The 144,179-nt window shown below is 40.5% G+C and overlaps 1 protein-coding gene and 1 pseudogene across 2 annotated transcripts; both read right to left on the minus strand.

Annotated features, from left to right (window-relative positions):
• Window positions 1-14,386: 14,386 nt before the first annotated feature.
• On the minus strand, window positions 14,387-110,676 carry ADRA1A (adrenoceptor alpha 1A). Of its 2 annotated transcripts, none has more exons than XM_032143547.2 (3): window positions 110,108-110,676; window positions 107,286-108,829; window positions 14,387-16,731 (listed from the first exon to the last, which is right to left on the minus strand). In XM_032143547.2, exons 2-3 carry the CDS (start codon window positions 108,166-108,168, stop codon window positions 16,214-16,216), a joined length of 1,401 nt encoding a protein of 466 aa, XP_031999438.1. In that variant the 5' UTR covers window positions 108,169-108,829; window positions 110,108-110,676; the 3' UTR covers window positions 14,387-16,213. The 2 variants fall into 2 exon arrangements, with proteins under 2 accessions (XP_031999438.1, XP_058289480.1); XM_058433497.1 differs by having other exon boundaries at window positions 15,643-16,731; window positions 107,286-108,558; window positions 108,705-110,676.
• LOC116462058 (cytochrome c oxidase subunit 6B1-like) lies at window positions 79,601-80,127 on the minus strand (annotated as a pseudogene).
• Window positions 110,677-144,179: the final 33,503 nt, after the last annotated feature.

A 144,179-nucleotide genomic window follows, 5' to 3' on the forward strand; every position in this document is an offset into this window, starting at 1 on the left:
ATAAATTCTTATAATTTGAACAGTCAGTTTGTTCAACAAATAAAATAAATTCATTTTTATCAGTGGGCATGATCCATGAAGTATATTTTTTCAATAATTTATTCATCTGCTTAGTACTATATACATTCATTTTCTTTGAAAAGAAACATAAAATCAACGTGATTGTTTACCACATCACATCATAAACAGATGGACCTGTAAAAATGGCGTGTAGAAAATTCAGAAACACTTAAACAGCACATTCCAAGGATACTGAGTCCATTTAAGAGAAATTAAACTCTTTGAAGCCATTGTAGTCAGCCTGGGTGTCATATATATGCATCGATACAAAATGTTGCCACAAATTCAAGTATAATGATTCACACACATAAATATATTATTCTGACACAGGAGAGAATGCTCCCTTGAATAGTATAGCGTGCATACCAAACTCTCAGCACGATTCAGATTAACTTTTTTTTTTTTTAAATGGAAGGAAAGGTAATGACATCGTCAACTTAGTCGACCAAATACCAAACCTGGAGAAGGTGGATGTGGTTCACAAACACTGCACGGTTAGAAATTGCACCTTACATGGAATCTTATTTGTCACAACAATTGTTAAAGGTTACAGAAAAACCATAGCAGCTAAAACCAGCCAGTCAGCCCACATTTGCTTCTCTGGCAACGTGGAAATGCTGTGTTTGTATTTTGAACAAATGTAACAAGGAGACAAGTAGAAACGCTGCAGCAAGCCAGGAAATGTCACCGGGTTCATGGTTAAATAGCGTCAGCTTTATTTATTAAAGTATAATTTTAATTTCACAGGCAAAATGAACCTCCAGATTTGTTTTCCTTAGCCCCAGCAAGTCAAGTTCTTCCTGTTAGTTGACTGCAAAAGTGCAGCTTCAAGTCTGTCCCTTTTGCTTTCATTTCCCCCCTGCCCCACCTCTGCTCCATCAGGTTTGTAACACAAGCAGACGCTCTTTCATACACTTCGATGTAGCATGAGATGTGACCCTTGGATGGTGTGAAAGCCAGCCTTTGGGGATATTATAGTGATTCAGATATTTTCTGGTTTTTTGTTGTTGTTGTTGTTGGAAAAACTTGTTTTTTAAAAACATGCTGCATAACATCTTCTTGCTAAAAACAATTTCTCAATTAGTAGGAACACTGAATTGCTTTGTACATGATTTGCTTGTTAAGACGTCCAAAGCATTTGGTTATTCTTAAGAATTAGGCACTTCCATTCTTGAGCAAATATTTATTTGTATGAAGAGAAAGAAATAGACCTCCTTTTTTTTTTTGTTTAGCCAGCCCACTGTAGTGCTGCAGTAAGCCTTGAGAACAAAGAGAATCAGACAACTGGGAAACCAAGGCTTTGTGATTTTCAGCCAAGCCAAACATGGTCACTCTGTCAGGAAAGCCTTGGACTCATCCCTGACTGGCTGTTTCAGTGAATTCTTTCTTGGCTTAAAAAAAATAGTGAGAAGAAGAGCAGTTGTGTGGTTTGCCTGTGGGGACTTGGGCAATGGGGGTTTGTAGAGCCAAGTGGCCACCATGATAAGCGAGACTGACTTCCCTGTGCCTGATATTTGGGAGGAGGCAGCAGCCCCAGCACACACCCGAGGTTCACCAGCCCCTGGGCCTTGGCACAGATTCCTCCCTTCTTTGCCTGGAACAACTGTGTCTGTTCCCCACCCCATTGCGTCCTCCAGGATTCACCGTAGAGATCACCACTTTTGATAAGCCTAACTCTGCAGCGGCTGAGGCCTTTCACCAAGCTCCCATGGCACTGTATCACCATCACAGGTGCTTGGAGGGCAAGGACTATGTCTCTGCCCTTTTATTCTCCACCCCCTGGACTTAGCGCTGGAGCATAGTCAGCCCGCACTGAATATTATAGAGTGAATAAAGAAATGAGAGAGCAGAGAGTGCAACAGCAGCTCTCTTTGAACGAAGGGGATTTTGTTTTGCAGCATGATTTTCATGTCTATGAATGTTCTAGAATTTGAGGGACACTAACTTTTACAAGTTAAATGTGCCTAACTTTTTTTTCTTTTAAAATATTTTATTCTGAAAAATTTCAAACACGCACAAACATGGAAGAATGGCATGTGGCCTTGCCTGCCATGCTTATTTCATCTATCACACTTGCTTCCCCACTTTTGGCAATGAAACTTTAAAGCAAATTGTAAACGTACTTCGATATGCACTTACCAGTTAAGGACAATGCCGTTATCACATCCAAGGAAATTTAAAGTAACGATCTAATTATCTAACGTCTAATAGGACCCAGCCTATGCTTAATTTTCTCCGATTACTTCAAAAATATCTTTTTACACTTTGTTTCAGTAAAGATCTAAATGAACAAGGCTTGTACAGTATACTTGATGAATACATCTCTTAAGAATTTTTTAACCCATAAAAGTTCCCCCTTTTAAAATGCCATTTATTTATTGAAGAAACTGGGGTGCCTTATGGAATTCCTCACACCCTACACGTGGCTGATGATTCTCAATGAACTTTAAAGAATGAAACGGGGGAGGGAGGTTGTATGAAACTGATTTACAAAAAATCGAGCTATTTGTCCCTGAAGGCTCTTTTCCTCTTTCCCTTTGCATTCATGATCATTCCTTAAGTTACTGTTTTTCCTGCATCAGTAACAGTAATATGTTGGATTTGTGCCTTAGTCAGATGGATGCTTGATAAAGAAGTAAATCCATGTGTCAGGCAAGGCTCCTGGGCTCCTGGGGTGGATTCCAAAGACAGTGGGTCCCAGGACCAGTGGTGGGTTTCATGCTTCCCTTCCTTGGGCAGTAAGGACAACAGTCATGGACGGGAAGCTGGCTTCATGTCATGGGTGTGTGTCCCTTTAAAACACAAGGTAGACTAACATTTAATTAATCATGCATTTTTAATATCCTAGGCATCATGCATCAATGTGATCACAATTTTATCCTTTTGTAGAGTAAGAATTCTTACTCCAAACCCAATGTGTCCATTTTTCCAAGTTCAGACTTCAGTAGGGCGGGTTCTCAAATTGAGGATCCCTCTAATTTCCTCATTAGCCAGGCTGGTCACATTCTGCTCCCTGTGAGATGATGCTTTTGGTCTTCTTTCTCCAAACACTGAAGGAACTGAACGCTCTTCTTTTTAATTTGGGCCAACACCAATCCGTTCATCCTTGCAGCTGCTTCTCAAAATCCAGAAGACTGAAATAGCCATAGACTGTGTTTATATAAAGCAGAGTTGGGCCAAGAACCTCATCCCCGAAAGTGACTTTTTTCCTCTCTTTAAAACAAGTTTGAGATTCTGAGTCACGAGAGACCATTTGGCAGGGAGATGGCAGCAAGTCCCTGCCAAATTCAGCCTCCGAGCATGGCTGACTACCCCATCAGCCTGAGTCTGGTGAGCTGAGCTTGCAGTGTGGACTTCCCTGTGAAGCCACTTGCCTAGAAGGCTGCCGGAGACCACTTAAATGGTGCCCCAGAAATGTCTAGACTCTACTGGCAGAACCTGAAATTAGAACTAAGATTGTGACCTGGAGCTTCCATGAGAGTCTGGAAGTACAGCTTCAAGTCTGTCCCTTTTGCTTCCATTTCCCCCACCCCCCACCTCTGCTCCATCAGGTTTGTAACACAAGGAGACACTCTTTCATATGCTTCAATGTAGCATGAGATGTGACCCTTGGATGATGTGAAAGCCAACCTTTGGGGGTATTATAGTGATCTTCAATTTGCAGTGAAGTCAAAACGACCTCTGTTCATGATTGGGAATTTGTGGTTTTGGCTTGTAAACATTTACTTCCAATAGTTGCCCAAGCCAAGAGGTGTTCATCCCGTATTTCCATAGATGATGTTACATCTTAGTTTTGCTTCAAATGCTGTACTGTTTTCCAGTGGTCAAAACTACTTCTCTTTCCCATAACATCATTTATATAAGCACACGCACGCACACACACACAGGCAGATACTCACACCTTTTCTATAATGACTGCATTTTATGTAGCGTCTTTCATAGGACAACTACGATAACTTAAAATACTTTCTATTGCTGAGCAAGTAGCAAATGTGAGGAAGATGACAAACACCAGCCTTGGATACTCTTGTTCTGGGCTGTCTACAATTCAGAGAGCTTGGTGGAAATCTTCAAAGTAGTGTAGTTTGCCTGATTTTTAAAAGCTAAGACAACTTTTCCAGGTGGGGATATTTCCAACCCAAAGAAAACTGTGTGGTGTGGGGAATAACTGAGAGTTGGGATTTGGTGCCTAGCACCTTGAATGTAGGAACGACAGGACCCGAGCCGCGGTGCAGCAGGTGCTTTGTGACCTGCTTTCTAATTACAGAGAAATGAATGTCTTCGGGTGGGGATGACCAGCTCCTGGAAATGTAAACCTGAAGTGAGATAAAGAGCAAAGGAAAGTGAAGGACTTATTTTCTCTCTTCCTGCACATGGCACTTTCAATGCTTGAAGATACTTTAAAGGTGATCTAATTTATAGTTGTGTCTTATTTAGATAGCATTTGAGAGGGGAAATGAAGATGGGAAAAGAGTGCTAGCATTTATAGGGGGCCTACTATGATTTTATAGCTCTATCAGCTCATAAGGCATTTAATGTACACAATTGTATCTGCTAATCCCATTTCACAGGTGAGGAAAATGGATCAAGAGAGGTCACGTGATTTGTTTAGGGCCACTTAAATAGGTACAGAGATGGGAACTGCAATGAAGCCCAGGCCGGTGGCTCCCAGTCCATGATCGGTCTTCTCTCAACACCATTTTCCAGGTCCTTCCAGTGCCCTTCCTAGCATGGGCCTTGGGGTGGAGTTGGGAAGGTCACGTTTAGCAAGCTAAGAGGTGAGCACAGGAGAACACCAGGAGAACATACAAGAGAGTGCAGCTCTTTCCAGTCTTTCTCTTTTTCAAAACTCCCTGCAGACTTGACTTACTTTTCTCTTCTCATGCCCATAATGTTGTATCTATTCTCTGGGAAAATTTTTTTTTGTAATGTGACTATGAAATCTCATACCTTACCATATCATGTGCAAAAAGCTTGGCATGTAGTGGATACTCTGAAAATACAATTTTTACTATTTAAACTTTATCTTTGTATAAATCATCATGGATGCATTACAGGGAGCAAAATGATTTCTTTGTCAGGAATACTGGGTTAAGTTTCTGTGTTAATACTGGAGAGTGAATTACTTGTGACTTGTTATACCCAGAGATAAAAATAGTTTGTTTTCCCTCACATCTGATGAAGAAAGCATGTGTTTTTGATTCAGCTTTAAATGCTGAGGCAGAATTTCTGTTGCACAAATGTCAGCTCTCACTTGTTGAAGTTGAGGTATCAGGGTTGCATATGGTGTTCAGAAGAGTAAGACGAGGCCAGACAAGCTGCTGGGAATGGAGATGAGAGCAAGCAAGGGACCTCAGTTTTTATTCAATTACTTCCCAATAAAAGTATGACTCTTTTTTTAAAGTATGTAGAAAACTAGCAATAGATTGTTATTTAAATATTTGTAATATTTGCTTGCTTTGATCTTCAAAACACTTCACAGAAGTACTTTTTAATAGCCTTCCTACTTGTCAGATTGAATTTGGGCATCCTTATTTGTAGATTCAAGCTGCTCATTCAGCACCGCATTCTTCAAGGTCTCCTCCTTCTCTGCTCTTTACAACAACTGTCACCTCTGTTATGACTCCAGGACTGACTTGGGAGGCACTGTGGGGCACGAAGTACTCTGCCCGATACTCAACTTTTGATTAATGGGCTACAGCCCTCCCATCCCTTGAGACTTCAATTAGCCGAACTCTTTTCATTAAGAAAGATAAGGCTGCATTTAGCAACAGGAATGAAGACAAGGGAGGGGAAGAAACGCAATTTTTAAAGATAAGTCAATAAGCCATTGCTACACTTATTTGAACTTGGTTTTGGATGGCTTTTGGGCTTGAATAGACTGAATATTTTTGTAGGCTTTGCCTTTTGATGTGATTTTCCCCCTGTCATTTCTAGATTGGACTGAAGCTGGTGCATCACGTGACTCTAGACAGCAAGGGTATTCTGATGTGATTGATATTGTGGAACCAGATACACTTGCAACCTGAGAGTCCCCAGGGAGGAAGGAGGTGGATAGGAGGCCAGAGCGGCATGGTGTCTTGCCCAGAAAACACAACAGTAGGTGCTATGCAGTTAGAACAGTCCTGATTCTTCCAAATGAGGATAAATGCTCATCGCTTCTCAGCAGGAACCAGGACAGAAGAGAATATATCACTCTGTGTCTGTCAGGGAACACTGTGAGGCAATACAAGGGTTTTGGGTTGGGTGATTAAGTGGAAATGGCATGGGATTTTCAAGAGGCACAAGATGTGCAGCCCAGGATGCCCTGAGACCAGGCAGAGTGGGCAGCAGGGCAGCAGGACCATCTCATTGCGCTAATGAAGGCTTAGGCTTTAAGAGTGAGAGGTGGTCTTCAGAAGGTCGAAATTAAGAGAGCTTTTAGCAGGGCCTGGCTGTCTACATCCTCATATCAAATCCAAACAGTGCAGCTTCCTTTCCTCTTTTCTGTCTTTCTTAAGCTATGAGAAGAGTAGAGGAAAACTACATGAGGCTCCTTGGCACCCATTTTTCAAGCCAGTCATGATACAGGGCAGACAGCACTGACATACCCTTAACCCACCTATCACTGGCACGGGCACCCCAGGGTGATCACAGGGCTCTCATGTGGTCCTCAATGCCCCAGTTCCCAAGATTGGGCTCTGCTGTTGGTTCTTATCCCATCTTGTTCTGCGTCACCCTCCTCTCGGGGTCTAGGGTCTGTCCTATTTAATGATGGGGCTCTGCTTCCTCAGATGCAGATGTCGCTGGGTAAGCATATGCCCACCTGACTCGAGATGGCTGTGATTCCCCACTGCTGACCTGGGGTTCCCCACTGCTGTGCTCTGCACCCCTAACTGGGATCTTACTGTCCCTTAGAATCCTCAGGGTCATCAACTTGAGCCTTTCTGGGTGGATCTTCTGATGTTTCCAGGTCCCTGGGGACTGGACTCCCAGATGCTACCTGTAACTAGTGGTTGGATCTTATTACTTGTTCTGCTGTGCACCCCTCTCTCCATGCCCGCTTAGAGGCTGTAGTACTGTCATGGGCATGCTAAGTGACAGACCATTACTGCCATCCAGGAGTTCTCCTCTAGTTGAGAAGACAGAACTTATATAAGTACAGTATATACAAGGTACCCTTTAAAATACTTTAAATAGATATAGACTTTTAAAAACAACAGAAAAATTACAATAGAGTACAGAATTAGTTGCCAAATACATTCTACAGACAATTGCTGTAAGAACTTGGAGAGAAATTGGGATGATCAGAAAGGGCCGAATTTAAACTTCTAATCTGGGAAAAGAATTATGGATAACATTTTGTATGGGCAGAAATGAGAGACTGAGGAGGGAGTCCTTGTGGGCTCAAATGAGTCTCCCACAGATTCATATGTTGAAGTCCCCAGGACCTCAGAATGTGACTGTATTCGGCGATAGTGCCTTTTAAGGCATGGTGTGGTTAAATAAGGTGATGAGGGTGGACCCTAATCCAATAAAACAGGTGTCCTTAAAAGAAGAAGAAATTGGGACAGAGAAATGCACAGAGGAAAGACCATGTGAAGACACAGGGAGAAGATATCTATCTACAAGTCAAGGAGAGATGCCTCACAGGAAACAACCAGCCAATGCCTTAATCTTGGACTTTCCAACCTCCAGAATGGTGAGGCAATGCATTTCTGTTGTTGAAGCCACCCCATTTGTTATGATTGGCTAGGACACTAATATGGCGGGGCTACAAATGCATGGAGCTGTGCTGTATCTGCAAATGCAAGAGCATACTGGTTGGGAGAAGATCCTTTACTTAAAGCAGAAAAGTTCCTGGAACAAGAATATGATGAGTTGGCGGAAGGACTCTGTGAACAAGTTCCAGTAGCAGATGGGCTGCTGGGGACAGGGACAAAGAGCAGAGTGCCAGAAGAGGAAGAACACCCTTTGCCTGGTTGACAGTTTTGCTTAGGGTATACATTCCGATGGGTTAAGCATTGCTCAATGCTAACATAAAACCAGGTTTACTTTATGGGATTAATCAAGGCCTTGAAGGCCCTCAGGCACTCCTAAGAGGGAAAGTCAACAAGAAAGGAACAATAAGGGCAAGAGACAGAAGATGCAGAAGAAGAGAAAGAGAAGGTGACTTTGCTGGGCTCGGTAGAGACTTTTGAACCATCAGAGAGTGGTAAGAGGTGCATACCAGGGAGGCTCATAGAAATACTGCAGCCACCCACTCTGACCACCAGCTCTTTTCTAAAATGTGGCTGCACGTTGTTTGTACCTTTCACTTGGAAGAAATTGTGTAAGAACAGAAAGGCAGCACTACAAGCAGAGGGTAAAAGTCCTTGGGGGCCTTCAGAATGTTCTCATCCTCCTGGCACTGTCTCCTGTCCTGGGCTCTCTGGAAGCTGTGGGCCTGGAGCTCACAGAATCAGGCTGACCTGGGAAGAGGATGGAGTTGCTGAGGGCAGCCCCATCTCGTCACCCAGAGCTATGCGTGGAACATAGATTCCATGGGAAATGGCACCCTCTGGAGCAAGGGCACCCACCCCAGCTTCTTTCACTGTTTGTAAGTTTAGCAAGAAGGGGAGAGTGGAATTATGGAGAGGATGCGATCAGGAAAGGAGATGGGAAAGATGAAAGGGCACAGGACCAAGACCAAACAGGGGACGAAGAAGGGAAGGGAGGGAAAGCTGCCACGAAGCATCAGCCAAAGGTGGCAGATTACTTAATGGCCTCGGTATTTCCAGGTTCTTCCATATCAGTTCTGCACCCACCACCATTCATGCACCATCTTAGAGCTCTGCTGTGGAGCCTCCTCTCTCAACACTGTGAACACCGTGCCCTCGGCTGCAGGAACTGCACCTTATTTCTGATCGAGAGAGTCTTTCTCTTCCTTGTGACCCATCAGGACTGGAGAGAGGAAGGAACAAGAGGTCCCTTCAACAAGTGTGTCAGCTCAGGGAAACATGAATCTGGTATTCCCAGAGGAGGGCTAAATATGCTTCCCCATAGTAATATCATTTCTATTCCAGTTAGTCAAAGGAAAAGGAAAAATAAGAAAAGAAGAAAGAAGTAGAGGAGGAGGAGAAGGAGGAGGAGGAGGAGGAGGAAGAGAAAAAGGAGGAGAGAAATTCTGCATCCTATCTGTCGTTTGGAAATGCCCCTCATACCCAGCATGCTTTCTGAACCCCATGGCTCTTCTTGGTGAGCTCCAGGCAGGCCCTCAAATGCCCTAGTGTGGGGTGCCATGTCCAGGAGGCCTTCCCAAGGAGCCAAGTGTGGTCCTGAAATTCTCTTGGGGTCCTCTGGGGACTTTCACTTGGGCAGGTCCCAAGGGTCGGGGAGGAATTTCAGGTTGGCCTTGGTCAGGAGGTGTGTATTTGTTGTTGCTACTCTTAGGGTCAGCCAGATTGTGCTGTGGGGGTTTCCCTGATGAGGTGAGGAGCTGAATGATGTTGAGGCTCCCTGGGCTCCAGTGGACCTTTCTGCTCTACAGACAACAGCAGTGGGGGTGGCAGATGCTCACCTCTTATCCTGATACCTGCTTGGAAGGTCACAACAATTCATGGAGTGAGGCCACTCTGAATATGGACTTGTCACTTTATCCAACGACTCATGCACGTTGAGAACATGAATTTAGCCAAGTGGAGTTTTGTCAATGGCATACGAAAAATATTTGTATGTTGAACACTGAAACCCATTGTTTAGCATCATCTGTGCTACACTGTTAGCTAGTAACGGCATAGATCATGATGGCAAATTACGGCCCATGAGCTCACTCTGGCCTGCAGCCTGTTTTTTTGTTTGTTTTGTTTTGTTTGAGAGAAGAAGGGTTTTTACATTTTAGAGGATTGTCCCCCTCCCCGCAAAAAGTCAAAACAAATAAGAATGTGTGATAGAGACTGTATGACCCCACAATGCCTAAAATATTTACTATCTAGTCACATACAGAAAAGGTTTGCAAACTCCTAATGTATATTAAATAGATTTTTATTTTTTGGTTCATCTGGGAACATCCTCTCTCTCCCCCATTTATAACAATGCCTCTTGGAAAAATGCATTCTTGACTTTGAAACAGATGAACCTGAACTCCATCTAGCTGGTAAGCTGGGGACTCTCTGTGCCTCTCTGTATTTTTCATGCCAAGTGCAGGGCGGGGTGCAGGAGAGGTTGTTTGCTGCTGCTGATGACCAGTGGGTATGCAATGACCCATAGGCTGACCGGGAAAAGAATTATTCCCCAAACTCCCTTTGGGACCTCTACGTTCCTGAGGACATTAAGGTGACAATCACTGCCTTACACGTCACCCTGTGGAGCAAACCAAGAGCCTCCTGCCCTGCCTATTTCCTTGGCTCTGCTGCTGCCATCTAGGGAGAAAGAATAGAATCACATGTGCTTGTCTGTCAGTCAATGACAGAAGCATAGACAAATATGCCCTCGGCCCATAGAACAGTGGCATGCTGCCCAGCCATGGCAGAGATAAGGCGGGAGAGAAAGTGCCAATAGAGCTGGAATTATAGGTCTGGGACAAATGAGTGAGATATGAATGTCAGAGTGTCGAAAAACACAGTGGACCTGGGAAACATTGAGGTGTCATGGAAAAAGGAGTCGGAGGCTGGATTTGGGGATATTCAAAGAAACCCTTTAATCTCCCACCTCCTCTTTTCTTTATATGCTAAAGTGTAGGTAATAATCTCTTCCTTCTCCTTCTACTGCACAGGGATGACTTAAGATAGGCACAATTACTTTGACAAATATAGACTGCTACATAAACGAACAGAAATATTAAACTCAAGTTGGGATTTTCTGTCTTAGCTTTCTCTCTGATCCAGGCTTTTGAAGAAGCCAGTGCCATCATTTTTTTTCTCCAAATACAGTGTAGATTTGCTTTAGATTTTCTGCCTAATTAAGTCTGTAGTTTTTATAGCTTAGTAATAATCATTTCCAGCTTATAACGTGGCTCCACTGAATATGATATGGAGAAAAAGTAAAGTAATAACTCCTGAGCCACACGAAAAGGAAAGGCAATTATTTTGTCTTTTGAAATGAATCAGCCACAATCTATAGGGCAGTTCCTTGCTTATCAGTTGCAGCAAGGCATGACTTAACCATCCTGCTTTGAGTGATGTCTATGGTAAATCTTCCTGCTCCTAAATCCCTCCACCCCCAAACCCCACAACCTTCCTTTTAGGTGGGAGAACCAGTAATCCATATTGCAGCAGCAAAGCAGAAATGGCAATTTCCTGCATAGAGCAGATAAGGCCCATTCTCAACCCCTCCTCCATGACATTTGGGTCTGGGGAGCATGAATGAGCTAATGCTGACGGGAGCAGGGCTGGTGTCCTCCGCTGAAATCCTTACTTGCTTTTGTCAGCCCAGCCCCACAATGGTCATCTCCACTCATTCTGCTCCCAGGGCTTCTGGAGGGCCAGGAGGCCACGGGTGCCATTGCTTTCTGAAGATGGTGGGCACCACAGCAGCCTGGCTCAGCCCAGCTCCCCAGCACAGTCTGCAGATATGGAGCAGGTGCAAACAGTGTTCCAACTGGGCTCCACTGGAGCTGTGCGCAGGTGGTTTCATGTTTAAAAGTCCTAGCAGTGTAAAAAAAATCAGACTAACTGGTAAGCATACCTCTGATTCTCCATATTTGCCTCCTCTGCTTTCTTTTCACTTGGTTTTCCCTTGGAGAGTTTTCCTCGGAGAGTTTACCTCCCATCTGCTTCAGTGCCCTTTGCTGATGAGCAGAGCTCTTTCTTTAATTAAGTCAACAAGTATTCATACACAGAGGCAGCATCTTTTTTGGCCAAAGGGCCTGAGCAGACCAGCCCCAGAAGCAATTGAGAAAGTTTGTCAAGCTCTGATTAAGTAGCTGTGATCAGAGTGAAAAATTACCCGCCCAAGCAAATAGTTCCTGAAATATTCTCACTCCCAGGTCTTAACCATGAAACCTACTGGGCCAGAAGGTCGGGATATCCGGTTTTCACTTGTGAAAAGAAATTAGGAACAAGTGATGTCACATAATACATAGCCATAGCTTCCAGCTGACTCCTCATTTGCAGACTGCCTAGGTCTCCAGCTACCTGGAGATCAGCATTCTGTACCCTTTCTCCACGGTGTCATCATAAAATTCACATGCTTTGATATGCTGTCTGCAATTCTTGGTGAAATATCTACAATCCATTCCCCTCTGTCCAACCAAAAAAAAAGTTGGAATACAGGTGAGTGAGAGTGAGTTATGTTGTATTTGTTTTCACTTATTTTTAAAAGGGTTGTACTTCCCAAAAGTGTTTCTATGAACTGTGGCTGGCCATCAATACCTTCAATATGACACCTGATATGTGTCCTGTCTGCAACTGCATTTTACTGTTCTTGGCCAGTGTGGTCCCTTCTGCATTCTCTTCTGTGCCCATCTTCCCCCAGCGTGCCATAGTATGTCCTCCTTGCAAGGCCTTAATCGCATTCCAGGCCATTAACTCCTAAAAATGTGATGCAGTCTGATAGTTAGAAGTGCAGACACCAAACCCTTCCACAGATGCCCTGCTCTTGGGTTTGACTGGGCTGGAGATTTGGCAGCATGTTTGCCATGGTTAATTTGGAGGCAAATCCCAAGGAAACAGAACATTAAAAAGTTTGGGTATGGCTTGGCATCCTCAGCACACCCAATCCAAATGGGAAAACGTTTACCCCCATTCTCTTGAGGAAGGGGGGCTATGGAAAATGTGCAGGTTCAGAATAGGGAGACCCAGGTTTAAATCATGGTTCCCCCTTGGCCTTGGGCAAGTCCTTAACCTCTTACAATGATCAGATTTTTATCTGTAAAAGAGGGGTAGCAGAGTTTCCAGGGAATTTAGAGGCAATGGGTGCAAAATTCCCTGCAGATGCCTGGCACACAGTAGGACCTAACAAAAATCTTAAGAGAATATTTACTTACCCAAATACTACTGTCTACCATGGAATATTTATTTTAGAATATTTTGGAGCATGTTAGATATGCTATGTGACTACAAGCAGAAGACCTCTTGGATAAGACATGAGAGGCAAAGGAAAGAAAACTGACGAGCAAAATCCTTGACATAGTCTGGGGAAATTTTTGAATAATGAGATTCAGGGTCTCTCTTAATGCATGCAGTTTAAGTTGTAGAATAAACTCAAATTTTCCCTATCCCATAATGTCACGTTGATTTTTGTGATGTTTAGACAATCCCAAAGCAACTACTTTTTATAACACATTAGAGAAGACATCGTTACTCTGGGTAAATTCCTCAAACTCCAAATAGAAGCAGTAAACATGTGAGTATAAATATGACAATCATTTGCTAAACTGCAACAATTTTAGATATTTTTTGGCATGCTTAAAGGTACAGAGATTTAGGGGGAATGAGCGAAAAGTATTCAACTCATATATTGTTTACCCCACTTTGACTAAGTTTTGGGTGACGTTATCAATTTCTTGTAAATTTGGTGTATCATGCTATGGGAAAGGAAAAAAATGTTAAAAGTTTACCTCCCTGGAGAGAGGGGGCTGGAGAAGAGTGTAGCAGACAATTATTTACGGATAGTTTTACATGGATACAATTGTCATGGTTTTAATCTGTTGACTGAAAGATTCTCTAGTTGTTTATTTTGATTAGATGTGGCATTAGTGCCAGATTTCCTGTGTTTCTAAGCTTTCCCATATCTAAAATTTAAATGTGTCTGTAAAGGTGTTTAAAGGATCATCTCAAACCTGGAACCATAATTTGTTGAAGAAAAACGATAACCATTCTTCCTGTTGGAACGCTCTTCCTGTAAGGGGGAGTGGGGCAAGTGATTTTCTTATTCAGATCCTGGACCAAGCTCTTGTCAACAATGAAACTGATCTTTCCTATCAAGACCAAAGAGAAGCGAGGGTTTGCATATTCAAGTTCTTCCTAGATGCCTGCCTCTATAATAGGACATCCACATCTGGCAGAGCTCTTATGGGACACAGAGAGAGAACAGAAGAGTCTAAAAATCCGGCCAACATCTCAGTGCCAGAATCCAAGTTCTGAACATAAGGCTGAATATGTATCTGGCCAGTAAGAATACACTCTTCAGAAAAAGGCTGAAAAAACAGTCACACTCCAGGTCTAAATACAACCTCTAACAAAACCCAAATCCACATGCAAACATACCCTCCATTGCAATGTAGAAAGAGATTTGTTTTTAAGAAGGATTTAAGGAAATTATCATTTTGCTGCAAGAGAAGAAGAAAAAGATGTTGAGACCACTACTCTTGCTGTGAAGGTTACAGCTGCTTTGAATTTTTTAGAGGAAATTACCCTAATACAGGGAAGAGGCCAGGCAAATGGTCTTTAGTTTTAGACCACTCATTGTTGTCGAGAATTATTCCAAAAACTTAAATTCTATTTTAAATCCTTATTGTGAAAAGACAGCCATATTTTAATTTTTACATATAGTTACCATCTTCATCCTTAGTAATCTATAGCTTGAGCAGCCCTAATCCGAAAATCTGAAATCCGAAATGCTCTAAGATCTGAGATTGTTTGAGCACCGACATGATGCCACAGGTGGGGAATTCCACACCTGACCTCATGTCTATGGGTTGTAGTAAAAAACAGTCAATTAAAAATATTGTATAAAATTACCCTCAGGCTATACATATGAGGTGTATATGAAACATAAATGAGTTTTGTGTTTAGACTTGGGTCCTATCCCAGAGATATTTGATTATGTATATGCAAGTATTTCAAAATTTGAAAAAATCTGTAATCTGAAACATTTCTGGTTCCAGGCATTTCAGAAAAGAGATATGCAAGTTCTGTACTGAGTTATTATGGTTTACCAAAATTTGGTATACATAAAGCAAAATATAGCATGTTCCCCAAGTTCTTGCAGAAAAGTAGGAATAGATGAAGTTGAGTTGACTACTGGATCTTTTTCCAGAACAAATGGGCTTCTATCAAAAAATGTTTGCAAACTCCTGCTTTAGACAGTTCTTTGGTGATCCATCAGTATTGTCTGAAGCTAAGCATTAGTATTTTTCAAAGTTCAGGAATAATGTACTTGGATCATAAGGCTCATTCCAACATGCCACAGGTGAAACTCATTCATTATGCAATAGTGAAGCAGATAAGAAGTAATGGGAGACAATCTTTTGCCTTTCAAAATATTATAAGCTCTGGATTTTCATAACAGAGTTCTGGAACAGGTAAGTGATTTGTCAAGAAAGGCTTTTGTAAGCCATGTTGAAATGGCTGTGCAGTAAGTGAACAGCCTCTATCTTTGCAAGAAATTAACAGCCACACCAACCTCTTGATCTTTAAAGATATTAGAGAGAAAGCCTATCATCACCTGATCTTGGAACTGTTTAATGGATTTTCTCTCTAGTAGTTAAATTGAAAGAATGATGCTCAGGTCTACTGTCTTCTCTCGGGAAAAGCCATACCACCCTGGTTGGTTCTTTCAACCCTCTCCTGACCCAGGGATAGAGAACATTACATTCCGAGACATCATGAGTGCCCCTCACTCCCATCTTTGGGAAATGAGGAGCAGCATCCATTCAAAGTGCAGTCAGAGGTAAACCTCACTGTTAAGTTTCCCTCAAGCTGAGAAATTGGATGTATCAGAAAGGGTGGAGTTTCAGAACTTGCTCTAAAAATAATGTGTCTGGATCTCGGCCACCATCTTAATGCTCTTCCTCTCTAGGCCCTCTACCCATAAATGTCAAATGTGGCTGTCAGTAGGTTTAGCCTGAAAATAAAATCCCCTCACTTCCATCAAGAAATAGCTCCAAACTTAGAGTGTGTGCTCAAAATATTCATGATGAAATCATAATCCTATATTTATAGTCTTTTGGATTGTGCATGAAACTCTGTTTCCCATGGTGGTTTTCGTTGAAGCGGGCACAGAGTGACCAAGAAAGCATTAGCTGTGGGGAAATGCTGTTCTGTATCATTCTGAACTGGTTGGTTGTGAGACACCCTCCCTCTTCCCTGTGCCCTACCCGCTGCCTGATGAGTTGGGTCTACCCCCCACCCCATTCCCAGCAGGTCCCCTCTTTGATTGGTCCTGTCTTGTCCTCCAAGAAGAGCTGGCCTTCCGAGAAGGAAGTGGGGTGGGTACCTAAGATTATTCCCCTTTCCTCTGCATCTTTCCTGTCCTAGACTTCCTCCCCGTTTTCACTGAGGGAGATGGTGTGGACCTTAATGGTTGGAACTTGATGGTTCTTGTCAAGGCGGGGGGTTGAGGGCCCTACACAGCAGCAGACCTGCAAAAAGCTTTTACTTCTCACCCGGGCTGTGGTACAGGAGGATTGGTCTTTGGACACTGTAATCCTGGCAGATCCACGGGGCATGGAAGAGAAAAATTTCCATTCACAAACGCCATCCGTCTTGGAGATCCTATAGAAGGTCTCTCTTGATCCCACGGGGATGCTCACCATGTCCTTGTGCTGCCCTTCCAGGGCCTGGCTGGGCGGGTGCAGGGTGTAGCCCAGGGCATGTTTGGAAGACTGCTTTCTGCGGAGACACTGGATTCTCAAGACATTCTGAAAGGCCTTTTTGAACTCTTGGCTGGAGCATGGGTATATGATGGGGTTGATGCAGCTGTTTAGATATCCGAGCCAAAATACTATTTTAAAAACTGTTTCAGAGGGCTTGAAATCAGGGAAGAAAGACCCTGGAAGAAAACACACAGATTTATACATATTATTTGCAAGCCAGCAGGCCAATTGGCTAGGAAAATAATCAAACAAACATCTTTCTGTATTTTTAAAATGGTTAAAATGATCCCAAACACATTTGAGTTTCTCACATTTGACTGACTAGCTCCTATGACTGTCATCCTTTTGCAATATCTTCAAAGACCATTCCTACTGGGTCCGTGTGTGTCATTAATTACAGGAGCAGGCCCAGTGGATAGGGTTGCACTAGCTCTCAGTGACCAACGGCTGCTGTGAAGTTGTACCAAATGAAAACGTGAAACTCAGACTGAGTCCACATATGTAAATTGTTTTGCCTAAATTGAAAAGTAAGTTGGAATCCATGCAAATAATCCATATTAAAATTCAGTTATCTGGACACGCCCTTTATTCTCTGATGCAGTGTTATGCAACAGACACAGGTTCAGTGTTTATGAATTCCTTCCCTCCCGAATGTTAGAATTATGGATTTTGATGAGAATCTCGATTTTAAACAATTTTGGCCTTGCCAACGTTGGGCCAGTGATTCTCAATCACTTTTCCTAGATGATGTCTTTTGATGTCACCGTGAGCTCCCTTTGTCAATATCCCTTGATGACTCCCAAATGAGTGTCTTTGCTTCACATTTGGAGTCCTCCACAGCCCCTGGTCTAACCAGCTTTCTAATATGATTGGTTGTTATTTTTTCTCTAGCCAGACTCACTACACTTTTTCTCCAGGTCATTGATCATTTTTTTTTGTCCTCTCAAGTTGGGCCACTGTGTCCTTGATGCCCTTTTCCACCTTCTCTACCTACCCAAACCCTACCCATTGATGTGCACGGCAGGAACCAGGCCTCAGGACCCGTCACGTCCTGCACAGAGACTGCCACAGGGCATTTGGCAGCAGAAGAACAAAACTGTGAAGTCTTAAAAGGGAACAACCTTAAGGATTATCTCCTCCAATTACTCAATTTACAAATTTAAAAAATGCTTATTTAGCCTTTTCCCAGCTGCCGCCAAGATGCTCTGCCCTTCTGAGCTGAGGCCGCGTTGGGGTCAGGCCCTCACTGCATCCAGCACTAGCAGTACTTCGGGCAGCCCAGCCTTGCACTTGTCCATACCACGGACTCCATCTCAGAGCTCGCCTGCACGACTCAGCCCTCATTCTGCATAACGCTGAGGGGATCATCACATAGGATAAGGTCAATGTCCTTTCTAAAGAAGCTGGGGTAAATGATGATGGCTTTTGGCCTGGCTTGTCTGCCAAGGCCCTGGCCATTGTCAACTTCGGGAGCCTCCTCTGCAGTGGAGGGGTGGGGTGGGACGACCTGCTCCAGCAGCTGGTGGTGTACCTCCAGGAGGTCCTGCCCCTCTGTCACTGTGGCCCAGGCTGAGAAGAAGAAGGTAGAAGCAAAGAAAGAAGAATCTGGAGTCTGATGATAATATGGGCTTGTTTTTTTATTTAGTAAACCTATTTTATAACATGTTCAATAAAAAGCTGAACTCTTAAAAATGCTTATTAAAGAGATTGTCACAAACCTCATAGCTACAATACTGATAAGAGCGATGGATAAAGGGTATGGGACTCCCAGTCCAATGTTCTTTATTCTCTGATTCTCAGACTTCCACGGGCTTTTACTAAAGGAGCTTTATGAATTATGAAATCCCAAATGTCCCTCTTCGCTCCTTTCAGAGAAATTGCAAAATAACATCCCGACTTTCCTTCTACCTCCTTTCTTTTCTTTCTTCGCTCCCAAGCTCCTTTTCCTTCTCCACAGGCTTTTAGTCACAGCTTTGCGTACAGTTGGTAGAATGGCTTTGGGAAACTCCTATGATCCCTTTGGGCCTCCAGTTTTCTTATCTGAAAAAGGAGTAGGTTGAATGGATGGTTCCTAATGGCCCTGAACAATTTTTTTTATTGCTGTTGTTTCAAGCGTAAGGTCTTGATTTTATGTCTTTCTTTTCCTCTCTGCTCTGTGGACCTATCAGAGCCGTGACAAATTGCTGGTGCTCTTAAAATCTACTCTGGCAAACAGTGCTCTGAAATTAAGTCAAAAAGCTCATCAATATAAACAAAGAGTAAACTTAAATACTGAAGACCCAAAGAAGACACAATAGTGTGGTTGTTGATGGGAGCATTTATTACCTCTGAAGCACACTCCCTGCCAAGTTCCATGTGTCTCAAATTCACACACACACACACACACACACACACACAATGGGTGTTTATTTGGAAAAAAAACATGTAAAGTGAGAAAGTTTTATTCTTTAGCTCTAAAGCTTTTCATGTTGTCTTATAATTATAATAAAGTTTACAGTCTTTGAATGCCTGATTTGAAACAGACAAGGCACTGTGCTGAACACTTTCCATATGATTTAATTATCATTAGTAACATGAAGAGTTACGTGACTCTTCCCTGTTTTACAAATGAAGAAACTGTGGTTTAATGAGTTTGAGTAGCTCAACTGAGGTCACTCACATAGTTACTGGTAGGTTTGAAATTAGGCAGTGTGATTTCAGGGCCCATGCTCCTTTATGGAATCTCCAAATATATTGGAATAATACATCTTTTAGGAGGATGGCTGATGGGGAGTGATAAAGTGTGCAGCTGGGAGAAGCTGAATTGGAAAAATGCTTTTTTGAACCTCATCTGTGATGGAAAAAATGGCTAATGCCAACATGACTGATGGTTTTGTGCAAATGTGGTCAGTTCCAGAAAAAAATTTGTCTTACATTATGATACCTATATATTGTCCAATATTTCCTCCTAATAGTGACAGTGATGTGATTAAGGAAACCCATTTCACAAAGACCTGCCTGGGCCTGTGCTTAATGACTACAAGAATGTCTGAGCTGAGCACACTGAAACTCACCTTGTCTGGGAATGTCACTACTCTGTAAATCAGCGAGGGAGGGGAGGGTCTTTTCCTTATGTGAAGAATTTCAATTTTTAAAAAAGAAAAAAAATGCACTATGAATGTGAATGCTAATATATATGATTTGAGAGACTGGGAACTTCCCATAATTTCTTCAATTACACTCATTCTGCTTACAGAGCCCAGTTTTGCACCCATAAATCTCAACATTTCCTTTTAGTCACTTCCATTCCATCCCTTCTTTCCTTGCGTGGCCCTGCTCTTAATTCCAGGTATGGCTGACCCAGAGCCAAGCTCTTGGGCCCTCTCTCTAGTCTCTTGCTGTGTTCCAGTCTTCACAGGTGAATCCTGGCCTCCCCCTCTCTGTACCCCACTCAAAACACTCATTTCTTCAACAGGGCTCAGGTATAGGTATAGGGTGAGAAAGAGAGTTGATTAAAACTAATTTACACTAAGATCTGAATGTCAGATAATCTCTAGCCCTAACCCCAGGAATATTTTCTTTTTAATCCAAGCAAATCTCTAGATTTTGGCTTATGCTTCCAGACCAGAGACCTTCCTGTAAATGACAACGTTTGGTTTATCCCATTAAGTGTGTGACAGCAGCCAGATGTGTGTAAGCCTAGCACGGATTTGCATGCTCCCAAACTGATAGTTCCACCAGGGGCAGGTTGCAGGATCCATTCTCATGCTTGGAGTATTCTTCCCTTGTGATGGGGAGCAGGTGCGGGGAGCCACGTGATTTTCTTTGAGCAGCTGCTGACTGGCTGGGGTTAGATGAGAGACTCATAGCTGTGCTTCCTTTAGGAACTTTCCAAAGAGTGAGAAAAGACAGCAAAAGGGCTAGGCATGGTGGCTCACACCTGTAATCCCTGCACTTTGGGAGGCCGAGGTGGGCAGATCACTTGAGACCAGGAGTTTGAGACCAACCTGGGCAACATGGTGAAACCCCATCTCTACTAAAAATACAAAAATTATCTGGGTGTGGTGGCATGTGCCTGTAGTTCCAGTTACTCAGGAGGCTGAGGCAGGAGGATTGCTTGAGCCTGGGAGGTAGAGGTTTTAGTGAGCCAATGTGCACCACTGCAGTCCAGCCTGGGCAATGGGAGTGAACCCGTCTTAAAAAAAAAAAAAAAAAAAAAAAAAAAAAGGACAGCAAAAGGGCTGCTCCTCTCCTTATTGACATTACATCCACGTATCTCTTCCTTCATTTTTCCTCTCCTAGAAAGGAGAGATGGGGCTGGAATTGGGCTTGGAAAGCAGCTGCCTGGTCCCAATCAGGGTTCCCTCCTCCTGCTCTCTCCTTCTCTACCCAAACCTTCCCTGTCTGGTGCCATTTTCTCTGAACTCTGCATTAGTTCTATCCCCAGCCTCCATTCTTCCCAAATCTCTTTCTTCCTGAGAACTGGCAATGTTTTTAGGGTGGGAAGACAGCTGGAGAATGCTTGTTCCTGGCCTCCACCCATCAGGACCTAGAGGGTCAGGGCTGAACCAGCCTGGTTCCGGGGTGGGTGCCTCTGACCCAGTCACTCTGTGGGGAAGTCCATTCGAGCAGCCATCCGGCCAGCTTTGCTCACTCACAGAGCTCCAGAATCCAGTATAATGCTAGAGTCTTGAAGGCATTCTCCGAGTTTTTGCTGCATGAATGGCCGACCTTCTGACAGATGGATGGACTGACTGAATGAATGAATGAATGGCTGTGTCTCTGTGTTCTTGCCATGGTTCTTCTTCACAGTGTGGCTTGGTTTTCTTCTCTGCTTAATGGCTGTAGCCTCATATTATCTCCCAACCCTGCCTTCCTTCTGCTGTCTCATTCTTCTTTTTTTTGCCCACCATTTCTGTTCAGTCATTTGGTTTTTGTGTAATGTAATTTTACTACCATTGTTTCCTTGCTCTATCGTCTGGCATCAGACCCTCTAGTTTTTCTCATCATGCTTCATAGGAAGAGCCAGACTTCCAAATCACCCACGTGAGAATAGAGGCTCCTATTTCTTTGGTCACTGTAGCTATGGTTTTCTCCTCAACAATCTCTGCTTCAAGAAGAGCCAACAGCTCCTGACTTAATCTCCTGAACACCTTGCCCTGCAGCTCAAGCCATCCTTTGCATGTGAATTTGCCTGGTTTAATTCTTGGGCTTCGGAAAATCCCCACACCCTAAGGATTCTTCCTTTCACCGAGTTTCTTTCCACCATTTGGTCTGCTGCAGAATTTCTGCCTCTTTCCTGTCCCTCCAGACACCCTGACCAACTTACACCGGTTAGACTGAGGTGGATAGAACAGGTGTTTATGGCCAAACACCATCAACATTCTCATTCATGGAGATTCAGAATCCTCACTTCCACTGTAAAGGACTCTAGATGCCAAGCAGAAATTGAAATGAATAATTTAAAATGTTGCCTTTATGTCTTTCCACTGAATGCTATATCCATTGGGAACATCTGACTTCATTTTTGAACTGGGGCTCATCCAATAGGCTTATGAGGGGGCACTAGGAGTCATCCCAGTAAAGGCTTGGCCACTAGAGTCATCTTTTATAGTTATAAAATTACAGCAAGGTTTGCCCCAATGGCTCCAATACAAGATAAAACCATTTTTTCCTGCCCATGCTGGTCTCCTCCATGAATTTGGTACACTGGTGAGTGCTATGGTTAGCTTCAAAAGTCAGTGAGAGTAGGAACTGGGTTCTCGAATTCCCATCCAGCACTGGTCATTAAGGGGTTCCTCCTTAGTTCAACTGTTTCTCTCAGAATGCGGGTGACTTGATATGGAAGCCGAAAGCTGTGAGTCAGTCTTCTTGGTTCCAGCCTCCAGCTTCTGTGCTTAATTTTACCCCCTGGAAAACTTGACATCTTAGTGACAACTTTGAGAGACACTGGGCTATGGTAAACCCTACTTAGCTGGAGTTGCATAAGGCTAAAATGTGAAGACTGGCAGGCACTTAGAGATCAGCGCTGTCAACCTGTCCTTTACAGGTGAAGACAGCAAGGCTGAAGACGGGAGTAGTTCCCCCAAATCACACAGCTGGACCCAAACTCAGCTCCACCTCACCCATTTCCACTCCTGATCTTTGTGTGCCATTTAGCAACCCTATGATGGCATGGAAGTGTTAATGGCAATATGTCCAGCTTTCACTGAATGACAACAGGTTTTGCAGAGATAAGGAGAAAGAAGAGAGGGGAGTAGTATCCTCAATAATTGCATTATTTTAAAAGTCAGAGTGTGCCATTCAGAAGGGTTTGTCGGCAGGGCATTACATTCTGAGAAATGGAGTTTGAATGATCTCAATTTAAAAAAATGTAGACTCCAAAGAAGAAGCTAATGTTACATGACCATGGGAGAAAATAATCCTTAATTGTTTCTCCTTGTCCAGCGAGTGGTCTCTCCGATGTGCCTGGTACACATCCAATGAGCAGAGGAGAGAGACAGGCTGCCACACCAACAGGCCAAGAAGCTCCAGTGCCAGTAACATTCAGGCCAGACCCGATGGCGCCTTCTTACCAGGAAGAAAACTGCCCCATCAAATTAAACCCCAGAGACAAGCTGTAGAGTCAAAGTTTAAGAGCAGACCAGAGTCTACCAGACTCCTTTGTGCTGAACTACTTTGGCCTGAGCCCTTCTGGGGTTTATGTGGGGCCACCTGGGCAGCTCTCAGTCAGCAAGAAGTTTTTAGATTATCTACCTTAGATGGTGACTAGGGTTCTCTAAGAAGGTGGTCAGAATAACCATGGACTGTAACCTTGGGCTTGCAACCTCAGGTTCACAGACAGACTTCCTATGACTGACATTAAATGTGTATGTCCAGAGATACATTTTCCTGGGAAGAGCCCTTAGCTTGTATTAGCTTCTCACAGTGGTTTCTGATGATGGTAAAGATGGTTCAGCCTGGATCCCAGGTAGAGAGGACAAGCTGTACCCTGGCTGGGGAACCTCACTTAGCCCGTATGTCCTAATGATAGAATCAAGCTTACCAACACAGCAAGCAGATGTGATTTTGGTTCCTCTTCGGAAGGACTTCGCTAGTCCTTTTTTCCCCTATTTAACTGGGGCCTGAAATTGTACAGCTCTCCATTCATGTATCTGAGTAAAGTCATGTGCATGCTCACTTGAGAGTGTTGGCATGTGGAATCTTTTCTGAACTTTCCGGCAGAAAGCTTGAGTGGTTGGTAAAGTGAGGAAGGTCGCACTGAGCGGGAATGGAATTAGCTCTCCTCCTGCCTGGAGCAAAGCATGGGAGCACGGCATAGGAGGGTGCAGTGAGTAAGGGGAACCGGGCACACTGTGCTGGGCACACAGCCCCGAAGGAGACAGGCTCGGGGCACCCTAGGGGCCTGCCCAGTGTGGGATGGAAGTGCTGCCCACTTTTCCAGGGACTGAGGCACGTTGGTCTATGGTTACTGTGAAAAACCATTGCTCCTTCCAATCCAGGCAAAGAAAGAGGTCACTTGGGGAGAGGTCCTCTCATCCCTCAAACTTCTGCAAGTGGCAGCTAAAGCTCTCTTGACAGGATCTGTCTGGCTGGCCAAGGAGAGCTCTGTGGAATCAGGAATTTCATCCTGGATGAGTCTGAGCTGCTCGAATTAAAACTTGTCAAATGGTTCGTCTCACCAGTTAACAAAGGCTAAGCAGCATTTCTCCTTTTAGGAAAAAGGAGCAGGTCCACCCGAATGCATGATTTGGACCCCAATGCCCATAAGAACACTGGAAAGAGTAATAGGGGACCCCACATGTGAGCATTTCTCCCTAGAAGACCTCCTTGTGTCGAATAAATAATTTGATTTGAAACACTCTCAAAAGATAGCAAGATTCTCTACCCAACCCCCTTTATTTAAAAGATTATTTGTTCAGGAAAAAGCTAGCAATAAGGAAGTCATCATGTGCTTTTATGGGCTACTTCCTTAAAAGCAGATCTCCTTTCATAAGCCAGTGTATTTTCCAAGCCTTGTCAATTTTACTAAGGTCACCATTGTTTCACGAGTCTTCCATTTAAAACATTTTTATAATATAATAACCAACCCAAATGTCCAACAATGATAGACTGGATTAAGAAAATGTGGCACATATACACCATGGAATACTATGCAGCCATAAAAAAGGATGAGTTCATGTCCTTTGTAGGGACAGGGATAAAGCTGGAAACCATCATTCTCAGCAAACTATCGCAAGGACAAAAAACCAAACACCGCATGTTCTCACTCATAGGTGGGAATTGAACAATGAGTACACTTGGACACAGGAAGGGGAACATCACACACTGGGGCCTGTTGTGGGGTGGGGGGAGGGGGGAAGGATAGCATTAGGAGATATACCTAATGTAAATGATGAGTTAATGGGTGCAGCACACCAACATGGCACATGTATACATATGTAACAAACCTGAACTTTGTGCACGTGCACCCTAGAACTTAAAGTATAATAAAAAATACATATATATATATATAATTTTTAAATTGTCTCTGCACAAAAGCTCTCCCTGAGACCACCCAGTCTAAAGAAGAGTAATCTTCAAACTCACACCTGCTGAATGGCTTATTTATTTCACGGTACATATCACAGTTTTTAAGTTTTCTTATTTACTTGTTTTCTTTGATTGTCTCATCCTCCAGAGCACAGATGATATGCTTTCCAATGGTAGGAGACCAGGTTATCTCTCTCACTGTAGTGCAAGGTGGGGGCAGGAACCCAGTTAACAGTTCCTGCCAGAAGAATATGTATCTAGTTCCTTCTCCCCTTTTTTTGCCTCTTACATTCCAACTGGTCACCAAACCCCACAGGTGTCTTTCCTTGAAACACCTTCCAAATTTTCCTTCTCCATCACCTCCATCTCCAGCACCGCTGCATGGTGAACTGGTTGTTTAAAGCTGGGTGAGTCATTTTTCCCTCTTGGGCCTCAGTTTCCTCATCTGTAAAATTAAAGACTTAGAACAGTAATTGACACTACCCCTTCCTATCTGTAAGAGCAGATGCTTCTAGGCAAATGGAAACAGTCAAAAGGGGAAAACAGACCCATGACAAGCAGGATGATGAAGGAACATGGTGGAGAGATGGCCAGAAGGGAAGAGGGCAGGCTTTGGAAGGAAGAGGGGAAACTGAGGTTTTGGGGAAGGCTTTGGGAGGACACCCTGATGTCTATCCTAGAGGTTTACTTTGAGATCATGGAAAGGAGGGTTGGGAGGAGAATCCAAAGGCTGCTGTCATGCAGTGCGCCTGCATAGGGGCCCAGGCAACTCTGATTGCATGAAGCGGGAATGGAATTAGCTCTATTCCTGCTTGGAGCACAGCACGGTTTGGGCTGCTGGTCGCGTCAGAACTTGTGTGCTCCTTAATAATACACGGGCCACACACCTCCACATCTGAGGCCTGGGAGGCTAAGGCTGTGCTCATCTGGTCCTTTCCAAGGAGATGGGACAGAAAGGGAAGAAACCATGGGGGAAAATTCCCAGAAATAACTAAAGGGAGGGGAGGCTTATCAAGGGGCTCAGTATTGTAGCTAAGGGAACCTCATAATGGGGTATCTGCCAAGACATGTGTTATGCATTATCTTTTTGTTGCTGATAAGATCAAGTTCAAGCTCCTCACTCTGTCATTCAAGGCCCTTCATCATTTGGTTCCACCAGCCGTACACAACCTTCTCCATTCCTCATGCACTTAACACATAATTTACTTAGCACCTGCTCAGGCCAGGCACTTCCATAGATACTGGAGGTGGAATGGTCAGGAACATGCAAAGGTGTTTACCTTCTATGAGTATCTCCAACAAATGCCTATGTTGGAGGCCTTTGTTGCTCCAACAAATGAATTATGAGTTTCCGACACCAAGGCTTTCTTCCTGCCACAGTAGACTTTTCACCCTAACTTTGTTAGTTTGCGAGGTGACTGTGACCTCAGCTCCTGTGGTTGTTCTCTGCTGCACTCTTCTGCTCTTCACTCAGTGACCCGTCTCTCTCCCATGTATCTACTCAAACTTGAATTTGTCCAATTCTCTCTGTCTTCAAGGCTGTGTTCAAAATCCCACTCATCCACGAGCCCTTCTTTGTTACAGTATGACTTGCTTTCTTGCCATTTCCCCTATGGATTTAGCACTAGTTTCTTTTCTCTATAGCAGGGGAAACCCCCCGGCCACAGACCAGTAGCAGTCTGTGGCCTGTTAGAAACCAGGCTGTATGGCAGGAGGTGTGTGGTGGGCCAGTGAAGTTTCATCTGTATTTACAATTTACAGCCTCTCTCCATTGCTCACCTTACCTGTCAGATCAGCAGTGGCATTAGATTCTAATAGGAGCACCAACCCTATCGTGAACTGCACATGCCAGGGATCTAGCTTCTGTGCTCCTTATGAGAATCTAATGCCTGATGATCTTTTGCTGTCTCCATCACCCCCAGATGGGACTGCCTAGCTGCAGGAAAACAAGCTCAGGGCTCCCACTGATTCTACATTATGGTGAGTTATATAATTATTTCATTATATATTACAATGTAATAAGAATGGAAATAAAGTGCACAATAAATGTAATGCGCTTAAATCATCCTGAAGCCATCATCCCATCTCCAGGTCCATGAAAAATTTGTCTGCCATGAAACCAGTCCTTTGTGCCAAAAAGATTGGGGACCACTGCTCTATAGCCCTTGTCACCATTTTCTGTGCTTTACTTATTTCTATTTTTGGTTGCCTTTCTTGACTATAAACTCCCTTGAAGGAAGAGCTTCCTGTCTTAATTTACTACTGTATCCTCAACACCCATAATGGTGTACAGCATTTAGTAGGCTCTCAACAACATTGCTGAATGAATGACACATTCAATCCTCGTGGTTTTAGTCTCCTTAAAGATACACCCTCCTTTTTATCCTTCATTCGTGTCTCTCTAAGTGATCAACATGATTCTCAATGAATGCTTATTGAGCCAATAGATAACATTGGTTAATGGAAGAAAACAACATTTTGAATACAGCTCCTGCTTCAATTACTCACAGCTGGAGATAGATTCTCAACTGCAGAAACAGAGCCTGTCTTAACTCACATTCCAAGGAGATCTTTCAGATCTTCAAGACACTCACATTTATGTGAAAACAAGACCATTCTCCAAGTAATTTTATACAGCTAAGTTGCAGGCACTTCATAAAGTGATTACTTCCAGTACTTATAAAAACATTTTATAGGGTCCTGGAGGAAGGGTTGAAGCCTGTAATTCAGATGTGATAGTCATCATCTCCTCTCATATTTGTGGGATTCAAGTCCAGGGCCAAACACCACACATCTGAAGCAGTGACACAAACAACCAAAACTGATCTCCCAAGGAGGAAGTGTGAGGTTTTTTCAGGACTGTGTCCCTTCATATTCAGCTTAAAAGCTAAAGCAGGTTCAGGTCCTGAGCCTTGCCAGAAAGGACACAGGTGAGTTTGCTGATGCTTGAACAATCACAGGTGAACAGGGGAGCAGGAAAATGGGTTTCTGGTCTGGACTGCTGCAAAGATGCTTAATGTGAGTGCTCTGGACAGTTCCCTACTTGGAAAGGACATACTGGGTCCTCTCCCAGGCCACTGGCTCACCCAGAGGCATGGCCCTTGCATCTTCCAACGGCATCTTCTAGCTTTGTGCAAAGCAGGAATATGAATAAACACTTGCTCTTCACTCCCGGCTCCTGCGCAGCTCCCTCCCCTGCCTGGATTAAGCTAGGGATGAAGATTGGCTGTAGGTCTCTGCTCTTTCTCCCCAGCCACTTGGGTAAACAGTCCTAGGCTCCATCTGGACTAGAACACCTGACCAGGGCCCGACCTCTATCAATCATGGGTCCTGTATTCAAACGGACATAATACATATATATAGGAATTTTAATAGCTCATTTAAAACATGCAAGATGTCTTTTTGGAAGCTATAATATGGCTTCTAAGTATAGCTGGGCAGACCAATTTTAACACACAGAAAGGGATTGGGGCAATTTCCTCTTTAATTTTAAAAGTCAATAGAGTATGGTACTGTTTTGATTATAGACATTTTTGAAAATAGGAATTGGCCATGCCTTCCTCTTTCACATAAATGCCACATTTAGAAAGCTCAGCTTTGCTTGCAAGAGACATCCTTACTCTTTTCAAACTTAATGAAGCCTTCTGCATTCTCTTCTGAGAACTGGCTGGTACTTTCACGGGGAAGATCAAGGTCAGGGCAGCTCATTCATTTCATACCTTTAGTTTCTTTCTTTTCCCTATGACTTGCAAATCTCTATGCCTAGACCATCTCTGCCACCTGAGCTCCTGTCCTGCACACACGACTATTACCAGACATCCCTCCCGATGTTTCCAAACTATCTCATCCTTAACATCATCAAACTGAATTCACCATCTCCCACAAAACCGACTCTTGCTCCTCTGCTTCACTTTGGGCAACCTTCCTCTCACTTGTCCAAGCCAGAAACCCACTGTCATCCTCAACCTTCCACTCTCCAACCTCTTCCACCACATCCAATCACCCAGCCCTGACTACGAAACCTGTATTCACTTGTTATTGTCCATTCCAGTTCTGGCCACCACCAGGTCTAGCTAGAACCTCATATCAGTTTTCAAACTGGGCTTCCTGCTTCTGGTCTTATCTGCTTCCAACCCATTTCTCACACTTTTGCCCGAGAGATTCTGAGAAAGCAAACATGACACTATCCCACCCTTGAGTTAGTCATTTCAATGATTCTTCACTGAATTAAAGATGAAGTATGAGTTCTATACGAAAACTTATTAGGCCTGGGAGACTGAAAATTCACTTGGCTGGATAAGTAGGTAGTAGAGCACGGTAATCCAAGTGCCCACCCAGAGACTCTAGTCAGTGTCGTAGAAGAGCAGAGAATTACATCCGCCAGGATGTGACCATTTGTGTAACTGTTAACTCAGCTGAGCGATGTGGCATCTTTTGTTCACTAGGATGTAGGTTAGGGTTATAGTGGTTGAGATATCAGAATTTAATTTTAAGAAATAAATATACATCTTCTATAAGGCAGTGTGTCCACTAAAAAACTCTTCCCAAGGCCAAAGAATATTCAGAATGAATTTCCAGCTGTTCCAGAGATAGTGGTGACAATGATTCAGAAAGTTTTGTAAAACCTAGAAGACCTAAGACAGACATAAAAACACCTAAAGGATCAACATGGGCAGTGGTAAAAATACCATTTGACATAGAAATCCCATTACTGGGTATATATCCAAAGGAATATAAATCATTCTATTTTAAAGATACATGCATGTGTATGTTCACTGCAGCACTATTCACAATGTCAAAGACATGGAATCAACCCAAATGCCTATCAATGATAGACTGGATAAAGAAAATGTGGTACATATATACCATGGAATACTATGCAGCCATAAAAAGGAATGAGATCATGTCCTTTGCAGGGACATGGATGGAGTTGGAACCTGTTATCATCAGCAAACTAATGCAGGAACAGAAAACCAGACACCACATGTTCTCACTTATAAGTGGGAACTGAATGAACACACGGACACATTGGGGGAACAACATACACTGGGGCCTGTTTGGGGGGTGTGGTGAATGAGAGCATCAGGAAGAATAGCTAATGGATGCTGGGCTCAATACTTAAGTGATGGGTTGATCTGTGCAGCAAACCACCGTGGCACAAGTTTACCTATGTAACAAATCTGCAACATGTACCCCGAACTTCAAATAAAAGTTGAAGAAAAATAATCAAACACAGAAACAAGTGCATTTGAGGCTGTCTCAGAAGGACTAATCCCTGGTACCCGTTGTGATTTTCTGTGACCCCAAACCAGCCATGTTTCTAAGAAAAAGTCGTTTCCCACTGTTGGGATTCCCCTCTGAAATGCTCACCCAATATCTGCTCCAATTAGGTGATTAATTCAGAACATATCAGATCACCACCAATAATAGTTTCTGGATGTGCTGTTAGAGAACAGTAGTGTTGGTCAGCAATCTCAGCACAGATGTACTAATTCCCCAGGTGGGTGTGGAAGCAGTAAAACTTTTACCCAACTGTAGTTATCAATTTCTCTCTCTCACTCACAGAAAAATGTTCATGAGAAGAAAAGAAAGCTGGCACAATTCGTCAAAATGAAAATAATGAGACTCACTATTGTTGTTTATTCAGATTTGATTTTGGAGAGTTAGAAGAGTTTCTGTCTCAAGACAGGAATTGGTGTTAGCAAGTGACTGCCTTCAGAATGTGTTAGAACCTGGGGATCTGGCACGACTCTATTTTCCTAAGTTTTTCATAAGGCTTATACTATCTAAGAATAACTAAAGAAGAAGGCCGCTAGGGAGACCAACCAGGAGGCTAGCACATTGGTTTGGGGTCAGAGCTCTAACCGATGGCTGAAAGCTATAGGAAGACTGATTTGGGCTGCCCTGGAACTTGGCTTTACCATCGATGATACATAAAAAGTATCTCAGAATAGGTGGGATACCCACTTACTGAGGCCCAAGACTGGGGAGTTAAGTACCGCACAGCATCCTATTAAAATACTCTTTGGGGGACAACTAAATCCTGAAATTTTAGAACTTACTGAGAAAGCAAAAATTATTGGTGGAGAGAAAGTTGATTGTGTTTTGAATGTTGAATGAATGAATGTTGAATGAATGAAAAAATTGAATGTCTTGCTTCCCTTTTAATATTGCAATAAGGTATACATTAGAAGCATTTTAAGGGGCATATATATATATAAGAATATGGATATATTATTGGACATGACAACTTATTTAGCATGATTTATCTGTTTCTGAGAATGAGACTAGTCTATATGTATTTCAATAATTCCTAAATTTTCTCCATTTAGCATTCATTACACACATTTTGATCTAATTTGTTGTTGAAGTCATTTATAATCACCTCACATAAACCATTAAGGCACCAAGAGCTGAGCTGATATCTGGACTACAAATAGGCAAGGATGTCAACATTCAGAAAAGATCAGGAACTTGCTTAGGGTTACACAGCCAGTGAGCAAAAGGACTAGGTTAAAAAACTCTGTTCTTCAGATTTCCAGTTTAGAAATCTTTCTTTTAATTGATACATTGTTTTTTTTTTCAATTGCAAGAGTAGAAATATCCTCCAATTATTTGGGGGCTCTCAGAAACCCTACTCTAAAAAAACATGAATACGTTCAAGCTGAGTATCTGCAGCTAGCATTCAGCCAATCAAGCGAGTGGCTTCAGTCCTTGCTTATTTTTTCAGCTCATGATTCATACATGCCTCTTCATGTAAAAGTCTCACGGAAATCTCAGGGTTAATGTGTTCAAAATGACACATGCTAGTCTGCTTGATTCTAGCGTTTCCCATCTTTATAAATTATATTTGGTATTCACTCACTATTATAAAAACGTGACATCAGTCCTGATGTCTTCTTGACGTCTTCAGTAGATCAGAACTCCTAGTATTGCCCCAGTCTTTCTACGTCTCTCCATCTCCATTGTCAGGTCCTACTCAGCCACAACACTTGTCACCTGTAAGAGCCTTCTTGTTGATCTCCTGCATGCCTGGGTGACTTCCCTTTTCCCTAGGATGACCTTTATGGAATACAGCTCTAATTTGGTGACATTTCCACTTAAAGGCCTCAAACACTTTCCAGTACTCTTAGATGAAGCCCAATGTCCGTAGCATGGGCCATAGCGCCATATGATCTGCTCTTGCCTTCCTCTCCTGGCCTGCCTTTCACTCTCTTCCCTATCCCCTGCTCTGGCCACCCTGATCTCTTTTTTATTTTTGTTTTTTAATTTTTTTCTGAGATAAGGTCTCACTCTCTCACCCAGACTGGAGTGTAGTGGCGCAATCTTGGCTCACTGCAACCTCCACCTCCCAGGCTCAGGCGATTCTCCTGCCTCAGCCTCCCGAGTAGCTGGGATTACAGGTGCACGCTACTATAGCCCGGTTAATTTTTGTATTTTTAGTAGAGACAGGGTTTCACCATGTTGAATAATGAGATTAACTATTGCAAGAGATGTACTCCATTGAGTACATCTCCTGACCTGAAATGATCCACCTGCCTCAGCCTCAGCCTCCCAAAGTGCTGGGATTACACACCTTGATCTCTTGATCTATGGAATACTTCTCTGCACCAGGCCCTTCACTTCTGCTCTTCTCCTTGCATGGAGTGTCCTCTCAATCTCTGTCCCCTCCACTCACCATTTATATCTTAGCTTAAATCCCCCTTCCTCAGAGGAAAGATCTTTGATCCCCTTCCACCCACCCACATACCTCAGACTCCATGCTGGGTTGGGGGGGTCTCTCATTAAATGTTATCAAAGCATCCTAAACTTTTTCTTCATAGCTCAAGCAATTGTTCTTATTTGATTATGTGGGTGATGATTTGTTCAACATATCTCCCTATGTAAATTTCATAAAGATAGGATTTGTGCCTGGTACATTGTAGTTGTTAAATAAGTATTTGTTCATGAATAAAATATTTATAGAGCACTCATTATGTGCCAGACATCATGCAAAATATTACACAAACACTATCCCATTTAATTCTCCCAAGAACAGGATGTGACTGTATTACCAACCTCATCTTACAGATGAGGAAACTGAGGCTTAAGGAGTTTAATTTGCAACTAAGGAAAATAGCTGAGCTCAGATTCAGATCCAGGCTTGATGCCCAAACTCATGTTTTAAATTTCTAGATGATGCTATCTGCGAGTCTGTCACTGCTTTGCTGGCCTTATAGTGAAAATAGTGCAGAGTCATAGTACTTGAAGTTCAAAACAAAGACAATCATCAGAATAGCCAAGAAAATTAATCACTCATTCCATGTCCTATTTTTTCAGAAAGCAGAGACATGTGTAATTCAAATTATTAACACAAAAATAAAATTCTCGAATGTTAATAATTAGGTTTGTTCAGAATAGACATCTTTGGACACGGAAAAAAAACCCCACAAATACTATATTCTGTCCGAAAAGCCTTTGACAAAATGCAACTAAGAAAGTATGCCTAAAAATCAATCAGGTAAGATTGGTCAGAAAGTATGATCTGTTACGTATGACAAAATCTGAGTGAAAGTGTAGGAATAAAAGGAGAACTGCCATCTGTAGTTCTTGGATATGGGGAGAAGGGAAAAGTGAAGGAGAGATGATAACAGAAATAGTTACCATCTCGTGTGCTGCATAAAAATATCAATGCCTAGGCCGGGCGCGGTGGCTCACGCTTGTAATCCCAGCACTTTGGGAGGCCGAGGCGGGCGGATCGCGAGGTCAGGAGATCGAGACCGTGGTGAAACCCCGTCTCTACTAAAAATACAAAAAATTAGCCGGGCGTGGTGGCGGGCGCCTGTAGTCCCAGCTACTCGGAGAGGCTGAGGCAGGAGAATGGCGTGAACCCGGGAGGCGGAGCTTGCAGTGAGCCGAGATTGCGCCACTGCACTCCGGCCTGGGTGACAGAGCGAGACTCCGTCTCAAAAAAAAAAAAAAAAAAAAAAAAGTTATGATATATTGTTGGATGGCTAGAAGAGAAGAATTTAAATGTTTCCAACACAAAGAAATGATCTTATAAATGTTCGAAGTGATGGATATGTTAATCACTCTGATTTGACCACTATACATTATATATATCAAAACATCACTATGTGCCCCATAAATATAATATGTATGGTTATTTTGTGTCAATTAAAGAAATATAATAAAAATAAATTGTTAAAAACTTCCTAACATAGAAATTATAGTGACTTCCTCTTTGGAATAAGTTTGATCTATATTCAGGCACCAAAACAGTTTGAAGAAGGTCATAGCAACTATGTTTAAAAATTATTGTGTCTTTTAAGATACAAAATTAATATATGCTAAATTTTTACAGTCTGTGATATCCACAATTGGTATGCCTCCCATGCACATATAGGTGCATATGTACACACATACACACACACACACACACACAATACAAAAATCAACCATGATGCTACAATCTAGAAATAAGAACAGATTTTAAACAACTATGATTGTATTTAGAGCACATGCTTTTGACCAGCCTTTATGTAATATGTCATGAACAGTTTGCTATTTTATTTTTATTACAGAACACAAGTTTTCATGGCATCTTAGTATTTCATTGTATGAATATAACAAAATTTATCTACTTCTGCTAATTTGAATATTTTGGTTATTTCCAGTTTCCTCTATTATAAATAACTATGAAATAAATATTTGTGTGGATAGATTTGGAGTATTTTTTTAAGTTACATTTCTAGAGAAGGAATTCTGGGTCATATAATATAAATTTCATAAGGTTTTTGATCCATATTGCCAAATTGCTCTCTGGAGAGGATATACCTACTTATACTTATCCAGCAGTGAAAAGTAATGACAGTATGGTGATGATGATGGCAGTAAATTATGAGTGCCCACTGGGTGCTAAACTCCTACAGCTTCACATGCAGCAGCTGATCTAATTTTCCCATGTGTTCAGTGAGGTTGGGTGCCACGAAGCCTGTTTAATATAGGCAGGTTTTATCTGCACAGGACCTAAGAAAGACATTCTTGCCAAAGACTACAAGGGTCTGCCTGACCTGGCCTCTGCCATTTGGTAGGAAAACATTTAACAGCCATGCCAAAGTGCTTTTTACTTCTTAAACTGCCCAGATTTTCCTAACAAAGCTTTTGTATTCATTCATGTTCCCTTTTCCTGAGATGTTCTTCCCTTGGGTTTGCAGCTCTAGACTTTTCTCTTTTATGTCTCAGCTCAGATGCTGTTCAGTGAGGCTGGGTGCCACAAAGATGCATTTTCTAAACATGCAATCTAAAGGATACGTCTGTCTGTACTTCCCAATATCCCTAACACCAGCCTCCCTATCACATCAGCCCACTGTATTTCTTTAATGGCTCTTGTCCTTTTCTGAAACGTTTAAAAATTGTCTCTTTCACTTATGAAATGTAATTTCCCTAAGGACAAGGAGCACTAGAATGGAGCCTGGTAAACAGTAGGAATACAATACATGCTTGCTGGCTGATGAATAAATGCCCATATGAAAGGACAGCTAAAAAGCAGCCATCAGAATTGGAACCCAAGTGCACTTTTAAATCTTGCTTTAATCATTGCAATCTACAGAGGATATCTCCTATCCCACCCTCAGCAGCAGTATCTATTTATTTGCTCTTTGCCAATTTGATAGGTAAAATATGATATATTTTAATATTTTATTAGTTATTTGTATTTCTGCTTTTGTTAATTACCTCTGCCCATTTTTTCCATTGGTTAGTCATTTTTTCTCATTTTTTGTATTTATCAATATTTGTATTAGACCTCTAAATATATCCTTGCCAGGTAAGAAAACAGGTAGAAAAGAAGAATACATGATTAATTTGATAGATGTAGAAAGACATTAAGTAGAATTCATCACCAATTCTGGATAAAATCATTTTAATGCGTATAGACTGGGAGGATGTTCTCTTAGTAGCACAAAGAAGACCTGTAAGTTCCATCACAATATTTCACAAAGAACCACTAAAAACATAGACATTTAACTCAGTACTTTCTCACTCACGCTTTGCCTTAGGTTCTTTATGTAGTAAATGTTTACTTTGTAAGCATCAAATGAATTAATGTAGAGAGGAATATATAGATCAGTGTCTGGCACATAGTAAGGTCATATATGTTGGTGATTATTGTTATTACCACTATATAACATACACAATTAAAATAATGAGTTTGTAACCATTCATTAATTCTTGCTTATATTTTTAGTACATCCATGCTCACCCTTTCATGAGTAAAATTAAGTATGAACATATTCAAATATGTGAATTACAAAAATAAATGTAAATGGATTAAAGTGCTGTGTTAAAAAATAAAGCCTCTCACACTGAATTAAGAAAAAAATTGAATATATACTGTTTATGAAAGACACAAAAGACATGGTTACAAAAATAATATGGTTTGGAAATATATACTAAGCCTAGGTAAAAAAAATAAACTGAGACAGTAATATTAGTATTAAACAAAGCAGACTCCATGGTATAAAGGATTTCATGGAATAGACAGGATTATTTTAGGTTGATAAAAGTCATGCTTACCAATAGAGCCATATTTATTAAATTTTATGTACCAAGAGGTAGCAAATATTTACGTACATGTATGTATATTTTTAAAATGCTTAAAAATTGATAACATTTTACTTGAAGTAGATGACTAAGATACAGACAACAAAATATGTATCAAGGTTTCAGTTCAAGAGTAAATCAAAACTGCAATGACAACTTAGAAAATACTGAAAATGAGAGCTTCATGCAAGAAGCCAAAGTTTCTCTCCTCTGTGAAGTCTTAGATGGTTATATTTAAACAAGAAAGACACAAATAGCTTAATTTGGGCATTAGAGTAAATAAGTTGGAAAAGAACTACAAATTAAAACAAAGGAAGCAAAAATTAATGAATTAAAAAACAGAAAATCATTAGAATTAATTAGTACATTTAAGCTGATTCATTGAAAATACTTTAAACTGGACATGCCTCTGACAAGCCTGACCAGAAAGTAAGAGGAAAAGCATAATTGTCCATCAGTAATGAGAAACAATATATTTTCAGATGCTGAAAAAAGTGAAAGCAATTTCAAGTAAAAAACCATATGCAGATAACACGAAGAATTTTGATAAATTTGAATATATTTGTCAAATTTTATTCAAGGAGAGATAATATATGAAAACTATAATGATTATAGAAGACACAAAAATTGACAAAATTTGTCCTTAGAAATTGTTGGATCCAAATAATTTATATTCATGCTATATAAGTATTTTCAGAGTCTTTCAGTATGTAAAAATGCTTCCTAATTCACTTTCAAAGCTAGCATAATCTTGATCTCAAAACTGAGAAATAGAGCCAAATCAAAAGAAAATAAAAAATAAATATGAACAACCCACTGTCACCACAAAACAAACAATCCCACAGACTTGTATCATTTAGAAATGAAGTTGAAATACAGTAAGAGTTGTCAATTATATCTACCAGTCTGTTAAGTAAAAACAAACCATGATCAAGCAGGGCAGGAACTGGCAAACTTTTGGAGTTTTATTATTAAAAACATTAGGGAATAACGGAATAATTAACAGGAAGGGAACACTTTCATTTCAAGGATTAAAGTTGTTACCTGAGGTGGCTCTTTTTGTATTCAGTGATACACCATTAGATTCTGCATCATTTTCATGCCGCTTTATCTGTTCTTCATTGTTGTCAGAATAAATTAAGAGAAAAAGTGAAATTTAGGAGGAAAGAAGCCTGCTATCTCTGGTAATAGATAGTCTGTGTGGTTCTTCTGGCCTCAGAATTGTGGTTCATGAATCTTGCATGAATTTTGGGATACAGGACCAGATAGTAAATATTTTAGGCTTTGCTAGCTGTATGGTCTCTGTTTCTATTATTCAGCTCTGCCATTGTAGCTTGAATGCAACCATAGTCGTTAGGTAAATGAATGTGTGTGACTGTGTTTTAACAAAACTTTATTTGTGGACACTAAAATTTGAATTTCATATAATTTTCCTGTGTCACAAAATAAATTCTTTGTTTGATTGTTAAAAATTATTTAAAAATGAAAAAATTGTGTTTAATTCATGTGGCCATACCAAAAAAAACGAGGCAGTTTGGATTTGACCTATGAGCTCTAGTTAGCTAATATCTAAGGTAGGATTTATCCCTCACTTTAAACGGAATTAAGAACAAAAGTGCTTCTTCTGTCCTTCGATTATTGAGAATATTATTATGAACAAGAAACAGATGTCTAAAATTACAATTAATGAACAATGTTCTAGAAGATTAAGTCAATTTAATGAGAGAAGAAAAGAAAGCAGATATAAATAATGGAAAAGGCAACTTATTGAGATTTGTATCCTGTGTACTATAATAATGTTTTACCTGGAAAACAAACGGTGTATTTTTTAAAAAACTTGTTTTCCTAACTTTGAATTCTAAAAAAACTAAGAAGCGATGATCAGTGCAGTTGCAATGAATATTCTGTTAGATTGTGTCCTTCAAACACCATCTCCTACTAAAAAGGACCAAGACTTCCTGGAGAAATGGCTGATTCCAGGTCAGGGCAGGAAACGTACAAGAACAGACTTATTGCTACTGGTCAGGTGGCCACAAGAGACTGCAGTATAGTGTCAAAAGAACTCAGGAACTAACTTAAATGAACAACCATTGGCCAATGATGAGACAATGTGAGACTCGATAAGCATTCACATAGGATTAAAAATTGCTGCAAGGATTAATAATGAGTTTCAATTAGTAAGATCCCAATGATGCTGGGGAAAATAAACCTTCATTTATTACCTTTGAAACTAATAACTGCCTTATTATTTTGAAAATTGATAAGTAACGAACCAGGCCTATATCCCACCTTTCTTGTAAAATCTACACCAGTTAATCAAATGGTTGATGAGCAGAAGTTGCTCCATCTATGTGTTTTCAAACTAATAAATGAAGGTGGAATGATAGAATATCACCACTTTGCAACCCTAATAAATAAAATAAATTAATAAATTTAGGCAATTACTATAATTAGCAATATTTTGAAAAAACAATAAAACATTATGTACCTCCTGATGGAAGTATATACCATCTAAGCATTAGTTTTACCACAAACAGACAAAGTGGTACATCCTTCTAAGTCTAATAACCAACTTCCAGGAACCATAAGGAGGAGAATATATTAAATGACAACTGTGATGAAGTCAGCAAAATTCAGACTATGGAAAATTGTTTATTCAAAGGAAAATTAAACAGAAATTCCAAGAAAAAGAAAACATAAGGGAGAACTTGTACAGGAAACAAAGTTAGACTTACAAACCATTCATACTATATGGACCTGATTTGGATCTCAATTCAAATAAAAAAGTTCTAAAAGTGTCCTAAGAAAATTGAAGATATTTGATAATATAAAATTATTGTCAGCTTTTGTTTAGATATAATAGTATTATTGTTATACATTTCAAAAAAAGAGTAGTGTTTAGAAGTAAATAGTAAAATATTTACAGATGAAATGACATGCTCTCTAGAATTTGCTTCCAAAGAACCTGAGTGGAGTGAGAAATCTGAATAAAATAAAACTGCCTATGAATTAGTTTACAATTATTAAAATTGGGTGATAGGTACATCAGCTTCATTACATGATTTTCTCTACTTTTGTATGCATTTGATAATATCCATAATAAATACTTAAAATATTAAAAAAGAATAAAAGCACATAACTAAAAAATAACTCACTGATTACCTACAACATTTCGTTACCTTCATCTGCATTTCCAAGTTTTTTTAAATAGCTTTCTTAAATAGTTTGCTTTTTAATTCATCCTGCTTGAAAGCCAAATGCATTTGGGGCTGTGAAGGACACAAAGAGGTGGGATTTTGTTCCCGACCTCCTGGATTCATCATGAACAAGGACTGGTAGAAATCCTACGGTAATTCACAGCCTACAATACTGCGAAGTCAAGGAGGAAAGATTCGAGGACAAATGTATCCTACACGTGGCCGCAGAGAACAGACACCATGGGGACATATGAGACAGTGGAGTGGAGGGTATTTTAAATGAAGGGGAATGATGCTAAAGGAGGGTCAGTGTGAAGGTGGACAGAGAGATGATTAATTTCGAAAGGGGGGTGCAAGATGAAGGGACACACCTGAAATCGCGCACAGGCACATAGATTTGATGCCATGATTATCAGGCAGCCTCTATAATGTGTGATCACAGGAAGCTTTTGCATATGGCTTTGTTTTAAAGGCAGATATGTTCAGGACATATTGGAGAGGTTTATTCCCTCACTGAGCAAATTTTTATAGAGATGAGACTAGAATCGAGAGTGAAATGAAGGGAGTCATATTAGAGAATCACTTCTCTCAATGTGCTCCTCCAAAGGGTCTGCAAGGTGAACAGTATGTTCACCATGATACTAAGGCAGTATTTGCCTTTGCCACTATCATTCTGTTGTGAGAGTGGAGTGAAATGTTTCAGAGATGAAATGATGTGTGTTTCTGTAACAGATTAAATGAAAAGCAGATATGAGGATTTAGCTATCATTTATAGCCAGACATCAAAGACACTTGCAAAAACGTAGAACAATATCACCCCTCTCACTTTTTTAAATTTAGAAAATACAGTTTGTTTTCATAAAAGTGTGTTATTTATGTTAATATGTAATGGGTTTATTATTTTTATTTTATTTTATTTTATTTTATTTTATTTATTTTTGAAACAAGGTCTTGCTCTGTCGCCCAGGCTGGAGTGCAGTGGTGCGATCACAGTCCACGGCGGCCTTCAACTCCTGGGCTCAAGCAATCCTCCTGACTTAGCCTCCTGAATAGCTGGGACTACAGGCATGAGCCACCATGCCTAGCTAATTTTTTTATTTTTATTTTTTGTGAAGATGGGGTCTCATTATGTTGCCTAGGCTGGGCAAAACTCCTGAGCTCAAGTGATTCTTCAGCCTTGGTGTCCCAAAGTGCTGAGATTACAGGTGTGAGCCATCATGCCTGACCTATTATTGTTATTTTAAAGAAATTAATAAATATTTTTTAAATTTCTCAGTTTTAATTTTGAATATTGTAAATATCAACAGAGTCTACATAGACAAAAACTCTTTAATGTCCCACGTAATTTTAAGAGTGTAGAGGGGTCCTAAGACCAACAGGTCTGGGAATTCCTACATTTGAGTGTTTATTGAGGCTATGGAGAAGGGGGATTCAAGAGGAATTTCAAAGGAAAAGTGATCATGACATGGTGTTTACGTTACTACATAATTGTTAAGCACTCATAACGTCAAAGGTCTTAAACATGAAGTAGAAGGACACAAGGTGTCTTCAGGTGGTCAAGGTGGAGGTCTGTTTGATTCAGATACAAATTGTCATCTGCATCGACAAGTAAGTTAGTCTCTCTTTTTTTTTTTTTTTTGAGATGGAATCTCACTTGTCGCCTAGGCTGGAGTTCAGTGGCACCATCTCTGCTGACTGCAACCTCCGCCTCCCAGGCTCAAGTGATTCTCCTGCCTCAGCCTCCTGAGTAGCTGGGATTACAGGTGCTTGCCACCACACCTGGCTACTTTTTGTATTTTTAGTAGAGACAGGGTTTCGCCATGTTGGGAAGGCTGGTCTTGAACTCCTGACCTCAAGTGATCCTCCCACCTCAGCCTGCCAAAGTGCTGAGATTACAAGTGCGAGCCACTGTACCTGGCTAGTCTTGAATAACTTCTAGTGATGTTCCAAGTGATTTGCTCTTTCAGAGAATTAGATGGGCGAGGTTCTAAATCTCACTCAGAAAAGCATAGCTTTTTTAACCCACAAAGAAAAAATGCTTTCTCAAAAGGACTCAATATGTTAAGCAGATCCAAATACACTTATCCCTTTGCTTACACAAGTCATAAACTCTGTCAGCTCTCACCTACCTCCTGCTTATTCTCATTTACTTTTGTTCAAAGGACTTTTTTTTATTCCCAAATTATTTCCCCAGACAGAGATGATAATTCAGTATCTTGATGTTCATTTAAGGCATGTGCATGGGAAGCCAAGTCATTTGACTATCAGGAGTCTAATGAAAAATAGAACTAGAATGGTATCTGCCTGTGAAAAAGACACAAAGTTTAGAGAATATACTAAAGTTAACAAAAAGAGGATTTTGGGGTTATGTAGGTTACCATTATTAAATACCCAAATAAGATTATTTCTATAAGAAACAGTTTAAAACACCACTCACCTACCACCACCCCCATGCCAAAATTAAACACTCTCCTTGTGCTCCCACGAGTACTACAGTTTTCCTCCTATAGTATTACCAACATCTCTGGTATGTGATAGTTTGTTACATTTCTTTCTTTTTTCTCTCTCTGCCCAGGGAGATCTTGCAGAGCAGGTATTTTGCTTTATTCCCATTTGATTTCCAACAGTCCCTTACATGGTACATTCTATCTAGCAAGTTTCAATAATGGATGTTGAATTTAATGAGCTAAAGAAAGCCCTGGATGTTGTCAAGATTGCATTTGTTTATTTAATGTATGTAGTTGTTCAAAAGTTCATTAGTGGGGTCCAGTTATGACACAGTAATGGGTATGATATACTCTTCTGCTGTGAAAAAAGACATATAATTGATTGATTACAATATATGAAGTCCTTGTTTTTAAGGATTTAGGATTTTGATCCTCTGGAGAAGTAAACACATGAGATGAGCTCGATGTTACTCTTTCTCCTTCAGGGCATTTTCTAAATTGTGGCACAGGGAAGTTGTGCCCTAATGAAACTGATCTCTGGGTGGAGAAAACAGAGGTTGTCACCCAGGGAAACTGAGATGGGTGAAATTTGCAAGGCAAGGTGCCACAGAGGAGAGAGCTGTGCAGTGACTTCCAGTGATTCTATGTGCTGGTTCTCAGTTAAACTACAGACAAATATTTGAATCTATGGTCAAATATACCCAGTGCAAGCACAGGGTAATTGCCTGCAAGAATATCAGTAGGTAGGTTCATTTGATTCTTTGAGGCATGGCCTTAAGCTTTGCCATTACTTTTAAGGCTACAGCAATGCTGCTCTAAGATATACTTTTCTGGGGTCTCAGCTGTGCTCAGATTATGGAACAAGTTCTCTACTGTAGCTTGTTTCACCTTCAATGTGTCATGTGTGACATCTGGAGTCTCTGTTGAGTTTGCAGCTCTCCAGGACAATAAGTGAATATTTTAGACTGTATGCCAATAAATTAAACAAACTAAATGAATTGAACAAATTTCTTGAGGTACACAAATTCTCAAAAGTGATTTAAGAGGAAAGAACATTTGAATAAATCAATTTACATGGAAATGCACATAATCTAGAATTGCCAATTCAATGTGGAAAAAAATAAAGTTGGAGGAGTTAAGTTACTTGACTTCATGATGTATTAAAAAGATTATAATCTGCTGGGCATGGTAGTTCATGCCTGTAATCCCAGCGCTGTGGGAGGCCGAGGAGTGTGGATCACTTGAGGTCAGGAGTTCGAGACCAGCCTGGTCATCATGGTGAAACCCTGTCTCTACTAAAAATAACAAAAATTAGCTAGGCATGGCGGCGCATGCCTGTAATTCCAGCTACTGGGGAGGCTGAGGCAAGAGAATTGCTTGAACCTAGGAGGCAGAGGTTGCAGTGAGCTGAGATCGTGCCACTGCACCTCAGCCTGTGTTACAGAGTGAGACTAGGTCTCAAAAAAAAAGAGAAAAAATGATCATCATCAAAACAATATTACATTAGCGTTAAGGACAGACTAATAGATGAATAGAAGAGAACAGAAACTCTAGGAAGAGGTCAAGACGTGAAAAATGATTTTTCAAAAATGGTATAAAAGTAATTCAATGGAGGAAAGTAGCTCAATGGGGGAAAGTCTTTTCAACAAATGGTGTTAAGAGTAATTGAATACCTATATGCCAAAATGACCATCCTTGAACCTGGAAGAAATGGATATATTCCCAGACACATACAACCTACCAAGACTGAATCAAGAAGCAATCAAAAATCTGAATAGACCAATAACAAGTAATAATATCAAAGCCATAATAAAAAGTTTCCTAGCAAAGAAAATTCTGGAACCCAATCGATGGTTTTATTGCTGAATTCTACCACATATTCAAAGAAGAACTAATACCAATCCTACTCAAACTATTTCAAAAAATAGAAGAAGAGGGAATACTTCCAAATACTCATTATATGAGGCCGGTATTACCTTGCTACCAAAACACATGAAAAATCATCAAAAAGAGACATATAAAACCCCAAAACAAAACTACAAGATAATATCTCTGATGACCATTGATGCAAAAACCCTCAACAAAACACTTGTAAACCAAATTCAACAACACATTAAAAAGATTATTCATCATGACCAACCGAGATTCATTCTAGGGATGCAAGGATGGTTCAACATATTTATATCAATCAGTGTGATACAGCATATCAATAGAATGAACGACAAAAACTGTATGTTATTTCAATTGTTGCTGAAAAAGCATTTGATAAAATTCAACATCCCTTCATGATAAAAAGCCTCAAAAAACTGGTTATAGAAAGAACATATTCCAACACAATAAAAGCCATATATGACAGATCCACAGCTAGTATTATACTGAATTGGAAAAAGTGAAAGCCTTTCCTCTAAGTTCTAGAACAAGACAAAGATGTTCACTTTCACTGCTGTTATTTAACATGGTACTGGGAGTCCTAACTAGATCAATCAGACAAGGGAAAGAAAGTAAAGGCATCCAAATTGGAAAGGAAGAAGTCAAATTATCCTTGTTTGCAGATAATATAATCTTATGTTTGAAAAAATCTAAAGACCACACTGAAAAGCTATTAGTACTGATTTAAAAATTCAGTAAAATTGCAGGATACAAAAATCAGCAGCATTTCTATATGCCAACAGCAAACAGTTTGAAAAAGATATTTAAAAAGTAATTCTATTTAAAATAGCTACAAATAAAATAAAATACCTAGGAATAAACTTAACCAAAGAAGTGAAAGATTTCTACAATGAAAACTATAGAACACTGATGAAAGAAATTGAAGAAGACACACAAAAAATGGAGCTATTCTATGTTAATGGATTGGAAGAATCAATACTATTAAAACATTCACACAACACAAAGCAATCTACAGATTCAGTGCAATCCCTATCGAAATACCAATGAAATAAAATAAATAATCTTAAAATTTATATGGAACCACAAAAAACCCTGAATAGCCAAAGGTATCCAGAGCAAAAAGATCAAAACTGGAGGAATCACACTACCTGACTTCAAATTATACTGCAGAGCTATGGTAACCATAACAACATGGTACTGGCATAAAAACAGACGTACAGACAAATGAAACTGAATAAAGAACCCAGAAATAAATTCATACATCTACAGTGAACTCATTTTTGACAAAGGTGCCACGAATATACACTGGGGAATGAACACTTTCTTCAATGAATGGTGCTGGGGAAACCAGATATATCCATATGCAGAAGAATCAAACCAGACCCTTATCTCTTGCAATATACAAAAATCAAATCAAAGTTGATTGAAGACTTAAATCTAAGACCTGAAACTATGAAACTACTAAAACAAAACGTCAGAAAAACTCTTCAGGACGTTGGACTGGCATACATTTATTGAGTAATATCCCAAAGCACAGGCAACCAAAGCAAAAACGGACAAATGGGATCACATCAAGTTAACAAGTTTTGCACAGCAAAGGAAACAATCTACAAAGTGAAGACACAATCCACAGAATGCGAGAAAATATTTGCAAACTATCCATCTAAAAAGAAACTAATAACCAAAATTTATAAGGAGCTCAAACAACTCAATAAGAAAACATACAATAATCTGATTAAAAATGGGTGAAAGATATGAACAGACATTTCTCAAAAGAAGACATACAAATGGCAAACAGGCGTATGAAAATGTGCTCAACATTATTCATCATCAGAGAAATGCAAATCAAAACTACAATGAGATATCTCACCCCAGTAAAAATGGCTTTTATTCAAAAGACAGGCAATGACAAATGTTGGTGAGGATGTGGAGAAAAGGGAACCCTCATACACTGTTGGTGGGAGTGTGAATTACTACAGCTACTATGGAGAACAGAATGCGGGCTCCTCAAAAAACTAAAAATAGAGCTACCATATGATCCAGCAATCCTACTGCTAGGTATATACCTAAAAGAAAGGAAATCAATATATTGAGGTGACATCTGAATTCCCATGTTTTTGTCAACACTATTCACAATAGCCAAGATTTGAAAGCAACCTAAATATCCATCAACAGCAGAATGAATAATACAAATGTGGTACATACACACAATGGAGTACTATTCAGCCGTAAGAAAGAATGAGGTCCTGCCATTTGCAACAACATGGATGGAACTGGAGGACATTTTGTTAAGTGAAATAAGCCAGGCAAGGAAAGACAGACTTTGCATGTTGTCACCTATTTTGGGGAGCTCAAAATTAAAACAACTGGACTCATGGAGACAGAGAGTAGAATGATGGTTACCAGTGACTGGGAAGGGTAGTGGGAGGATGAAGGTCGGAAATGGGGGTGTTTAATCTAAAAAATATAGTTAGACGTGAAGAATAAGATCTAGTATTTGATAGCATAACAGAGTGACTACAGTCAGCAATAATTTGTTGTATATTGTAGAATAACTGAAGGAGTACAATTGGAATGTTTGTAAAATAAGAAATGATGAATGCTTGAGGTGGTGAAAACTCCATATGATTATTACACAGTATATGTCTGTATCAAAATATGTCATGTACTCCATAAATATATCCTACTATGTATCCACAAAAATTAAAAATGAAAAAAAGATGATTCTTGAACTATATACTATGCACAAAATTTTTTTTTTTTATTTTATTATACTTTAGGTTTTAGGGTACATGTGCACAATGTGCAGGTTTGTTACATATGTATCCATGTGCCATGTTGATTTCCTGCACCCATTAGCTCGTCATTTAGCATTAGGTATATCTCCTAATGCTGTCCCTCCCCCCTCCCCCCACCCCACAACAGTCCCCGGAGTGTGATGTTCCCCTTCCTGTGTCCATGAGTTCTCATTGTTCAATTCCCACCTATGAGTGAGAACATGCGGTGTTTGGTTTTTTGTCCTTGCGATAGTTTACTGAGAATGATGTTTTCCAGTTTCATCCATGTCCCTACAAAGGACACGAACTCATCATTTTTTATGGCTGCATAGTATTCCATGGTGTATATGTGCCACATTTTCTTAATCCAGTCTATTGTTGTTGGACATTTGGGTTGGTTCCAAGTCTTTGCTATTGTATGCACAAAAATTAATTTGTATGGAGTCTGAACATAAACATTAAAGCTAAATCTGGCCAGGCGCGGTGGCTCATGCCTGTAATCCCAGCACTTTGGGAGGATGAGGCGGGTGGATCATGAGGTCAAGAGATCGAGACCATCCTGGCTAACATGGTGAAACCCCATCTCTACTAAAAACACACAAAAAAATTAGCCGGGCGTGGTGGTGGGCACCTGTAGTCCCAGCTACTCGGGAGGCTGAGGCAGGAGAATGGCATGAACCCAGGAGGTGGAGCTTGCGGTGAGCTGAGATTGTGCCACTGCACTCCAGCCTAGGTGACAGAGCGAGACTCCGTCTCAAAAAAAAAAGCTAAACCTATAAAGCTTTAAGAAGAAAACATTGAACAATACCTTTGTGATCCTAGAGTAGTGAAATATTTCCTGGATAAGACTTGGAAAGTGATAAATGTGAAAGTAGATAAATAAGCTTGATCAAAATGCAAACTTCTGCTCATCAAAAGACAGCATTAAGAAAATAGACAAAACACAGCCTACGAGACAATATCACTATCTAACAAGGTACTTGTATCCAGAATATATGCAGAGATGCTACAACTCAATAATTTTAAAAATCAAATTAAAAATATATAAAAGACCAGAATAGACACTTGACATAGGATGATGTACAAATAGCTGATGAGCACAGGAAAAGATGCTCAGCATTGCCAGTCATCAGGGACATGCAAATTAAAAGCATAATGAGATACTACCACATACCTACTACAATCACTCTGAAAAAGAATATTTTGGAAGTTTTCTTTTTTTTTTTTTTTTGAGATGATTTCATTCTGTTGCTTAGGCTGGAGTGCAGTGGGAAGATCATAGCTCACTGCAACCTTGAATTCCTGGGCTCAAGAGATCCCAAGTAGCTGAGACTCCAGGGTGTTGCCACCACACTTGGTTAATTTTTAAATTTTTTGTAGAGTCGGGGTCTTGCTATGTTGTCCAGGCTGGTCTCGAACGCAAGGGTCAAGTGATCCTCCTGCCTTGGCCTCCCAGAGTGCTGGGGTTACAGGAATAAGTCATGAGTTTCATGAAAAGTTAAACGTGTATATATCTTAGGACCCATTATTCCCCTTAATGCTTACCCAGCACACATGAAAACACATCCACATGCAGACTTGTCTATGACTGTTCAAAGAGGCTTTATTTGTAACAGCCCCAAAGCGGAAACAGTCCAAATTTCACCCATATGTGAAAGTATAAAAAAGTATACCTATTACTCTAGAATAAAAAAGAATAGACTATTGATACATGTGACATGCATCTCAAAATTATTATCATAAATTAAAGAAAAGAGGCCAAAAAGATTCATACTGCATGATTTTCTTCATGTAGGAATCTAGAAATTGCAAGGTAATCTACAGTGATGGTAAACAGATCAGTATTTGCCTGGGGACAGAATCCATAACTCCATGGATTCCATGGGTGTCAGAGTTGTGCTCTGACTTATCTGACATATATCACTATTTGATGAACAAATCATCATATAAAGTGAAAAATCAACCTCTAAACTAAAAGTTTGGAGTCTAATTCCAGAATAACACCAGTAACCTCTGTGTGTCTCATTGGAAGAACATATGATGCTTCAAGGATGGTTATGTCAGAGAGCAAATGAGATGGTTTGTTAAAAATAATAGTAATTATAAGATCTGATAGAAATTTAATTTATTCTTATTGTTTGTTATTAATAGCTAGAGATAAGCCTGAAATTATAATTTCATAGCTCATCAATGAGGGCAATGAAGGATTTGCATCAAAATAAGCTTTGGAGTCAGTCTCTCTCTCTCTCACATACACACACACATACACACATGCGCTTATGCATGCACACACGCAAACATACACCACTCAGGTTTCATAGACATTATTTCTGGAGATAAAGGATGTGGCTCTGAATTTTGTTTCTAATGCTATTGGTTATTTGCATGCTAATTCTAGGCTAGGAATCAAATCCTAAAAGGTCAGTTATATTATATCCCACTGTGACCACCGAAAATGGGGCTCTCACCTCTGCTACCTGGCTCTTCACTTGAAGTCGCCTTCCTTATTTGTCCACTCTCAATTTACACCTATTGCCTCAGTATGGTTATCAATTGTGCTTTTTTACATTTTGAGTGTTATGAGATAGACGGTAAATTAACATTGAATTAATATTTCCTGGTTTGGATCTACAAGGTGGGAATTATTCCCACTTTAAAGATAAGGCAAATCGCTTGTCTACTATGCTACCACATTGTCTTAGAGAAGGGAGACCAAGACTCTGGGTAATACAAGACTGAATACTTACTGCATGTCCACTCTATGCCCAGTACTTTCGAAATGCTTTCCATATATTAGCTCATTTAATTTTCCAAAAATGCTAGGAGGATACCAATACATTAGTGTTGTTACAGATTAGGAAACAGGCATGAGAGGCTAAGTAACTTGCCCAAGGCCATGCAACAAGTGAGAGATGGAACTGGATTTGAACTCTGGTACCCCAGCTCCAGAGCTGGTGGGTACTAATTACTTGCTATGAAAAGTATTACAAGGCTTTCTTTTTTGTGTTGCTTCTACCTGGTACAAGAATCTTGATGAGCCAAGAGTTACTGGAACTTTAGTAAGCTCATTACTTGAACACATTTATTTTTAACCATTTTCCCCCCACATAGGTTTGGCATTATTAACAGAGCCAAAGCCAAGCGACATTGGCCGTTGGTAAAGACACAGCTTATCAGAGCCTGGGCCCCCCTCCCATTAGGCATCTTTTCTCACTGTTGCAGATGTGGGCCCCCTCCACACCCACTCTGGAAAGCTGAGGATTGTGGCTGGTTCTCCTTTTCTAGGACATTCCCCGAGGCCACTTCTGGCAGCGGCCAATGTGCTTGGTCTTCCTACTTTATGCTTTCAGGCATGTGGCAGCTTTATCTAATGACCGAACTCCCGAATGTTCCCATTCCGTCTTGCCTCTCTTTTCCCCTTACTCCAAGAATGACCCATTATGGGGAATTAGCACTGCCCTGTTTTTAACTGGGTTGCAATTCATTCAGCTTCCTAACTGCAAAATCACTTCCCTACAGCCTTCCTTCAGACAAGGTGGAACTGGCCCCAGAAGCTGGGTGTTTACACCAAAGTTCTTTCTTTTTTTTTCGAAAGCTGCCTTCTGTTTTGCTCTTCCCTTACTGTATAACAGATAGCAGGGTGCAAAAAGCCCTTTATCCTGTTAATAGTGGCCTTAGGTAAGAAAAAAAAAAGAGCATGATTCAAGTTTTCTGTGGCCTCTGGCTCAGTTGAAATGGAATGTAAGTGCAATGCCAGAGCCTGGTAAAAATAGAAACTCCAGTGTCCAGACTCCTCTCCAGATGGTGTGGGAATCCAGATAGCAACTCATCACTAAGGAGGGCCACCATTAATTAGTGGGGAGAGGTCATGCCTCACACTGGGGAGTAAATGAAATGGCCTATAGCTTAGAATGGAACCTCTCATATATCCAGAGAGTCCCAGGTTGCTCCCTAAGTCTCTTTACTCTGGCTTAACCAAGAGTTCGGTCATTACGTAAAACTGCCACACGCCTGGAAGGAGGAAATAGGAAGAGCAAGTTCAGTGGCCACTGTTAGAAGTGGCATCATGGAACATCCTAGAAAAGGAGAACCGGCCACAACCCTCAGCTTTCCAGAGTGGGTGGGGAGGGGCCCAGCATCTGTGATAATGAGAGAAGATGGCCTAGAGGGAGCTGGACCCAAACTCTGACAAGCTGTGTCTTTACCAAGGGCCAACGTAGCTTGGCTTTGGCTCTGTTAATAATGTCAAACTTATGTTGGGGGTAAAGTGCTATAAAAATAAACGTGTTCACTGAATGAGCTTACTAAAATTCCAGTAACTCTTGGCTTATCAAGTTTCTTGTATCATGTAGAAACAACACAAAAAGAAGCCTTGTAATACTTTTCACAGCAAGTAGTTATTACCCTTCATAAGAATCACAAATCTAACCCCTTTCCATTAAGCATAGCCTCCTAAAAGGAATTAGCTTTGGGCCCTGGGCAAGACACTGAGCTCTGCTAGTCTCCCCTTCTTTATCAATGTCATGAGGGTGATCATACTGATTTTCACAGGGCTGCTTCTTTTGACAATTAAATAATAAGAAGGTACAAGAATCAAGAAGGGTGACAAGCACATGGGTGGCTAAAAATATTAACTGAAGAAATCAAAGCAAAACAAATGTTTGGCACCACGAAGTTAGAAAGAGTGTATGAGAACTGGAGGGAACCCCTACCCTGGTCAATTTTTATTATTTGGCGTGAATGTCATCTCTCAGAGAAGCTGTTCTCTAAGATCATGTTGCATTGTTAATTTCAGTATCTGTCTCTTTTAATAGACAGTGAACCTTCAAAGTGGGGAGGACCATGGCGTCTTCAGGTCTCATTATAGCATCTAGTGCATAAAGGTGCTTGGATGTTTATTGAATAAAAGAATGAGTAAAGATTTGGAATAATGGAAAACATTGGGAAGGATGTTTCTTTTGGTGGGAATGTAGCATGATAAAAACTAAGAAGTTACTTAGAATGTCCCAGAAAAGACAGGAGAGGGCGGCGTGGGCGGAAAACAGGAATTGAGGAGTACTGAGCAAGAGACCCACAAAAGAGGCCAGGACGCATCCACCTTATCTCCTCACCTATAAATTCTGCTCCCCTCCTCCTTTGCAAGGTCTAAGCCTCACAATATGGCTCCCTCTCTCCACCATCACCTCCTGCTCCTCTTTGGAAATGGAACCACAGTTCCCAAGCTCTTTATACTAGACACAAGGCTATGCATTCTGCATTTATGTTTTCTAAGTTCATACTTTGAATAAGTAATACATTTACATGGCTCAAAAATTAGAACAATATAATGAATTATACTCTAAGGTGTTATACCCTTGACTTTATCTCCCCATCCCCCTTCAATCCCTACACATAATCCTTTTAATTAGTTTATTTTTTATTCTTCCAGTATTTTATGCAAATATAAGAAGTATGTCTATATATTATTTACTTATGTTTCCTACACAAAGGATTGCATACTACATATACTTCTATATATTGCTTTTCCCACTTAATACACCTGGTCCTCTTTTCCCTATCAATGTGTAAAGATCTTCATCCTTTTTTATAGCTGTGTAGTATTCCATTGTATGTATTTAGCATAGTTTATTCAACTAATCTTCTAGTGCTGGATTTTTTTCATTATATACACTGTGGAAATGAATAACTAATAATTTTGAACAGTTTTTGAACTTAGCCTTTTACCTGATTGTTGATGCCTTTTCTTCTTTTGTGATCTTGGCAATTCTTAGGACTCTATAGATCACTTCTATGCTGATGACAAAGCCCCATTGCTGTGTGCATCCCCTTTCCTGCTTCTAGCTGCCTTCCTGATCTATTACAATGTGTTATCTCACAAACATCTCAACAACAACTCTAAACTTGACCTCATTTTCTTCTCCCACCCTCCTCTGCTGAGGAGGTTTTCCTGATGAAAAGTATATGCTGAGATGTCACATTCTCTCTCCTACTCACTAAGATAAGAAACTTCAGTTGCCTGTGATTTCTTCTCTACCTTGAACTCTACATCCATTGAGTGTAACAAACACATTGTTTTCTTGCATAACATTTCGGACATATGTTCTTTCTTTTTATTCTTATTGTCATAAATAACTGATTTTTCCACTTCTGTCTTACATGTCCTCTGCAATAATCTAGACAGCTTTGGTAGGAAACGTCTCACAACTTTGGTGGGATCATTTTTCTGTCACTAGAGGTATCCCAATGCCTAATGAAGAAAGTGTACATTGCTGTTTGTAATGAGAAACTTGCTTTCTCTTTTTTGATGAGTGAGCTCTTTAGGAGTAGACACCTGCCTTATTTACTACAATTCCCTTACCACCTGCTATGATGCTGGGCATAAGGTATCTGTTCAGTAAATAATTGTTGAATTTGTCTCTGCAATACAATTTCAGTGGGCATTTCCAATCTTACCTCCCATTATTCCCCTAAATGAATTTTATTGCCAAAGCTAATTTGAACTACTGTCCAGATGTACTATTTAACTTTCATGACTTGGATTATGCCATTCTCTCTGCCTAGAATATTCTTCCCTCTGTCTCTATGTGCTACTCTGTTCAGGTACTGAAAAGCCAACAGCTTCCAAGGCCCAGCACCTCTGAGAAGTTCTATCTGATTACCCTGAAAACACCAAGGCCCAAAAGAAAGCAACTTCCTCAGTAGAGGAAATGGAACCAGAACCCTGGTTTCTCACCTCTCATGAGCCTAGAAAGAGTAGAGACTCTAAGATCCAGAAATGCACATTCTATTTCCCAGTGAGCCACGACATCCTGCCTTGGAGGCTAGAATGATACTTGTCTTCCAACTTTATTGGATAATAAGGAGGATCCCATGGAATGATGGAATTAGTAATCATTTATAAAAGCACAAAATCTTATAAACTGTAGTGAAGTATATAGTGCATTTCTATTCAATTAAATAAACACGTGTTAAGCTCCTACCTCTACTATACACTGAGCAATGTGCTACAAATGGAATGGTTTCTTCCCAAAAAGGGCTGAGAAAGAGAAAGCTGTGACCTTATTGAATCTATTGATTCAGCCTCAATAAATGCAGAAGGATGTCATCTACTCACACGAAGATAAAAGAGTCACAATCATGGACATGGCTTACCTCTCTAAATAGCTCGCTATATAATTTTGGCAAAGTCCCTTGAGCAATTTGGTCCTTAGACTTCCTAGGTTGTTCATGGAACTTTCTTCTTAGATTATTATACCCTGTTCTGTGTCTCATTTGCAATTTTTATCCCAGCTGAGGAACTCTGGTTCTAAGAGGGAGATCTGCCCTTGAAAACTGGCTGCCCTGATTATTTTCTGCCTTTCTTTTAACTGAGCTCCACTGGCTCAGACACATAATTTTTGTTAACCATGAATACTTTAATAAACTCAGAGGTCAAATCAATAAAGCCAAGATTTTTGACCAATTGTGGTCAACACAAGTACCAAAGTAAATTTTTACAAAAGGGTCGCCATTCAATTTCTAGTAATTCAGGGCAAATTCCACGTTGGGTTAATTTCATGCTGCATTTCTGAATTCCCAAAGCAGTTTCTACGGAATGTCATCATGATTATGGGTTTTTTCTCTTTATCCATCCTAAGACTTGGTGACAGGCAACAAGCCTAAAACAGCCATTCTGCTTCACTGGGGAGAGAGATTGTATGTGTACCCTAAATGAAACCATCTGCTAGAATCTTCCAGCAGTGTGATAATGGAGAATGAAATGGAGAATTATTCAAGGATCTCAGTTGAAGGTAACAATATTTACGGGATGACCTAAAACAATTCAAATAAGAAAGCCAGCTTTAAGTAACAATATCCCACTGCTGTGTCAACTAGTGAGGCAGCTCTGGCATGGTCCAGCTTAAAATATGGCCAGTGATTTGATGGTAAAAAATTAGCTAGTTCACTGGAGAGCTGGCACAGGACTTTAGAGGAGACCTGGACTCATTTTTTCAGGTCCCACTCTTCAACCTCAGCATGCCCACTCCCATAGAATCATATATGACCACCACATCTTTGTTCCTTGGGTGGCACGTTTGCAGTTACTCTTAATGAGCATGCTTCCTACTCAACTGACCCAAAATAGTTTGTAAGTAAAATAAAGAGAATTGCCCTAATTTCAACTATGATTAATCAATTAGTTGAAAAATCAATTACCTGAAAAAAAAATCCAAGAGTCATTTGGCATGACCTTTTAGTCTTTCATCATTTCCCACATTTGTGCTCCTGTGTTCAATCAGCTTTGGAAGTAAATTAATAGAAAAAAATGAAAGAACTGCTTTGAAACCATACAAGACATGGTTTATCAAACAGTTCACTAGCAAACATAGACAAACTTTGGGTGCATTTCTTCATCATCATTTTGTGTGAGGCTGTAGGGTGAGAAATAGAAATGAAGGCTGGATTCTATCCATTTGGGTCTCACTGTCTAGCTTTCTGAAGACAAACTGGTATTTACACCAATCTCTCCCTGTCACTGCCACTAAACTCCAGTCCACTAGAGCCCACTCATAAAACCTTTCTCAACTGATGGGAGCATAAAATTTGAGATTTTGAGATCACTCTCAAATTTCTTCTGTTTTTTAGATAGATATAACTTAAGATTTGTAAAGTTCCAAATCTTCAGATATAGAACATTTCCAGCACCTCAGAAGGCTCCCTCATGCTCCCTCCCTATAAAGGTAACAACTATTCCAATCTCTAACACTACAGCTTAGTTTGATCTGCTTTTGAACTCAACATAAATGAGGTCATGTGGAACGTCCTATTTGTGTCTGACTTTGTTTACTCAACATTACCTCTGCGTGATTCATTCACATTGTTATATGCATCAGTGCTTTGTTCCTTTTTATTGTATAGTAGGAATATAACAGAATTTATTTAACTATTCCACAGGTGATGGGCACTGGAATAGGTAAATATTACAAATAAAGCAGCCAAAAACATTCTTATAAATATCTTTGGGCTGATATGTCTTTTCTAAAGAAATCAAAATTTCTAATTTAATGAATTATATGTTTTCTAGCTTGGAAGACGAAGACAATGAGATCTAATGAAATAAGAGGCTGAGAAAACTGGACCTGATTAGATGCATCCAGAGGTAACCTGTGCAAAAACTGTGTTTTTTCCATCTTTGACATTCTCATGCCTGCTTCTTCCTCCTCCTCTGCTTCCAGTCTTAGCAGTGGCAACTCCTGCCGACCCATTTTTCTTCTGAGGCTTTTCTCATACTATCTCCATATTCTGTCAACTCATAACCACTCAGAAAATTTATAACCAAATAACTGATACTTAGGTTAAAATAATGGTTACCCTACTCTCCTGAATAATCAAATAACTAATAGATTTAAATAATAATGACACTACTTTCTTAATGATATGTGCTCATTTACAGGAAACAGGGATCTATCTCTGTGGAGAAATTTTAGAAGTCAGTAAAGTTCAGGAGATAGTTTTTGAATGGGTAAAACTGATTTTCAGTACCAGAAAATCATAAAATAGACATCTTTCTTGTGAAGCCAGTTCTTAATACAGCCAAAAAAGGGAGTTGCATTTTTATAATACATTTAATTTTTTTAAAATGCTGATAAAGATCTCTAGTTTGATCTAGAATTCTCAGAGTTGTGCTATCATCTAACTACAATTTTCGACTGTTAATTTTAGTCATACCCTTTCTGTCAATTGAAAGCTAAGGGACAGGTAATAAAAGACTACACTTGCATTAATAGTAAAACATACTAGGGAAAAGTTTTTCAATTAGAGTTTCAGAAAGTTGTTCAGTTGCTATGAAAGAGTGGAAACTAAATATTTGCTTCCTTCTATTACAAACACAGCAGACTAACCTAACCTAAGTCACCAAAGGAGCAGTTAAAATTATTTTCAGTGACATCACGGGGCTAGGCTTTTTAAAGCAAGATTGAGAAGAAGGCAAAACAACTATAAGATATCCTTTTGTTTTTTCTTTCCTAACCCACTCATCTAACCTTCTGCCTCATTGAGCTTCCTTCTTACAAATAAGTGAATTAATTAAGACCCTACTTGCAAGAAAACCTGTGGTTAAAAGGGATCTTAATTCCTCTTGCATCCATCCATCCACCCATCCATTCATCCGTCCATCCATCCATCCACCCATCCATCCATCCATCCACCCATCCATCCATCCATCCATCCATCCATCCACCTATTAATCCAGTCAACCATCCCTCAGATGCTTGGCTTGGATCCCAGGCCAGTAGGTTACATTGTGGACATCCATCCTATGCTTGAGTGTTTCCAGTGATATAGAATTCATACAAGCCAAGCAGCCAGCTCAGTTCTGACAAGGCAACAAAGTTGCCTAATTAGAAGGTAATCAATAGGTAGTTTTGATAAGATGGCATTTTTTCTCATTATTTTATTTCCCATTTTTTTAAAACTTTTTTTTCCCAAACACTGGAAAAATAGGATATTAAAAACAAAAAGCAATTTCATATGTAAACGTTTTTTTAGACTAGGCTGAAAAACCTGGACACAGTGAAGGATGATGTTGACAGCTAACATTTTTCTATCTGACTTGGAGCAGGTGAAAGATTTCTCTACAAATGACATGGACCTGCCAAGCCAAACCAGTGATCCTCAGGTCAGGCCAAGCTTTGTAACTTGGGGCCCACAGATGTGGTTTGTTTGGCTAGCACAATATTTTTAAAATAATGAGTTAGTTGCCAAGTTTTAAAATTAGACTGTTTCACATAAAATTTGAGTCTGGTTGATCCTAACAAAAAGAGGGTGCTTCTTTATTTTTATAAAGTTTTTTCTTAGCTTTAAAGGAGTGGTTTTAGTGATTACTATCTCCTATGGTGAAAAAAAAACACACTTCCTAGAATTAAATGATTCCTTTTAAAAACTTTTTGTTTATTTATGTTTTTAGAGATAGGGTCTTGCTCTGTTGCCCAGGCTGGAGTGCAGTGATGTGATCATAGTTTCAAGCTCCAGCTTGAAACTCCTGGGTTTAAGCAATCTTCCCACCTCAGCCTCCAGAGTAGTTGGGACTGCAGAATAGCTGAGACTTCAGGTGTGAGCCACCACACCTGCCTAATTTTAAAAATTATTTGTAGAGATGGGGTATTGCTATGTTGCCCAGGCTGGTCTTAAACTCTTGGCCTCAAGGAATCCTCTTACCTTGGCCTTTGGGAGGCCAAGGATTACAGCTATGTGCCACTGCGCCTGGCCAAGTGATTCCTTTCATTTAGCTTTAATTTTACTTCTGTTAAATAATTTAAATTTAACACTTCTTTAAAATAAATATATATCATCTGTTTTATAATTTTCTTTCTTTCCGTCTATTTACTCATCCGTCTACCCTTCCATCTAGAGAGATGTCTAGATTTGTGTTGGCCAAATGATAATGGTGGTTACTTTAGGATGGTGGAATTTTAGATGACCTTTAACTTTCTATTTTATATTTTGCTGTGCTGCATTTTTAGTACTTAACATATTTCATTTTTATATAACATTAGTCCTTGTCATTTAAGAAGTCCCTTAAAATTAAAATATGTCTCTCTTCTTTTATCTCTTGAACTGAACCTTTAATGGATGTAATTAAGTGAAATCTAAATTAATGGTGAATGCCATTTTTCAGGTAACAAGAAAAATTTGAAAATTTGAGCTTCCTTATTAGACAGCCTTCTCCCCAATACCAATCCTTATGTATTTAACTCACTTTAGTAATTTAGAAAAAACATATTTTATTTCTTTTATTGGTCAATATAATTTAGATGCATGGGCCAAAGTATCAAAACTTTCCACTACCAAATCCTCACCGAGACATGCTGGGTTAAATCTTATGGTAAAATATAATAAGATAACACTCTTAAATAGATACTTGAAATTGCATGCAGATTTCCTTTTCTGGAAATAGGACATTCTAGAATACTGAAAAATATTTTGCCAGAGAACACCTAGACAGAGTGGAAAAATTTGATAAGCTTTCTTTTACATGCATGGTTAGGTTTGCAAGATAGTAAAATTTTTCCATGGCAGCAAAAAATTATCCAAAGCACTAAAACAAGAGGTAGCAAAAACCTAAGTATTAATGTAACATTGATTTCAAGCTACCTTATGGGATTTGTTGGTCTTGACAATCAAGTGATGTGGGTTGCATAAACCACATCAGGACAGAAGATGAGGCCTTGGGCTTACATAAAATTGGAAGGAATATAAACTGAGATCCCTACATGCAAGCTTGAACCCTCACAGGGCTAGGCCTTTAGTGAAAGGTAGATGACTAGGAACCTGATCAGTCTCAGCCTGGGTACTCTTTGTGGGAGAGAAAGGTCTCTGTTGAGTACTGAACAAGAATAAAAATAAAGCATACCAAAACTTGTAGAATGCAGCCAAAGCAATAATTGGAAATGTGCAGCCTCAAATATTTCTATTACAGAAGAAGAAGGCTGAAAATTAATGAGCAAAGTAGCTGTCTGTGTTCCCTATAAAACAAAGAGTAAGGCAGAGTGATTAAGTGCTAATGCTTCACTGGAGAGGTTCCAGGGCAGAAGGAATGAGAGAAAAGGGAAATGAGACAGGGCAGGATGAGAAGCGAGGGAGGGGGCGTGTCCAGGTGCTGCTGGTTGCTTTATCATGAGCCTTGAAAAGTCGCTGGTTCCCTGGCAGCTGTACCCATTTGGTCACTCTTCGGGATCTCCAGAAAGGCAAGACACAGAAACAGTGCCTCACAGTAGCATCCCGAGGAGGTGTCCCTCTTAGTGTAGGCCTGAGGGGTGGGGAGGAGCAGCCCTGCAGGATAGGTGTAAAATCCCACCTGGATCTGTCTTTCCTATATTTCCTTTGGAACAAAAGCCTAAATTGGTGTGGGAAGGACACAAACCCTGTCACCTTCAAGGAATTGGAGAAAATCCACTGAAACTGGGGAAGGGCATGGGAAAAACCGTATTCCATGAAGGTGGGGTAAACTTGCTGGGTTCAGACCTATTGATTGGGATCAAGGCAGATCACTGAGGGACTCCTCTCCTGAGACCCAAGGATGCAGTGCCTGCCAAGGATAGAGACTTAAACAGAGCATCAGAGCACACCCATGGCTGCCCCTGGAACGAGTGTAGCATACATTGAGTAACAAGGAACAGTGGTCTACGGCTGGGAGAAGGGCAAAAACAACAAGAGAGGTGCTCATGGTGTGTGTGTGTGTGTGTGTGTGCATCCACATTGTGTGCACACACTCATGTGCACATGCCTAACACACTGAGGCAGCCTGCATGGCACCCAGACCAGAGCACCTGTGCGGTCACACACTCGAGTGGACACTGGCTCACTCACGCCTCCATGTGGCACCTCAGCGCCCACCAGCTGCTCAGCACCTTGTCCACACACACTTCTTGTAGCGCAAGGGAAGACCTAAAGAGGAAGATGGAGAAGACCCTATGAAAGCCCCTGGCATGCCAGCCCCCATCCTACAGGAGTTTGAACCTCCCTCTCACTCTTTGCAACAAACTAACTCAAACATATCATAGACTCAAATGTAAAACTCCAAACTGTAAAACATCTAGAAGAAAATGTGGTAAAAAAATCTTCGTGATCTGGAGTTAGTCAAGGATTCTGGGGTTAAAGATTTCTTAGCTACAACTCCAAAAGCATGACCCATAAAAGAAAGAAGATAAATTGGGCTTAATCAAAATGAAAAATTGTTATTTAAGAAGTCTGTGCTGAGAGAATGAAAGACAAGCCATATACTAGGATAAAAATATTTACAAATCATATATCTGATAAATGACTTGTATTCAGAATATACAAAACCATCAAACGAAGTAATAAGAAAACAGACAATTCAATGAAAATAGAAGTGAAATATTGGGACACACACTTCACCAAAAAGATATGCAAATGTCAAATAAGCAAATTAAAACACGCTCAACATTATTAGTCTTCAGGAAAATGAAAACTAAAGCAACAATGAGATACCATTTTACATGTATTAGAATGGCTAAAACCAAAATGAAAACAAGAACATCCTGACAATTGTGTACTGGATTGTTCATATATTGCTTAAAAGAATGCAAAATGGTACAACCACTTTTGAAAACAGTTTGGTGGTTTCTTATAAAGTTAAACATAATAGCTGGGCACGGTGGCCCATGCCTGTAATCCCAGCACTTTGGGAGGCCGAGGCAGGTGGATCCTTTGAGTTCAGGAGTTTGAGACCAGCCTGGGAAACACACAAAACACTGTCTCTACAAAAAATACAAAAATTAGCTGGGCATGGGGGCCGATGCCTATAGACCCAACCACTAGGGAGGCTGGCATTGGAGGATTGATCAAGCCTGGGAGGTTGAGGCTGCAGTGAGCTGTGATTGTGTCCCTGCACTCCAGCCTGGGTGACAGAGCAAGACCTTATCTCAGATAAACAAAAACAAAAACAAAAACAAAAACAAAATAGGCTTATCCTACCACCCAGAAATTCATTTGCTGATGTTAACCCAAGTTAAACGAAAACTTGTTCATTTAAAACCTGTATGTGAATGTTTACAGTGGCTTTAGTTACAAGAGCCAAAATCTGGAATCAACATAGACATACATCCCTCAGCTGGGAACTGATGAATACACTGTGGTGTATCCACATAGTGGAATGCTACTCAGCAACAGGAAGGAACATCCCAACAACACGTGGATGAATCTCAAATGCATTATGCTGAGTAAAAGATGCCTGACTCCAAAGGCTACAAACTGTATGACTCCATTTATATGACATTTTTACAAAGACAACACTATAGAGAAAGAAAACTCATTGGTTGCCAAGGATGGGGGTGGACAGACGGTTTGACTATAAACAGACATGAGAAAATTTTTGTGGGTAATAGAACTTTTCTGCCTTTTTTATGGTCATGGCATGTGACTGCAGAAATTTGACTCACAGAACTGGACACTACAAAGATAAATTTTAGTCTATATAAATTAAATCTTAATGTTAAAAATGAAATAATATTAAGTCAAAAAGAATTCCATGGTATCTCACTATCCAAAGACAACCTTATTAACATTTTTTTGTTTTTAAAATTTTCTGAAATCATTTTTAAAAAACTGCACTTGCTGCTTCCTACACGTGAACAATAGACCCAGAAAACTTTACAGATGAGTTTTACCAAACATTCAAGGAATTGATGGCTTAACTATCTCAAAGTATAATGCACAGGAAAAGGGGCAAAATTGTCCTAGTTCATTTTATATGACTATAAATAAAAAGAACCAAAGAGAAATTCTGGAGCTGAAGAATACATTAAAAAAGAACCAAAGAGAGATTCTGGAGCTGGATAATACAATAACACCTCTGGAAATGAGGTAGAGAGCTTCAATAGCAGACTTGATCAAGGAGAAGAAAGAATCTGTGAATAAAAAGGCCAGTAATTTGAAGTTATCCAGAGAAGAACAAGTAAAAAAATTAAAATAAAAAAAGTGAAGAAAGACTCCAGGATTTATGAAATGTTATCAGGTAAAATAATACACGCATAATGAGAATTTAAGAGGAAAAGAGAGAGAGAGAGAAAGGGGCAGAAAGCTTGTTTAAAGAAAGAATGGTTGAAAACTTTCCAAACTTAGAAAACATGTGGACATCCAGACTTTTGATGTTCAGACTTCCACCAAAAGATCAACTCAAAGATGATTACACAGAGACACATTATAATCAAATTATTAAAAGTCAAAGACAAAGAGAGGATTCCAAAAGCAGCAAGAGAAAAGCAGGAAAATTCCATGAGGCTATCAGTGGATTTCGCAGGAGAAACCGTGCTGGCCAGGAGGGGAGTGATATATTAAAAATGCTGAAAGAAAAAGACTGCCAACCATGAATATCATACTTGGCAAAGCTGTCCTCCAGAACTGAAGGAGAGAGAAAGACTTTCCCAGAGAAACAAAAGCTGTGGGAATTCATCACCATGAAACTGCCTTATAAGAAATGATAAAGGGAGTTACTCAAGTTGAAATAAAGGGATACTAATAAGTAATTTAAAATCATATGAAAATATAAAACTCACTTTTACTGTAGTATAAAAGTTAAAATACAAAAGTATGAAAATAACTATAGCCACAATAATTTATTAATAAATAATACAAAAAGATGTAAATTGTGATATCAATAAATCAAATGTGTGTTGGGGGAGAGAAGTTAGAGGGTAAGTTTTTGTGCACAATTGAATTTAAATTGTTATCAGCTTAAAATAGATTGTTACAACTATAAGATGTTTGATGTAAGCTTCATGGTAATCACAAAGCAAAAACCTTTAGTAGATACACAGAAGATAAAGAAAGGAATCAAAGCACACTACTACAAAATATCATAAAGAAAGTAATATAGGAAAAAAGGAACCACACAACAGTCATAAAAATAATAAATTGGCAATAGTAAGTCGCTATCTGTCAATAATTACTTTAAATATAAATGGATTAAATTCTTCAATAAAAAGACACAGAGCACCTGAATGGGTTTAAAAAACAAGATCCAAAAACATGCTGCCTACAAAAGACTAACTTGAGATTTAAAGACACATCTGAAAGGGAAGTGATGGAAAAAAAATATTGCATGTAAGTGGTAACCAAAAGAGAACAGGGGTAGCTATACTTACACCAGACAAAATAGACTTGAAGTAAAAATCTGTCACAACAGACAAAAAACGTCATTATATAATGATAAAGGAGTCAATTAACCATGAAGATATAACTGTAAGTGCACCCAACACTAGAGCACCCAGATATATAAAGCAAATATTACCAAAACTGAAAAGAGAAATAGGCAGCCATACAATAATAGTAGCGAACTTCAGTACCCTACTGTCAATAATGGGTAGATCATACAGATGAAAAATCAATAAAGAAATACCAGACTTGAATTATACTATATACCAAATGCTAACAGACATATAGAATATTTCATCCAACAGCAGCATAATATATGTTTTTCTCAACTGTAGGTGGAACATTCTCCAGGATAGATCATATATTGGACCACAAACAAGTCTTAACAAATTTAAAAAAATTGAAATCATATCAAGTCATTTTTTGACCACAATTGTTGTCAATTATTACCTCAATAGTGCTGGAAAAAAAGTGTACATCTAAATCTCAGCCCCAGGGATACTTTCTTGACTAAACATCATTGATCACCACAGTTTTACTTTGCCTCTGTTTGGCTGGATAGTACAGCCATTCTCTTCTCAGTGTAGACTTTTCACCACCTTCCCCATGGCATAGACTGAGCATTTTCTGGCTCTTTGCACCTTACACTTTCTCACCTTACAAATCCATGCATTTGTGGGCACATGCACCATATGCCCATATGCCTATGCCAATATGCGAGCATCGTTAGACAGAATTGGCTTGATGCCTCTGAGATTCTGGGAACATGCAGCTTCTATAGGTAATGAGCATATATATCTAGTCACATTTAAAAAAATAGAATTTATTTTGAGTTAATTGTAGATTCATATATGGTTGTAAGAAATAATACAGACAGATTTAGTGTAACCTTTACCAGATGCATTAGGCCATTTTTTGTTGTTGTTGTTGTTGAGACAGAGTCTCACTCTGTCACCCAGGCTGGAGTACAGTGGCACCATCTTAGCTCACTGCAACTTCCACCTGCTGGGTTCAAGCGATTCTCCTGCCTCAGCCTCCTAGAGTAGCTGGGATTACAGGCAGGTGCCACCACACCTGGCTAATTTTTGTATTTTTAGTAGAGATGGGGTTTTGCCATGTTAGCCAGGCTGGTCTCGAACTCCTGACCTCAGGTGATTCACCCACCTTGGCCTCCCAAAGTGCTGGGATTACAGGCATGAGCCACCACTCCTGGCCACATTAGGCCATTTTAGTGTTGCTATGAAGAAATACCTGAGTCTGGATGGGTTATAAAGAAAGAGGTTTAATTGGCTCGTGTTGCTGCAGGCTGTACAAACATGGCTCTAGCATTTGCTTCTGGTGAGGGCCTCAGCAAGCATACAGCCATGGTGGAAGGCTAAGGGAGAGCAGGCAATATCACATGGTGAGAGTGGGAGCAAGGGAGAGCAAGGGATTGGGGAGGCCTCAGACTTTTAAACAAGCAGACCTCGAGTGAACTGAGAACTGAGAACCACGGAGATGGTGTTAAACCATTCATGAGGAAGCCAACCCCCTGATCCAATCACCTCCCACCAGGCCCCACCTCCAACATTGGGAATCACATTTCAACATAAGATTTGGAGGGGGCAAACATTCAAACCACATTACCAGGTTTCATCCAATGGCAACATCTTGCAAAACTACAGTGCAATATCACAACCAGGGTATTGACAACGATACAGTCAAGATACAGAATAGTTCCATCCTGGCAAAGAGCTCTCAAATAGCCCTTTTATAGCCATACCCACTTCCCTTCTGCCCCATCCCGATCTTCACTCCTGGCAATCACTAATCTGTTCTCTACTTCTATAATTTTGTCATTTCAAGAATGTTATGTAAATAGAGTCATATAGTATGCAATCATTTTGGGATTGGCTTTTTCCACTTAGCATTATTCTCTGGTACTTCATCTAGAGAATGTTGCACGTATCAATAGCTCGCTCTTTTTTATTGCTAAGTAGGGGTGTATTACCATTTGCTTAACCCTTCATTCACTGATGAATATCTGGATTGTTTCCAGTTTGGGGCTATTACAAATAAAACTGCTGTAAAAATTCCTGTACAAGTTTTTTGTGTGACCATAAATTTTCATCTCTCTAGAATATGTGGCCAGGAGAACAACTACTGGGTTGAATGGTAATTGCATGTTCATATTTTTAAGAATTTGTGAAAGTTTTTCCAAAGTATGGTATCATGGTTGAGAGAGAAAACTGTGGAGCCAAACCAAGCGATATCCACCACTTTTGAGTTGTATGTGTCTTGATATGAGAGAAAATCTCTCTAAGACTCAGCTTCTTTGTCTATAAAGCTATGCCTACTTCATAAAATGTTTTGTTAAATTGTCTGAGGGTTAAAAGGGATTATACAAGCAAGTTCTTAGCATGCAACTACTCAGAACTTGAAATGTGGCCAGGATCATTGAGGAAGTGAAGCTTTTCATTTACTCAATTTTAAATCACTTAAATTAAAATAGCCATATGTGGCTAGTGGCTACTATATCAGACAGCACAGATTTACATTGTTGTAAAATGAAGATTACAATAATCCTCACAAGGTTGATGCAGAATGAAAAAAATGCAAAAGAAAACTGCATTGAAGACATTGTAGTATACAATTTAAGGTGCTATTTATAGACAATAACTAACTCAAGGATGGTTTAGATACAGGTTATATTAGACGATTCTCACATTGCTATAAAGGAATGTCTGAGACTGGGTAATTTATAAAGAAAAGAAGTTTAATTGGCTCATGGTTCTGCAAGCTATGCAGGAAGCATGGTGACTTCTGCTTCTGGGGAGAGCTCAGGAAACTTACAATCATGGTGGAAGGTGAAGGAGAAGGAGGCACATACCTGGAGCAGAAGCAAAAAAGTGGTGTGAGGAGGTGCCACACACTTTTAATAAACAAATCTCATGAAAACTCACTATCATGATGACAGCACCAAGGGACGATGGTGTTAAACTATGAGAAACCACCCTTTGAGTCAGTCACCTCCCACCAGGCCCCACTTCCAGCATTAGGGATTACAATTTGACATGAGATTTGGGTGGGGACACAGATCCAAACCATATCACAGGCTAAGAAAGTTTTTCTCTCCTTTCCAACCGTGAACTCTAATTTTTTGTTATAGGCGTTAACAGAAGAGCAAACACCAGCAAGAAATGAACAAAAAATGGGGGAGGGCAGTGTCATGAAGCAAAATATGTGGCTAGCCTTTCTGCAAAGTGTGCTCTTGTCTGTGACACATGCTTCTATGGCCACATGGTATAGTGTCTGCCTTCCACACTCTGTCACATTCTGGGGGCTGGGCACGGGCGGTGACTTCCATCTGCTTCCTCATGGAGCACAGCCTCACAGAATTCATCATCGAGATAGGTCATGAATGGGAATGCACACCAGCGTAATATCTTTGTCCCTGGTGAGCCCCATCTCTGATACCTTCTAAAACATTAGCTAGAGAAAGTGGAGGTGTTACATTGACAGGTAATTATTGTTCTTTCATAAAAACTGAATTCTATGAAGAACAAAACCTTTCCTCCATCTTGGAAGTTGGAACAAATGCACTGGTTCGGGGAGCTCTGGGCTAGGGATCAGGCTGCTTGGGCTATCAACATATTTGTGTCACCACCTATCTAAATGGCACCAGGAAGCCCACCTCCCTTTTTCCTGTAAGACAGAGGATCAGGACTAGGTGGCCTAGGACCCCTACCAGAACCATCATTTCATCATTTATACTTGACACCTCATATTTTTGTAACTTCAAGGACACAACCACTCTCTGATGTGTGTTATAATCATAGTTGTCAAGGTGAGGAACAAGAGGTTCCATAAGACTATGGCTTGGTCAAAACCCCATAATATAATAAGACGGCGGCAGAATTGGAAATGAAATCTTCATACTCCAAGCCTTTCTTTGGGTCTTTGTTCCATACTATGTTACTCTGGGCTCATTTAGAAGAAAGTATTGCCCTGGGCTGGGAAATGGAGTGCCCAATGAATACAGCTGCTTCTTTCTCCTCCCCCTGCCTCTTCCTCCTCCCCCTGCCTCTTCTTGCTCAGCCCCACACCTGCTATACTGGCCATTGTCTGGATGTAGTAGGAGAGAGAAGAAAAGCAGAACAAAATAGGTAGGGGGCAAGGAAAGAGAAAGGTATTAGAAAGGTAATAGAAAGGATGTATAGTAGTTTTTCATCTGTTCAGAAAGGAAGGCACTTAGAGCTTCAGAAGATCCAGTATTTTTACAGAATCACGAACAGTTAAAGCAAGCAAGGACAGAGAGGTGAAGTGACTTATCCTGGGTAACAGGGGTCTATTTAGTAAGCAAAAACGAATAAAGGATGGCAAAGCATAGGAATTAAGGCCAACTAGAGTCTCCATGTCAGCCCTGTCGCATGCCTGCCGGGAAGCCACAGTCAAGGCAGCCTCCTTCAAACTTTGTTTTTCTCATCTCTGAAAGGAGGCCATGACACCAACATTGTAAGGTTACTGTGAGGATCAAACAAGGTACTGCCTGTAACACAGCTGACCAAAATTTAAGAGCTTAATAGAAGAGAAAATTGATGAGTTTGGGCTAGAACCCAGATATTCCTGTTCAATCAAGTGCTCTTCCCAGCATAACATGCTGCCCCTCCCCCTTCCTCCCTTTTTGCTCAATGCCAGCGTGCTCCCTTAAGCTCTCTAATTAGCTAAATAAAGAGTGCAGACAGGGCCTATGTTAAAAAATGCTTTCTGAGCCAAGTGAAATCCCCAGGGAAGTGAAAAGAAAAGAAAAAAAAACACACATGGCCAATTACCACAGCATCATTTCATTTTCTCAGAGTGACTAATACCCAGAGACAGTCACTTAAACACTAATTGCAGGAGAACAGGTAGAAATCATGTTAAATGAGCTCATCTTTATTCCTGGAAGAAAAGACAGCAAGGCTCTCCGATGCATGAATATGTCTGCCTCTTAATCATCTGCAGAAAGAGAAGGCAGCTTCCTTCTCTGATTGAACATTGAATTTTGATGGCATCGTAGTTCTTCTTGAACTAGCCGGCAGATCTGCAGCGTGGAATTGAGTTACCAGTGGAGCAACATGCCAGCTTCCTTCTGACAGCGTTTGGTTGTTCAGAATTCAAGCATGGCATAAAACAATGCCTGTATGCTCCAGAGAGACCCCCAGCCCCCACATGTCCCACCCTGAGCTTGCCAGGCCTTCCAGGGCCTCGGTCCCCACATCTGTGTTGAGAGAGAGGAGACAGCTCCTTCTTTAGGGAATGGGGGTCATAGAGATGTCTTCACTCTGTAGCTTGTTTTCTTCTTTCTGACTGTAGCTCCTTTTCTTTTCTTCTGTCTTCCTCTTGCCTTTAACCATTCTTCCATGAAACACTCAAGTGGGAGAGTTTGGTTGTTTGACAAAAAACGGGGAAGGTGGGTAGGGAGGAAGATAGAGTTTCTTTGTTTTCTAATTCCGCCCTACTTCATTTCCTATAAGGGGACCATGAACACTTTTCACTGGTCATCCTGGGGCTTCTCATCCCCTAAAGGCCTTATTACCCCAACTTCTAGTTGTCGGCTATCCTTGTCAAAATTTCCTAATTTTGATACTTCTATCCCACTTACTCACTAACCCCAGGTCAAGCTTCACTTCCTCCAAAAAGTCTTTTTTAACTATGTCAGCCTTCACGGAGCAACTGTCATTCTTCAGGAAAAATCAAAATTTAGCTTGTAATGATATATAAATTTCCAATTTATACTCTCCCTCCTGATTTAACAATCCTTAAGGAACAGTCTCTCTTGTATCCTGCGGGCATGCTGGTTCGATACTAGGCACAGGGTTGATTGCCTGTTTGATACCTGCTTAAAACAGAAAGTCCACTTCCAAGTTCTGCACACTGGTGTTTGCATGAGGACATGAGCCCCATTCCTTGAATTCCTACGATGTCCCAAGTGCTGAGCTGGGCACTGGCCATGCCAAAAACACATTCTGTCCAGAGAGTGCTTACCTCTTCTTCCTGAGAAGACGGCCAGCTCACTTACACACTGACTTCATTCTCGTCATGGAGATCATGAACAGAGGGTGCATCCCAGCTAAGCTAGTACTTCCTGCCTCTCAAAGCTCAGCTCAAAGTGAGTTTCCTTCTGTGGCCTTCCTCAGGCCATGGAACCTTAAGTTTCTTCATTTTTTCCCCTAAGACAATGAAAGGAAGAATGCTACAGTAATTAATGAAAGTTTCATGAGTGATCTCTTGCATCTATTTCCAGTGGGTAGTTGGATGTTTCTGACTGGCAAGCAGTTCTCCTACAGACCAAATTCAGGGACCCAGGCTCCTTCCACTTGTGGCTCTGCCACCCGCAAAGGCCTTGGAGTGACCTGCATCCAGAGGGCAATGGCAGGGTCACATTATGACTTTTATGGCTCCAATGACTCTTGCCTTCATGGGCTCCTTCTTCCATGCAAAGAATTAAAAATTATATTTTATAACTCTACTGGTATAAAGATGACTACATTGTATATAAATATATTTTTTTGGCTATAAAGTCTATTTTGTTATCTTGATTTTAAAGAAATAGAAACGTTTCCATGAGGCCTTAAAAGTCTTGCGGACCTGTGCTCATCTTTGTCTGTGCTTACCTCCCAGTCTGACCCCTGTGGTGCTCATCGATCCTATGCCCTTGGATCCAGCATGTGCCACCTTGCTTTGCCTTCTTGGTATGTTCCTGTCAGCCTCCCCAGACAGACAGCAAGATCTTGGGTCTTTTGCTAGCTCCCTAGCACATTACACCAAGCCTTGCCTAGGGTGAGGGTCTCCCAGTCTGATCCCTGAATATGACCAGTAGGAGAGCTATCTGCTAACCAGAAACACCCAGTTCCCATCTGGAAATAGATTCAAGAGATCATCTCATAAGACCTCAGTCAATTACTATAGCATTCTTTATTTCACTATCTTGGGAAAAATGAAAAAACTTACGGTTACACAGTCTGAAGGAGGACACAGCTATGTACGATTGTGCCCGTTCTGCAAATCACTAACCCTCAGTTTCCTCATCTGTAAAATGGAGGGCAAGAACTGAATCTCCCTCATGGTACTGCATGAGGAAGAAATTAGATGATTCATGCAATGTGCTTAAAATAGCATCTGGCATGTTGTAAGCACTAAATAAAGGTTAACCTTTTTATTATTATGACTTAATACAACAATGATTCGTATTTATGAAATACTTGCGTTTTTCTAAAAACTGCCACAGGATGATAACATAGCTATAATCATAATGTCTCATTACAGCCAAAACTTCTTTATGGGAAATGTTGAGATTGAATGGAAATGTTAAAGACAGATGTGGATTTAAATCTCAGCTTTGCCACTTGCCAGCTTAGTGACATGTGATACTTACTTAATTTCTCTGAGTGTCTTAGTCTGTTTGGGCTGCTATAACAAGATGCCCTAAACTAGCTGGCATATAAAAAATAGAAATATATTTCTTATAGTTCTGGATGCCAGCAAGTCCAAGATCCAGGTGCCAGCAGATGCGGTGTCTGGTGAGGTCCACTTTCTGGTTCATAGAAGGCTCCTTCTATCCGTGTCCTCACAAGGTGGAAGGGACAAGACAGCTCTCTGGGGTTTTTCTTTCTTTTCTTTTCGTTTTGTTTTGTTTTGTTTTTTTAGCAACAAGAATGCTCAATTCATTTATTTTTTCTTAGCAACAGGAATGCCCAGTCTTGGGCTTTTTCCATAAGGACACAAATCCCAAACATCAGCGCTCTGCCCTCGTGACCTACTCACTTCCCAAAGGTCTCACTTTCTGATACTATTACCTTGGTGATTAGGTTTCAACATAGGAATTTGGGGAGGGGCGGACACAAACATTCAGATCATAGCACTGAGACTCTGTCTTCTTACTTGTTTTTAGTTTACTTTATTTTATTATTATTTTTTTGAGACAGGGTCTCACTCTTTCACCCAGGCTGGGGTGCAGTGGCGTGATCATGGCTCACTGCCCCCTCAACTTCCTGGGCTCCGGCAACCCTCCCACCTCAACCTCCTGAGTAGCTGGGACCACAAACGTGTGCCACCATGCCTGGATAATTTTTATATTTTTGGTAGAGACAGGGTTTCACCATGCTGTCCAGGCTGGTCTCAAACTCCTAAGCTCAAGCGATCTACCTACCTGGGCCTCCCAGGGTGCTAAGATTACAGGTATGAGCCACCACACATGGCCTTTCTTATTTGTAAAATCAGATAATAATACCACTTACTTCACAAGTATTAAGAAACTGTTCTTGGCATGCTTGACACCAGGCTGCATTTTCTTTTTTTTCTTTTGTTGAGAATAAAGATGACTGTCTAAACAAATACCTCCTACTCATCCATGGTTACCAAAGCTTCAAGTCCTCATTAGAAACAAGCTTTGGCGTTAGGCTCAAGAATGCTAGCTCCCTTCCCTTTTCCCTATCCCTGTTAAAATAAAAAACACTACACACTTAGAAAGATAACACATGAGTCCTTCCTCAGTCATTAACACCTTAACCTAAATGTGCTTCTTGTCTCCAGAGAGCAAGCTCTATCAGCTGGGGAAAGAAGGGAGGGTTTAAGAATGCAGGGCCAGGGGCACAGGTCTGTAATGCCGAGGACTGATTTTGTTTCTGTTAATTTTATTTTTCTGTGATACTGGCATTCGCATAATATGACAACATTTTCTGGATTTTAGAGGATCACATTCTCTGTCGAACTCTTCTTGATTAAATGAAGTCACAGGGTGAATATTTCAATTATTTCAAGCTTTTGTGGTCAGTGATCTAGTATTCAATTGACCTGAACACTGAAAACAATCATCATGCCTATGGCTATTTGCTAGGGACACGTGATAACCACATGCGGGAATTCTGGGTAAGAGCCCAGGACCTCATTCCAACCCTGCCTTTCCCAAATACCTGCTCTGTGAGCCAAATCACTTAACCTTAGGATTCTTTTGTTCCTTCTTTATAATTTTAAAAAGAACAGTACCTGCTTTATAAGGTTTTATGCATGAGATGGTGCCCATCAAGTGTATAGTGGCTGGTGTGTGATAATTTTGCAAAAGCATCACATCCCAGTACAACAGATCCACAAGACGCACATGGCTGCTGGGAGCTGGGAAACACACTAGGAGCAGTGGTGCCTTCCAGTTGTCACGGGAGCAGGCACTGAACCACCACTCACAATACTTGGGAGACCCACCTAATGCCAAAGCCAGGGTCTAGATAAATCCTGCTTGATACAAGACCATATAAAGAGAGAGAGAAATATAGGCTGACAAAAAGTGGCTACAAAGCAAGGCAAATTCAAGTGGCTACTGGTGGCATGTATAAAACAGAACTGCCCTGGGAAAGGAACAACCGAAAAACAAGATGGTGCCTGGGGAACTTTCTCAAAAGTGAGGAAACAATGAGCTATGTGTGCTCCTTAAAGCAAAGATACGGCAAAGATCCCAATCCATCTCATATTTTTAATAAATATGTCATTCTAATAGAATTTTCCTTGGTACTTAAAATTACATTATAAATTTTACCCTAGGAAAAAATATAGTTAGGAAAAAGAAGGATGAATGAATGACAAAAGGAAAAATAACAAGTGAACAGTCGGTAATATGATAATATGATAACATGCTTAATCACCTCTCAAAGAAATACAGCTACAAGTTACATAATCCTGGATTCCACATCTGGAAACAAGGAGGACTCCCTGTATTTGGAGTTTATTATAAATATAGGCAGAAAGGCTGCAATGGAATTCAGAACAACCCAGTAGAAAATTGAAACCTGGAAAAAAAATCAGCAATTCCGTAACACATTACTTACAGACAGCCCCACACTCCCCCTGGTAAGTTTTTGCAGAAGAACATGAAAATCCTTAGCTAAGGTACAAACAAGCCAAATAGAGGTCAACGCATTTGGGAAATAGTGGCTCCACACTCCTAAATGTCAAGGGTGTGTGTCTGGGGGGTGGGGGTGGGTGGGGAAGGATTGTGGTGTTTCAGGGAGAAGGAATGTCGGATGTTTGAAGACAGCACTAAGTGTATATTAGAGTGACCACTGTCCTGGGCCTCTAATGGACTCCATTCTGAGATCTGTGTCAGAACTGTCAATAACCCAGCCTAGCCCAAAAGAGTTAATTTATCACCTCCCACCCAGAGCTGACCTTGCTTCTCAGATTGCTTCTGGGCAGCTCCCCTGCAGAGAAAGCCGAAGGATGGGTAGACACACAGGACTGGTACTAGAAGAGATGCTTCATGGTTTATTTCTTCTGCACCTGCCCTCAAAGCTTGAAGGCAGCTCTTGAAACCCTTATTTCAAAGAGAGGGGAGGAACTTGGCTGTGATGTTATGATGCTCCCTAAGATCTTGCAGTCTAAAAGCTGGCTTGGAGCCTTGTTTTCTTCTGCCATCTCCAGAACGCCAAATGCACTAATCAAGACTCCCTTGTTTGTGCTAGGATAACACATGACTGGACCACAGGGAAATAAATGGCCATGAAAAGATGACACCCTGAAGCCAGACAATATTCTCCTAACAAAGAAAGGGGAAGAGTTAACAGAGGGTTAAACCAAAGACAGTTTGGCTAGAAAGACAGCATAGTTGAACCTTCTCATCAGTTGTGGCTGTAACAAGAATTTGCAAAGATGAAGGTTTATTTAAGGAATTAACCAAGAAATAAGCTGTTCTGCCCACAGTCATCACAGCTGCCAAAACTCAAATTATTTTCTTACCCTGAGATGATCCTAGGGGAAAGCATGATTCAACTTCTACCAGAGTGTCAACTACTCCCTCTGGGCTTGTGTTAACTCCCTTGGAATATTAAAATGGTTTCTGTAGCCTGCCAGAACAAAGCTGGGTTGTTGCACTAGCCTGCCAGATGAGGTTAGGGTCATTGCGGGTGGGAGGGAGTCTTTCTCACCTTTTTTCTTTTTATCTTATATACACAAAGTTAAATGACTGGATGAAAGCCCAAGATACTGGTCTGTAGAAGTGTCTTTGTTCTCATGGATGCACTGTTACTTCCTGGACTTTGGGGGACTGAAGTCTTTTATAGTTAAAGAAATATACCCAGGAGATTGGTCTGGTTGGGGCTCTGCCACCACAGTCTCTGGAGCTGTAACCTAATCACATATCCTTGGCAGCAAAGGCAAGATCCCCTGCTGACTTGTCAAACTCTCATATGGATGTTAAGAAGATTAAGATAATAGCATGCCTAACATAGCTAATAAGAGAGATTTAAAACAATTGGCAGAAACAGATTGAGTTATGAAATGCTTATTATGGATAATGATTCTGTGTCACAAAAACAGCCTATAGGGTCAGCTTAATTTCACACACAAGTAAGGGGAGAAGAGATGCCAATGATGACGAGGCAGAGAGAGAGAGAGAGACAGAGAGCCTGCTATGCCATGCCCAGTGCTCAAGTGGGCAGGCTGATACTGAGCTCTGCTGGGATTGCCCAGTACCAACCCCCTGCCCACACCCCACCACTGATTGTGGACAGTTTGGAAAGGGTGTAGAGGTCACGGAAGTGCCAGGTCACACCCAATGTCCTAGACACTGGAGGAGGTGCATCTGTGTCCAAACATCCTAAATAGCTTTTCCTAAATTTAAGAATAGTCACTTCAATCTTTCTTCTTTCCAGCCTGGGTAGATCAGCCACATGCCAATTGCCTTCTTGCTTTCTTTCCAGGACAAGAAGAACATAGTTTTACTCTCAGGGAACGAAGGACCCTTTTGGGCCTTGGGGGGAACACGCTGCTTGCAGCTTCCTTTCCATCCTTGCATCTTCTTTGCTGTCTAGTGCTCCTTGTCATGTTCTCTGGGCTGTCAGCAGCCACCGCCCCTGCACTGCGGGCTCCCTGCCCTGTGGAGTCCTGTGCTCCAGGCTGGCTCCCACCTCTCCCTAAGAGACGCCTGGGCCTGGCCATGAGGTTTGTAGGCTGGAGTGGGGAAAGAGGCCTGCTGGTCTCACCCCACATTTCTCATCCATTTAGAGGAAGGAGCCACCTGAGAATCCAGGGACGCTCCTCTGGCCCACCAGCCTTCTCTTCCCCCTCCCAATCTCCCCTTCCTTTCACAAGGGAAGGGAGGAGATTCGGTTTGCAGCGAGAAATGTTGAAGTTGTGAACGAAGTCTTTGGAGTGGATTAGCCCTTTGATCTTCAGGTGGGATCTCCAGGTGGGATGCTCATGGTGAGAACAAGCAGCAGGCTGCTCTCCTGCCTTGCTGGTGAAACCGTGTTCCAGACCCCTGAGAAAGTGACCTGGCAACATCGTTAAAATTGCAAGCACGCATTCCCTTTAAACCAGAAATCCCCCTCTTAGGAATCTCTCCCATAGAAGTAAAAGCATCTAGGTATAAAGGGACCTCTGTAAACAATGTGCACTCTTTGCGGAGGCAAAAGTCTGGGAACTAGATAAGTATCCTTGATAGAAGAAAGGAGGAATACAATACACTACAGACACCGTTCAGAGAAAACTTAATGAAAACACTGATAGATACAAATCAGATTGTGGACATGTGTTTTCTTGGGAGAAATTAAGGAAGCTGAAGTTGGTGTATGGCACAAGAGATGAAGAGGGGTTAGTCACTCCCAACAAAGAAAAAAGAAAAGAAAAATGAGAAAAATGATGACACTTTAACAATTCAAGCAGATTATCTAGGGCAGCGAAGTAGACTGAGAAACAGGCTCTGGGAAGTAGACTCTGAGATGGAGGTTTGCCTGCAGGAGGATGTGCCCTCCATGTCACACCTGTGGGGGAGGGAGGCAAGCAGGATGGGGTAGAGAGAGAAGCCGGGCTGCCATGCAGTCAGGACAAAAGCCTCAGCCCATCCCAGGGAAGCCAGAACTGCTCTGGACAGCTGCCCAGTCATTGGATGTTGGCTGACCCCAGGAAGAAGGAGACTCATTTGCAGCGGGCAACCACCAGGAGTGAGACACAGTTGGGAGTGGCCAGGCATTGGCCCTCTCAGCACCATAGGGAAGGGACACAGAGGGCACACTGCAGCGCCCATTGCACGGGTGCACGATCACATGTATGTATATTAGTAAAGTTATAGATATACGTGTGTGTGGAAATCGATAAAGGATGAGAGTAGGCAGAAGAAAAGAGGGCCTCTGATTCTCAGAATGTAAAATTTATTTCTAACATTGGTGAGTCTGAAGCCTCACTGGACCCCATTCCAATGGGAAACAGACAAGACTCTCAGCCTGGGCAGTTATAGCAGTGACACTGGCCGGATGATTTCCCTTGACCTTGCCACATGGAAGCCAGGCAACCCAGCCCCCCATCGTCTTAGCTCCTGAGAACTCTGACTGCCTTCTATTTTTGAATGGGTTGGGAATAGAACCAAGGGATAAATTTTGTCTCCCTTTTGCTTGTCAGGGTTGGGTGCCTTGAATATGGGTTCAAATTGGAACCAAAAATAAAATTCAAAGTAAACACCTCAGAAGGACACCCAGCTATCTCCATGGCAGAACTTTGCATAGGGTGCTGGAAAATTCAGGCAACTGCTCTGACCCAGTCCAAACTAAGAAGCCCAGCAATGACTCAGCCACTCCTCTTGAGAGCAATTAAGATGCTATAAAACATGTAGGAACCTGATAAGTAGACATACAATCAGTTCCTAAATCCCACCTTCTCCTAGCACCATATTGCTAAGGCAAAGCAGAGACAATTCATTCAGCTTGCATATTTTCCTCAAGATTGTCTTTCATACTTCTCTGAATGAGATTTTGTTTCTATCAGCAAGTGTTTAAGAAACTATGGAGAGGAAGAGGGGGCTGGCATATGGCTTGAAAATAACTTATTTCTGTTGATATGAAAAGAAAGCCTGTTATATTTCAATAGGATATCTTCATGTATTCAGCATTTTTCTGGAAATAATAGTTAATGCAATGAGCCAAGGAAAAGGTGAGTTATAAGTATTGAGAAGGAGGAGGAGCAGAGTTAGTAAATATTGATAATTTTTATATGTCTGGATAACTCAAAAGTTATTAGCTGGAAAAAGTTATTAGTAGTATGTAATAAGAAAGCAGGAAGGTAGCTGGGTAAAGGTTAAATATATTAAAATCTATAGCTTTCTTATATGCCAGCATTAATTGTAATTAGAATGTAAATATTCTGCTCACAGTAGCAACAAAACTATAAAATACCAAGGGATACATTTAATAAGCAATGTATAAAATAAACAATAGAGAAAGCTACAAAAATGAACTGACTTGAAAGAATAATACATGCTGGGATCGAAGTCTTTAGGTTGTGAAGATATCAGTTTTATCCATTCTGATTTATAAATTAACAGCATTCCAACCAAGAGTTTACTTAGAACTGGACAAAATAATTCTGAATTTTACCTAGAAGAATAATTATAGGTGAAAAACTAAAATGAGATGGGTGGAAGGGGGGAGCTTTTACTATTCGATATTAGGATGTGTTTTTAAGTTGCATTCATCTACAGATAAGAAGACCAAAATAAAAATCAGGACATCTGCTGATTATTCAGCCATTTCTGATGTTTCTAGACATGGAAATTAACATTCTCTCTTTCCTCAGTTGACCATAGATTCTCATGAGTGTTATTTAGACTTGTAGAGCACAGCAATCTCCACCTAGATTCCACCAGCCCAGAAGAGCCATCAGCCCCTGCGGTCGGATAGCTCTTCACTTCGAACCTGTATTCCTCTGACAATACTGAGTGCATCTCCAAGGGCAGAGTATCAAAGCATGTCCTCTGGCTGGGTCTACAGGACACCAACATCTGGCAGAGAACTGACCCATCCAGTTGGAACTCTGGACTTTTTCCACTTCCACCTTTTGCTGGATAGGTAAAACATGCAGACTTCTATTTTAATTCTTCACTTGTTTCCTGGGATTTTTGATGCCACATATACCAAGCTCTCAAATCATCTGTGTAAAGGGCCAGTTTTTCTCAAATCCATTGTGCACCATGATGTTTTTTAAGTGTATGAAAAATAAATCATAAATAATGAAATTAAAAAGAAAGCCAATGTCAAGCAAATACAAGCCCCCATTTTTATTACTACATTTCATAGAAATCAAGTTACTCTGTCATGTTGCTGTATATGTCCTTAAAAACTTATTTTCTTTGGTGGCCTGACCCTTATCAACTGACTGCACCATTATATAACTCATCACAAGGGAACTGGCTACTACTTTAGCTAGCGATTCTTTATGCCTTGTGATCTGTGTAACGAGACAATCTTACATTTTTATAACACTTAACTTTTTGTAGTATGCAAATTCTTTTCCTCTCCAACAACACTATTCTGAGGTGATTGGGGCAGCTTTTTATAAACCCAATTTCTCAGATAGTGTATTAGTCTGTTCTCAAACTGCTAGAAGGACATACCCAGGACTGGGTAATTTATAAAGGAAAGAGGTTTAATTGACTCATACTTCTGCAGAGCTGGGGAGGCCTCAGGAAACTTACAGTTATGCTGAAAGGGGAAGCAAACACATCCTTCTTCACAGGGCAGCAGGAGAGAGAAGAATGAGGGCCAAGTGAAGGGAGAAGCCCCTTATAAAACCATCAGATCTTGTGAGAACTTACTATCACGAGAATAGCATGGGGGAAACTGCCCCCATGATTCAATTACCTTCCACTGGTCCCTCCCACAACACATGGGAATTATGGGAACTACAATTCAAGGTGAGATTTGGGTGGGGATATACTCAAACTATGTCAGGTAGGAAATGCAATTCCTCATAGAGATATTCAGTGACATGGTCAAAGGGGTTACTGACAAAGCTGGAATGCACCCTGGAAGGCCCTCTGTGATTCATTATTTTTTGTTATTTCCACTCCTTCCCCCCTGCTTTTCCAATGCATTTTTATTCATACTTAAGTCATGATTCAGGGCTCCAGGGTGAGGATCACCATGTACCCAGGTTCCCCTTTGCCTGGGAGAAGGATGAAGGATGTAGGAGGGGTAAGATGCAGCCAGCTCAGATCTTTCCAGGAAATGTGCCTTTAGCCCAGCTGTCATCCTAGGCTGAAACCCAGGAGCAGGGCAGAAGAACTTATACACACACTGGTATCATTCACACATAGAGACATCACCCCCTTCAGTGGTTGTTGCCTTCTCACAGAGGTGGAAGTCCAGAAAGTTCTGCCAGCAGTTCCTAGTCTGGTTGGGGAAGCATCTGTCAAAAGGGGCAGTCTTGTAGGTCTTGATTTTGGTCTTCATGTCTTTTGCCAAGGTGCTGACTTCTAAAGATGCTCATGATGAAGCTGGTAGTTCAGTGTGACCCTCAGCAAAGACATCAACGTTGGACCTCATTCCACTCTTTAATGAATCTGTTTATGTTTCAGTTAACGGAGCTACTGATCACTGACTCAGTGAGTCTAATCCCATGACCCTGACTGACAAAGCATTGTAAATGCTAATCCTGCAAAAGTCCCTTCTACTGTTATCTACACCTTGAAGAGAAAACCCACCGAACTGAACAATGATGATGTTCTCACACAGCATCACTGCCTTAGGAAGAAAATTTCAAATAATCCATCACCTAGTGTGAGTATTTCCACAAAACAGTAGCAAATTTCACTAAAAACTGTCATTAAACACTTTAAGAAGAGAAGTGTAGCGAGTTATTTAGGCTACATAAACCAAAACCAAAGTGATATTGTTGGTCTGGTAGCTCTTTCTTAAAAGTGCAGATAACACATATAAGAGCAAATAAGTAGCGTCTTATAGGCCAAGTTTGCAAAAATAAACTACAAAGAGATGTGAGAAATTTTAAACAAAATCTCTGCTCATTGTTCAGAAGGAGATTCTCTTCTCTGTGCTCTTCAGGAGGGGCCAGCAGTGGTATTTGGGCTGGGTGGCAAGTGAAGGGGAGTGCTTAGGTCCCCTCAGACTGTGTGCCAGTGAATGCAGTTCCAAAGAGCTGAGAGAAGGGCAAAGGACCAGCCCAGGAAGGCAGCATGGTACAGGGGAAAGCCCTTGGTTCCAGAATCCAAGGGTTTTGGTTTGAATCTCAGCTTTGCCACTTCCTAACTGGGTAATGGGCCCTCACCTCACTGTGCCTAATAGAGCTGTGATTACTAAACAAAGGTAGATATACAATGGCTAGTATATAAGAGCTGAGAGATATTTGTCCTTGTCAGTAGAAAAAAAAAAGCATATAGAATCCACCTTCCTCTACCAGGCATGTGCCTGGACCTCTTCAGGCTTTTTAAAAAAGTTTTTGAAATTTATTTTTGTCTGACATTGATTATGTGGAATAAAATATCTCCAGGTGCGTTGCAGAATCTATATGAAGAAGCACAGATAAGAAGAGAAGTAGTCACATTAAAGTCAAATTAAGAGTCCTATTAAAGTCTACAATAGCCAGGCTGGGCATGGCAGCTCATGCCTGTAATCCCAGCACTTTGGGAAGCTGAGGAGGGCAGATCACTTGAGGCCAGGAGTTTGAGACCAGCCTAGCCAACATGGTGAAACCCCATCTCTATTAAAAACACAAAAATTAGCCAGGTGTAGTGGTGCATGCCTATAATCCTAGCTACTTGGGAGGCTGAGGCACAAGAATCGCTTGAGCCTGGGAGGTGGAAGTTGCAGTGAGCCGCAATGCACCACTGCACTCCAGCCTGGGCGACAGAGAGAGACTGTGTCTCAAAAAAATAAATAAATAAAAAATAAAAAAGTCTACAGTAGCCATTGGGCTAGATAGCCTGAGGCCTAACCAGTGCCTACAGTGGGGATGTGTTTTAGCACAGGGAAAAAAGCTTTGCTTTATGAGACAATTTTGCAAGGGCTATTCTGACACACACCTGAGTGAGCTGACATGTTTGGAGAAGGCTCAATGAGTAGAAGCTCAGTACCTCCCATGTGTGCTCAGAATGTTCCCACTTTTACTGCCTTTGATTCCTATCTCAATACATTACTTTAGTCTCTACCAAAGTAATAGAGAAGACAGAATTAGAATTGTCTTTCAGTGATTGTATGCAGTGCAATGTACAACCAGGACAATTCTGTTGTTTTTCCGGCTTGAGTTGCTCCAGTTGGCTGTCTATACAAATCACAGGACTTGTATTTCTCAGGACTGTGCAAAGTTAAGCCAAGTAGTTGAGTACAAACTTGGACAAGCGTTTAATGATACAGATGTTCTACACCATGTTTTCTTTTTTTCAGGCACCAGAAAGCTACGTGGTTACTTTCTTTAGTTTATAAGACCACATGTAAGTACTTTGGACAATTGATGTATTTTTCCTTTTTTACATTCAGATATTTAACAAAGCAAGGCACAGGTCTAGGCTTTGTATGAATCTATATCTGAAGAAGCCAAGTTGGAGCAGCTTACAAGCAGATCCAAGTCACTGACGCCACCTTCCGAGGCTTAGCGATGGGTAGAAAATGCAGACCCTTCACCCCTCTGCTCATCTGAAATAGAGGACAATAACTGGAATCTCTATGCTCTCCAATAATGTAGGACTTGACTTTGAGTCTCCTCAATTTAATTGAACAAATATTTATTCAGGACTTACTACTGTGCTTAGGCCCTGAGGCTTCCAAGCTGATAAAGACTGATTCAGGTTAGGCCTATGGAATACAATTTAGAGCTTACCAGATGATCACCTAAGCCACTTCCATCATTCAGCTAGCGAAGAACTGAGGCCTGGAGAGAAGGAAGCTTCCCAAGCACATAAAGAAAGGGAGAACCAGGGTCATTCAAGAATTTGAAATGGTAAAAATGTAGATGCCATTACTATCAAAGAAGTGGTAGAAGATAAAGGTACTGTGTGCAAGTCCCTATTCTGTAGCTTTGGGCTTAGATGTGGATCCATTCCTCACCTGGACACAGAGGAAAGGCCTCCCTCCTTAATGTCTGCATAGGGCCACCCCCTCAGGTAAACCACCAGTGTGTCCTCTAATGTGTCCCCTCAGCTCCGGAACCAGAGTTAAGGCCACCTGACCCTCACCATGTGACTAGCTCTATCCTGGACAAGTCAGATATTAAACCCAGTATAATGAAAACCAGGTCTTTACATTAGAGATTTTTGTTATTTCAATAGATATCAAGATAGACTTGCATACAAACTTGTGCATTTAAAGCATATAATATAATGATGGACTATGCATGCTAATTATGTTAGAAAGTAATAAGGGTGCTAGTTAAGTGGTGCTTCACTTCTCTATGAAGAATTTTATTTATTTATTTATTTATTTTGAGATGGAGCCTCGCTCTGCGCCCAGGCTGGAGTGCAGTGGCACAATCTTGGCTCACTGCAACCTCCGCCTCCCGGGTTCAAGTGATTCTCCTGCCTCAGCCTCCTAAGTAGCTGGGACTACAGGCTCCTGCCACCATGCCAAGCTCATTTTTTGTATTTTTAGTAGAGACGGGGTTTCACTGTGTTAGCCAGGGTGGTCTCGATTTCCTGACCTTGTGATCCACCTGCCTCGGCCCCCCAAAGTGCTGGGATTACAGGCGTGAGCCACCACGCCCGGCCTGAAGAAGTTTTTTGACTTCCTGAACTTCAAACTGGAAAACCAGGCTCCTCTGACTGTACCTGTACAATGATTTTGGTCCTTTATTGGGCTTAATTACATGCTAGTCTCCACCTTGAAGTCAGGGTCTGTTCCTGTCTGGTGCCTAGTAGACTCGCAATGTTTCTTGAATAAAGTAAATAAAAGATATTTTGAGATCTTAGTCCACTCTGGGGTGGCTTCCCAGAAGAGAAAAGCTGGGATTTATTTTAAGACATGGAAGTAATTTGGCGGAAGGAAGCATATTTCTTCCTTAGTGCCCTCACCAAGCCTAGAAAATAGGAGCAGGTCTTGGGGTGGGGTGGTGGGAAGGGTGTGGGGGGAAGAAAGGCACAAACTATGTGATTCCCCTACGGCTAGAGAGAAGCTCTCGGAGGCAGGCTAACTCTGCCAAGGTCAAGGAGAAAACAGGAATGGAAGCCTTGACCCTCGGTCCAGCCTCACACCACATGTTCTCTGTAGGAGACACCTTTGTACAGAGCTTTGCACTGACCTTGAGAAATAATTTCCATCTGGAATTCTGGGTGAATCACAGGAAGGCAATCTGCAATTTCTCAAGTTTGCACTTGGCTGGGATTGTCGAATCTATGTTCTAACCCTTATGAAACACTGTTGCTCAAGAACATTCGAATGGATGCAACATTCGTAAATTAAAAGCCTGCTGCTTTAATTCCCTTCCAATGGACACAGTTAGATATATAGCGAAGTCACAGTTGGATGCAGCTGGAGGTTTGACTTTGAGAGGATGGGAGACTGGAAATCCCTGGGCATTTGGTCAGCACAGTAGCAGAGTGCTAGGGTTTGGGAAAGTAGCGGTTGGGTAGGAGAGGGTGTCGCATGCAATATTTTTCTTTCTGGTATTTGTCCCGGGAGATCCATATTGACACCTGAACTTTGTGACACAGCCGAGCCCTGCTCCACTGGCTTCTATACAAACAACATGATGCAAACCAGCTGGGGTCAAAGCAGTTACCATGGAAACCCTAGACTTTGGTTTGGAAAGTAAAAGTAAAAAACATTTATGATGACCACAGCAATGGTTTGTACCAATGCGCTTCTTGGGAAGTTTCTTTTTTATCCTGAACTTTAGCGTTCTTTTTTTTTTTTTCTTCTTGCCCTGTGGAATTTGGCAAAAGAAAAATTTAAAATCAGATTGGAAATATTACCTTCCCCGTTAAATAGCTAAAACAGGAAGTCTTGAGTTATTCAAACCATATTTGCTAAAGACAAATTTAACTCTAAATGGAGAAACTGCTTAAAGGTCAAGTTTTGTCTTGGATACTTTGAAAGAGTTGCTAAGCATTTTTGTCCCCTATGGAGGCTGGGTTGACACCAGGAGGTGTTATTTGTGTTATTTCCCCTCAACCATTTTTCCACCTCTCAGTAATGACAGGAGAATTATGGCTATAGAGAGCAAACACAGCCTTATGTGGGCATGATCAGAGTTGTAGCAAGCCAGTCACGATAGCAGGAATAGGCTGGTTGCATGAGTGCACTGGGCAAAGAATACAGAGGACATTAAGGGCACCAGAGAGAACAGGTTCAATTTCTACTCTGTCACTTACTTGCTGCATGATCCTGGGCCAGTTACTTAACCACCCTCTACCACAGTTTCCTCAGGTTGGAAATGAGAATCAAAATGCCCAACTGCTCCCAAATGTTCACATGGATTCAATGAAATAAAGCACATAAAGCACAAACTGAAATCCAAATGGAAAGCAATCACAAAAAGAATCCAGTGGAAGGGAAGTGGGAAGTAGCAGGCAGATCAGGCTGACAGGTTGGCTTCAAGCGACTGTTCCAGTCTCAGAGGACCACAGTCTCAAGGCCACCTACAGTTCCCTTTACCCCCCACTGTCTGAGCCACCAAAGCCTACCCCACTCTTGCACCTCCTTTCTTACTCCTTTCCAACTGTGAAGGCATCGGGCTTTCCCAGATATCCTTTGCATTCAAATCCTCTCAACCACCGCCTGCAGATTCCCCTTCTTCTGTACTCATTTTTATTTTCTTGGAGAAAAACAAAAACAAAATTGGACCCTTGTTGGAGCCCTTGATGGTGACAGCACAATCTTTCATCCTTCTGCTTTGTCCTCTCAGGTCCTGGCTCTGTTCCTCACCTCCACTTTCATTTCCACATCCTCCATGACAAGCCTGCCATCCCTAACATTCAGCTGAAACTGTTCCTAGGTCCCAAACTCCTACCCTAGCACAAAAGAAAGCTGGTGGCATTCCTATTTGGTGACATCTCTTCCCGACTCTGCATCAGCTTTGATAGGTCACAAATGACCTCAGATTACTAAACACTATTTTTTTTCTCATTTTCTTTCCCCTTGACTTCTCTGCTGCATTTGACATTGGCGCCACTTTCTCCTCACTAAAATTCTCTCTTCTTTTTGTTGCCAGGATTTTATGCTGTGGTGAGTCTCCCACTTTTCCAAAACGTCGTGCGATTTCTGTTTGTTTTTCTTCTGCCTACTCATGCCAACATATTCTAACATTCAGCCCTCCTTAGGAGATGACCCATTCCCTTAGCTTTGCTATTTTCTATTCCCATGACTCTCATCTCAAGAGCTGTCCTTCACCAAATGCCAATTATTTCTGCTGATCTCTAGGTCAACCCTGTCCAACAGAACATTCTGAGAGGATGGAAATGTTCTATGCCTGGGCTGCTGAATGCAGTGGACATTAGCCATATGCAGCTATGAAGTACTTGAAATGCAGTTAGCCTGACTGCGAAACTGAATTTTTAATTTTATCTAATTTCAATTTCAATTTAATTTATTACATGTGGCTAGAGGCTACCATATTGGACAGCATAGTTCCAGATAGTTTCACTTAAACACCATCATTTCAGGCAAAATATGATCAATACTAAAGGTTTTCTGGAACCAACTGCTCTCCCAGCATCTCTGTCTATGGACAACTACTCCCTACTGCATGCAAAGCTCAAAAGCCTCTTTTATTAATTCCACTCTGATTCCTCAGACGCAGTCTCTGATTCCCATTGACCTGCCTTGAAATATCCCTGTTCTCTCCTCGACCTTCTGTGTTTTACTGCCACACCCCTGGGCAGGTCCTCATTCAAACCTAAACAGCTAGCCTGAATCTCTCACTTCAACACATCTTGCCATCACTGCAGACCAGATCTTATTTTAACACTGCTCTGCAATGTGGCTTCCGTGCCTCAAACCCCCAATGGCTCCCCACTCCCTCTGATTTCATGGCCAAAACCTTTGTCTGGTTTTCAAAAAGACACCCAGAATAATATTGTCCCTGGTCTGGGTCAATAATATTGTCCCACCAAGTCTGGAAAATAATATTGTCCCACCAAGTCTGGAAAATAATATTGTCCCACCAAGTCTGGTTTTCCACGACTCTCTCTCTCTCTCTCTTTCTCTCTACACACACACACACACACACACAAACACACACCACTCGAGGATTATCTCACAAGCTCATGAATGTGCTGTGTTCACTCCTGTCTTGAAGCTTCTATTGGCTTTTCAAATCCTCTATTGGCTTTTCAAATTCTACCTTTCAAGACCCAGTTGAAGACTCCTTTCCTCTATGGAAACTTCCCTAATTAAGACCTACCTGGCATATCTCCCCTCTGGATTCCTAGACCATTTATAATGAATGTTATCTTGTCCTGATGACTATTGTTTCACGTGTGTTATCCTTTTCCCCAGATTAGACTTGAAGAAAGTGGCTCTTCTTCTTCCTGACCTCCAGAAGACTTAGCTCAGAACTGAGCCCACAGCAGATGCTTAGTGCTTTGTGAACATGTCTTGATTAATCAGCAAGTGCAGGATAAGAACTGGATGTGACAACATCTGAGAGCTCAGTGAACATGAGACTCGCCTTGTTAATAATTTACTCTCTTTGTCCCCTAGTTTCCTGCTCATCCCTCTATTTCTCCTGGCCCTTTCCAGCTTCAATTCCTCTCATTTGTCCACTTCTTCCCTTTGTCCAGTAAACCACATGAGCTAATCAGGGTTGGAGTAGAGAGTGCAGGATTGTCTATTTTATCTTGGAACTGATGGCCATGGTGAACACCTTGTTTGCCATATGATCAACATGGCTCTATGAGGCAGTTAAAACTATATAGACAAATTTTTTTTGTCAGATAAAATGAGGATAAAAATACCTCCTCATCAACATATACAGGAACTATGGAATTAAATGAATAATGAGTAATGGGCTAAGAACATAGGATTGGATGTACCAGAATCACAGTGCAACTGCCTCATGGAAAATCTGGGCATTTTCATCTTAAGGGATGATCCAGAAGGGCAAAGCTTAAAACAAAGGAACTGATTCAAGTGCAATATTTTACATTTTTTACATTGTGTAAATATCTGAAGGAATTCACAAACGGACCACAATGGCTGCAGAGACACAGTGGTAAAGTGCTTAATAAATTGGCGAACACGTGTTGTGCCATAAATGTTAGGTGCATAAAGCAAATTATGATTATTTGTTTCCCTTTGTGTTTTTCTAATCAAAGATTTAAAAATCATGGGAGTTTTGAGCATCATGAGATAACCAGTGTTGTGATACAGGTCCACCATTCCTTTTCCAAAACCTTTGGTATTAGATGTGTTTTGGAAATCAGGATTTTTCAGATTTTATAAAGGTCATCTGGATCATATGTTGTATATTGTATACTACTACCAGTGGGATATGGGTCAGCACCCTACAATCAAACACACAAATATTTCTGCAACACAACATGTAAAATATAAAATCTACAAATGGACTCACCTAAGTTCAGATTGAGTTCACTGCCAAATGAGTTCTGATAAGGTCAGATTTTGGCCCCAAATTATTAATGGAGAACTTTCAATTTTCAGAGTTTTTGAACTTAGGAATACAGACATTGTGTACCTGTCCTATTCTACATCTTTTTTTTTAAAAAAGAGGTAGTCTTTTTGAAAGTTTCTATTAAACTTTTAGAGATGTAAAAAATAGTGGGTAGTAATTACAGAACTTACTACAAAGCTACAGTAATCAAAACAGTGTGGTACTGTCATAAGGATAAAGGACATATGAAATGTGGAATACAATTCTATTTGATGGAATAGAATTTAGACTCCAGAAATGAACTCACTATGGTCAGTTGAATTTCGACAAGGGTGCCAAGACCATTCAGTGGGAGAAAGAATAGTTTCTTTAATAGATGATGCTTGGACAACTGGATTTCTACATGCAAAAGAATGAAACTGGAAGCTTACCTCCTATCATGTATAAAAATTAACTCAAAATGGATCAAGGACCTAAGTGTAACTATAACTCTTAGGAGAAACTATAACTCTTAGGAGAAAACATAAGGATACATTTTTGCAACTTTGCCAGGGGTCTCCAATCTTTTGGCTTCCCTGGACCACAGTGGAAGAAGAAGAGTTGTCTTGGGACACATATAAAATACAGTAACTGGTGAGCTAAAAAAATTGGAAAAAATCATAATGTTTTAAGAAAGTTTATGAATTTTTGTTGGGCTGCATTCAAAGCTGTCCTGGTCATGGGTTGGACAAGCTTGAATTAGACAATGATTCCTTAGATATATGACACCAAGAACACAGGCGACAAAAGAAAAAGTAGATAAATTGGATGTCATAAAAATTAAAGACAGCTGTCCACCAAAGGATACTATCAAGAATGTGAAAGGGCAACCCACGAATGAAAATATTTGCAAATCAAATATCTGACCAGGGTCTGGCATCCAGAATATATTAATAACTCCTGCAACTCAACGATAAAAAGACAAATAACCCAATTAAAAAATGGGCAAAGGATGTGAATAGATATAACTCCAAAGAAGTTATATGAATGGCCAAACATGCACATGAAAAGACACTCAGCATTATTAGTCATTAGGGAAATGCAAAGCAACATCACTAGAGATACTATTTCATGCCCATTAGGGTGGACATCATTTTAAAAAATGACAAGTAATGGTGAGGATGTAGAGAAACTAGAGCCCTCAAATATTGCTGGTGGGTATGTAAACTGGGGAATTTGCTGTGAAAAACAATTTGGCAGTTCCTTAATTAGCTAAATGTAGAAGTTCCATATGACCGAGCAATTCAACTCCTAGGGGTATACCTGAAAGAACTGAAAACTGGTACTCAAAAAAAAACTTGTACATGGATGTTCACAGCAATGCTATTCATAGTGGTGACAAGACAGAAATAACTTAAATGTCCCTCAGTGGAGCAATGGATAAATAAAATATGGTATATTCATACAAATAAATAGTATTCAGTCATACAAAAGAATGAAGTCCTGAAACACATACCATAACGTGGATGAAGCTTGATAACATTATGCAAAATGAAGAAGTATCCACAAAAGGTCACATATGTGATTCCATTCATATGCAGTATCAGGAATCAGCACATCCATACAGATTGATGGCTGCCAGGGATTTGGGGAGTGGGGAATGCAGAGTGATGGCTAATGGGACCCAGATTTCATTCTGGGGTCATGAAGTGCTTTGGAACTAGATAGTGGTGATAGTTGGATAACATTGTCAATGTATTAAATGCTACTGAATTTTACAATTTAAGATGGTTAAAATTGTGAATTTTACGTTATGTGAATTTAATTACAATAAAAAAAAGTGAGTAGACAACTATTTCCTCTTTGGGGACCTCAAGGCATCAGGAGACCTCAGGGTTTGTTTGGGTCATGTGTTTTGTTTTGTTTTGAATCACTAGCTAAGATGTTGGTAACACAGTAAACAATATCTGAACAATAATAATAATTGATGTCTGCTTTAAATGTGCTGTTTCTAATGTATTTTTGTAAATTTCAGGAATTCCTGTAGCATAAACAAGAGTTTGTTAATCTTGGCACTATTGCCATTTTGGACTGGTTAATTCTCTGTTGTGGGGGCTGTCCTGTGGTTGTGGAACATTCGGCAGCACCCCTGGTCTAACCAACACAATGCCAGCAGCATCTCCCACCCCAATTGTGACACTATGACAAAAGGAGGTCTTGGGCCAGGCAAAGTGGCTCATGCCTGTAATCCTAGCACTTTGGGAGGCCGAGGTGGGTGGATCACTTGAGGTCAGGAGTTTGAGACCAGCCTGGCCAACATGGAGAAACCCCGTCTCTACTAAAAACCTACGAAAACTTAGCCAGGCGTGGTGGCAGGCGACTGTAATCCCACCCACTCAGGAGGCTGAGGAAGGACAATCGCTTGAACCCAGGAGGCGGAGGTTGCAGTGAGCCAAGATCGCACCATTGCACTCCAGCCTGGGCAACAGTGAGACATCATCTCAATAAACGAAACAAAACAAAACAAAAACACTAACAAAAACAAAAACAAACAAAAAGAAAAACGTCTCCAGACCTTGCCAAGTCCCTCCTGGAGGTCAAAATCACCCCCGATTGAGAACTACTGATGTGACCTCTTTAGGAAAAGTTTATTATCCTGGGATTTTATCCTCTCCTAAAGTTTCTTTTTAAAAACCCATTTCTGAGATTGTTCTTCAGTAATTTCCAGATGACAGCAAACTCATGAAACAAAACAACATGAAAATTCCAGGTAAATGTCAAAAACCTTTTTCATTAAGGGGAACTAAACTACGCAGTCCACTTGTAGACAGTAGGTTTCTCACTGGCAACGAATGCCCTGGCAATAAGCTAAATGTGGATAGCACATAAAAAAAGTGAATGTGCAATGTTCCCTTTTCAAACCCTTTTTGGGCAAAGACGACTGCTCTGCCAGCATTCCAGTATAATGACAGCTCATGTGCCCTTTGTCAACCTTGCCTACTTCTCCTTTGAAAATACAAACCACACTTCTTCCCAAACTTCTTCTGATACCATTTAATGAGTCTGGGATCAGATACTGTTAGCACAGAGAGCAACCTGTGCTCCAGATCCCCCTCAGCAGCCGCTGCCAGCAGGAAGGGAGGGCTGAGTGTTCAGGACGCAGGGTTCCCTGGCTGCTTCACCAGCGCAGTGCTGCCTTTATCCATTTTGTGTCTTGGGTTTCTGAGTGGGATTTATTTTGCACAAAGAGTTCTGAAGCTGAGAAGTTTGAAAGCCGCTGGCTCAACCCAAGCCCCTCTCCTATAGATGAGAACACCAGAGTGCAGAGCGAAGGGCAGTACCAGGTGTGATTCCAGGGCTTTTAACTATAGCCAGGCCCCTATCCTCTGTTCCAGGGAAGGCAGCCAGGCAGCTCCTGCGAGATGTCGCTAATCCCTTGTGTGCCTCAGTTTCCTTATCTCTACATGAGCATAGCAACCTCCATCTTCCTGGCTACTTCCGGGACTTAAATTAGACGCGGTAAGTGCCATGCAAATACCACTAATATGGATGGAAAGTTTGTGACCACACCAAATCCACATGTTGAAACTCTAACCACCAGTGTGATGGTGTTAGGAGGTGGGGCCTTTGGGAGGTGATTAGGACTAGATGATGTCATGAGGGTGAACCCTCATAATGAGATTCATGCGCTTATACAAAGAGGAAGGTATTAGAGCTCTCTCTCTCTCTCTCTCTCTCTCTCTTCATCAGGTGAGGATGCAGGGAGAAGGCAACCATCTGTGACCCAGGATGAGAACCCTCACCAAGAGCCTGACAATGCTAGAACCCTGATCTCGGACTTCCAGCCTCCAGAGCTCTGAGAAATCAATGTCAGCTGCCTAAGCTGGCCAGTCTATACCTGCCCAGGTATTCCATGATGGCAGCCTGAGCTGACAAGGCTACCGCTTGACATCACACACATCCTCAGGTGTGTGAATGGTTTCACTTCTTTTTTACTAGGAAAAGAGTCATTAAACTCTACATGTTTCACACAATCCTCTTGTGATCGCAGCCACAAGGGAAAGCCCAGCTTACTGAACTGCGTAGGGATTCTGCTACTGTCTGACCCCACCGTTGTCTTCCTCTAACTGTTGAGAATCAAAGGCTGTAGGAGGATGGGTCTGCTTTGTCTTGAACCACAAACTTCTGAAGGACTGAAGGAGAGAATCGCACTGCGGGTGACTCACTTCTGCTTCACACTCTGATATCCCCATGAAAAGGAGCCTGCACACAGGCAGTGAATTCCAGACGGAGCTGAACTCTCAGGTCCTCTTTCTAAATTCTCAATCTATCTAAAAGAACACACATACAGGTGAAATTTTACCTCCCTGCGAAAAACCTTAGGGAAAGCCAATATTCATAAGCCAGAATCTCTGAGGAGTTTCTTGAAACTATAGTTTGGTTAGGACCAGTCTGAATAAAAACTGATGAATCCTCGGTTCACATCAATGGAAGATGGGAAAGATGGAATGGCTCCAGTTGCTTCTCAGGAATAGCCCTGAGGGCTTGAGAGAACAGAAACTGAGACACACACACAGGATCAGGGCCAGCTTGTCAAAAGCAAATCTCAATGCTCACATCCAGGCAGGATGGGAAGGACCCTGAGTTTTCCCAGGCAAGGTCAGCAGATGAAGGAGGTTCTCTACAACAGGTGCCCAGGCGGTCAGTCATGCCGCCCGGAGGAGAGGGCACTACACACCCTGCACCAAACAGAAAAGAGAAAGAGCCTTTGCTGTACAAAATCAAAACGTGTTACTTCCATCTCCTGAAGGATAAAGAGATCTGTACTCTGGCAGATTCGAATCACAACAAAGACAATCCATTTCCTTCTCCCGTTAATCTGGATCTGAAAGATTTGAAGAGGAACCTACCCAGTTTCAAACAAAGCCCATTTCAAATTTTAATACCAGGTCACCCTCTATGAGGTTGAACAAAAAGAGAAAAATACTGTTCCTATGAAAAGCTTCAGCTATTCAATAGAGGAGATCGATCTGAGGAATTAGAGCAAGTGTATACCTTTAAAATGGTGATGCGGAAGACGATCTCTAAATTGTATTCAAACAAGACAAGCAGCTATTAGGCTCACAAAACAAGTGCAGGAGGTGATGAAGATGGACAGTGTGCCCACCATATGGAGTGGGATGGAGGGAATATGGAGATTGTGTATTACAAAAACCAAATAAGTAAAGCGGAACATGAACTTGAGAAATTCAAATGGAAATTAAAAAAATAGTAAAAAAGTGACTAATGAGAGAGAAATGCAAAACAAAACAAAACAAACAAACAAACAAACAAAAAACCGGGCGGTATAGGAATTGAAATTCCAAGAGGAAGATCAGAGCAGAGGATGTCATGATTAAAGGAGGCTGCCTTTGGCTTCAGAGCAAAAGGTGCACTGGATCTCAGGCAATAGTAATGAAAAGTTACCCCAAACAGAAGTCCCCAGGATATATACTTTTTAATTTAATAGAGAAAAAAATTTTATAAACATCTTAGTTGAAAAATAAATACATAAAGAGAGTACTTGACAAAAAAACAATAATCAAGGGGACCTCACGTCCTTTATGAAGCATTAAATGCCAAGAAACAAAGAAGCAACAAGAGTATTTTGAAATGCAAAAACAAAAAACAAAAAACAAAAAAAAGCCTCACTTGAATTCTATGTCACATAAGTTGTCTTTCATGTGTTAAGGCTCAGGCCTGGAAGGGCTGAGAAAATGTGTTTTGCTTATATCTTTTTTGTTGTTGTTGTCAGAGACAAAGTGTTGCTCTGTTGCCCAGCATGCAGTGCAGTGTGGAAATCTCGGCTCACTGCAACATCTGCCTCCTGAGTTCAAGTGATTCTTGTGCCTCAGGCTCCTGAATAGCTAGAATGACAGGCACCACGCCTAATTTTTGTACTTTTAATAGAAAAAGGGGTTTTGCCTTGTTGGCTAGGCTTGTCTCAAACTCCTGGCCTCAAGTGATTCGCCCACCTCGGCCTCCCAAATTGCTGGGATTACAGGCGTGAGTCACTGCACGTGGCCCTTGCTTATATCTTTATTGGTAAAATTTTGTTTGGTGCTATAGTCTTCTCTAATATAATAATAAATATTTTAAACTTTGTGGGCCATACAGTCTCTGTAGCATCTACCCAAGTCCACCACTGTCGCATGGAAGCACCACAGACAATATGTCAATTACAGGGCATGGCCAACCCAGCTGGTAGAACTTTACTCACAGGCCATGATTTGCTGACCTCTGTTCCATCTGGGAGATTAAGAAAAATCCAGAGCACAGGAGTAAGTCATAATATATAATAGGAGGACAAATGGTAAACTAAATTATAGAGAGATACAAAAGACAGGAGGGGCAACACAAAATTTAATGAAAATAATCTAGATTTAAATGCACTATTTTATTAACTAAAAGATAGAGGTTTTAAGGAGGAGGGAAAAGAAGAATGTGCTAAACTTCTCACCTTCCATGGGCAAAGGTGGGTGGTGGAGTTACAGAACTGAAGATTAAACATGGTTTTGAAAAACTCAAAAGTTTTGTCTAGTAAAATTAAAAACAGGAGACGAACTTTCCAAACCACCACAGAATTAAAAAGCAAAGAAAAAAATTACCCGTTTTACGAAAGACTGAAAATAGTGAAAACAAAGGAAGCATAAAGCCAGAAAGCATATGATAAGTTGACAAAAATCACACCAAATAATCTGTCACAATAAATGAAAATTAGTTAAATCCTTATTAAGGACAAATACCCAGATTAGAAACAGGGATTATGAGAAATCCATTTGATGTGAAATACACAAGCTGCTATATAAAATGATGAACAAATGTGAACAAAAATAGATTAGAGATTGAAATATTATTTTTTTAAACGTGCATATCCAGGAAAAATAATTAAATAGAACAAAAAGTCTATCTTTAAATGAAGATATTATTGATCTGATCTTTTATGCATGAGGCAAAAGCATAAACATATATAAAGCAAAACTTGTTAAAAATGTAAGAAATAATGGGAAGAAACCTGGTAACAAAGGGAAACTTTATCATACCTCTCTCAATATTTGGCAAGTAAAGTATATAATAGATAATGGTAAGACAAATAAAGATGAATGGATAAAGAGGATCTGGAAAACACTATTAATGTTTAGTTAATATATACACTAAAGATTAAATCTATTAAGTGTGTTAGTTATTGATTACATATTAAGTCATTAAGAAAATCTCAATAAGTCCCATAAGCTAAAAATTATTGAGCTCACACTCTCTGACCACAAAGCATTAAATTAGAAATTACATTTGAGAAAGTGGGAGATAAAATTACCAATAATTTTCAAATGAACAAACAACAACAACAACACAATGAATCCTTTCCTGTCTACACAGGACAAGGGAAATATTAAAAGTGGGAAGACAGACTGATTGGATGAGAGCCCTGCCTACCCAAACATAAGGGAAGAAACTAAACTTTGCTTGCAAGCAAATGTACAGCTTGGATTGTTTTTAATCTTAGGCAACAAAGAATTAAAATACATGAACTAAACATTCTGGGTAAGCTAATATTGAAAAGCAAAATATAACCAGAAAATAAAAGAGAGAAATCTCCAGAGATTACATTAATGCAATGGAAAAGAGATTAAAATGACTAATAAATTCAGGACTTAGATTCTTTGAAAAAAACCAATAAAATATACAGGCTTTCAGAAAGTCTGATTGAAGACAAAAAGAAAGAAGAAAGATAGCAAAGAAATAAAAAGTTACAGAATTTCATGTAGAAGTCTATGCTAAAAACTTGAACCTCAATGAGAAGGCAAATGGAAAATACAAAAATAAAGATTATCAAATCTGACAATCAGAACGGACCACTATCCATGGAAGAAATAGAAAACAATCTCAAAGAATTGCATCCATAAAAGGAGCTGGGCCCGAATGTTTTATAGGCAAGTTTTTCAAACCTTCAAGGAACACATAATTCTTACGTTATTTAAGCTGTTACAGTTCATAGAAAAAAAATGAAAAGTGTCACAATTTGCTTTATGATATTAACATAAACCTGCTACCAAAATGTAACAAAGACAGTGCATTAAAGTAAAACAATAGACTCCTTTCACACAGAAATATAGATGCAAATGAGAAGTGAAATATTTCCTGTGATACAGCAATATGAATAAGGGTGATGTCACCTGATTGAGTAGAATTTAATCCAAGAATACATGGATAGGTTAATAATATGAAATAAAACTTTATCAAATCAATGTCAATGAAAAAAGATTATATTGATGGATATCAATAAAGCAAATGTTTAATTTAACAAAATTAAAAATTCATTTTTGATTGAAGTATATTAAAAATGCAAACAAATTAAAATACATTTTAAATCTAGATCTGTATAGTTTTGTAAACTCTAGAAAGATGTTTCTTTGATATGATGGAGTATATCAATCTAAAACCAATGGACAGTGTCATACCTGTCAAAATATCAAAGCAGCATTTGCCAACTTCATTGTTATAATCAATTTTCCAGGAGATGTTAGCAGATGTGCTTAAAAGTAAAGTGTAAACAATAGTTCAAAAGTAGTTTGGGAAGTAAATGGAGTGACAAAATGAATCCAGAGTTTTCTTGGCAGAAAGAATGTACAAGAATAGACAAAATAATTTTGAAAAAGAATATTCATCCAGGCCTTAAACTAGAGAATATTAAAATGTATTATGCAACCACAGCCATTAAAGTAATGTGACAGCAATACTAGAGCAGAGAAACAGATAAATGGAAGAGAGTGTGTTCCAAAATAGATCCAAAATTCTTTTTAATATAACAAATGTGGTTTTCCAAATAAGAAAGGAAATGATGGATTATTTGATAAGTCTTTTGAGACTATCTGGCTAACCATTTCAAATATACAGTGAGGCATAATCTACCAAAATACAAACACGAATTCCAGGTAGATTACAAATGATGCTCTAAAAGAATGAGGAGGAAACAGACTTACATTGTGGAAGGTCTCTCTGAGCATCCCTGAGAAGGCACATTCCATGAAAAAACATGAAAATATTTGACTATATAAATATTTTAAATGTCCAAACATTTGTAAAAACCATAAAACAACAAAATGCAAATAACCAAGTGGAAAAGATAGTTTTAAATATGTATAAGTATTATAATATTTTAAAATATTCCTCATCTTTATTCTTTTCTTAGTAAACCTCTCTCTCTCTCTCTCTCTCTTTCTCTGCTGTCCACTTGGCTTTGCTATTCCATAGAAGGTGGATGCCACTCTGGAAAGGAGGAGGAGTGTCCCCTTTAGCCAGACTAAGGAAGAGGAAAGACTTTCCTGTCTTCCCCGAGGGACTGTGAGAAAGGTGGGGAAGAAGGTAGTGGAAAAAGGCAGTTGGCATTTGTTCTGAGCCCCCTTTCTCAACAAGAGTGGTAGGAATGCCTGAAGATTGGCTGGGCACGGTGGTGCATGTCTGTAGTTCCAACTACTCAGGAGACTGAGAAGAGAGGATCACTTGAACCTAGGAGTTCTAGGCTGCAGTGAGCCATGATTGTGCCACTGCACTCCAGCCTGGGTGACACAGCAAGACCCTGTCTGTAACAAAAAAATGCCTGAAGTTAAAGGTGGGGGCAGAGGTGCTTTCTCCCATTCTCCATTCTGGGTGTAGTCAGTCCTTTCCATGAGAGCCACCATACCTGTTAATGTGGCAGCCAGTGTGGTGGGGCAGAGAGTGTGGTGTGGAAGGAACCCACAGGGCTCTCTGTGCCCCGAGACTGGGATGGAAACATTGTTGAGAATTTGGTGCAAGAGGTTGTCAAAGTTGTTCACAGGGCTGCAGGGACAAAGTGACTCCCTGGCCAACAGCAACAGAGCCAGTGTCACTGGAGCGAGGAATCAATGGCATCATAGTCAAACCCTCTCTGACTACTATGAGATTCGTAAGCCCTTAGGCGTGGTCAGTATCTTAGAGGGCAGATCTGAAAGGCCCTGTGCTGTGGTCTGAACGTTTGTGCCCCACCCCCGAAATTCCTATGTTGGAATCCTGGCCCCCAATGTGATGATATTAGGAGATGGGGCCTTTGGGAGGTGATGCAGAAAGAGGCCCCAGAGAGCTGCCTCACTCATTCCACCAAGTGAGCACACAGCCAGAAGGCACCATCCATAAAGAAGAAGGTAGGTCCTCTTCAGACACTAAATCTTTTGGTACCTTGAGCTCAGACCTCCAGCCTCGAGGATTGTGAAAAATAAGTTCCTGTTGTTTACAAGCCACCAGTCTATGGCATTTTATTATAGCAGCCTGAATGGACTAAGACACCAAGCCATCCAAAAGAGACTGAATATGCAAAGATGATGCATAAATTATTGGATTTGAATGAATTTATTAAATTTAACTAAAAGCGTGTGTGCATGCGTGTGTGTGTGTGTGTGTGTGTGCATGTGAGTGCATGCATATGTGTATTTCCATGGAATTTTGTAGAAAAGATCACATCCGTTTTTGGAAAATAAGCTACATTTTCTTGGCACATTTGAATATAGTGTGAGAAGACTGGCAACCCAGGATTTGTGATAAACAAGTAATTATTTATCTTCAATGTATAAAATGAGCTTACCGATAAAAAAAAAAGACAGAAAAACTGCTGTATAAAAAGTGACCAAAAAGCACAGGTAGGAAATTTCACAAGAGGAGAAATATAAGTGATGGATAAAAATATAAAAAGAAATGTTCAAATGAGAACACATGGGAGGGGAGGGGAACATCAGACACCGGAGCCTGTTGGGGGTTGGGGGGCCAGGGGATGGAGAGCATTAGGACAAATACCTAATGCATGCCCGGCTTAAAACCTAGATAATGGGTTGATAGGTACAGCAAACCACAATGGCACATGTATACCTATGTAACAAACCTGCACGTTCTGCACATGTATCCCAGAACTTAAAGAAAAAAATAAAAGAAAAAGAAGAAGAAGAAAAGAACAGAAACGTTCAAATAGCGAAGAAATATAAAACATAAAAATGAAAAGCCACTAGGCAAGTGTCAAACTGGCAAACCAAATAGCAGGGCTAAAATACAGTAAACTTGTTAGACAAAGAAAATGCCTTAGGAAAGTGTCCTCACATCCACCATGAAACCATGAGGTGACAGAACACAGCAATGACTTTGTTACTAAGTGACTAAGGATTATTACTCCATCCAAGTAATAACTCACCTGTCTATAGCCTGACTTGAAAGAGTCAGCTATTGTTCAAAGCATTGTTAGAGTTCATTGTTGACGTCTTCTGAGCCTGCAGCACATTCTTTTGAAAATGATGGTAAATCTTCATTGACAGATTTGTCTTGTGGAAAGAGCCAAAATTAATTTAAAGCCAAGTCCATTTATACTATTTCTGATCACAAGAAAGGTTTTCTCATAAATCTAAGCTCTGAAGGCAGTGACAAAAGGGGCATTTCAGAACGAAGTGGCAGCTCACGGAAATAAGTTTTTTAAATGGCATGGTAGAAGGATTGCACTTGGCAGGATACAGCTCCCCTTGTCCTGAATAAAGGTCTCCCAATTGTTCTATCCACAATTTTGTTTTCACTAAGCCTTTGATATCTTGAAATGCTGTGTAAACTCTATCATGTCATTCCTGCTCGTCTTTGGATAAAAACACAAACTTGTATAATGGCTATGAAGGCTTGTTTAGTCTGGTTCTTCTCTTTCCAGCTTCACTGGACACCAGTTATCTCTTGGCCTCTTGTTTCTGGCCACAGTGGCCTTCTAGAAAGTCATTATGGACATTAAGCCAGCCCCACCAGAGTCTTTGCACGTTCTCTTCCCTCCCCCCCATTTTTGCCATTAAACACCTACTCATTCAATATATCTGGACTTAACAGTCAAGCCCACCTTCCCAGAAAGACCTTTCTACTCTCCCAGTCCTGACCCAACCTTAGCCACAGCACATATTTTCAAGGCACCATTTATGTTCCCTTCATTGCTCTGTACACGGTTTTTGATAACTTATGTTCCCTTCATTGCTCTGTACATGGTGTGGCTATCTGATTAATGTCTATCTCCTTCTGGAGATTAGAAGCCTGCAGGGAGGAAAAGACCCCAACTGGTTTTACCCAGTGCATTGCATGAAGCTTGACATATGGGAAGTTCTCAATATAACTGATGGAAATGTAATTTGGCACACTTGTGAGGTCGGTGATCTGCAAGAGGACTACAATGATCTGCCCCTCCGTGTATGCACCTGCTGCTCTCCCATCAAGAGATGAGTCTGTCTCACTTCCCGTTGAACCTAGGCTGGTCTCCTGACTTGCTGTGACTGCAGAATGAAACAGCAGTGATGCTGGACCAGGTGTGAGCCTAGCTCTTCAAAGGCCTCACAGTTTCCGCCTTGGCTTTCTTGGGGGAGAACTGCCATGCTGTAAGAAGGTGGTTTAGAAGGGAACAGAGGCCACCAAGACTCACAGCCAGCTTCAATTGCCAGGCAAGCTGGGTGCTGATGTACTTCTGCCCATAGAATCATGAGACATAGATGGCTGTTGCTTTAAGCCACTACCTTTTGGGATGGTCTGTGGTGTAGTAAGAGTACCCGAAACACTGGCTTCTTATCTTAAAATAAATTCTAGCCAGGTGTGGTGACTCATGCCTATAATCTCAACGTTTTGGGAGGCTAAAGAAAAAGGATTGCTTGAGCTCAGGAGCTCAGGACCAGCCTGGACAACACAGCAAGATCCTATCTCTATAAAAATAAAATATTAAAATTAGCCAGGCATGGTGGTGCATGCCTGTAGTCCCAGCTACTCAGAAGGCTGAGGTGGGAGAATCACTTGAGTTTGAGGCCGCAGTGAGCTATGATTACCACTGAACTCCAGTCTGGGTGAAAGAATGAGATCCTGTCATTAAATAAATAAATTAAATAAAATAAATCCTAATGGCATTAGTTTCTCTTCACACCATTATCTCTAAGAGGTGAACCTTTTCCATGAGAACTAGAGAACTGCTCCCTTTGTACCTGCAGTGAAGCAACTCTCAATCCCTGGTTATCTTGGGCATCCACAGAGGGTTTGGGGTTATCATATATCATTGTATGTACTTGTCCTTTTTCCTTGTCATTTTTCATATACCTTTGCTAGCTATCTAATTGTTCAGATGTTCTGCTCCATTAGGGCAGGGATTTATTTGTCTTTATCTCCAGTGATTCTATAACTTCCTGGCAAACAGTAGATGTTGAGTGAAACTCTGCTGAATGAATGAATGAATCATTCTGTGCCTCACTGCCTCCACCTGATAAATCCCATCAGTTGTGCCCTTCTCAAACATCCAATCTTAAAACACATTCTCCTGCTCTATCAATGTCCTGCCTTCTGTTCTTTTATAAACATAATCCTCAAATATTCTATGTCTATGTAAGCCACATCTCAGCCCAACACTGCCTCCTTTGATTCAGTGGCAATAGCAATCAATGGCTTAGGTCCTATAATAACGCTGGGTTTTGTGTTTAAATCAGATAACATATCCAGAATTCAGACACATAACTATGTTTTCAGTGAATGTTGCCTTTTCATCTTCTTTCCAACGCTTTCTATTTCTCAGAATGCCAAGGACATCCACCCCTCATGGCAACATCCGCATGTTGACATACATCAGTAATGGTCTGTGAATCATTTGAATTCTGGTAAAATGAACATTTATTACCATTTACTCTGTTAGGCACTATGCTGGGCAGCTGAGCCATATAACATCCCCTGTCATATGAAAAAGAAAGCCTAGGTTTAAATCTCAGGCCAACAGTTTCTCCACTCAGCAGCACACTGCCTGTGGAACTAGTGGGCTCTAGACAATGAGATGAAATCAACAAAGATGATTCACAGGCTTTAGATGCTGGAGCTTCCTGAGAAGCAGAGTCCTTATCCTTCCTTCTCTTTTGTAGGTTGAAGGCTAACACTGTCATAGTCTCTCTACTCAACTCCATGACCAAAATTTGCTTTTTGAAAGCATTTGCTCCGAAGTATAAATGATAAATGACTGTTAACAACCTCACGTGGCACCCCCCCTCCCTTGAAGGCGGTCTGAATTTCAACCAAACATTTAGGGTGCAAAAAAGGAACAAGATTAGCAAGGTTTAGACTTGGAAGCAGGCAAGTCGGATTCCTCCCAACAGTCATGCTATTCAATGCAGCAAGCAACCCAGCCTTAGTGGGGAGAAGCTTGGGAAAAGGGAACGTGAGATTTCTCACAATATACAGGAAGGACCTTTGCAGTCAAATATCCTACTCACCTGATTTTCCTGGGTCAGTCCCTATTAAACATGGGTGTTTCACTTCTCAGCTGTGGATAGCACACTCATCCCTGCCCTGCTTTCAGTTTTTAATCTCTTTCCTCTCCCACAGCCTAGTGCAGACCGGCAGCCCTTTTTTCCAAAACAGCACAGGTCATATTTAAGAATGTATGTCCCTTGAATATAATAATATGATAGTATATTTATTCTTCTGCTCACATTTCGCATGAAAAACATACTTAAGACAGTTAATAAAAAAAAATGTAACATCTAGTTGATGACCCAGCAGAAGTAGTGCCATCTTCTTTAAGTCTCTGCTCTGTCAGTGGTCCTGCATATAGAAGCTTCTCAGTGACCTCCGGACACAATTAACTGCTATATTCCTTAGCACTGTGTAATAATATCATTCTGAGCACCATCCTGAGCACCATGTAATAACATCACTCTGAGCACCTATCTCACCAACTTGCAATAATTGTTGACAATTTGTCTCCTTAGCTAGACTGTGAGGCCCTTGAGGGCAATGTGTTTTATTCATCTTTTTTATTCTGTGTAGCTGAGAGCCTGGTGCTTATCACACAGCCAGTACATTCTTGGAGGAAATCATCTCTTACTCAATTGGTGTCAGGAAGAAATTGGGGGCCATAGACTGGCAGGTTCAGGAATCCTTCGTGCTACTGAGCAGCTACTCAGAACCTGTGAACTGTATGTTTCCTACTTCCCTCCTGTCATATCACTATTTTTTTTTTTTTTTTTTTAGACAGAATCTCGCTCTGTCACCCCGGCTGGAGTGCAGTGGTGTGACTCAGCTCACTGCAACCTCTGTCTCCTGGGTTCAAGCGATTCTCCAGCCTCAGCCTACCAGGTAGCTGGGATTACAGGCATGCACCACCATGCCCAGCTAATTTTTGTGTTTTTAGTAGAGACGGGGTTTCACCATGTTGGCCAGGCTGGTCTCGAACTCCTGACCTCAAGTGATCTGCCCACTCAGCCTCCCAAAGTGCTGGGATTACAGGCATGAGCCACCGCACCTGGCACCTTACTAGGATTTAAAAGAAGCCCACCGATTCCGAGGGCTCCTGTCTACCACCACTTCTCTCCACCACAACATCTTCTCCTCCACACTGCTGACTCCCTGGGAGAGCAAATCCCAGAGCGGGCTATGATTAGACAGAGTGTCCACTTCCCCTAGACGACTCCAGGACCCAGGCCATTGTCTCTGATCTCTATGCATAGCTCAGCCACCACCGCAAGCTCCAAACTCTCAGGCCAGCCATCGTCACCCGGGCTCCTTCTACAACCTGGCTGTGGATGCTCCCTAACATGACCGAGTCTGTGTCTCTTCACAAACACACTCTCTGGGATTCACAGTCGGTCCTCAGCATTGCCTCCTGTATCCCTCAGCTGCTTAGCTCTTAGAGAAAAACACACAACCCTCCTTACTGCTCTACTTTAATATTATGACCGTAAATCTCAAATAGGCCTTCAGGACTTCCCAGTGACTCTACTAAACTTCCATAAAATGTTTACTGTCCCACTCTCAAAGATGAATCTTTCACACCTTCTCTGCTGCTCAAACTGTCATCATTCCCCATTCCTGACTCACTCTTAGCTGATGATCTTGCTTCATATTTCACTGAGGACATAAACGTATCCTAAAGAGATCACTATCTCTCTCCCTCCATCTCTACTTGCCTCAGGGTTCACACACTTTGCTCTCCTTGTCACTTCCCAATGCTCCCCTTGGGCACTGAATCCTGTTGCCTCTTTTGCCTATCCCATCAGTGCCTCTCTCTATCCCATCGTTCCCATTAGAATATAAATATCATGTCATATCCCCACCTCCCACCATTGAAAGCTCTCTCTATACCCCTCCAGCTACACCGCATCTCCTAGCTCCACTGTATAGCAAAACCTTTCAGAAGAGTTGTCTATTTTCCCTGTTCCCACTTTTTTCATCCTTTGTTCTTTCTAGAAAGTACACAATTAGGCTTTTGGTTCCATTACTTCCCTGGACCCGTGAGCCTCACGTGCCTTCCTCCTATCACTAAGGACCTCCTTACTGCCAAATCCAGTGTTGGTCCCAGTCCTCCGCTAACCTGACCTCTCAGCTGCATGTAACACAGCTAATTACTCCTGCCTTCTTGAAACATTTTCACTAGGCTTCCAGGACATCACATTCTCCTGATTTTTCTTCTCCCTGGCTACTCCTTTGCAATCTTGTTTGCTGGCTGTTTCTCCTGTTTTTCCTGACCCGACCCCCAGAGGCTCTGTTTTTGTTTTTGTTTTTTTTAGATGGAGACTCGCTCTGTGCCCAGGCTGGAGTGCAGTGGCACGATCTCGGCTCACTGCAACCTCCGCCTCCTGGGTTCAAGCGATTCTCCTGCCTCAGCCTCCCAAGCAGCTGGGACTAAAGGTGCGGAGGCTCTGTTCTTATCTCTCTTTTCTCTCTTTATCTTTTCTCTTGTCAACCTCTCCATTCCTGTAGCTTTAAAGATGTTGATATATCCCAGGTTTATATCTGTAGCCCGCCTCCTCTCTAAGCTCCAAATCTATGTACAGTATCTAACTCCCTACTTGCCATCTCTACTTCCATGTCTAATGAATGTTTCTCAACACAGTGATACAAAAGAAAGGCTCATACTTCTCACTCCCTGCAGCCCCTTGCAACCATGTAACTCTTTGGTTTTGCCAGTCTTAGTAAAGTGCATTATTATTTATTTACTCAGCTGTTCAGGCCCTAAACCTATCTTTTTCTCACACCCTTGTCCACACTCATCAACTTTACCTTTAAAATAAGTGCTGAATGTGATCATGTCTTACCACCTCTACCTGTCTCACCTGAGTCCAAGATGTCATGACCTCTATCCCCTCGACTTCTAATAGCCTTTTAACTAGTCTCGCTTCTGCTCTTGCCCCCAAACAGCCAATTTCCCCCCCAACAACCAGAATGATCCTTCAAAAATATAAATGACACTGGCCACTCACCTGCTAAATACCCTTGAATGACTTCCCACCACAATTAGAATAATATGCAAACTTTACTTTGGCCTAAAAGACCCCACATGACTTTGGTGTTGTCTCTCTCTCCAATCTCTTCTTGAACTTGACTGCCCCCTCCCTGTCTGTAGTTGAGCCATACTGGCCTCTGTGATCTTCACTGAACAGGTCAGGCTCTTTCCCATCTCTGTACTCGCTGCTCCCTCTGCCCAGATCTGGAAGCTCTTCTTCCCAGATCTTGCAAGCTTTGCTCTTCAGTCCAGTCAGGACTCTGCTCAAATATCACCTCTTTAGACAGAATTTTCCCCACTACCCACTAAAGCAGGCCCTCGTTGTCTTTGTCACTTTCTAGCCTCTCATCCTCTTGATTTTTTGATAGTGCATGTTAATCTTGACTTTTTAGGATACAATCATTTGCTTATGTTTACCCTTTCCAACTGCAAACGTCTCATTGGCAAGGACTTTTCTGCCCTGTTCATCCAAAGTGCCTAGAGCAGATGGTCCATAAATACTTGTTGAGCGAGCAGACACATGAATAAATGTGCAAAGGGGCTCAGGTAAAGAGTGTAATTTCCATAATTTCAAAGCTGTGATGTACTTCTGGGAGCAGAGTAAGTAATAATGATGGGCAGGCACAATGGAAGGCCAGGTGTTAGATTAACTAGGGCCTCTCTGGCAGCCCTACAGGACAGACATTTCTGCAATGATAGAAATGACCTATATCTCTGCTGTCTAAAACAGTAGTCACTGGTCATGTGTGACTATTGAGCAATTGAGATGTGGTCAGTGGGACTGAGAAGTTGAGGAACTGAAAGAATTTTATTTAATTTCAATTAACATTTAAATAGCTATCCATGGCTGGTGGCTATGGTATTAGAACCTGAAGAATCCCTTCCCATGACTTGTGATTGCAGGATAATTGTGTATAACTCACTGAGTTGTCGAGGGGACTAATGAAATAAAAAGCTTGGGAAAATGTCTGGAACATAAATGGCACAAAAAAATAATAGTTGCTATTATTCCACAGAGTTGCAAATTAAAGCACTTTAAGTACATGCCATTTAAATTAGGCTGTAAAGCACTTGAAATGGACTTTTATTAATGTCAACCATAATGTTTTGTTTTTTAGAGTTGGTGGATAATCGATGTTTGGGTCTGCATTTGAGCTTACACACTAAAAATAGCACACAACCATTTTGGGATCCCATTGAAGGAGATAGATGATTATTCCAAGTGGATCAGCTTGCTGATACTTATAACGAGCTAATTAATTTTGACAACAGCTAATTTAGCATCTGCAAAAATTGGATTTGTAACATTATGTGTACTGTATTATTTTCAAACAGTGTCATCTGCAACTTCCCGGATGATTTTGGATAAGAGAAGTGTTTGTTTTAATACTTACTATTAAAATAAAAAAATAAGTATTTACTTATTGGAAATACTATGATTAATTATTTAAGGCTTAAATTGGTTTGGACATAAAATCTTTTTTTTTTCTTAGTGGCTCACCTTAATTCCTTCCATACTGAATCCAGAAAATAAAATTAGCACAGATATAGAACATAAACAGACCATTATAACGAACCCTTATGAATAACCTAATGCAATAATAAAATCACACATGTGTCCAGAATAAGCATGGTACTTATTTTCAGGCCAAGAGAATTTGCATTCTGTAGCAGAGTGAAAATGGCATTCCACAGTCAGCCTAAGCACTTGGTGGAGACTCTGAGACTAGAGAGAGCAGATGCATTTAAATTAAACACGTGCTTATAGGCATTAAGAAAAGTTGACATTCTTATTAAAGAGACCAATTAATCTGCATCAGTTGGAAGCCACTTTACAGTCGAAAAAGTGCTCTAGGACCTAATATAAATGAGACTGGAGTAGAAAGAGAATGAAAATTCACTTTTCTACAAGGGAGCCTTTTCTAATTGGCCTAGAGCAGTGCTGTTTGAAATGCTAATTCTTCCTCTTCCATCCCGGACTGGAAGTCTGGGGTAACAGAAGCCGAGGAGGGTGAAGACCCCCAAATGCTAAAGTGAGGGGTGGTCAAGACTTACCAATGGGCATCACTAAGAAAAAAGGCAGCCAGCAGAGAACGAAGCAGCCCACCACGATGCCCAGCGTTTTGGCCGCTTTCTTCTCCCGGGAGAACTTGAGGAGCCTCACCGAGAAGTGCGTCTTGGTCTTGGCGCTGGCCACCCCGCTGCCTCCTGCCGGGGTGTTTTTCCGATGGATGCGGAGCGTCACTTGCTCCGAGTCCGACTTGTCGGTCTTGAGGCCGGACTTGAGTCCCCGGCTCTCCCTCTTGGCCACCACGTAGACGCGGCAGTACATGACCAGGATGATGGCCAGGGGCAGGTAGAAGGAGCCCAGCGCTGAGAAGAGCACGTAGCCCGGCTCCTCGGTGATCTGGCAGATGGTCTCGTCCTCGGGGGCCGGCTGCCTCCAGCCGAACAGGGGTCCGATGGAGATGACCAGGGAGAGTGCCCAGACGCAGAGCAGAGCCATGAGACCCCTCCTCTGGGTGACTATGGTTGGGTAGCGCAGCGGGTAGCTCACGCCGATGTAGCGGTCGATGGAGATGATGCAGAGGCTCATGATGGACGCGGTGCAGCACAGCACATCCACTGCCGCCCAGATGTTGCAGAAGACCCTGCCGAAGGCCCAGTAGCCTAAGACCTCAAAGATGGCGGAGAAGGGCAGCACCGTGGAGGTGAGCAGGAGGTCGGCCACTGCCAGGTTGACGATGTAGTAGTGCGTGACTGAGTGCAGGTGTCGGTGACAGGCTACAGAGAGGATCACTAGGATGTTCCCCAGCACCCCGAAAAGAATGAGGCCCCCCAAGATCACCCCGAGCAGAATGGCCTTGGAAATGTTCACCGGTGCCGGCGGTTGGGTGCAGTTGGAGCTGTCGGAAGCATTTCCGGAGAGAAACACCATGGTCCCAGCCGGGGCCGGGCGAGGTCCGGCTCTCCAGGGCCACCCCCGGGCTGGCGCGGAGGCGGGAGCCGGGAATCAAAAGGCCTCGGCTGGAGGGAACCCTGCCAGCTGGGTTTGGCTGTGGGTGAGAGCGCGCGCGCGGGTGGGAAACAACCCTGGCCAGCCCTGGGAACCCTCAGAAGGCCACACGAAGGGGCAGGGCATTAAAGGAGACATGGCCAGGGGCGCACGGGGCTGCCCGGGACCCTCTCCACCTGCTGGGCTGGCCCAGCCCGGGACCCCGACTCCCTCCCTACCCGAGGCTGGGCGCGAAGATCCAGGAGACTCCTTGCAACATGCAATTTCAGAATTACGAGAGTCTGCTTTACCGCGCTGTCTGATTCGTCCTGGCTGGGGGAAGATTCAGCATTCTGCACATAATTCGAAATTCAAAACTCCAGCGCCAGTCTCCCCCTCAAACCAAAGGATCAGCCGTCGACGCTCAAAGGCAGGGACGGATGGCATCTGGGCGCTGCTCCCGGCCCGCAGTTACCTACATTTTGAGCTGCCCCACCGAAAGCTGCTGCTCTCTCCAGCTTCTAGGAGCACAGGCCAGGGAACGTGGGTGTGAAATATGTGCTGAGACCCAGGCGGCTGCGGTGCATCGTTTGACCGCGTCCACCTGAAAGAGCGCAAAGAGAAATGCGGGCTTTCAGCTAGGCGCCCCAGGGAGAGAGGCTGTGCTGACTCGACGGGCTGGGGGACGCCAGCTGGGAGCCGGGCTGGTTCTACGGTCCAGAAGCTGCTTCGCCCGGCTGCGGCGGAGGCGACTGCGGAGCGCACCTCGCGCCCCCACCACTGGGAACCTGCCTCGCGCGCTCTACTGAGTCACCTCTGCCCGAGTTCAGGGTCCGAAGCGAAAAACAAACAAACGAAAAAAACAAATCCCCCAAACCTCAGGCCCCAGCCCTCGAAGGCTGGATTTCGAGCGCCGTTACCGCGAAATTAAAATCCTCGAAGCCCCGGAGGGGCGACTGCGGCTGGCGAGTATGTCGCACCGATCCTAGCCGGGGAATTCTGGAGGATGTACTCGGTTTCCATTAGAACAGGTTGCCTCGCAGTCACCTGGAGGGGGCGGCCTGGGAGAGGGAACAGCTGCGACCCAGGGACCTCAGGGCCAGGACCACGCGCACTCTCACGCCGGTGGAATTCGCACTCGGGTGTGCAGAGCGCGCCGGTCTGTCCACCAGCCAAGCTGGCTTGAGAGCCAGGTCCCGAGCGAAGCCGGGAGGGACCCGAGGGCTGAAAGCGACCCAGGTCTGTCCACGACGCCTTTCCAAGCCTCACTGTTGGCCACCCGAGGGGCTCCAGCTGCCAGCCGTAGCGGGACTGCCGGGGGACGGGGTGGGGAGGACGTCCATCTGCAGAGGGAGCTTTGCAAGTGGCAGTCACTGCGGATTTTGCAGGCGTAAACATTAAGCCGGCATGCCAGCGGGCAGGGGCTGCCTTCGATTTTCTGGGCTTGGGGCTACCATCTACGTAAGAAACCTGGGGCTCCACAACTGCGAACTGACCGCAGGGACTCGGCAGGACCGCGGGGCGTGAGGAAGTGCCTACCTTGCCTTCTGGGGTTGGGCCCTGAGGTGGGACCTCGGGCAAAGACTCTTGTTAAAATCGCAAGTTTAAGACCTCACAGGTGGTATTAAAAACGTGCCACTGCAGAAACCCTTTTCCTCCTACCTCGAGGGTGATAAACACAGGGTTAAAAAGACACTTGTTAAGTAGAAGGCAACTTCGCAGAAGACGTAAGGGAATCGGGGGTGGGTAGAGGGGCCGGCATAAAACCTGGTGGAAAAAGTGGGAGGCGCTGGGAAAAGTGGGGGTTCGGTCTCACCAGACGGCGGAGGAGGTCTGCCCTTACCCACTCGGCCCTGCGGGACGCCGGCCCGGGCGCACTCACCTGAAGCGCAGCTGCTGAGCCACCAGCTCGCGCGCGGGGGAGGAGGACCCGGCCTCGGTCCCGGGAGCTGCCTGCCTGCTCTTCTCTGGAGGCGGAGAGGGGACTGTCTCTCCGAGGAACCAAATCCTTGTCCTTTTGCACCCGCTGACTCACCCCTCCACCACTGATGTCTTTAAGCTCCTGGCCCGCTGTCACTTTACCTGCATTTTTTAAAAAGAGTCAAAATAAGAAAAGAAAAAAAAATGCAGATAACCGGTAACTCCACAATCACCCTTTTAATATTCAGCTCCCCGACACCAGAAAAGAATAGCAAGGAACTTTGCAGCTCTTGCTGACGTAACACAGGCAGTAGCCCAGCTAGTACCGTAATCTCCTGCTGCTACCGTATTACTCTACGGCAACAGACACAAGTGCGTGTACAGCTGTAATGTTTTCCTCTGGCCTAGAGGGGATTGGGTTCTAGTGTTTCTTTAAAAAGGTGTGTGTGTGTGTGTGTGTGTGTGTGTGTAGAGTCATTTGTAGTAAATAACTTCTTTAAATGATCTGATTTTAAAAATAAAGAAAAATTGACAGCCTTGCTAGATATTGCTCTGTGTATGGTGTGTTCATAGGAATGTGCTATAAAGTAACTTTGAACAGCTTGACTTGATTAATATTTGGCCTAGGTTTTGTTAAAATCAAGAAGTATATTAAGAATATTGTAATTCCAAATATGCAAGTAAATTGTAAGGTATTTTAAATAGCAAGTAAAATCAGATAAAATTTGATAAATCTGATCGTAATGAAATTATATTTTCAGGAAGATAAAGTGGACATATCTAAACCTTATTTAATATGATCCACTTCTAATTTCTTTAGACAGATGAATTTTAAGAGCATTATGGCCACAGAGTTTGGTATTTTTTAAATGCCACACATTCTTTTCCAGTTTTCTTGAGAAAATGGTATCCTTTCAGGAGTGTTACTCTCTTTAATTCGTTAATAGCTGGAGTATGAAAACCTAGCACCACCAGTCTTATTACTTTTTTCTGGTAAATTACATACTCTGTTTAGCTTATGATTGAATAAAGTCATATGTGTTTCAGAATATTGGGAACATAGAAAAATGTTTCCCATTCTGATTCCTACCTCCTAAGTCATCTTCTTTCATCTTTATTGATGCAGACAAAGTGGAATGTTCTTATTCACTAGGTCCCCTTAAACCTAGGAACAAAGAGATAACTTTAAGCAGTGGTGTGCACTTAAATTCTCTCCTGTGAACAAAATCATATTAATATGATTACCTTTTCTAAGTGAGATAATGTTTGGGAGGCTCTTTTATAGCAATAAATCTCAAAATGCCTCAGAGGAATGCCCATGAGAGGGTCAGTGAATCCTATGTCATGGAAGACCTAATATTTATATTTATTTCTCTACAGTATACAAAGTCCTCCACCTCTGCCTCACACCTGTAGGGATAGAACTCACACCTAAGGCATTTTATTTGAATTTGACATATTTTTAAAACTGAATTTTGTGCCATAGGAGGAGCATCCTTGTTGAACAGACAGCTCCCCTTCTCATTACTAAGTCACCTGCTGTCTCTGGGATTCAGTCCCGTTAGGAGGAAGCTTGACCTCAGTTCCCTGCACTTCTAGTACTTTATCATCAAATATGTGTATAATGTCTGTGCTTCTTAAATCCCATCCATCACAGGGATATACACTGTTTAGTTTCATATTCGTTAACCTGATGCTGTGACTGCAAATTCTTCATTAAGATGTGTTCCATGGTAGTTAACAGAAGCAATGTTATCAGCAAGCAAAGCAACTGAAAATTGCTCAGCTCTGCAAGGTCGAAAATTACAAAGGTCTTTGTAACTCCCAGTCCCCACTCTACAACAATTAAGAATACACATAATCCACCCCTGCACCCACCTCAAATAATTAACTAGTTAATGCCAAGATAAGAAAGAGCAGCTCTTCATGCTGCTAGCAGGTAGGTCTTTCAAATCTGTTTCTCAGCCTGTGACCATCTATCCTTGCAAAACAACCTCTCAGAACCAATTTTTCAGTCACCTACCATTGATTCACAAACCGAAAACTATCCATCTGTTGGTTACTCTTTAAAGAATAGTTGACATGGACATCCCAGTAGGTGTCTGAGTTGGACACATGGGTAGGTGGAGTGGAGAGGAGTATGCTCTGGGGTCATAAAGATGCTATTCTGACCCTCCTATGCGACCATGGCAAAGCCTTGGTTTCCTAATTTTTAAAGGGAGACAATGAACCCCCACAAGGTTGTTATTAGTGTTGAAAGAAATTATGTTTCTCAAAAACTCAGCTCATAATGTTCACTAAGTCTATTATTAATCTTATTAACTCCCTTCCTGCTCATTTTGTCTGTTACTTTATAGTGAAATATATTTCTAACCCAGGTAGTCCATGAACACTGGTAAATTCAGCTGGAGAATGTGCTAAGTGTCTTGAGCACTACACTTGAGCTAAGTGGTTTAATCAGAATAACCCAAAATGGCTGAGTTGTGAGAGCCAGCCCTGATCACTGGCTATTTCTTTTCTTCTCACTTTCCCCCTTGTTCTTTGTCTTGAGGGGCCATGCAAATGTGTGTGAACACCTCAGCCCCTACAGCCAGAAAGCTGCCTTCTTGGCCTCAGGCCTTGGGGTGCACACATTTGTGATGTTGTCTGCCCAGAGAGAATGGACCTGAAAGTGATTGTGTGGCCATCTAGGGCAAGGGATTCTGAGTCCCAGGGCATGGTCTAGAAGGGAGGGCACAGGCTCCCGGTGGGCATATCACATTAGTCCTATGGCCAAAAGGAGTCAGAGCTGGACTCTCTAAAGCCTGAAACCCTAGCCAGGGGTCCCTCTTGCCTGGCTCTGAGGGTGATACTCTGAAGACTTCCGGTGTGACGGAAATTGAAGAATCCCCTGAAGGGGTGGTTGTGGAAAGTCTCATAAAATGATATTGCTTGATGTAGGATCTGTGGAATCAGCAGGATTGAGGTTTGTAGACAAAAGTGAGGAAGGTGAACCATCAGCAGCCTCATTTTAGAGTGGTGTGTCAGGGATGCTGGGGGAATGAGTATGATTGGAGAAGAGCTGAGCAATGGACATAAACCCATGCGTTGATGGGCAGGACTTTCTTAGTGACTGGTGAGGAACTCAGCAAGTGTGGTAGGCTTAGGGGTTTAAAAAATAAAGAATCTGTCTATCATTCCCTTAGAAAACAATACACAATGTAATTAGGAGCTGTGTTCTGGAATTTATGATTGCAAATGACAGAGTAGAAGACTTAATGTTAGTATCTACCCCAAAGACTTGGCTTTTCAACTAATTCTCCTAAGGCTTAAGAAGTTAAAGAGGCAAGAAAATGAAAAACATTTCTCAGAAAGGTATTGATGCAGTATCAAGTCACAGCTCTCCAAAGAAGCATTGTGTTCTAATCCTTTATTGAACTGAGAACACTGCACAGCCCACAGACACTGCTGAGGGATGTCTTTGATGAGATAATAATTCTGTCTTTGCCATCATTTGTCCAAATCTTCATTGCCCTGAGAAAATAGCATACTCCAAGTCTTGGGAGTCATACCACCCCATCCCTACACTGTGGGACTATCATGGTAGGAATATGAGGTCAAGTCAGCCTATAGCTGATCAGCAAATGATTCCTTTAAAACAATACGACTTTGCTCTTGCATAGCAAATCTAAGCTGAGGCATATCAATCAAATTTTTTCAATATCTTTGTCAATATCATCTGGAAATGGAAGTAAAAGAAAGTCAATATGTGTACCAAGTGCAGACACATTTTTATCTCATCTCTTTACTTGCTGATGGGCTGTTATAGGCACATTAAAATGCTTATTGACTTGTATTTAATTATAAAATTTATGCTTATAATAGCACATTTGAAAAAGTCAGACAGAAATGTAGGAAAATAAAAAATCTGTAATCCTGCCACTGGAGAAATAGCTACTGTTAAATATTTGTCATATTTTCTCATTTTTTAATAATGTGTATCAATTATATACATGGAAAAATATATATACACATGTACATACCGGGAAATATTTTATGTACATGTATTTATTATGTGTACATATATATTTCACATATTATACATTGTATACATTATATAAAATAGTGTAATCATACTGTACCTATAATTATATATCTTACTTTTTCACTTATGTTATTTCATGAACTCATTCTATTGTTACATTTATACCAAAACATGATTTATAAGAGCTCCACAGTGATTCTATTCTATGTATATGCTATTGTCTGAATGTTTGTGTTCTCCCCAAAATTCATACGTTGTAGCCTAAATTTCGAGGTGATGGTATTAAGAGGTGGGGTCTTTGTAAGATGATTAGGTCATGAGGGTTCCATCCTCAGGAATGGACTTAGTACCTTCATAAAAGAGGGAGCCTCTTTGCCCTTCTGCCATGTGAGAACACACAGAAGGCGATAATATGAGGAATGGGCCCTTGCCTAGCATCAAATCTTCTGGCACCTTGATCTTGGACTTTGCAACCTCCAGAGCAATATATTTCTTTTGTTTATCAATTATCCAGTCTAAGGTATTTTGTTATAGCAGCCTGAACAGACTAAGACACTGTATGCCATGATAAATTAAATATTTAAATATTCAGGCTTTAAAAAAAATTCTGATCTATAACTTGAACTGTGGTAAATCCTCTTATTTATTTATTATTTTACTTTAAGTTCTGGGATACATGTGCAGAATGTGCAGGTTTGTTACACAGGTGTACATGTGCCATGGTGGTTTGCTGCACGTATCAACCCCATCATCTAGGTTTTAAGCCCCACATGCATTAGGTATTTGTCCTAATGCTCTCCCTCCCCTTGCCCCCAATCCCCTGACAGGCCCCAGTGTGTGTTGTTCCCCTCCCTGTGTCCATGTATTCTCATTGTTCAACTCCCATTTATGAGTGGGAACATGCGATGTTTGATTTTCTGTTCCTATGCTAGTTTGCTGAGCATGATGGCTTCCAGCTTCATCCACGTCCCTGCAAAGGACATGAACTCAATTCTTTTTTATGTCTGCATCGTATTCCACGGTGTATATGTGCCACATTGATAAATACTCTTACATATAACATTGTACTCCAAATTTTCCTTAAGATTAATTTCTGTAACTAAAATTAGAATAACAAAGGTTATGAACATTTAAGAGGTTATAACAGATATTGACCTCTAGAAAGGTTTTACAAATGTAGATGTAAAATGTAAACTCCCAATAGGAGTGCATAACAGAACCTGTTTTTTGTTTTTTTTACTTATTTATTTATTTATTTTTTTATTATTATGCTTTAGGTTTTAGGATACATGTGCACAATGTGCAGGTTTGTTACATATGTATCCATGTGCCATGTTGGTTTGCTGCACCCATTAAGTCGTCATTTAGCATTAGGTATATCTCCTAATGCTGTCCCTCCCCCCCTCCCCCCACCCCACAACAGTCCCTAGTGTGAGGTTCCCCTTCCTGTGTCCATGAGTTCTCATTGTTCAATTCCCACCTGTGAGTGAGAACATGCGGTGTTTGGTTTTTTGTCCTTGCGATAGTTTACTGAGAATGATGTTTTCCTACAAAGGACATGAACTCATCATTTTTTATGGCTGCATAGTATTTCATGGTGTATATGTGCCACATTTTCTTAATCCAGTCTATCGTTGTTGGACATTTGGGTTGGTTCCAACTCTTCGCTATTGTGAACAGTGCCGCAATAAACATACGTGTGCATGTGTCTTTATAGCAGCATGATTTATAGTCCTTTGGGTATATACCCAGTAATGGGATGGCTGGGTCAAATGGTATTTCTAGTTCTAGATCCCTGAGGAATCCACACTGACTTCCACAATGGTTGAACTAGTTTACAGTCCCACCAACAGTGTAAAAGTGTTCCTATTTCTCCACATCCTCTCCAGCACCTGTTGTTTCCTGACTTTTTAAATGATGGCTATTCTAACTGGTGTGAGATGGTATCTCACTGTGGTTTGATTTGCATTTCTCTGATGGCCAGTGATGATGAGCATTTTTTCATGTGTTTTTTGGCTGCATAAATGTCTTCTTTTGAGAAGTGTCTGTTCATGTCCTTCGCCCACTTTTTAATGGGGTTGTTTGTTTTTTTCTTGTAAATTTGTTTGAGTTCATTGTAGATTCTGGATATTAGCCCTTTGTCAGATGAGTAGGTTGCAAAAATTTTCTCCCATTCTGTAGGTTGCCTGTTCACTCTGATGGTAGTTTCTTTTGCTGTGCAGAAGCTCTTTAGTTTAATTAGATCCCATCTGTCAATTTTGGGTTTTGTTGCCATTGCTTTTGGTGTTTTAGACATGAAGTCCTTGCCCACGCCTACAAAGCTGGAGGCATCATGCCACCTGACTTCAAACTATACTACAAGGCTACAGTAACCAAAACAGCATGGTACTGGTACCACAACAGAGACATAGATCAATGGAACAGAACAGAGTCCTCAGAAATGATGCCACATATCCAAAACTATCTGATCTTTGACAAACCTGACAAAAACAAGAAATGGGGAAAGGATTCCCTATTTAATAAATGGTGCTGGGAAAACAGGCTAGCCATATGTAGAAAGCTGAAACTGGATCCCTTCCTTACACCTTATACAAAAATTAATTCAAGATGGATTAAGACTTAAATGTTAGACCTAAAACCATTAAAATTCTACAAGAAAACCTAGGCAATACTTATTTATTTTTTGTCTCTTGCCAACTTTGACTGTTTATAATAAACTAGACAAGTACATAAATATATGTAAATAAAATAAACCTTAGGCAATTTTATAAGTAAAAAATAATATCTCATTTTTAAAAATTTGTAGTCTTTAGTTATGATTTTATTTCTTTACATTTATTTGGCATTTCTGTGTATTCGTTTGTGATTTGCTTGTCCATATTTCTGTTAGCCAGGTGATATGGTTTGGCTCTGTGTCCCCACACAAATCTCATGTCGAATTCTAATCCCCATGTGTCAGGGGAGAGATCTGGTGGGAGGTGATTGGATCATGAGGGTGGGTTCCCCCATGCTGTTCTTGTGATAGCGAGGGAGTTCTCATGATATCCGATAGCTTTAAAAATGACAGTTTCTCCTGCACTCCCTCTCTCTCCTGCCGCTCTGTGAATAAGGTGCCTTGCTTTCCCTTCACCTTCCACCTTATTGTAAGTTTCCTGAGGCCTCTCCAGCCATGCAGAACTGTGAGTCAATTAAACGGCTTTTGTTTATAAATTACCCAGTCTCCGTGTGAAAACAAACTAATACACCAGGATTTGGTCAGAAACTGCTGTAGTTGTTTCACGTAGGAAGGATTTAATACAGGGAATCAGAGGCTTATAATATTGCTGGGAAATGTTGGGAAACAGATTAGAGAAAGCTACTGTTAACTTCTGGGAATTCTGAAGTGCAGGTGTATCAGGAAACCGTGCTGGTGATTTCAGGTTGATGCTACATCCTGCTGGTCCTGATGGCCTATCTAGTTAGCACTTCTTTCTGCTCTCAACATTACCCTGGTTTATATGTGGTGTTATATGGTCACCGTATTCATATTAGAATCAGAAAAATAAAAAAAAAAAAGACTTGACAGCAATGATAACTTAGCAATTGAATCGATGTTTAGTGAGGGGAAAAGAGATACTTCTAAGTGACTTAAAAATTGTGGCACCATTGGTATAGTTAAGTCAGGAGGAGGAGATTTGTAACGCAGCTACTAAATGTGACAAGTGTGGCTTGGATATATTGAGTTTGAGGTCACTGGTGAGAAATGGGGCAGAACACAGAGTTATGCACAGAGTGTTAGATAGACAGGGGGGACGGAAACCCCGGGAGGGATGCTGTGAGCTGGCTTTCATATTCCTTACATAGGGATTTAGCAGGGAACGAGACAAAGTCCCTGCTCTCGCAGAGCTTATGAGAATTAGAATAGGCACATTAGATAACAATTTATGAGTGATTTTATCATCTGAGGGATGGAGCTGAGGAGAGAGTTTGGGAACAATAAAAAAAAAATTGGGAAATGCTCATGTTTTCATGGGAGCATGAGGATGAGGGCCCAGAGAATAAAAGAGCTGGCAGAGTTAAATGTTAAGCATTTCAAGGTTTTTAAAAGAAAGATGTGGTCTGATATTGAATGCTGAAGATTAAAATAAACTGGAAAACTAGAGATAGTGTTTTATATTTTTGTATGCTTTTCATATTTTAATGTTTGCACAAACAACAAAATACAAACAAAATTTGTAATACATATTTTTGAAATAGGTATGCTTCATTATTGCATTGACCACAGTTTGTTGAAGCTCTTATTTAACTTTTTTGGGAGACATACCTTAAGAGTCTATTGCCATACTGCCAGGAATATACCTGCTTTCACCCAAGAAATACGTTAAAAGTCTCATGGAAAGAATAAAAATTTATTTTTTTGTCTTGACTGTTGACCAAGTTTGGTGACAATCAGTAGGTGTTCAATTCCTAAATGTATTAAGCAAGAAAGCATTGTGGCCACAACCAGCCAATAGCATTTAGTTAAATGTGCATTTCCTCCTTACCAAAGTATATTATATTAATTTTTAGTGAAATGTCAATTTCTCTTTTTTCAAAGAAATGACTCATCACTCATTTTAATTTTAAGAGGACGAAATCTTTGGCATTTGAAAATTGACCTCTACAAATATGTTTTATAAAAATATATTTTTTCTTTTGTGGTTTTTAGCCTTGAATGTAGAAAGTTAGGAAACCACAACATTTTTTTCCTTAAAAGTAGTTTCCCACACAAACAAAATAATAGCTTCTAAGAAAAGTTAGAAGCTTTCTAATAATTTGTAATTCAAACCAATTTTTTTTGGGATTTTCCCACACTCTATCTATCACTGGAACTGTATATATACAAAACTAAACCATAATGTCATCAGAGTAATTATATTTCCTAAGAATTCAGTAACATTAACAATAATAACAGCTAACATTTAAATAGAACTTATGGTTTACAAAGAACTTTCACATACATTATCTCATTGGATTCTTTGAGCAACCCTATAAGACGCTTATCTATGACCCATGTTTTCACGATGAAGTAACTGAAGATTAGAGAAGACCAATGAGCAGGCCCAAGTCACACACTGACTTGGAGGGAGAAAACTGGGTTTTCTGAACCTACATCATTAACTCTTCAATAAGAAAACCTTCCATAAAACGAACTTCTTATTGTGTTGGTAGTACCACCAAAGTAAAAGAATATTGCTAACCTTTCACGTGGGTTGCTAAACTGGATCTTGTGGGCCAAATCCAGTTTTGCAGCCTAAATTTTTGTAGTAGAGTCCTCCAGTGCAGAATGCTTTTGTAACGCTTCTAATGTTTGTAAAAATCAAACAAAAAGCAAGCAAGCAACAGAAAACCAAACACCGCATGTTCTCACTCATAGGTGGGAGTTGAACAATGGGAACACACGGACACAGGGAGGGGAATATCACACACCGGGGCTTGTCGGGGGGTGGGGGTAGCTAGGGGAGGGATAGCATTAAGAGAAATACCTAATGTAGATGATGGGTTGATGGGTGCAGAAAACCACCATGGCACATGCATACCTATGTAACAAACCTGCATGTTCTGCACATGTATCTCAGAACTTAAAGTATTAAAAACAAAAAAAAGCAAACAAGCAAAAGAAGAATAATATGCAATTGACATGTAGGTGACACACAAAGTATTTTATACTTACAATTTGGTCCTCTACAGGCAAGTTTTGCTGAACCCTGTTTATAGCGGTGTAGGTATTGGGCACAGTAGGAGGCTTTGCTGGCAAATGCTCCCTCAGGCTGAAGGCTTTAGGGGGAGGGTTTTCTAGGCTGTTTTCAGTGCACTCTTGAAAGTGGTATACATAGCAGAAAGAAACACCTCACAGAAAGTCTCTAGGAACTGACCTATGTAGTTTCTGAAGCTAGGGAGCTGAACCTGAGCAGAAAAGGGTACTTGGTTTGAATACTGGCTTCCACTGGGCAGCTTCTGCCTACAGGGTCAGGTTTGCTGTGCATTTAGTATTGTAACTTGATATTGGGCATCCTTCAGCATTGTGTGTAGGAGAACAATTATGGAGCCTCTCTGTATTTCAAAATCCTCCAAGAATTTTCTGGAATATTTGGTGTAGAACCCTATATCAAAGTAGCTTAAGGAGTATTTTTCAATAGTGAGCACAAAATCAGGTAGGTTTTCCCCATTCTCAATTTCTAATTTACTGCAGTTGCGTGAGAGGAGGTAAAGGGCATTAGGGAGTTGAATAGGTTTCCTTCCACTTGACATATGGCTTTAGTCTCTTATATTTACCATTTAAAAGATTTAATGTAGGATGATGATTGCTAAAGATGGTATTTTAACAGTCTTTTATTAAATACCTACTCTTTAAAGACATTGTGTCAAGTGCTAGGACCATGAAGATGAATGAGACACTCTACTTGTCCTGAATGATTTGAAGGACTGACAAGGGAGGTAAGCATGTAAGTAACTGCATGAACACATTATAGTAAGTATTAAAGATAAATGTAATGGGAGTATATGTGTGTATTTTTGGCACTGAGTATGTCTGTGTCTTGACAGCACATAGCTCTTTTACTGCTAACGTGAATATTAGAGGTAGCTCTTTATCAATGACTGATCAGTAGAGGTCTAGTAAATTCTAGAAATTCTATTTATTAGGAACAAAATATCTACAAGGCAGGCTTCTTCTCTTCCAGTTAAGAAGTTCTACAAATAAATGGCAAGTGGCACCAACACCAAAAACCATGTAAACCTCCAATTAGGTGTTGAACTAGGAATCTCACTACTGACTAGTGGCAACTCAGACAGGTACAACCAGAAATTACATCTGTTTGCTGTGTCTGCCTAAGAAAGTTACAAGGAACCCAGTGACAGTCCAGCTCCAGCAATCAAAGCAGCTATGGGAAAGTGGGTGTAATAATTGTTGCAGGGAAGTCCCTGGGGCACTGCTACATGGACAGGTATTGCTACATGACAGCTACTTGGGGTGGCTCTGTCCTCAGCATTTTGAATCACATGCAAATGTGACCTTCACTCACTGCCATCACGAGCTGCCTCTGCTTTTTTCACATGCCAGTGTTCTCTACCCACTTTCAGATGTCACAGCTTCTACTTTACCCTGGAGTAAAATAAGCTTCCACACCAAAAACAAGTCTCCCCCCAGCAACATATTTCCCTCTATATGCCAAGATTCCAAAAGGAGAATTTGTTACAGTGGCCTCGAATCCCTGGGTATTGCTGCCTGGAGCTCACAGAATTACTCTCTCATGCTCTGGAGTTACTTTGGCTATCAGGACAGTTTGAGTTGTCCCAGGCTTCCAGATGAATTATAAGAAATTGGCAGTGGGAGAAGTGGTATCAAAACTAGAGAAAGCAAGAAGTGTTGATGCCGGGCCAAATTCAAATGGAAATAGTCATTCTCCTTTTAGGCTCATGAAAACTTAGTTTCATGCAAAGCATTCAGGGGAAGCCTTCTTTGACTATATCACCCAACAAGTATTTACTGGGTGCTTATCCTGGCTCATTGCAGCATATACCCACTAAGAATACCCTCCCCTGCAGAAAGACTACCTGGAGCTAAATCAGCTAGAAAAGTAAGAGGCATCTGTTTCAAAGGCAAAAGCAAAATTGATCTAAGACCCTTCAGAATTTTCATGTTTGTAGGAAGAAATGCAAATAGGTTCTAGTTCCAGTTTGTGAGGGAGCTTATCCCATGCTGTGCTGTAAACAGCATGTACTGCGGGGAGATACAGTGATGGCTGTTGACAGATGGACCACGACTTTAGGTGTGGGGGCATCTGGAATGGAATGTTCTCTGAAGCAGGAGAAATTCAGAGGTACCAAGTAAAAAAAATCTCCTTTACTTTTAGATTGTATCCAACTCCAGTCAATGTATTCCAATTCATTTTTATGGCAGGTCGTTAATGGAAAGCTGGGCTTACATTACATGCATTTGGGGTGAGTCTGGAGAAGGGAAGAACTGATCGCCAGAAACCGTTGAGGAAAGCAGGCTGTATTCTGTATTTCTTCGGACTTATCTTTGTGGAGTTTGATAGGAAGCATGGATGTCTTTCCTGGGGCTTTCAACTTCCTTGTGTCTGAGACACTCCACGGTTAGCCAAAAGCAGAGGGGTCTGAAGGTTAATCCAAAGAAGACAAGCTCCTCCATTGTCACTTTGTGTGAATTTGGGCAATTCACTCCATAACTCTTCATCTTTGCAGGCACAGATGATACCATACTTCTTTATTTTTTTGGTTGGCACTTGCTCAAGCCCCCACCTGCCAGTCTTTATTCTCTAATTTAAATCTTCCCAAACCCAAGCTTTAGAAGTGGATTTTGATGTCCATTTAATGTCCTCACACTGTGCCCACCCAATGGAGAGTAGTGAATGAAAGCACAGACTCTGATCGGAGTTCCTGGGATTGAGTGCTGACTCCACTATTTACTACCTGTCTGATCTTAGACAAGTTTCTTAATTTCTCTGTGCTTCACTTTTCTCAGTGATGAGGTATAGATAATAAGAACGGGTCTCCATGATGATTAAATTAGTTTGTATACATGTCTTAGTCTGCTCTGGCTTCTATAACAAAATACTACAGACTGGATGGCTTAAACAACATACATTTGTTTCTTATAATTCTGGAGGCTAGGAAGTCAAGATCAGGGTACCAGCAGATTCATTCCTGTTAAGGACCTTCTTTCTGGCTTGCAGACATCTTCCTTCTTACTAAGTTTTCACATAGCAGAAAGAAAGAGAGAACTCCTGTCTGATTAGTGTCTGATAAGGACACTAATCCCACACAAGGGGCGCTCTGACCTCATCTACATCTAATTATCTCCCAAGAGCCCCATCTTTTAATAGTATCACATTGGAGGTTAGAATTTCAACATGCGAATTTGGTGGGAGGACACAAACATTCAGTCCATGAAAACATGTAAATTGATTAGATTAGTGTTTGCATAGAAAAATGTTCAATAAATAGTGTTTCTTATTGTTGCCATTCCCCTTACTTCTCCCAGCCACACAGTGTCATGATGTCACTGTTGAGGGCCTGTTCTCTGCAGTCAGAAGCTGCCGACCTCTCTGTAGTGAGACCTTATTGGTCCATCCCTGTGGTGGGAAGCCTCTAAGAAAGCCTACAAAGTTTGCTACCTCCTAGCATTCATCCCCTTGTGTAGTCCCCTTTTCTTTAGTGTGGGATGGACCTAATGACTCACTTCTAATAACTGGAATATGGTAAGTGATAGCATGACACTTCTGAGATTAGGTTACCAAAAGATAGTGGTTTCCAGGCTGCTGTGCCGTGGCAAGGCCCATGAAGCAAGGTACTGAGTGAGACCTTCAGTGAACAGTCAACAAAGAATTGAGGCCTACTGAGATCCATGTGAATGAGCTTTGGAGTAGAGCTGCCTACCCCTCAATGGCACTTTAAGATGAGACCACAGCCTCAGCTGACATCTTGACTACAACCTCATCAGAGACTTTCAGCCAGGAGTACCCAGCTGACCCACAAATACCAACAGATAACAAACGTCTCCAGCCACTAATTTTGGGGATAATTTGCTAACCAGCAATAAATCACTAATACATAGGTTGTCAAGGCTGTCTAAGGGCAAATGAGTGCCAAACTCAGCCAGAATGTTCCTGGACTTTTTTCGAGTGGATGCTCTCATGTTCAGCTACTTTCCAACGATGCAAACAAGGTAACAGGGGGTTTGGTCTGGAGGAGCTTCCAGTATCAGCATCATTGAAGAAACCAATCCTTTTGTATGAAACCTTAGGTCTTTATCTTGAATACTACTCTTCAGCTTGACTCCCACTTTTCTCAATGCAATTTATTTTAGGGACTTCAATGTACTTCCCTGTCTTTAGGTCTTGGTTGAAGGTACCTTGATCTAACAAATCAGGACAACCTAAATTCAATTCTTGAGAAATTCTGAGTGGTTTTAGTTATTATCCTCCCACAAGGGCCAGTAATTTCAGGGAATGGCAACCAATACTTAGTCACAAAAACTTTTCTTATACTGAAATTCCGGAGCTTAAAAGAGCTACTCAGCTCTATAATAGTTCAAAAGACAGTGAAGTCCAACTTCTATTAACAAAAATAAAACCCATCCTATATAAACACACAATAAATTGTACCTAATACATATGAGGGGAAATACTCCTCTTTAGTGGGAAATAAGGAAGAATATTAAGAAAAGGCACAGCTGCTTTGGCCACATGGCCACAGTTCAGATCATGTGAGGTCCCCATGTATGTGGTTGTGAGAATCACTGCTTTGTGGAAATCTAGAGGAATTCTTGAAGGGACTCTGTTGCTCTTGTTTTGAACCAGTCTGACAATCTTCAGCTTTGAGCTGAAATATTTTGTACACTTATGTTTAATGTACTTACTAGTGTAGATTTAAATTTCTTATCTTAGCATGTGCTACTGGTACTGTTTGTTTTTTGATTTTGCTTTCTTTAAAATTTATTGAGAATTTTTTATTCCACTTATTTCCTCTGTTAGTTTGGAATTTATGCACTGTTTTACTATTATTTTAGTAGTTACTTTAAAAATTCAACATATATACTTGACCTATGAAAGTTTCTGATAATTGATCCTTTTACTCTCCTCTGAAACAACAAAAGGACCCTAGAACGTTTTGCCTTCCTTTAATTCTTTCTTTGATTTTATGTTATTATTGCCATTTATTTCAGTTGCATATATAACACTCAAATTAGATATTATTATTATTGTGATACCATCAATGCTTATTTAAGTTTATCCTTATATCTATCCCTTTTGTCATTTTTCTCTTCTTTCTATATCTCCAACCTTTATTTGAGATTACTTTATTTCTGCCTAAAGAACATCTTTCAGATTTCTTTTAGTATAGGTTTGCTGGGAGCAAATACTCTCATTTTTGTGTATCTGAAAATGTTTTTAATTCATCTTCATCCTCAAAGGATATTTTCAGCTGAGTATCAAATTTTATGTTCAGAGTTATTTTGTTTGAGTATTTTGAAGGTCATATTCTGCTGTGTTCTAATTTCTGATATTGCTGCTGACAGGTAGGCTTTAGTCTGTCACTCCTTTGAACATAATCTGTCCTTTTACCTGTGGCTGCTTTTAAGATTTTCTCTTTAAGTTTTCTGCAATTATGCATTATGCACTATGATATACCTAGGTGTGAATTTCTTTTTTATTTATCCTACTTGGGATTTACTGGACTTCTTAAATCTATAGATTGATGACTTTTATTGGTTTTAAAAAATTCTCAGTCATTATCTCTTCAATTATTATCTATATTATTTTCTCTTTTAACTTCTGGGATTTTAATCAACTATATGTTAGACCTTGCCACTGAATTTCCCACATCTCTTCTCTCTTCTTTGTTTTGTCAATCTATGCATTTTTCTTGATAAAATTTTCTGACCTATGTGCTAGTTTACTAATTTTCTCTTTAGCTGTGTTTACTCTGCTATTAAATATGTTAACATAAATGAATAAATTTCTAGGATAACCACAAAACCCATAGTAAAACAGTGTGCATATTTTAAACTAATTAAATCTTAATTTTGATTATTTTTTTTTAGTTCTAGAATTTTTGGGGGAAGGGAGTGGCAGTCATTTTCAACCATAAACTGTTATTTTATGTTGGAATATAAGAAGCAATGGAACAGTTGTTTGGAAGGTTTAGGAGTAGGAAAAGTCCAGGAGATGGGAGGGAGTTTGGAAGCTGTTGTAGTTCTGATAGCTGAGGAGTGAAGTCCCAGAAGGCAGCCAGAGCAGGAAAGCACAGGAAGGTGAGGTTGAGATTCACCACTGCAGAAAGCAGAGCAGGATGCAGGAGCGCTGTGGAGGGACTCTGAGTCTGGAGTGATCTACTCTTTCCTATATTCCCTGCTACCTGTTGGGCCTCACAGGTCTGGGATAGACACTAAATAGAACTAAGAGTAGCAAAAATCCCACAGCTGAAATTGATTCCTAATCCCCAAGTAAGACAAGGAAGCTAAAATTCTTTGCCAGAAGACAACATAGACTGATGAAAGTTTGTGGTAAAGCAAAATCACAATAAATAAAATATTTTAATGTTACTCTCTCTCTCTCTGCTTTCACTATTTTGTATAATCCTTCAACTGTTCTACCTTCAGCAACTCTCACTATAAAAGTATAATGGGGAGATGGAGGCCAATGGCTACCAAGTTTCAGTTTTGCAGGATAGATAAGCCTATATCTCTGATGCACAGCATGAGGACAAGAGTTTATAATATTTTATTGTACACTGGAAATGTTCATAGTTACCACATACAAAAAAAGTAACTATGTGAAATGATAGTTATGTTAATTTGCTTGACTGCAGTAATCATTTCAGTTTGTATATGTGTATCAAACCATCATGTTGCTCAATAAATATGTAGAATAAATGAATAAAAAATACAATAGACATATCTTCCTGGAATTAAATTTTAAAAAAGAAGAAAGGAAGACTATATTTAAACCTAGAATGATAAATGAGAATTAAATTCACAACTTTTAAGTTTTCTTTATCAATATGAACTGTGTAACCAATTTTGTTTTTGCAATTTTAGGCACTTTGTAGTTTTATAACCTGCCTAAATGTTTGCAGGGCCTTCCTGCTGAGAAAACAACAGTCATTTAATCCATGTGATTTCTTTCTCCTGTTCTTTGCTAACATATACCAAAAATTCATATCCTAAAAAAAGGATCATTACATTAAAGAAATGCAAATATGTCTCAATTAATATATCTTCTAGGACTAAAACATTTTTGGAGTATTTGCTTTGTTAAAAATGACAATGAACCTTCTTTTCACTCTGGTAGAACCCAAGAGGTCAAAGGTGGAAGCAGTTCCAGTGTTGGAAGGATGTGGGTACTGTATTAGTTTCTTCATTGCCAAATTGAGGGTGAGGGCAGTATCTGACGTGGGATTGGCATAAAGGTGGAGTGACTGAAGCTCCTGTCAGTCCATAGTGGTGGCAGGGACAACTGTGGTGATGGTGTCCAAGGCCCAACAGATGGCCCAGAGGAGGTGGGATTGGTGGCTGTTGACTGGTAGCGGTATTGGCTTAGCTGCAGACCACCTGTGGGCAGGACAGAATCTAGGAATCAGAATGTGGTTGCAGAGTTGTACCTAGGAGTCAGGAAACCTTGTCTCTCCTTTAAATTCTGTCACTGTATTAGTTCTCAAACTGCTATGTAGAATTATCTGAGACTGTGTAATTTATAAAGAAGAGATTTAATTGACTCACAGTTCCACATGGCTGGTGAGGCCTCAGGAAACTTACAATCATGGCTGAAGGCACCTATTCACAGGGTGGCAGGAGAGAGATCGAGTGCAGCAGGGGAAATGCCAGATGCTTATAAAACCGTCAGATCTCGTGAGAACTCACTCACTCTCAGGAGAACAATAAGGGGGAAATCGCCCCCATGACTCAACTACCTCCCACCAGGACATATGAGGATTATGGGGATTACAATTCAAGATGAGATTTGGGTGGGGACATGGCCAAACCATATCAGTCACCAACCAGTCATGTAGCCTCAGGTAACTTTCCAGTCACTTGAGGCAGCAACTTCCACACCTCTACAGTGAGGGTGTTGGAATCAATGTTCTCCGATATCCTTCACAGCTCGAAAAGTCTCTATTGCCATTGTATTCTCATACCTTATATTGTTTCTACTGTTGGAAAATTAAAAATTTTTATAATGAAAAGATTTAAGAATTAAAAATATTTTAAAATATTTTAAATAATTTTAAATAAATATTTTAAATACTTAATTTTGAATAAAATATTCAAATTTTAATTTTAGTAGGAACTTTTATAATGAAAAATTGTAAACATAGAGAAAAGTAGACAAAATCTTATAATCCTCTGAATAATCCTCTGTATTCCGTAACTATTAGCGTTTTGCTATATTTGCTTTATTTTTTTGCTTAATTTTTTAAAATTATGGATATCTTGACATTCTTCATGCCTAATACTTCAGAATATCTCTCTAAAAATAAGGACACTTGCCTGCATAACCATAATATTATTATTACAGCTGACAAAAATAATAATTCTTTGACATTTCTAATACCCAGCCTGTAGTCAAATTTCCCCAGTTGTATCCCAAATATTTTCTACCTTTGGTTTGTTTGAACTTATTAAGGTCCACACATTTTATGTGGTCATTATGAAATAAAATTCTCTTTTAATAAATATCAATCTCCTCCACCTTTTTAATGTGACATTAACTTATTGAAGAAAATAAAATTTTGATGCCAAATAAACTATTAGCTTGCATCTTCTTTAGCAGAAGTACATTATTATGCTGCATCGGATTGGTTTATAAGCACCATTTAACTTAAAACCCCTTTCCAATAATCCTGTTCCCAGTAAGAAACAAAACACAACAAAACTGACATCTTTGGCTCAGACAACTGTGGCTCAAAGCAGCAAGATCCTGTCCCCAGACTCTGGGGTCACAATTTATCAGGGAGTCAGGCTGGGGTGCTGGGTCAGTGGCTGATAACTGCACATGGAGACCGAAGGAAAATGCTTTCCTTGCTGAATGGGGAGAAATTTAATGGAGGACATGAAATCTGCAATATCATTCATAAGGAGTTTCTATTTTATTAGATACACGCTTCGAGTTTCTTCAGTCCCAGGGAAATTTTTAAAAACAGCCAGCCACCTTTTTCCATTATAAAAGCTATAATTTTTAATATGCTTCTTGAGGCTATTTTAACCAAAAATTATGATGTTTTTTATTTTATTGGACACAAGTAAGATGAGCTTTTGGGGGGGACTTTAAACTTTGATCAAACAATTTGGGATGAGGCTGGTTATTATACAGGATTCTCAGTAGTGGTATCTTTTTTAAAAAAATAATTTCATGTTTTATTTTAGATTCAGGAGTACATATGCAGGTTTGTTAGATGGGTACATTGTGCGATGTTGAGGTCTGGGATAAGAATGATCCCATTCTTGAGCCCAGGAGTTTGAGGCTAGAGTGAACTATGATCATGCCACTGCACTCCCTTTTCTCCATGTCCCATGTCCTCACCAGCATTTGTTATTTTTTTGTCTTTATGATAATAGCCAATCTAACTGTGATGAGATAATATCTCATTGCATCTTTGATTACATTTTCCTTATGATTAGTGATGTTGAGATTTAAAAAATACATTTGTTAGCCATTTGTGTGTCTTCTTTTGAGAAATCTCTGTTCACATCATTTGCCCATTTTAAAATCAGATTGTTTATTTTTTTGCTGTTGAGATGTTTGAGTTCCTTGTACATTCTGGTTGTTAATCCCTATTGGATGAGTTAGTTTGCAAATATTTTCTCCCATTCTGTAGGTTGTCTTTGACTTTGTCAATTGCTTCCTTTGCTGTGCAGAAGCTTTTTCATTTTATATAATTCCATTTGCTTATTGCAGCCCTATTCACAATAGCCAAGATATGGAATTAACCTAATTGTCCATCAACAGATGAATGGATTAAGAAAATGTGGTATATATACACAGTGGAATACTATTCAGTCATGAAAAATAATAAATAATGTCATTTTATAAAAATAAGTATAAAAATATTATAAAAATAATACATATTGTCATTTTCTGCAACATAGATGAGCATGGAGGACATTTTGTTAAGTGAAATAAGTCACCAACAGAAATTTAAACACCACGTTATTACTCATATATGGAAGCCAAAGAAATGGATCTAATAGAACTAAAGAGTAAAACAGGTTACTAGAGGATGGGAAGGGTAGGGAGAAGGGAAGAATAGGGAGAGATTTATCAAAGCGCGTGTCCCCAATCCCTGGGCCATGAATCAGTACTGGGCCTTGAATCAGTACTGGTCCGTGGCCTCTTAGGAACCAGGCTGCACCAGAAGGTGAGTGGCAAGTGAGCAAGTGATGGCTTCATCTGTATTTACAGCTGCTCCTCATCACTCCCATTACCTCCTGAGCTCCACCTCCCGCCAGATGACTGGCAGCACTAGATTCTTATAGGAGGGCAAACCCTATTGTGAACTGCACATGTGAGGGATCTAGGTTGCATGCTCCTGATGAGAATCTAATTCCTGATGATCTGTCACTGTCTGCCATCACCCCCAGATGGGACCATCTACTTGCAGGAAAACAAGCTCAGGGGTTCACTGATTCTACATTATGGTAAGCTAAATAGAAATAAAGTGCACAACAAATGTAATGTGCTTGAATCATCCTAAAACCATCCTTCTCCATGGTCCTTGGAAAAATTGTCTTCCATGAAATTGGTCCCTAGTGCCAAAAAGTTTGGAGACTGCTGTATTAAAGGATACAAAATTACAGCTAGAGAGGAGTAATAAGTTTTAGCATGCTATAGCACTGTAGGATCACTATAGTTAACAATTTATTATATATTTTCAAATAGCTGTAAGGAGGATATTGAATGTTCCCAACACAAAGAACTGATAAATGTTTGAGATGATGGATATGCTAATTACCATGATCTTATCACTTACATTGTATGTGTAGACCCATCACTATGTACTCCATAAATATACACAACTATTGTGTATCAGTTTAAAAATTAACAGTTTCTAAAAAAATGAATTTGAAAGTAATCCAATGGTTCAGTGGTTTCAGTAAATTTTTTTTTTTTTTTTTTTTTTTTTTTTGAGACGGAGTCTCGCTCTTTCCCCCAGGCTGGAGTGCAGTGGCGCGATCTCGGCTCACTGCAAGCTCCGCCTCCCGGGTTCACGCCATTCTCCTGCCTCAGCCTCTCCGAGTAGCTGGGACTACAGGCGCCTGCCGCCGCGCCCGGCTAATTTTTTGTATTTTTAGTAGAGACGGGGTTTCACCGTGTTAGCCAGGATGGTCTCGATCTCCTGACCTCGTGATCCGCCCCTCTCGGCCTCCCAAAGTGCTGGGATTACAGGCGTGAGCCACAGCGCCCGGCCCAGTAAATTTAAGTCTGTAGCTTGGTTTGTTATTTCAGCAGCCTATTCTGTCACTTAGTTCTAGACATTATGCCAACTCAAAGGGATGGGGTTGATCTTCAGCAGAGTCCTTCAGAGTCTCATATTATACATTTTATTGTGCCATGTCATATCTAACAATAATATTGAACTGCTTTTCATAAAGAAAGCAATAAGATTTAGTGAAGGTAAGGATCTATTCTATTCTGAATCATTGTTGAAACGAAGTCCTATGGCATCTGATTCCTGTAAATAGAAGAGAAGAACCCCAAGAGGCACATATGTGCAATACTCTACTTTGATGAAGTTTTTCTTGATGAAAGGTTTCTTCTATATTCTGTATAAGTAAAAAGGGTTACTACTCATATGAGCTGAGCCACAGTGGAAAGTTTCCTGCAAAGACAGTGAAAGGCAACACATGGATTACTGGGAGGATGTAAAAATGTAAGCAAAGTCCCCTGTGATGGGAGGAGGAAGCATTAAGTGCTAAAGTTGGACACATAGAACAAAAATAAAACATAGGCAACACTAAACAGTGAGAATTCCTTAAAGTGCTCATAAAAATAAGTACAAAAGTAAGCATAGTTTGGGGCTTTTAATCCAGTACAGGAATACATACTGTATGTATTAATATAGTGTATATACAAAATCTATAAAATGTAATTTTATGGTATTATAAATTATACCATTTAAAACTGTTATTTTGCTATCTCTTTAAAAAGCGCTAAGCATATCTCAATACATTTATATACGTGTGATATTGGTGGCTAGTTTGAGATATTCTTTATTATGCTAATTAATTAGATGCTTCTTTATTTAAAGTTTGCAAGGACAGATGTTGAATATTGACTAATATCTTTTTTTGGCTTCTAGCGAGACCACCATATGACTTTTCTCTTTTGCTTTATTAACGTGATTTGTGACAGTTGATCTCTTAATATTAAGTCAACCTTCTTTTCTTCAGATGAGGCTTCCTTGATGTGGTCTATTATTGTTTTGAATAATTGCTGAATTTTACTGTATTTTCTGTAGGCTTTCTAGTGCTATCATTTTCAGGAGTGGATATCAGAGTAAAACAAATTGGGAAGGTTTCTATCCTTTGTTATGCTCTGGAGCTGTTAGACCATATGGGAATAATTTATTGTTTGAAATTTTGTAAGAACACTTTTAATAGCTTTAGTAGCATCCCATAAATGTTGATATATGTATAGTGTTTTCATTGTCATAATCTGAATAGTTCTTTAACAATGGTACTGATCTCCTCTTTGATCTCAGAATTATTCAGAACATTGTTCAGGAGTTTGAGAATATATTTGTTGTGTCTTTTGTTTTTTTGTTACAAGTTTAATTTTATTGTATTGCAGTCAAAACTGTGGCCTGTACAGTTTCCACTTTCTATATTTAATTTGTTTTGCTTTTGTTATGGCTATTAACACAATTTTTGTAAGCTTGAAAAGGAAGATATTTTTATGCTTAAATGGTAAAGTGTTATCTATCTAATAACTCTCATTAAGGATATTGTTCAAATGCTCTGTATTTTGGATGTTAGTCTGCCTTAGACTGAGGATGTATATTTGAAGTTATTCCACTGCTATTTAATTTCTTTTGGTTTCTGTTTATATTTCTAGCAGGTTTTGCTTTCTGTATTTTGGGTCAATGTTATGTGGCAGAGAAAAAGTTTGTGATAGCTGTATTTTAATCTTTTATTATATATTTTGACAATATTAAATGACTTTTTCTATATAATATTTTCAGTTTTGTGTTCCTTTTCATTTAGTTTGTTTACTAATATTAGTGTTTTTGTGTGTTTTTCATTTTTTCTTTGACTTTTCCTATACAAATTTGAGTTGTTATATTTTATATATTCTGCAATAATTTAGAAGTTATATAACATTTAATTCTACTATTGCTTACCTGTAAGTTTTAAAAATCGTATTTGAATCTATTTTTCCTAAACTCAAAGGAAAACTTAAAACAATATTATTGTTTTCCCAACACATAAACCACAAGATAAGACATTTTCGTATTTTATTTTTGCCACTACTGCCTCTACTCTTCTCCATTCTACTTCCTAAATTGCATTTATGGATGTTTAGACCCATATTATTACCTTTGTGTATCAATCACCTCTCTTAAAATGTTTTGCATTTGTACTGATATCATTTAACTCAATCTGTATATGATAGAGTTTCCTGCCTTACTGTAGCTTTTTATACTACTTTATTCCCATTTATGAATTTAATGTAGTCTAGTTCCTGCAGGATAATTCTGAATAATTTTTTCTGGTTTAGTCTGTGGATGATATACTTTCTAATCTCTTGTAGATCTGAAAGTGTCTTTCTGTTATTCTTATGCACACATTTAAATAGAGTGCAGGATTCTGGAGCCACAATATTTTACCTCAAAACTAGATGTTGCTCCATTGTCTTATGGTATTTAGTGCTGCAAGGAAGTTTGATGTCCTCTTGATTTTCATTCTTTTGGAGGTGATTGTTTTTCCATCCAGATGCCTATCTTTTTTTTTTTTTTTTGAGACAGAGTCTCACTGGATGCCCAGGCTGGAGTGCAATGGCGCCATCTCGGCTCACTGCAGCCTCCGTCTCCCAGGTCCAAGCGATTCTCCTGCCTCAGCCTCCCAAGTAGCTGGGATTACAGGTGCCCATCACCACACCCAGCTAATTTTTTGAAATTTTAGTAGAGACAGGGTCTCACCATGTTGGCCAGGCTAGTCTAGGACTCCCGGCCTCAAATGATCCGCCCACCTCGGCCTCCCAAAGTTCTGGGATTACAGGCATGAGCCACAGCGTCTGGCCATCATCCAGATGCCTTTTGAACATTTTATTTGGCCTCACATTTTTTAAACATTTGCTACGATGTCTTTGACCTTGACCTTGTAGATTGTAGACCCTTTTCATCTGTAGACTTAGGTTTACATTGTTTTGAAAAATTTTATTCTATGGTTTTAAAAGACATTAGTACTATTGTTCTATTCTGTTCTTTACCCTTGGGACTACAATTAAATATATTTTGTGTATCCTTGTGTTTCCTGCCACAGATTATATCATGTTCATTTTTCTTATTTCTTCTGTTTACTTAGAGAAGTAGCTTGTCTTCTACTTCACTGATTAGATCTGTAGTATCTAATCAATATTCAACATCACATTGCACCTTTTAATTCAAAAATTGTAGTTTTCATCACAATTTTCTTTACTAGTCTCAAACAGTTTATTTTTCAATGAATACGTGCTCTAATCTCATACCTGCAGTGCCCTTTTGAAACTGAGAACAAAGACTATGCAATTTCTTTAAAATGCCAGTTTCTGATAACAACTGTAGATTTCAGAAGATGACATTTGTTCCCCTTGATATGAAATACAGTGGTTTCAATGGCTTTCTGCTTAGTCCTCCCAAAGGAGGGAGGTCCAGGTTTACCCAGTGTTGGCTTATAGAGTTAGGATTTGACGAGTTTTGTGTGTGCGTTCTCTATTTAAGAATGGGTAGCTCTTGTCTCTTTTAGAGCCTTTCAGTCTAGTTGGAGGAAGACAGGGCAGCTGGGCTTTTCTGTGGTTTACTTTACTGCAGTCCTGGGTGGCCTCTCTTCTAGCCCCGCTTCAATACTGGTCATTGTTCAGCCTCTAGGAGCCTGAACCAGGGACGGGGATCCCAGGAGGAAGCGAATCCCCAAGGAGACAGCTCCCTGCTGTGCTGCTTCTGGGTGGCTGCAGCCTGGGAGAACCTCCAGCAGATGCTGGTAGGGTGGAAATGTCATTGCCCACGCCCAGCTCCCTGCAGGTGACACCAGGGCCTCCAGCACTCAACCTTTCTCCTCTGCATTACAGGATCTGAATGCAGTTTTACTGGATTCTCTTCCACTTGTTTTCTGGGCAAATAGTATGGTGGTAGATCATTCTTTCTTTTCATTAAATCTCGTCTCACTTCACTATTTCTAAATGACATCGTGAATACTCTAGTGCTTCTGGAACATTTGTGTGCGTATAATCTTTCCTTGAACTCCAGCACTGGCTATTGACTTTTTTCTTCTTTGTGTAGTCTTTATAGCCATTTAAGGAGGAACTGGGGAGGAAAAATTTGATGTTTGTACACATATCATCCTCTTGGCTGGTCTTCACATTGTTTCTGAATGCTTTCTGTGACTCTCATGCATATTTCTAAGTAGACAGCACAGAGCTGGCCTAAGTTTTATTGTTTTCTGCTGTCTGCAAGAAGCTCACTTTTTTTCAACTTTTATTTTAGATTCAAGGGGTACAAGTGCAAGTTTGTTACCTGGATTTATTGAGTGATGCTAAGGTTTGGGGTACAAATGATCCTGTCACCCAGATAGTGACATAGTACCCAATAGGTAGTTTTTAACCTTGCTCCTCTCCCATCTTCTCACCTCTAGTAGTCCCTAGTGTCCATTGTTTCTATCTTTAGGTCCACGTGTACCTAATGTTTAGCTCCCACTTATTAGTGAGAACATGTGGCATTTGGTTTTCTGTTTCCGTGTTAATTTGCTTAGGATAATGGCTTTCAGCTGCATCCATGTTTCTGCAAAGAATATAATTTCATTATTTTTTATGGCCACATCGTCTTCCATGGTGTATCTGTACCGTATCGTCTTTATACAATCCACCATTGATGGGCATCTAGGTCTTTGCTATTGTGAATAGTGTTGCATGAAATATGAGTGCATGTGTCTTTTTGATAGAACAATTTATTTTCCTTTGGGTATATACCCAGTAATGGGATTGCTAGATCAATTAGAAGTTCTCTTCCTAGTTCTTTGAGAAATCTCCAAACAGCCTTCAACTGTGGCTGAACTAATTTGCATTACCACCAACAGTGTATATGTTCCTTTTTCTCTGCAGTCTTGCCAACATGTTATTTTTTGACTTTTTAGTAATAGTCGTTCTAACTGGTGTGAGATGGTATCTCATTGTGGTTTTGATTTGCATTCCTCTGATGATTAGTGATGCTGAGCATTTTTTCACATGTTTCATGGCTGCTTGTATGTCTTCTTTTGAGAAATGTCTGTTCATGTTCTTTGCTCACTTCACTATTTCTAAATGGTATTGTGAATGCTTTAATGCTTCTGGAACATGTGAGTGTGAGTGTGTGTGTGTGTTTCTGTGTGTGTGAATGTGACCTTTCTTTGAACTGCAGCATTGATAGTGATATTTTTCTCCTTTTCATAGTCTTTATAGCCATTGAAGTAGAAACTGGGGAGGAGTGATTTGATGTTTATACACACAAATCCTCTTGGCTGGCCTTCACATTGCTTCTGAATGCTTTCTGAGTTTCATGTATGTCTCTAAGTAGACAGCAGAGAGCTGGCCTTAGGTTTTCTTATATTTTCTACAGCCCAATCAATGCTCTGTATATCATTTACGTTTTATAAACACTAGAGGAATTGAATTCTAATGAAATCTCCCCTACTTCCCTACCCCTAAATCCAGGCTTTAAATATCAATATTTTTGCTGGCTGGGATTCTTCTAAAATAAGAACTGAGCCTCTAGTTCTCTTTTTCAGTTTCAGGAATAAAAAGGTAATATTAGAGCACCAGATAAGAGAAATTTTCTGTAATTCATTTAATAAAATAATTGGGTTAATATGCCTGGGTCTGTAGTATTACAAGTGAAATCCATGCTTCATTGCTTTCACACTGAGTGAATTACCCAGGGAAGCCGATAGACTGAAAATGAGAATAACAGTCTCTCTTTCCCTAGCTTCTCCTGCTGTCCCTGCCTTCATATTCAGTTTGTGCCCAAAGAACAAGGCAACAGGAGAATACTGTTTAAATCTCTTCTGAAATGTTCATACAGATATGGTCCTGATAGCTGTCATAAAAGTCAAAACTAAGCCACTGAATTAGTTGAACAAGTCATCTGTGAAGGCCGTGTCTGAGAATGTTGGCCTACTAAAGATGGCTAGCCACAGGAAAGACATCAATTATAGCCAATAAAACTGGAAAATTATAGAATTTTCCAGTTTTCTTATTTCCCTCCTAGCAAACTCACCTTCCCTCAGGGCTACTGATGCTGAAGGTTTCCCTGGCTGCTCCTCGCTTCTTACTCTATGGGTCTCAGCTTAAGTGTCCTCTTCTTAGGCAGACCGAAAGCATCTCTTTACTAGTACATATAATAATTTGTAATTACTTCTTTAATTTTTTTCCCTTTCAAATTTACAATTCTTGAGGGCAGGGACCACCTGCTGGCACTGAATCTGAGGGTCTGGAATGTGGTAGGTACTCAAAGTATTTGTTGAGTGAATAATCAATGGCCAGGGAAATTGAGTGTTTGATAGCATTGCCTGAAGTAGATGGGAATTTTCTGTGACTTTCCAGAAAAATCCAGAGAAGTGGATGGGTTCTCAGCCTTCATCTTCCTTCATCTCTCAGCAGCATGTTACTCAGCTGATAACAGCCTCTTCTAGATAATGTAAAGCTCTCTTAAATCATAATTTTAGGCCGGGCATCATGGTTCACGCCTGTAATCCCAGCGCTTTGGGAAGCCAAGGCAGGTGGATCACTTGAGGTCAGGAGTTCAAGACCAGTCTGGCCAACATAGTGAAACCTCATCTCTACTAAAAATACAAAACTTAGCCAGGCGTGATGGTGGATACCTGTAGACCCAGCTACTCAGGAGGCTGAGGCAGGAGAATTGCTGGAACCCAGGAGGCAGAGGCTGCAGTGAGTCAAGATTGTGCCACTGCAATCCAGCCTAGGTGACAAAGTTAGACTGTCTCAAAAAAAGAAAAACAAAAGATATATATATACACACACACACATATACACACATATATATAATATATTTAATAATAGTTCTATTAAAACCAAAATCTTTTTCCTCATTAACAATAATTTGCACAGTTTGATTTATTTTAGATTAACTGTGTAAAGAAAGTATAATTTGTTGACAAATAAATTAGAAATGACTGGGTTGTTTTGGTTTCAGAATGGAATGTATGTTAATATGTAGGTTGAAATGCAATTACTTATTACTGCACTAAAAATTGACGAAAACTGTCATGGCTTAAAAATCAATGGTTTTATTTTTATGGTTCTACATGATAAAACAAAAGATGATTTTTGGCTGCTGTGTTTAACCTTTCTCTTTAAATAACATAGTGTGTTATTCTTTGCATCCAATAAATGAATAGTCAGTTTAGATACATTCATTACTATATTTCATATTTTCAATTTTTTGAAAAGTAATTCATATGTATTAATTTGCTGCATAAGAATTTATATACAAGTTACAGATACAGTGAATATCAACTTGAGATAAGGTTACAGAATTGCTATCATTTTGATTCTTCTCATAAGTTACATTGTGACATTATATTCTTTATGCTTTCTTTAGCAAGTGATCCATTATGGATACAAAAGGAAGACTCTAAGACTATAAGTAAAAGCAATTCAAAACCATCATGGCTTGTGGGGTTTAGTTGAGTAACAAATAAATGAGACATAGGCTTATTTACTTTGAAATTCACTGGCCACAGCATACCTGTTCACTAGATACAAGCTGAGATGTTAGCAAAGTGTTCCTTTTTAAAAGGGAAAATACTTAAAATCATTGCTTTATTTATTGATTCATTAAACTTTGTTTCTGTTCTATTAACTCATTGATAAAAGTTGAAAGGAATAGACACTATTGTGGTTGTGAATGACATGAACCTTCTGGAACCTTTTGGAAGTCGTCCATTAAATCCACATTAAATCCTCTAACCACCAACTAGGCAGAGCCAGTCAAAAGACTAATAAAGGGATTTAAGAAGGAGACACACTGATCAGATTTTCCTTTTAGACAAGTCACTCTGGATTGGACAATGAAGCCACTGAAGGCAGGAAAACACTTGGGAGGCAACAGCAACAGCCACTCAGGTAAAAGTGAGCAGGAATTTGAAGGGATGAGGTCAAGAGATTTTGAGGAGGCAGAGTCAACAGGACATGGTGATTAAGTTGGAGGACAGCAGGAAGAGGGATTAAGGTGTTGGGATAGACACTGGAATGTAAATGAGATAAAGAATTCAGACGTGGGAGCAGGTTTGGAGGGAGGGAGGATGAGTTTCCTTGGAACATGTTAAGTTTCAGTTGTTCACGGGATTTACACATGGAATGGTACATGGCGCATGCACTATAATGACTTAAAAGCATAACGAAAGGGTAGCTTTTATGTTATGTATTTTTTAACCACAAAAAAATAATTTGGATCTGCATGGGATGTTTTTGGTTGTCAAAATAACTGGAAGGGGTGCTACTGACATTTAAAGTCAAGGGAGAGGGAGAGAAGGATGCTGAACTATCTTGCGAAGCAAAAGTGACAGGCTTACTTCACCCATTTACCCACTCAGCACCCTCTTGAAAAACAGTGAAGGTGCTGGTAGAAACCATGAGCCTCTGTAGACTTGGTAGAAAAGCACAGAATCCATCAGAATCTATATATGTATGTATGTATGTATGTATGTATGTATCTCTATCTATCTACTTACCTACCAATTTATCTGTCATTATCTACCTATCTGTGCTTTAAGCAAGGGAAGCTGCTATTTAAGATTCTGCAGCTATGCCTGTGTCTACAGGTGATGACAGCCGTTCATCTTGGAGCATATTCTCTAGTATGATAAAGATTTGTTTTTTGTAGGTATATAAATACAAGACAAGAAGGCATTTACTGTCTGAGAAAAGGTGTAAGAAGACACTGTACATTTGCTTTTCTCTTTGTGGCATGGTAAATTCTGTCCCTCTCAAAACTGCTTGAGATCTACAAGGCTGTGGGAGGGGGTGTGGGGTCATCAAAGATTTTTGAAAAGAATCTCAGAGGGAGGAAAGGGATTAAGATCCTCCTAACCTCTTCTGCTCAGGTTAAAAGTTAGAGAAATCTCTTTGCATATTCATGGTTTATAATAGTTTTAGAGACTCCTGGATAGGGTTTCCTGCAGGTAATATTAAAATTATTATTTTTTTCTGCCAGGTCATCATTACTTAAACAAACAGGTGATTTTATAGCTAAAGGGGAAAAAAGAATATGTGTTAAGAAGTTAAATTTCATTTTTAAGTGATTGAGACATTTTCTTAAACTAATACAAAATGCTTCACATTTGTCACCTTTTTAGTGAAAGTACACTAGCCTAAGTTCACTACTGTGTGGCTACCTAGTGGAAGGAGTAAATCTCTGAACGTCACTGAGAGTACAAATTCACTTTGGAGTGGTGCAATATCTCAAGGTTAATGGGTAGAAAAGTTATAATTTAATGCTAAACCATCTAGGTTCTTGTGTTGTATGGGATAAAAGATTTTGGAATAAAAATTCTTATAATATTGCTAAAAAAAGTTACAGAAATCTGTTTGTGTGAACCTGGCGCTAATCAAAGCTCTGGGGACAGCAAAGGGTAACAAAGGGTAACAAAATTCACAAATAAAATGACTGTGGGCCTGGAAACAGTCATAACCAGTGTGCTGGCCCTTGCTCTGGAGTCTGGGCCCCCAGGATGGCAGATATCCTAATTCTGTAGGTCTCTATTTGTCCACTACACATTGAAAACTTATGAGTGGACCCAGCCAACAGATCAAATAAATGTGTATCCCTGAAGAGTAGGCATCAGGCATTATTAGTATTACTGGAAAGCTCTCCAACCCAAATAATGTCAGAAAATACTTGAAAATCATATATTTGATAAGGGACTTGTAACTAGAATACATAAACAACTCTTACAATTCAATAAAAAAGCAAGTAATCCAATTAAAAAATGGGAAAAGTATCTGAATAGACATTTCTCCAGAGAAGATAAACAAACTGTCAAAAAGCACATGAAACAATACACAACATTATTAGCCGTCATATGGGTTTTGTCTTTCATTCTATTACTGTGTTGTATCATATTTACAGATTTGCGTATGTCGAACCATCCTTGAATCCCTAGGATAAATTGCACTTGATCGTGAGGAGTGATTCTTTTAATATGTGCTATTGAATTCACTTTGATAGTGTTTTGTTGAGTATTTTTGCATCTTTGTTCATCAGGGATATTGGCCTATAATTTTCTTTTCTTGTAATGTCCTTATCTGGCTTTGGTATCAGGATAATGCTAGCCTTGTAAAAAGAGTTTGTAAATATTCCCTCCTGTGATTGTTTCGAAGAGTTAGGGAAGGAGTGATATTAGTTTTTCTTTAAATGTTTTGTAGATTTCAGCAGTGAAGCCATCATGTCCTGGGCTTTCTTTGATGGGAAACTTTTTAATGACTAATTCAAACTCTTATTATTGGTCTTTTTCAGATTTTCTGTTCTTTCAAGATTCAGTCTTCCTAGGATATACATGTCTAAGAATTTATCTATTTCATCCAGGTTATCAAATTTGTTGGTGTATAATTATTTAGAATAATCTCTTACGATCTTTGTATTTCTGTAGTGTCAATTATTAATTGTTTCTCTTTCATTTCTGATTTTATTTATTTCCCTTTTTTCCTAGTAAGTCTAGTTAAGGGTTTGCTCATTTTGTTTAGCTTTTCAAAAAAACCAACTCTCAGTTTCATCGACTTTTTTCCTCTTGTTTTTCTAGTCTCTATTTTATTTTTCTCTGCCCTGATCTTTGTTATTTCCTTCCCTCTATTAATTTTGGGTTTAGTTTGTTCTTTTTTTTTTTTTTTCCAGTTCCTTGATGTGTAAGACTAGGTTATTTGAGATCTTTCTTCTTTTTTGGATCTAGACATTTATTGCAGAAATGCAATGTGGTAGATTTCATCCCAGCACCCCCCTCCCCTACCATGGTCTCTTGTGGTGGGATTTGAGGCCACAATGAGCACTGTTTAAACTCACAGGTGTGCCATAATTAGCCCCTGCTTTTTGCTGAAATGTGCTGTGATGAGCGTCTCTCTCCCTAGAGGGGTCTTGGGTCAGGATCTGAGGCTGGGCCTGGATCTAGGGATTCAGGCCAGGTAGAACTGTCCACCACTTTTTGGAGTGACCAGCTGGGCTTTTGCAGGTGGGCTTTGTTGTTGGCTGGTACCTGTGATTGGCATATGGCTGGCAGGAGCACAGCTGCCACCAAGATCCTCGTGCTGGTTGTTGTGAACTCTGTTTCACTTCTATTTTGTGTTTCTACCTGACTCCGAGTTGTCTAGTGGTGCCATTGCCCTCAGTGTTCTCCATGAGGTGAAACTGGAGGGGGCTTCCCAGGAAACATCTCAGAATGCTAGAGAAGATGAATGTCCCTTTCTGGTTCTCTTTTCTCAAAATAGAAACCATAAGCCCTAGGAAATTCTCTCTTCATGGCACTGTACCAGTTTGGGAGAGAAGAAGTGAGGGGGGTGATATGGTCAAAGTGAGACTCTTTCTCTTACTCTCTCTTGTGTTTTTTATTAAGTTCCATGGCCCACAAAGGTGTCTTGGTCTCATTCCCATGTTTCAGGGTTTTCACAAGGTGTCCTTGTCTGTGGCTAGTTTCTAATTCGACTTTCTGTGGGGATCATGCTACCTGGGACCGCCTATTCTGGAATCTTGCTGATGTCACCATTAGGGAAATGCAAACCAAAACCACAGTAAGAAACTTCACACTCACTAGGATAGCTAGAATGAAAAAGTCAGATGGTAAGTTTGGTGAGGATGTGGAGAAAGCAGAACGCTCATACACCACTGGTAGTAATATAAACTTGTACAGCCACTTGGTAGTTTCTCAGAAATTAAACATAAGGTTACCAAGTGATCCAACAATTCCATTCACAGGTATATATCAAGAGAAATAAAAGCATATGTCTATACAAAACTTGGACAAGAATGTTCATAAAAGCATTATTTATAACAACCAAAAAGATGAAAATGACCCAAATGTCAACCAACTGATGAATGGTAAAACAAAACATGGTATGTCCATACAATGGAATATTACTCAGCCATAAAAAATGAAGTGCAGATACATGCCACAACTTAGATAAACCTTGGAAAATTATGCTGAATGAAAGAAGCCAGCCACAAAGGACTACACATATATCATTCCATGTATATGAAATATCCAGAATAGACAAATCTATAGAGTCAAAAAGTAGATTAGTTGTTGCTTAGGGCTGGGAGATTGGGGTGATAGGGAAGGTAGTGGATGACAGCTAAAGGATACTGGGTTGCTTTTTGAAATTATGAAAATATTCTAAAGCTGATAGTGGTGATAATTACATGATTCTGTGAATGTACTCTATCTGTGGAATTGGATATTTTAAATGGAGGAATTGTGTTGTATGTGAATAAAACTCAGTAAAACCATTACTTAAAAAATAAAAAAGAAAGCTCCTGAAGTGATTCCAATGTTCCATGAGATTTGAGAACCTCCACCCTAATCTATTCTAACTCAGCCTGGTGGGGCAGGGAGTAGGGTGAGGTGGGGTGTAGCCAGGGACAGATTTAAGTTCTTAAGTATTTGTGAGGTGTAACCTTGAGAAACCCAGTTATTTTGGGCATGAAATATCCTTAGCTGACTGCAATCCTGGGGTGGAGGCCATGGTTCTCCCTCCCTTCCAGAATCCTGGCAGCTCTGGCAGACTGCTACACCAGCAGGAGCAGAAGGCTCAGTCTGCTGTGTTACCTTAGACTTGGGGAGAAAACAGGGCCAAATAGCACTAGTTCTTTACACACTGGTTAATACTGAATGACATAAAGGGTACGTATTAAGATAGGAATAGCTTAGACTACTTGCCAACAGTCCCTAATAGTCTATCATTCACACCTCAGCTGAAATCCTGACATGCCACTTATACCGGTATACATGGATAATGTCACTCAGGTAAATGCACAATGAGCAGACTTTGTTTAGTTAAATTTACTGACGCTGACATGGTGCTAAATCAATGGGCCAAAGTCCATCTGTTGAGTAGAATAAAAATCAGAGTTACAGAACTTTAAAGATGAATTATTCTTCAAGGAGCACTAAATCCAACTTATGTTTTTCTGACGATTAAACAGGGGCAGAAAAAGGTCAGCTGACTACCCCGGCACACTGCAAACATTTAAAGAGCTACTTTGAGGGCTCCTTCCATCTTGAGATGGTAAATGT

Source organism: Hylobates moloch, unplaced genomic scaffold (assembly GCF_009828535.3).
Source record: "Hylobates moloch isolate HMO894 unplaced genomic scaffold, HMol_V3 SCAFFOLD_22, whole genome shotgun sequence".
NCBI lineage: Eukaryota > Metazoa > Chordata > Mammalia > Primates > Hylobatidae > Hylobates > Hylobates moloch.

Excerpts from the sequence above, each read along its gene's own strand:
- ADRA1A (XM_032143547.2), bottom strand. The coding sequence starts at position 108,168 with ATGGTGTTTCTCTCCGGAAATGCTTCCGACAGCTCCAACTGCACCCAA. Across the intron at positions 16,732-107,285 it reads TTTCTTAGTGATGCCCATTG|GGTCTTTCTTCCCTGATTTC; the intron begins GTAAGTCTTGAC and ends GTTTTCTTCCAG.